The following is a 144,179-nucleotide window of genomic DNA, read 5'->3' on the forward strand; positions in this document are numbered from 1 at the left end:
AGAGTTGTGAGCAGAAAAGGGCAGTGGTCTGAGCTGCAGAGGGCCCATCTGCTTCTAGAAGAGAAGCTGCCTCATCAGGAGGGAACCCCACTGTCTACTTTCTCCTTCCCAGCCTCAAAGTTGGAGGGATGCAACCATTTCCCTTCAAAAGTTCTAAATGTGGGAATTCATGTGGGGCATTCGCACCCGAGCAGCTCACTTGGGTCCTTGTCCATACTCAAACATACCCACGGAACACCAAAGTCACCACCCCATCCTCACACCTTGGGTGGGTGGACTAAAACTAAGCTGGGTATTTCACTTCCTGTCACCTGCCTCCTCTTCCTGAAATGAATCCTGTCCTGACTCTCCCCTCCCCTCCAGGGAGGACAAACAAACACAAAGGGCTGCCTGAAGGACCGGACGGGATGTACTGTTTAGGAAGCATGGAGCCAGCCACTTTGCAGATGGGAAAACTGACTTACCCAGGGCGCCAGGCCGTGAGCCCAGAATAGAACCGGGATTGAAATTCGGATTTACTGATAATCGGCCAAGGTCTTTTTCATGGTGTTCACACACATACACACACACACACACACACACACCACCCTCAATTTAAACACCTCTGAGTTGAACAACAGACCTTTCTGAATAGAAATTCTGGGGGTATGGCCCCTGGCTAAGGTATGGGCCAATTTGTTGGCGGGGAATTGAGGGATTATGTCTGCCCTAGCTGGCTTTACCGATTAAATTTTTTGCTGTCTGTGGGAAAATGGAAAGAATAATATCTACATGAGAGGGTTGTTGTGAGGATTCAATTAATCATCAACACAGGTAAGGACTTTGAGTACTACCTGGCACATAGAAATCCCAATAGTATCATAATTAATATTTTCATTTAACTGTAATTCTGGAGACTAGTAGGGGACAGGGGAAGGCTCTGTTTTCTACAGTGATCAGGGCTCCGGGTTTTGACTCAGATTCCAAACTACCCACTGGTCTTTGCCTCAGCCTTGCCCTCTACCTGAGAGGGGAAAGAGGGAGAGACCAAAGGGGAGGCGGTTCTTCAGCAGGACTCATACCTTCAAGTGCACGCATGGTCTCCTGAAAGACACACCCAGGCTGACACATCTCTGCCCTTTGAAGGGGGGGGGGCCCAAGCCATTGCGGATGCCCCAGGGCTTGGTGAGGGCAAGCCTCAGGCCCAGACAGGAATAGAAGGGTGGCCTCTTGACCTCTAATCCTGGAGCCCATAAAATTGGGCAGGTGCTTATATCTGAGCAAAGATTGGATGGGCATGGGCATCTGTTAACTCCATGGGTGTGAGCTCATGTGCACACGTGTGTATGTTTGTACATGGATGCCTTCGTGTGTATGTGTAGATGTCCATGTCTATCCAGCAGTAGCACTTTCTAATTGGAAATGAGACTCCAGGATTACCCCTAGCATGGTGCCCACTGCCTCTTTTTACAGTGCTTAGGCCCAGACCAGGGTCCCAGAATACTAAGCTCCCCACCGCCCCCCACCACCAGGGTCAGTAGATGGCTCTGCTGCTTTCTAATTCTAAGCAGGTGCCTTGACCTCTCTGCCTCAGTGTGCCTCTGTTTCTCCACTATAAGATGAGTTTGGATGAATTAAGATCTGAGGTGTCCTCCAGCCCTGATAATAAATCTGCAGTGGAGAGTGATGGGTCCTGGGGTTCCAGGAGAGGACTCCACTGGGCTAAAGTCCCCTATATCCACAGGCCCCTCTGACTCTACAGAGAAATGGAAGACTGGGATCTGCCCTAACAGCCTGTACCTGGGGTTCAGCTAAGCCTGGGAACAGAACCCAGCTCATTTAGGATATCAGAGTATATGCCAAGAGCCCCTTTCCTGGGCTCGGGGAACCAAAATCCTATGCCCAGTAGAATGCTTCCTATACCAGGGTAGAGGGTCCAGGTGGGTGGGGGTAGTACACCCTTGTACAGAGATTACACCCTTGGGATGCCAACCATCCATTTGGGAAGACACGCACACAAACACACACAGACACACACACACACACACACTTAGTCATCACCACTGCTTGTTTATCGAACAAATACATCACTGTCCATCAAAGTAGCTCTGGACATATGGGTGGGGAAGGCTGCCTGGAGGAAGAAGGGGTGAGTAGAGTCCTGAAGACAGAAAATATATGAATTCAGAAAGACCGGAAGAGGGCATTCTAGGCTGTGGGAGAGTGCTGAAGAGACAGTGAGGAACATGACGTTAGCACAAGCTGCAGGTAGAAGTGGGGAGGAAGCGGGAGAGGGCTGGACCTGGTTCACGAAAGGCCACAGATTCTGTGTTAAGGAGTGTGATACTTTGGGAGCCACAGAAATTTTTAGAACAGGCAAACGGTGTGACGGGAGAGGCATGTTAGGGATTATTTAGCTTGAGTTGGCAAGGAGAGCAGGAGAGGATATGAAGTTAGCAGGAAGTAGAGGTAAAAAACAGAAGCTCAGGGTTGCACAAAAGGAGGACACTTTGGGGACATCACTCCAAGGGCCAAAACAATGCTCCCCCCCCCCCCCCCCCCCCCCCCCCCCCCCCAAGCCTCTGGGTATTATCTCCTGGCTCCTTCTCCTAGTTGCTAGGGCTGAGGAGTCCCTCTGGTGTTGCAGACTAGGCTGGGCCAGATCGGCAGCTCTCAGACCCACCCCCACCCATGCTGCCCCACTGAGAGAGGACCCAGAACCTCTCGCCCTGGAGATTTGGAGGACATGTATTTGTGGGCTCTCCTCAGGTATTTCCTGGGGCATTGGGAGAGATGGGGGTCTAGAATATGGGATTGGCAGAATCCTGAGGGTTGAGAGTGTGAAAGAATCTCTAGCAGCTTGGATATGTTAAATTTGACGGAAAAGGAAATTGAGGCCCACAGAGGTAATAGGACTTGCCTGAGGCCACACAGCAAGTTGGGGGCAGTCAGGACTGGGCCTAGGTTTCCCTGGAGAGGCTGAGGCACCCTGGGGATTAGATACATGTAGAGAGTGAAGGGGGTTGGGTTCAGATCCTGGTTCTGCTATTTATTTATTTATTTATTTATTTATAAAAGATTTTATTTTTATTTATTTGAAAGAGAGAGAATGAGAGAGAGCACATGAGAGGGGGGAGGGTCAGAGGGAGAAGCAGACTCCCTGCCCAGCAGGGAGCCCGATGCGGGACTCCATCCCGGGACTCCGGGATCATGACCTGAGCCGAAGGCAGTCGCCCAACCAACTGAGCCACCCAGGCGCCCTGGTTCTGCTATTTATTATAGCTTTGCAACCTGTAGGAAATGTTAGGCTCTCTGAGTCTGTGTCCTCAACTGGAAAATGGGAATAATACTCACCTTCTGGGGCTGTTGTGGAGATCAAAACACATATAAAGTGCCATAGCACAGTGCCTGGCACTCAGTGTTTAGTAAATGTTAGCTAGTGGTCTGGCAGAGGCAATACTACATACAATGTTTGTTGAATGCATTATTGAAAATGAATCCACAGGTGTGCCTGGGTGGCTCAGTCATTAAGCGTCTGCCTTGGGCTCAGGTCATGATCCCAGGGTCCTGGGATGGAGCCCCGCATCGGGCTCCCTGATCCGCGGGAAGCCTGCTTCTCCCTCTCCCACTCCCCCTGCTTGTGTTCCCTCTCTCGCTGTGTCTCTCTCTCTGTCAAATAAATAAAATCTTAAAAAAAATATTAAGAAAGAAAATGAATCCACATACTGACAGTGAGATGTGTGAGCCTAAGTTTCCCCTTGTGTAAATCGGGACAAATAATCCTTGTCCTGTCACTTTTCTGTCCAGCCCTGGTAGCAATATGGATTAAAGTATGAACGCTCCAGTACAGAGCCGTCTCTAGATGAGCTATTCAGCCCAGGACGATTCCTCTCCGAGTCCTACTCGGCAAAATTTCCCGTCAGCTTCGCCAGTTTCTCTACACTGCCCGGTGCTCCCCTGGAACCAGGGAAGGGGATGTCCTCCACCTCTCTCATGCCTGCCCAGCTGAGAAAAAACAGTGGGAAAGCAGAGAATGTGTAGAGGTGAGGAGTTGAGACAGAAGAGGGAGGGAGAGCTGGGAGAAGGTTGGTGGGGAGAATGCAGGTGCACGGACGTGGTGTGGAGTTGACGAAAGGGTACAGATTGGGGGACAAGGATAGAGGATGCCGGCGAAAGGATACGGGGGACAGTGGGATGGGTGAGGGCGCTGCGATGTATGGACGGAATGCAGGAAGATGGGGATCTCGTAGGGAATGGGGACCCTCCTCATTAAGAGGTCCGTGGGTCGCCCTGCGGCAAGGAGTCGAAGCTTGCACCAGTGGGCTCTCCGGGAGGCCCCCCGAGGCTCGGAGTCCGGCTCCCGGACAGGATCCACTAGCCAGCGAATCGTGGAGGGGGGTGGGGTGCGGGCATCCGCAGCCTGGGATTGGCCACCGCACCGCCGGCCGGTGACGCGAGGCGGGCGGGCCCCTTTGTGACGTCACAATCAGCTGTTAGAACTTTCCAATTTGTGCAGTGAGCCCGGCAGCGGCCGCACAGTCTCAAAGCTCCGCGGGCGAGCGCAGCAGCTGCGAGCTTCCGAGGCGGAGCCCCGCGGCCTCCCGGTCCAGCCCCCGCGATGCAGCCCTGCCTGTGATCAACGCCGACGCCCGGACGCTCCGCCGCACATCTACCTCAGAGCCCCCCGCCCGCCTCACCGCTCCCTCCCCCAGGTGAGTCCCGACCGGCTTCGGCCCAGGGGGGGTCCTGCGTCCGGAGACACGCCCCGCGGTCCCTGCTCCTGGGTCTTTGTTTCCGCCCGCGGCCGCCGGGCTGCATTCCCATCTCCCGATTGGCTGCCGCACGCCGGTAGACCGTGACGTCTCCCTATTTGCATATGACATTGAGTCGTCACCAAGGCCGGCACCGCCCCCCGGCTCGGGTCGCCTGTCCTCCCGTGACCCAGTAGGCGCTGGGTCGGGGCTGGGCCCACGGGTGAGGGACGCTGAAAGGCAGCAGGACCGGAGGGGCCCCGGCAGTTCCCTAGGCTAACCCAGGTGTTGGGGTCAGGCCTCCGATTCCCTACTTTCTCCTTGGGTTCGGGAGGCGCTGGTGGGTCTAGGCCGGGGGGCGGGTGGTCCTCAGGAGTTCAGGGGCAGCCAGAGCTCCAGCTCTAGGTCGTTGGGGCGGCGCCAGATGGCGGAATACCCTCTCTCCAGCTCCAAGCTCTGCACCCCGGGACTACTGTAACATCTCACTGCTGTGCGCCGCGCTTTAGCTGATGTCACTCCCAGCCCCCAAACAAGGGGTCTTAGACTCTATTTCATGGAAGGGGAAACTGAGGCCCGGAGAGGGGAAGTTGCTTACCCGAGGTCATGAAGCCAATTAGAGTCATGACTACTGAGTGAATGACAGGTGCATTAGCCACGGCACATGCCTGGTAGGAACTCAATACAAGTAACAAGTTACACATCCTCCTAACACTGGGGACTGACTCTACCTTAGGCTCAGTACCATCCAAATTCGGTGGGGCTCCTAGGTCCCCTCAATCCTGGATCTTTTTCCAGGAGGTCTCTGGAGACGGGGTCCCCTTTTGTGGCCTTGACCCTCACTCTGTACTTTGGAGTCCCAGAGCCCAATATCACTGCCTCCCAGCTCTTTGGACCACAGAAAGGTGAGTCATTGGCTGCATCAGGGTGTCTCCAGGACTGATGTTGGGGTGGGATGGAGGGTGAGAGTTGCCTCTGTTTGGCCCTTTCTTACCTTCCCAACCCCCAGCATTGTCTGCTAAGAAGGACATGACCCGGCCTAGTGCTGGTGAGGAGTAGGGTTGTGCTGCCCCTCTCTCTGCTCACAGAGGGGGGCAGGAGAAACGAGTAGGAGAAGGAGAGCTTCTGGCTTTCCAAGTGGATGGGCCCAGAGACTGGGCCAAGAGTCCCACCCCAGCCCGCTTTGCTAAAGGATGGGGTGGGGTAGAGATGGCTTGGAGCTCAAGTGCTATTCTGGGCACAGCTGCTGTAGTTATTAAAGGGAATGGTTCCCCCTGGAGCAGGGCTGGGAATGTGAGAATCAGGAAGCTGGCAAAGATGGGAAAGAAAATCCGGGAGGCTCCCCTAGTGGTCATGAGAGGGGGCGGGCACTGGCTGGCTGGTGCGCTGTCCCTCTTGGCTCTGTCACTTATTTGCTGTGTGACTTCAGGCAGGGAACTTCCCCCCCGCCCGGGCTGCCTTTACCTTGATCTGTGTGTCATTACAGGAGACCCACGGCAGGTTCTGCTGCACAGTGGGTGCTCTGGTAAATGCATGGTGAATCTTGGTGCCAGGAACTCCAAGCCCTTTTACAGATGGACAGAGGGGTTCTGAGATGAGAAGTGACTCGCTGAGTTCTGACTCCTCTCTGACCTCCCTATTGCTCCTGCATCATTACATTTTGGGGCTTGTTTGCTGAGGCTTTCCTGATTGTGTATACTCTGGACTGGATGTTTCATGACCCGGGGCTACACCTGCCTGGCCACCATCTAGCTCTATGTCTTTGGATAGACTTATTTCCTCGGATTCTCAGGTTGTAAAATGGGCCAGGTGAATATGATGGGCCTGCAACAGTTCTTAACTTCCCTTTCATCTTCCCACTGAAGTAGTAGGTTGTTGCAAGGAGGGTGTGCCTCATCAAGGCTCCAATCTTCCCTTCCTTCAGGAGGGGCCAACCTTTCTGGATTTTTGGTAACTGAGTCACTAACTCCCTATGGCTAACAGATGGGTTGGGGTATGTGGCTTGTGCTGGGCAGACCCTAGTTGGGGGTGCCCAACCTTTTATAATCTCTGTAGATCTCCCACCAGAGAAGCCAGCACCCAGGGAACACTTTCCTTCTGGAGCCCACTGTGGGTCTGCAAATGCGGAAATACTCTCAGTTTATAGAGGTTGGAATAATTCTGGTGGCAAGTGTGAAAACATACCCAGGGAATGGGAGAGGTAGCAACAAGCATAAAAATACCTCAGGTGGGGGACGCCTGGGTGGCTCAGTCAGTTAAGCGTCTGCCTTTGGCTCAGGTCATGATCCTGGGGTCCTGGGATCGAGTCACGCACCAGGCTCCTTGCTCAGCGGGGAGCCTGCTTCTCCCTCTGCCTGCCGCTCCCCGTGCTTGTGCTCTCTCTCTCTCTGACAAATAAATAAGAAAAATCTTAAAAAAAAAAAAACCCAAAAACCTCAGGTGGGTTAGCAATAAGTGTAGAATGCCTCCAGGGAATGGAAAAGTGGACATACCCCCCAGGAAGTTCTACAGGAAGTGTGGAATCATCCCTAGAGGAAGGTGACAAGTGTCTCAGTAGCAAAATGGTTGACCATCTTCAGGGGACAGATGTGGAGGCAGAAGTTTTGGGACATCCAGGGGACTCCTAGCCAGGCCTAGTCCTAAGGTAGGCTGAAGTGGGGAGAAGGGCAGATCTATAGCCACCTCCTTGGTGTCTCCATTCCTGGACCAGGGGGTCTCCTTCCTCATTTTCATCCAGGGAAGGACTGATTTGAGGGGTTGGGTCCTGGTCCAACCCTCAGTGCTCATCCTTAAGGGCTCCTGGGGTCTGACAGGCCCACCCTTCATCATCACCTCCCACTGACCTGCTGTTTCTCTGGGGCCAGGCAACCTGATGTTCCCCCTAGCCAAGAATGCTGCCCTTGAGCAGGAGCTTAGGTATAGAGGGTGAGGGGGGGAGGGCCCAAGGGAGCAGGATCTTAGAACCTTGTCTGACAGACACAAATGAGAGCTGTACAATCACATGGTGGCGGTTCTGTGGGATTTCTGCCAGCTAGCACTTTTCAAGCCATACAGGCTCAAGTAGTGGTTCTTAGTATTTGGGGTCAAGGAGTGATGCTAGGAAATCATGATGAAAACTTCTTCCCAGAAAAACACCTTGGCCACCAAGTTAAAAACGCCTAATCTAGACTAATGTCTAATCCAGCAAAGGCAAGGGAGTATAGTGATTATGGGTGCTGCCTCTGGAATCTGATAGCATGGGTTTAAATCCAACCTGTGTCTTATTAGCTGTGAGACTTTGTGCAAGTTACCTTATCTTTCTGAGCCTCAGTTTCTTCACCTGTAAGAGAGGGATAATAATTAGACCCACTTCCTAGAGTTGTTGTGAGAAGTACTGGTGGTGATATAGGTAAAGTGCTTAGTACAGTACCTAGCACATGAATGTTAGCTATATTATGATGATGGTAATAAGTAATCACAATATTGGACAGTTTCTTCATTGCTTGGAGAACTTCAGGGTCCAGCTTGGATGTCCAACCCTCTGGAGACCTTTCCTGATAGAATCTGGTCATATATATATCACTCCTTCCATGTCCCTAGAGCATGCAGTAATATTAATAACGAATTGATTCGTTTATTGAATGCTTACTCTGTGCCCGAGTATGGCTCTAAGCACCTTGTGTTTGGTTCATTTAATTCTTAATGGAGCCCAGAGGAGGATATATTTATTAGCTCATGTAATTCTTATAAGGGCCCAGAGGAAGGTGTTTTATCATTGGCATTTGGCAGATGAGAAAACTAAAGCACAGAGAAGTTAAATAACTTCCTAAGGTCACAGAGAAAATAGAAAAAGCCTGAAAGCAGGCGGACTTACCAGATCGTGCACACACCGCAGAGCTTCCCCACACATCCCTGTCGTACTCTCACTGTGCTCTGGGGGCTGGGGGTGGGATCCCCAGCCCGGAGTCGGGGGTAGTGACTAAAGTCGGTGGGGTCTCTGACTCCTCCTCCGCACCTCGCAGGTTTCTACACTGCCGTAGGACGCCCCCCTGAGGCCGTTCCATCCCCGGCCATGTTCCAGCGCCTCACCAGCCTCTTCTTCAGTACCCCCCCTCCCCCCGAGGACCCGGAATGCCCCCTAGCCTTGGTCTCCGAGGAGGATGAAGTGGACGGCTGGCTCATTATTGATCTGCCGGGTGAGGCCTGGGTCGGGGGCCCGGACTCTGATTCCTGGGCCTGTGAAAGGGCAAGCGGCCGAGCAGCGGAGGGGAAGGGAGCTGCTAAGGCACTGGGGAGTTTCCCCGGCCTACTGGGCAAATGGGGCCGAGGCAGTGACACTGAAGGCAACAGGGCCCCATCCCACGCAAAGCCCGGGCCGTCTCCTGGCAGCGCAGCGTTGGGGCCCACACCTCACGTGCCCTAGGGCAGCCAGTCGAGACTCCTGGCCCGTGGGTGCCCCGTGGGCGCGGCGGGCGGGGCTGCGGGTCTGACTAACGATGCCCTTTCTCTCCCCGCCCCACTGTGTCCGGTGTGTGTGTGTGTCCCTCCCCGCTGCGCCCCCTCCTCCGCATGGCTCCCCCTCCCGCGCCCCGTAGACAGCTACGCGGCTCCACCCAGCCCCGGGGCCGCCCCTGCCCCCGCAGGCCGCCCCCCGCCCGCGCCCTCCTTGATGGACGAGAGCTGGTTTGTTACCCCTCCCGCCTGTTTTACTGCAGAGGGGCCCGGACTCGGGCCCGCCCGCCTCCAGAGCAGCCCCCTGGAGGATCTCCTCATCGAGCACCCCAGCATGTCCGTTTACGTCACCGGCAGCACCATAGTGCTGGAGCCTGGGCCCCCCTCCCCACACCCCGACGCTGCCCTGCCTGACGGCGACCTTAGCGAAGGGTGAGCTGGCCGGGGACGTGGCCTGGAGACCTGGAGACCGGGGAGCGAGCCCAGGAGCCCGCCCCGCACCGAAGGGGCGGAGCCTTTAGAGGCGTGTCTTCGTGGCCGGGGGCGGGGACGAGGCTCGGAGCGGGCCTGAGGGGAAAGGGGCGGAGCTTTAAGAGAGGGCGAGGCCTGGCTTCGTGGCCCGGGCGGGGCCTGGGAGAGAGAGCTGGGAGGCTTGGGGCGGGTTTGGCGGAAGGGCTAGGCGGGGCGCCGAAGGGGTGGGGTTTTCAGAGGCTGGGTTGGAAGGTTAGAACCGAATTGGAGTTGGGAGCCGAGCCTCCCTGGAGTCCGGTTTACCTGTTGCAGGGGTTAGAACGGAGGAGGCATCTCCAGGCTGGCTCGGAAGAAGGGTTGGGACCCACTAGAAGGGCACTGGGCGCCCTGCTAAGAGCAGAGACAGCACTGTGCCAGGGCGAGGGTGCGGGGACTGGGTGGGCGGAGTGTCTGGCCCTGACCGAGCCCTGCTCTGTCCCCGCAGGGAGTTGGCGCCCGCCCGCCGCGAGCCCCGGGTCCTGCACCACGCCGCCGCCCCTGGGCCGGCGCGGCCGGCGCTACTGGAGAAGGCGGGCCAGGCGCGGCGGCTGCAGCGGGCCCGACAGCGGGCGGAGCGCCACGCGCTGAGCGCCAAGGTGGTGCAGCGGCAGAACCGCGCCCGCGAGAGCCGTTCGCGGCGGCCCAAGCACCAGGGCAGCTTCGTCTACCAGCCGTGCCAGCGCCAGTTCAACTACTGAGGGTCCTCCGGCCGAACCACAGACCCCTCGCCGACTCCTGACCCTGTCGGGCCCCTCCGCCGCAGCCAGTGTGTTGCTCGAGGAGCGCCCGCAGCCCACCTGGGTGGGACACTACAACCTCCCTTCTCCTGAAGTGAGGTGGGGTGCTAGCCCCCCTCCCCCACCTCGATTTTCCCACCCCTGATCCTCTGATCTGCCTCTGAACCCCCTCCTGTCCTTCACCCTCCGACCCCGAGCCTGGCATCTAATCCTCCATTTCCTTCCCCCTTGACACTCCATCTTTCCCTCCTTCTCTGGTCCCTGTCCCCATCTCTGCCTTGACATTCCCCTTCATCCTTGCCCTCCGGTCCTGTACCTCTGGCCCACTCCTTGTTCCACTAATCTCTTCTCCCACATCTAGCTCTTTCCCCGCCTTCAAGTCCCATTTTACAAGCCTCACCCATTCTCATGTTTGGCACTACGCTCACTCCTGCTCCCTTATTCATTCCCAGTAATTCCCTCCCAAATGGATGGGGGAGTGGGCGCTGAGGCCAAAGGGTTCTGCCTTTAGTCTCCTCCTCCCTCTCCCCTCGGAGTTGTTTAGGCCTGGAAAGATAAAGTATGTAGAACAGGACTGTGAGTTGTGAGTTAGAGGGAGAAGGTGGAGGGAACCGAGGGAAAGAGGCAGCCTACTGGAAACATAGGACATACAGGTTAAGAAGCTGTAGGGAACAGGGCACCATGGGAACTGGCACTGTGCTTGCTCAGAGAGGCCAAGCCCTCCTCTTGGGCTTGAGCCTGAAGTCTGCCCCCACTTCCCTTGCCTATAATCCCACTTCCCAAATCTCTTTAGAAATCCACCCCTCTGCACACCCCTGAGTCTGAAGGGCTTAGTACCTTGTTGCCCTATCCCCAACATGTCACCCCAGGAGTAGAGGCTGGGCAAGACCCTGCCATCCTGGCCATCTGTTCACATGCCCAAGGTGCTAGAACTAGTTTAGGAGAGATGCAGGCCAGAGGGCTTGTAGGCAGGGTAAGTGCACACCCCAGAGTAAGAATGCAGGAGAATGATGCTGGGAAGGACAAGCTGTGGGGTGAAGCCATCCCAAGAAGGACAGCTCAGCCTTCATGTTGCCTCTGGCCTTGTATTTCACACACTGCCTAGGATGACTCATAAACACTCCTGGATAGGAAGCCAGGAGCCCCACTGGCCCATTCCCCAAATAGTTCTTACCCAGGGTCAGGCCCTCACATTTCCTCCCCCAAGGCTCTTCCTTCCTAGTCTGATGGGGAGAAATGGGTGCCCTGTGGTTCCCCTTGCCCTCTCCTCCAGTAAGTGACTGGAGGAGGGAACCAGAATCCCTGGGTGAGACAAGAGGGGACACAGGCAGACAGTGTTGTCCTTCTTGTAGTGGGAGTGAATTTTGGGCTCACACACCAGCAACAGCTTCTTGGGATACCCCGAGTTGCTTCCCTTTTCCTCTGTCCTTTTCTAGTTTGCTCTTTCTTCCTTGAAACTTTTAAGATTTCCTGTTACATACTAACATAGGTCTTCCCCCTCACTCCAGTTCCAGGTTTCTTGGCCTCACCACCAAGCTGAGGCTTGGTTGGAAAACTGCAATCCCATGAGGGTAAAGGCAGCTGCCCTCCCTGATCCTATAGCCCCAAGCCTCAGGTTGGGTATATGGATAAGGGAGGGGGGTAGCCCCATGGTTGCTGGGATGGGGACAGAGGAAGTTCCTTTTGGGGTCTCCTATCCAACAGAGTAAACCAAATCTACAGTAAAGGCAGATCAAAGACCCTATGCCAGTCCACTAGGGCCCCAGTAGTTGACAACCTTGCTTCTCTCGCCAAGGTTCTCCTGCAGTTACAACCTAGTTGCTTTTCTTCTTCCAGCTACCCCGTGGTCACTTCACAGCCAGCTTAGGGTCTTCAGCACTTCTGAGAGGAGTTTCAGCTCCCTGCAACTCTTCCTGCCTACTCCTCTGCTGCCAGCTGGGGCAGAGGTTCAGTCCTGGGCAGTCCCCATGATCCTTCTGGGGCGGGTGGGGAGAAGAGTGAGTTATAGGGCATTTGGTTCAAATTTCAAAAGGCCTCTCCCTTACACACATTTCTGGAGGCTCCTGTAGTTCTAGAACTCGGCAATCTCACCACCTGGCTGGTAAGGCTCATGTGTTTTCGTAGTTTCCTGTAGATTCTGTAGCATTTGAGTATGTATAGATTTCTAAGAACCAACACTACTCAAGTCTCCTGCTAGTCTGACTCCTGAAGCATCAGACCTCGTCATACTGTATTGACTGTGTATGTGCCTTTCACCTTGAGCATGCTTCAGGATTTTTTCTTAAACCACAGAACTTGAATACATGAGGAAACCTGAATTCACAAAGTCCTATGCAACCTTAGACAGGAGGGGGTGAGAGAGTCCGTCTTGACTGATGTTTTCAGAGACCGTGGAGAAGTTTGTATTAATTAATGTCAATACTACCAGCACTTTGCCAAAACTGAGTATGTCAGAGGGACCCGTTTCTAGAGTCAGACCCAAGACATCAAAGGGCGACTTATAGTAATTCCTCAATACGTCTGAGTGCTCCCTTCAAGCTGGCTGTCACTTTCCAGCTTTTGCCAGTTTGGCCCCAGCAGGGTACCATGTGTGTATGAATGCAGTTTGCTGCTGTTTTGGGGTATGCCTGCTCCCCGACCCCCACCTGGAACCCTGATCAATTTGTTCTGACCTATAATGTCTTAGATGCAACAAGGACCCCACTAGAGCTCTTGGATGCCTTCTCAGATCCATGTGACTTTATGTGAGGGGACTGAATGCAGACACATCGGAGCCCCTTGTATCTTCCCTTTTGCTTTGCCACCTAGTTCCACATGGAACCAAGTTGAGTGTATCCCTCATAGGCGTTTTGTGTTGAGACTGGCTGAAATGAGAAGACTGTGGTTGACCATGTTGTGACATGTTGACAGACTCAAGGACACAACCACCTCGATCCAGTCATGTGGCATGCCTGTGTATGTGTTTAACAGGATTCTGATTGTTAGATTTTAATGTTATTCCTCTATGGGAGAAAAAAATTAATATAAAGAAAAATAAAAATCTATTTAAAGCACATTATGCTTTCTGTCTGAGTAGAGCACTTTGCAATCTCAAGCACAGTATTGGCACAGGGATTATTATTAGGCTGGCTTTGGTTCTGGTTGTGTGTCATACATACATGGAAAGAAGAGAGAAGATAAGCTTGTTGGGAACAGAGCCAGACAATTGTGGGGTCTGACTCATAAATAACTACTTTTAGAGGATCCTTATAACCCAAGACATATATAAAGACAGTTGAAACAGAGATGAGAGTGAGAGCATGATAGAGTCACTGACTTATCCTTTTGGTCTCAGGCATTAGGTTCTGGTAAGGGCAAGAAGACACTGCAGGGGAAGGGACAGACTCTGTGTCTAGCTGTAGAAGATACAGCAGAAGGCTGAGGCTCAGACCAAGCCAAGGACAGAGCCCCAAGCATCAGAGTCTCCTGAAGGTTGGGAGTAGGGTGGGGGCAGAAGCAGCAGGTTTGGAGACTATAATATTTAGGTAGGAATTGAGCCAGGAAAGGGAAAAACCTGGGCATGTTGATGAGAAACCAGCCCCAAGCCTGATACAGATGAGAAATAGGGCCCCCGAAGGGTAGAAAGTAGTGGGCATCTTTGAAGTGAATCAAGTATGTAACACAAAATGACCCCTTTTATGTGGGAGCTGCCTCACCTAACCATAGAATTGGACTGAAGGTGGAAAGCTGACCTAAAGTGGGCTCGATTCTTGATGCTGTTACAAAGAATCTGGCTAGTCAGTCTGGGCTTATCTCTTGAATGGAGGAGACTGTTAACACTCTGTGCATGGTGGGCGCCTGGGTGGCTCAGATGGTTAAGCGTCTGCCTTCGGCTCAGGTCATGATCCCAGGGTCCTGGGATCGAGTCCCGCATCGGGCTCTCTGCTCCTTGGGAGCCTGCTTCTCCCTCTGCCTCTCTCTCTCTGTCTCTCATGAATAAATAAATAAAAATCTTTAAAAAACAAAACAAACAAACAAAACACTCTGTGCATGGAGAAACAGATGTATGAGGTGGAGAAAAAGTGCATCTTAGGTTACCGATGGCTTCCTGTCCCTCGAAAATCCTGGGTGGTCTTTGATCCTAGGTTGATTCTGTTATTTGCAACCAAAACAAATTTGACCAACATTTATCAAAGTGCCTGGTACAGTGCTGAAAAGGGCTAGTTTCTTCAAAGCAGGTATAGTAAGGACAAGGTGGGATTCTAATTTACAAAGAAGCTGTTCCTACTCATTTATGGTCCAAAGAAAGCATGCTCACCCAATAATCCCTTACCAATAACATACATTTATGTTCTAGGACAATGACATTTATTTAACACATTCAGTATTTCACATTGTACAAACCCTTAGATTCTCTTTATTCACTGGTCCATTTCTACAACAAATACATCCAAAACACTATATAATAAAATTATTTACAACATTTCCAAATGAGAAGATTCCTTTTGCTCCCACTACTGCTATTCACACACATAACTTCCACAGCACAATACATCATTAGAAGATCTAAAAATGCTCACCCTGTACTCTAGGCTGCTTAGGAAATATGAAAACTAGTAACATAATCGCATTAGCTCCTCTCAATACATGGCAATATTTTAGAAACCTTGAACTTCATCTTGCAACACCAAAAGGGTTCAACAACTCTGCTTTCCCCATTGCACTTTATGAAACAGGTTGCAGGGACTAGGAAAAGGGCCATATTATTAAAATGACTAACTGTACAGAAATGGATTTTAAAAAGTCACAGCTCAAAATTGCTTTTTGTAAAATTCACACACATTTACAAGGATCAAGCCGCCGTCCAGCTTGTTTACTTGGATTTTCTTCGCTTGGATTGCACCACGCTGGTTATGTCTGTGGGGGGAAAGGAAGGACATGCTCAGCTGAGGCAACTCTTTATGGCAGTGATGTTTAGGCAGTCCACAAGAAGTAGGGCTGGTCTAAGTGGGGCCCTACTGGACTCTGAATAAATCGAAGGGCCTCAAAAGGAGCACTCAAGTGTGGAGACGGTCTCAGGCTTCTGTGGGAAGAGGTCCTGGCTCTCTATGCTAGGGCCTGGTTCCTGGGGAAGTCTGACACAGGTGGTGGGAGATGAAGCACACATACACAGCTGGAAAAAGTGGCAGGGTAGGGGGAGCATCTTGAGCTGGGCAATTAGCCCTACAACCTCCATCACCAGTTCTTATCACCCAGTGAAATGACAGACGGAGTGCTTTTGTGAGAAATCAATGAGTCTTGCTACAAGCAAGTGGTAAATTGTGCCAGAGTGCAAAAAAAAAAAAAGTCTCTGGATCCCTTTTGGAGTCAAGCCATTGTTTTGCAGTAACTCTTTTTGCCTTACTATAGTCAAAGTCTCTAAATAATATGACCATGACCTGTGGTCAACAAGTATCTATTGTGGCCTAGCCAGGAATAGCAAGGCTGTGGATACATATAGGCATAGAAACAATTTAGAGCAAGCCACAGCCTGCTCTGAGCCCAGGTGAGCCTGCAGGCTTCATGGAAGAGTGGGGAACTGAGTGACTTATACACGGAGTAACAGTGGCATAAACGGAACAAGCGTGTTTTAATTCCTTTACTTCCTCTTGTATTATCATAGTGTCTTCAATCATCTCAATCTTATTCCATATTTAAACCATGTTTCCACATGGGGCACCTGGGTGGTGCAGTCAGTTGAGTGTCCAATTCTTGGTTTTGGCTCAAGTCATGATCTCAGGGTCTTGAGATAGAGCCCCACATCTGGCTCCGCACTCGGCATGGGATCTGCTTGAGTTTCTCTCTCCCTCTCCCTCTGCCCCTCCACCCCCCTGTACTCTCTCTCTAAAATAAATAAATAAATAAACCTTAAAAAAGAAAACCTTCCTCACAAAAGTCTTCTACAGAAGGGTACAATGAATAGCCTGAAGCTCTCCAAATGTAAACATTTCTTTAAAATCTTCTGTTCATCTTGGGACACCCGGGTGGCTCAGTCGGTTAAGTGTCTTCCTTCGGCTTGGGTCATGATCCCAGAGTTCTGGGATCAAGTCCCAGGTTGGGCTTCTTGCTCAGCAGGGAGTCTGTTTCTCCCTCCCCCTCTCCCTCTGCCTACTGTTCCCCCTGCTTGTACTCTCTCTGTCTCTGACAAATAAAATCTCTAAACAAAAAATCTTCTATTGATCTTGAAAATTCACTCTCATTCTTCATACTGCTCCATAGATCTTTTGGCTTTAATATGAAATCAACGTTTTAAAATTACTTCCTATCAAGGAGAAAATATTTTCTACCACAGTACTATGTATGAATCAATTTTATTGGTTTCTGGAAACTAGGCTAAATTTTCTGATGCTGCATGTTAGGTTCAGTGTTCTAAGCAATTTTTTTTCTTTTGTATCATATTTTGAAAGCCCAAACTTAAGATGTGGATGCAAAAAGCGAAAATGTCACTATTAGCTATAGTAATTGCTAAGAAGGTCTCAATGACTTTCCAAGAAGTGACCAGTGCAATATTTTTGGGCTTCTGTTGGTGTAAATTTCAGTATGTCTATCTTCTTGCTGGAAGGTCATGCTGCTTGTGCCATGTGGTAGAAGAATCAGTCTCTCTCTGATTTACTCCTTAGTCTTCTGCTAATCAGATGACAGTTTATCTGACAGGATGCGGATAATTGTCTTCTTTAATTCCGTGTAAATAAACTAAGAGTCTCACACACCCCAAAGTTCCCTATGATCAACTCCCTAGTCCAACTCTTAAGTTTCATTTTCACTGTAGTAAATTTATCATTTGAATAAAAATATACAGAGTTGTGGGTTTTTTTGTTTTTTTAAGTAGGCTCCACACCCAGTGCAGAGCCCAATGCAGGGCTTGAACTCACAACCCTGAGATCAAGATCTGAGCTGAGACCAAGAGTCGGACACTCAACCAAGTGAGCCACACAGGCGCCCCTACAGAGTTGTGTCTTGAGTGTTCATCCTTAGAAAGATATCTGTTAATTAGGCCAACTTTGAGAGCTTCTCCTTTGTTGTGATATGAAGGATCAAGTGGTGTCTGAGAAACACCTATGTGGTTGGGAAAATAGGTGAGAAGGGGGAAGGTGCAGAAGCAACCTCAGGCTCTCCCTCCCCCTCCTCTTTCCTTGCCTTTTCCCACCTGTCACTGCTTCACAGCACCCAATGATCTGGCAGACAGACTCTGCTTCTGCAGACCAATCAATGAGTGGGACTACGAGTAAACAAGTGATTTGTGTTAGAAACTGCAAAAAAATAATCTTTTAGATACCAGGGTTAGCGGTGGGAAAGATGGTGTAGGGTGTACTTTTATACTTCCATGAAGGAAAAAAACTGCATCAACCTGATACTGAAGTCTCTTTATCACCTTCCCTGGATAAACCTAGGCAATCTGGGTCACAGGGCAATGTCACTTTTGATGTCTTTATAAATGTCTAAAAAGGTGAGTTTTTTTTTGTTTTTGTAGTTCAATTTTATACTTCCTCTAAAATATTACCACTTTTACTACTCTACTGAACACAATAAAAAATCCAGAGGTAAACTCTTTATGGTAAGGAATTCTAGGGAAGTAATGAAGTGGCTGATGGTACATGCAGGGTGTACATCAGGTCTGTTCCTAAAGGATGCCTACCTTATCTGACTGTGCATAATCCCACTCCCAAGACCCCATAACCAATACCATACTACCAAAATAAAAATTATATATATTGTTGAAAAATCCTATTTTTTAAACCACCAAAGATTTTACAAATTAATGTCTTCACAGATATAAAAGTAGTTCAAAGACTAATAGTAACACCATTTATATTAATATTTTGAACCAACTATATGGTAAAGAACTTGGTCAATAACAGTCTTTCAGATGGCCATCCATATATATCCTTGGAGAACATTTACATTTATAATTTGATATGGGCATTTTCTCCCCCCTGGTTGCCTCATTTTGACCGTAAGTAAATTTGGCCAAACCTACAGGGTCTATTAAATCTTCTGTTATTTGGAGTTTACCTTTACCTTTCAAGGATTTTTAGAAAATGACCTTTGGCCCTGTTCACTTCATTATGTTTTTTTACTGTACTACTTCTAGCCAAGATTTCTATTTTTTGTAAAAGAAATTCTGGAAATCTCCTTTCAAAATTTTCATGGCTGGTTTCTGAATGATGATGCTACAAGAGTGCAGTTTCAGGCAGTTACTGTTCAGAGTTTTCTCCCATATCATGCTCATTTATATTTCCACAGTAACACTTCCATTTTAAGATTAATTTTTTTTGTTTTTTTAGATTGTTGCTTCTCAAGTCACAGGCTGTGGGTACGGTAGGGCTATCACCCCACTTTATTGTCAGAGGCATCTTAAGGCACTCCAGGGACATCCAAAGCTGCTGCTGATTATAGGTTGCTCTGAACTTCCTTCATATTAGCATATTTTCCCTGGTTTCAAACTTACGCATTAAACTTCATTTTTAACTACTGATCTCTTTTCCCAGTTGAAAATATAACATAAGGGGTGTCTGGGTGGCTCAGTCGTTAGGCGTCTGCCTTCAGCTCAGGTCATGATCCCAGGGTCCTGGGATTGAGCCCCGCATCAGGCTCCTCGCTCTGAGGGAAGCCTGCTTCTCCATCTCCCACTCCCCCTGCTTGTGTTCCCTCTCTTGCTGTATCTATCTCTGTCAAATGAATAAATAAAATCTTTAAAAAAAAAAATGAAAGAAAATATAACAAAACCTATTATGAACAGAAGAGTAAATAAAGACTGATAAGGGAAACGAGACAAATCATTTCTATGTTAATAGGGAACACATCATGTCAGGAAGTAGAACTACTCATTTGCATTTTATAACAACACACCTGATTAAGTATAATTTAAAAAAAAGCTCACTGATTTGTGGGAGCCAATTTTTGTGTCTGTAATCAAAAGTGGGGTGGGGGGACCCAACAACCAAAACCAAAACAACAGGTTAGAGAGTGACCTATCAACCATGTGGGCCTCCCTGGACTTGCCCAGAAATAATCTGTCCCACCTGCTCCAATCTGGCTGTACAGCAGGCCTTGGCCAGCATGACGTAAGCAAACTCTGTTCCCACAGCAGGAGCATGGTTAATGTCACTGGTTCTCTGACAATACAAATGTACCAATACTTCTCATTATAAACTGCTCATATTTCTCAGCTTTCAAGATGCTCATGAACAACAGACTGTTTCTGATTTTGTTTGTGCATATATCACCGAAACTGTATGAATGCAAAAAGGCAAACCTTTTTTCCCCCCTCAAAACTTTAAGAAGTACTGATGCTGCAGAAAGATGTTTCAGGTACCCAGCACTACTATGTCTCCAAATAGGTGTTGCATAGATTTTGGAAACCACTGTGATATTTTATGATCATTCCCAGGGTATGGGTTCAAATATGATCACAAAAAGTTATTTTATGACTTTGGTTCAGAATTCTGGATACAACATAGCATATTGCATAGCAAATAAAAATGCATATTTATTCTATAATCTGGATCCAAGAGCTTTAACCCTTAAAAATCAAAACAGTGATAGCACTCATTTTGGATTTAAAACCTAACTTACTCTAGGAGTTCAGAACTGACAGCCTGAGGGCTTGAGGCTGAAGTGGAGATCTGTACATGACTGTGATTCCTGGGGTTGGCCAGAGCTCTGACATCCTTTCAGGAGACACTTATCCGGCACCCCTCCATGCAAAATCACAAAGCTTTCAAGTCATTAGGGCTTTTCCTAAGCCACTTGTTAAGCCTCAGAGCAGGGATGGGGCAGGCATTCCAACATGACTACCACCACCTTGGGACAATGTCCAGTTTAAGTGTACAAGCCTATTCCCTACCCCTTTCTAAAATAAGTTCCAGCTTTCCATCTTTGCTTGGCTGGCAGTTCTCTACAGACCGGCTCTAATTTGGGTATCTCTTAACTGTCCCAGCTGCTCCTTTGATTCTTTCTGGTACACTGTAAATGACACCCTTATTATCTTGAGGGTCTGGGCTCAGGTGAAGTTTCCAAAAATCTGGTGTGTGACATCTTTAAAGGCCAACACTTGTTTCCCGCCCTTTTTTTCCCCCACTTGTTTCCTGCTTTAAAGGTAATTACACACCATTTCGACAGCCTAGAGGACCTTGATCCTTTGGGAAAGTGAGGGGCCAAAAGAATACAAAGAATTGAGGGGAAGCAGGTTTTCCCATAGAACTCCAGGAATCTTCCCTGTGGTGGTCTAATAGTATTCAATTTACTGAAAGGAGTGCTTCCTTCCAAACAAATCTCTGCCTCGGAGAGGATTCCAGGGAGAACGAAGAAAGTAGCTGGTTCCCTCTCTGCATCAAAGTGGGGACACCAAAGAGGACCCTGCCGGTGGTATATTCAGGACACCCGGGAAGGAACGAAGACCGCTTCCTCTCTGATGGGCTCAGAGAAGGTGGCTTCTATACATTCACCTATTTGTGATCTGTAGACCCATGGCCTACTCCCAGGGGCTCTTGTGAGGATTCGTGAAATTCTGGCCCAGAAGCACAACCTGCTAATGACAGCTGAGCTCTCAGGTCAGTGTCTGGTGTTGGTGCACCAGAACCTGCCCTCATCTTCAGGCTGGCATCCCAACAGTATTTGACTGTTTCTCAGCAGCGCTGCTGATATCAGGCACTTGGCCAGGATCCCAGCTCTTGCCTAATGTGAGCTGCTCAAGCTCAGCTTCATTTCCTGTGGAGATGAAGTACCCTTCCTCAGATCTGGGTACCTTTTGCCTAGAATATTTCATTCAATCCCATAGCCTGCATAATGCCTCCTCATTCTTCAGGTCTCAGCTTAAACATCATTTTCTCCAGAAAGCCGCCTCTGATTTGGCAGAGGAACAAAGCATCCCAGCTACATGCTCCTACAGTACCATGTAATTTTGCTATCACAACATTTAACATTTAACACACGGTATTAGTCTTTCTGGCTGGCATAAAACTGATATGATGAAGACAGAGACTGTCTTTTCACTCTTATATTCCCCAGGGCCTGGCATGTATAAGTACTAAATATATATCTGATAGATGGTTACTAATAATTTCTGATTATATACCTCTTTGCATGAGGCACCATACTAGGTACCAAGGATACAATGGTGAGCAAAACCAGACACCTCCTGCCCTTGCAGAGTGCATAGATTAATTACCTATCACATAAATAGACATAAAGTTACAGCTGTGATGTTATGAAGGAGAACATGATGCTATGATTTCTCATAGCAGTGACCAGGGAGCTAGGTAAAAACAGTAGGAAGTTCATGAGGAGAAGAGAAGAAGGAAGAGGGAAGCACATTCCCTGCAATGGGTGTAACATACACACAGGCTTGTGACAAGAGATGAGAATGGCATGTCTGAGTTGCTGAGGGAACTCAGATGAGGCTGGGAGAGGCTGACAGGGGCCAGACCACATGGAAACTTGGGGTCCATGTTGGTGCTTTTAGACTTTAATCCTAATTACAATGTAAATCACTGAAGGGTTTTAAACTGGAGTAGCAATGGAGACGGGGCAAAGTGGATGAATTTGGGTCACCTGAGATAAAATCAGCAGCTTTCTGTGATGGATATGAGAGATGTGAGGATGAGGGAGAGGTGCCAAGGAGGATGTGCCCAATGGACAGATGGTGGTGCCATTCCCTGAGGTGGGGAACACTGGCAAATGACCTGACATTGTGGGTGAAATCAGACATGTTGAATTTGAAGTCCTGCTAAGGTTGTACATGCAGTTGTCTACAATTTCTAGAGGTCTGTACTAGAAGTACAAATTCATGAGTTGTCTGTGAAAAGTTGTAACTAAGAAAGTGGGGCATGAGTGAGATCAGTTAGGGAGAGAAGAGTTGGAGAGAAAGGGTGACTCAGGATCGAAGTATGAGGAAAGCCAACATCTACTATCTGCGTACAGAGGTTGAGAAGGAGAAGTCAGAGAGGTAGAAAACGATATCAAGAGCTCTAGGTCAGAGAAGTCAAGGACAGCGTGCATTCGAAAAGGAGACATCAGTCAAGAGAGGAGAGAAAACTGGTAAGGTTCTTGACAAGGTCAGAAAAGATGGGATCAAAGAGGCCCAAGTGGAGGAACTGGCTTTAGACTTGAGGAGTGACAGCTGCTCTATTATGGTAGGAGCAAAGGAGGATCCTGGTAGATTTATGTCTGGGTAGCAAGAGCTGAAGCAGTTCTATTTTCTCTGTGAAGAGGTGAGAGTCTCTGCTGAGAGAGAGGAGAGAAAAGTAGAGGCCAGAGGAGTGGAAAAGAGAGTTGGCCACAGAAAAATGGCTGGGCTATATTGAGGCCCTATCTGAACAGGTGATCATGAATCAATCTGCCCTGTTATGTTCTTTTTTTTCCCCAACAGTGCTTGCTGCTGTGTATACACACAGAAAACACAGAGGTAAACGAACTAAGGAAGGACAAATAGTAGAAGTCAAAGTAATAGAAGCAAAGATGAAAGACAAAGTCCTCTGCTGTGGTGATAAAGATCCCATTCTTCTATCTGACCCACAATGGCACCCACACCCCACTGCTAACCTTTAGTAGAGCTGGAGGCTGAAGCAGGCCGAGAGGATCGCTTGCGATGTCCATTTTCCACACTTTCAGAAGCCACAGTTGGCTCTTCAGTTCGGGAGTTTCTGCGGCTTGGGGTTTTGGACTTTTCAATGATCTCTTTGGGCTCACTGCCGACAAAGGGAAGCACAAAGTTTCCAAGGAGGTGAGGGAATCAAGTCACACACAAAAAAAGGTTTCTTCAGATAGAGTTTCATTTGTAAGGCAGGAGATTAGGAACTATACAGTCATTCTGAAGAGAAAATATTCCATCCTGGGACAATGAACACAATTACCTTCTATATTACTGACAATTTAAGAGTGAGTCTAGTTTGTTACACTAGTAAAAATAAAATACTAAAGCATATTGCTCGTGAAATTGTGGAAAAACAGGTAAGAAATTAAGAACTTGGAACAAAAATTCCCAAACCTCCTCACCCATTTTTCTAAAATAACAATATTCCCTTTCAAAAAGTAATAGTATCTAAAATCTAGGAAAAAAAAATTTTTTTTATATCTAGGAAATTAAGAATATATACTGGCATTTCCTATGAGCCTGGTATAGTCAGATAATGGCATGTTATAAGTCACATTATAGAATATACATGAGGATATATTCACAGTATACTATTGGGTATACCGATTGCCCCTACCTCAATCCCCCTTTTTTAGTATGCAGATTTAAAATTGGTAATATGCAGTACTACTAAGGGTATGGGGAGAGAAACTCCTGATATAAATTATATAACCCAATAGTTCTCAATAGGGGCATTTTGCCTCCCAGGAGACATTTAGCAATGTCTGGAGACATTTCTGATTGTTAAAATGACTGTCTTGACTGAGGCAGGGATGCTACTGGCTTCTTTTGGGTAGAGGCCAGGCATGCCACTGAACATTCTATAATGCATAAGACAGCTCTTCTGTGTAACACCCCGCCCTGGTAAAGAATTATCTGATCCAAACTGTCAATAACACCAAGGCTGAGAAACCCTGGTGTAATCCTCTGGCTCAGCAATTCCATTTCTAGGTGCCTAAGGAAACAAATCTTTTTACAGCGCTCTAATTACACACAAGGATGTCAAAGCATTTTATTTATACTAATGAAGACAGAAGACCTAAATGCTTTACAATAGATTATAAAACTAAAACATGGCACATCCATATTCAGTCATGAAAAATCATGTTGTAAGTTTATTTAATGATAAAAACTGTTTATGATACATTATTGTGGGAAAAAAGTTACCAATATTATGAATAGTATAATCCCATTTTCATCATAATACATGTTGAGTATATGTATGTAACCACATATAAATGAATGTGAGATACATATGTGTGTGTGTGCATGATGTATAGTGCTTATATATAAAAAAACACTAACTAGCAGGTTATATAAATATTAGATATAGTATTTATATGTAAAATACTCCCTATCTGTATACATACTCTCAAGAGAAGTAGAGAAAGATGAACTAAAATATACATAGTGAGTATTGTTTGAGTCACAGGAATACTGGTTTACTGGTAATATTCTTTTTAATTCTCTGACCTGAATTCCAAATTTTCTTTAATAAACTTTTTACTGCTTTCATGGTTCAAAAAAATGAATGTCAAAATCATTAGGGAAAAAAAGCTGATTAAATTTGCTTATAAGGCATGGAACTGAAACAAAAGTAGTACAACAAAGAAAACAAAAGAAGCTGGTCAAAGGGATGCCTCTTCGGGAAGTCTTCCATGACCTCACTTCCCAAGTGAAGTTGTCTCTTCTGTCTTTTTGGTTCACAATCTGTCTCTGGCATTCTAGAGCACCCATCAGATTGTACAGCATATTTTCTTTTAATATCTTCTGCCTTCCACTAGATCAGGAGCTCCTTAGCGGCATGAACCATGGCCTATCAACTATCCCTAACCCCTCCATTTTCACTCCTGCCTGAGGATCCTTCACTAGTGGCACTATGGCTGGAAATCTGGCCATACTGTTCGCTACCTTGTTTTATATCTAACCACTGCCCCACAAGCCAACGTAAGTGAAGAAGCAGCGAGGCTGGAGCTGGGGTGGAATTGTAAGTCAAGGGGTATTTACATATCCTTTTAGAGATGTTACAGATGGCTTTCTGGCTAGGAGCCCAGAAAATGGTCAAAGCCTCTGAGGAAGAAAGATTCCTAACAGAGGTGCCTCTTTCTTCTGGCAAAACAAAAGCCACAGTAGTACTGTCCTGGTATTTATATGGTCAGTGCTCAGACAGCTCTGGAAACAAACACCCACAGGATATTTCTGGTGTGATTATCTTCTTTCTATAGCCACACAGTTGGTGCATGCTTGAGAAAGGCAAATGATTTCAAGTATTAGCCCAATCCAAATAAAAATACAGGCAGAATGATGTAGTCAGAATATCAATGAGTTTGGAGGCAGAAGAACAGGGGTCAAGTCTTACCTATATATTTACTGGCCATGATATTTAACTTTTTCTATGCTTCAGATTCCTGATCTATAAATCCCCATGTTGTCTGCTGCAATACATAAGTGTGAGGGCTCTGGAGTCAGAGCCACTTACTAAATCTGTGGTCTTGGGCAATTTAGTTAACTTCTCTGAGCTTTAGGTTCCTTATCTTTGAGACAGAATTTACCTTCCTAATAGATACTGTGAAAATTAAATGAGATAATACACTTAGGGGGCTTGCAGCCCAGTGCATGGCATGGAATGCATTCACATAAATGTTGGCTATTATAACCACCTCAGAGGGCTGATAGGAGGATTACATGAGAAAATGATTGTGAAGATGTTTTACAAACTAAGTTGTACAAATATGATAGATTCTCTAAAATGTCGTCCAATGTATTAGTACACTAAAAAAGGAATGACTTTTGAAAAATAATAATACTTTTCTCCATGGGGTTAATGAGGTTGAAGTCACAGGTGTATTTCATTTTGTTAGGTCGTGGGGCTTATAGTATAACAGAAAAGGCCTGAGTTTTGGGGTCAGACCCCACCTGGTTCTCTCTCTTATGCTTGGAGGAACAAACAGCTGTACTTCAGAAGGTGTTGCAAGAACTGTTATTAATGACAATATAGCAACAGCGCCTACATACTGAACATTTACTATTTACTCACTATGGTGAGTGCTGAACATGTTCTCTCATTCAGTTTTCAAAACAACCAAAAAAGGGAGAAACTTAGCCACCAAGTTTTATTAACAGAAATGTTACTTCTGAGGGGTTAGGACTCATAACAGCTCCCCCGCTTTAGTAGGGAAAACAGACTGGTACAAAGAGTGAAGGAAAAGGCCAAGGTGAAGAGAGGTTTAAAGGATGAGAAAGCCGATACCCTTCAAAGAGGCTTATGCCATTTTCATGCTGAGTCTGCAGAATGATCATCTTACCTTTGTCCAGAGACTATGGCAGCATTTGCCTCGAGTTCTGTGAAAAATACAAAGGACAGAAATGAGATGTGGGAGCTCTTGTTGTCTATGTCCACTGGGAGAAGCACGGTGTCTATGAGAATTCTGAATGCCCTATTTAGGCTAACATGTCTCTGTGTCCAACAGGATTCTCACCCTACATGGTAGAGAGACAGAGTTGGCAGGGACACAACTCAGTTGTCTGGGGCATAAGACACTTACTTGGTCTATTTTTACTTCTACTCCACACTGTGAAATAATCCTGTTTGGATCAATAGAATTAAATTCACACTGCCTGGTTCATATTTCACCCAGCTATAACTAGGTTAGTAAAATAAGCCTCTTCCTCTCATGTAGAAGAGATTGTTTTTATTCTTAAAATATCTCCACCCTCTTGATACTTGTTTTTAAAGACAGTAACCTTCAAATATGTCTTGAATATCTATTCAGGATGCATTCTCTTCCAAAGGACTTCCTCACTGAGCTTTAGAGGGCAGATTGCTTTGCTTTGAGATAACACCCACAGACTCCATTATGTTCCTCTCTTCCTCAACCTCCCAGAAATGCCCTCCAAAAGGAAAACCTCAGTAATTTGTCTAGCAGGGTTTTGCTTAAATGAGCACTCTATGGGTTTACCAGGCACTTCTTTCTCAGCCTCAGCAGAAAAACATCTTCCTCCATTATATGCTTTTAGTTCCATCTTTCCAAAAGACTTTTCTGATGCACCAGATAGCAGCGATCTCTCCCGCTTCTGGACTTCCACAGCTCTGTCCCTGTCCCCCCTTTTAGAAAATTTAGCACTGCAGACTCACTGTATGCCTAATCTACCCCACTGACTACATGTTAACCTCCCTGAAGGCAGTGAAGTCAGAGTGCATGGGTTAAAATTCTGACCCCACTGCTGATTAGCCACGTAACCTTGAGCAAATTACTTGACCTCTCTCTGCTCAATGCTTCATCTGAAAAAAAGGGGACAATCACTTTACCCACCTCAAAATTAAGAAGATTAAATGAAATAATACATATAAAAATTTAGTACAGCACCTGGCTCTTAGTAATAACAATATTAGCTATTATTATTATTGCTTTGATGCTCATGTTGATACAGCCTTAATGCGAGGAGCCTTTCATCTTCAATGCAAGATGAGGGAATCCCTGCTTCCCATTTGCTACTTAGCTCCCCATATCTAACCCATAAACCTTGGAAACCCCACCACATGAAACAGATACCACCTCACTGAGTACTCTCTCTGCTCCCTTGCTGGCTCCACTGGAGCATACAAACTCAGGTAACATGTGCTCAAAAATGAAAACAGCTCAACGGAGGCTGATTACATAAAAATTTTGATTAGTTTGCTCATCTGAAACAAAATTCAGTGCTTTTGAGAACTTTAACACTATCACAGATAATTCACGTAAGTACAGATCAAAGGAATTTGGTGAAGGCAATTAGTGACTCTGGGGGCATTTTAAGGAGATTCATTTAAGTAAAACTTTTAAAAGGAACAGGATTCTTCGGCCAATTATTCTGACTTAGATGTAGGATATGATAAAACATATTTTTCTGGAGTAAAGAATTGGGGCAGGAAATAGAATTCCCTTCCTCTTTCTAGTTGCTTCTTTCCTTACCAAAAATGAATTTTACTATAAGCCCTTCTGTGAATAATTCGCTCCACTCCCACCCTTCTCAGGTGCCTAGCACAATCATGTGGACAGTTGGTAGCAAAGGAAGAATCTGGGTGGCTGAAATGTTTTTAGCTCATCCATTCATTTCAGAGGCCTGATTTTACTCAGAGTGTGCGACAGAACATAGCATAGCACAAAGCACCTGAAGCCCATTTTAAAATAATCATAAGTTAGGGCACCTGGCTGGCTCAGTGGGTGGAGCATGTGACTCTTGATCTCAGGGTTGTGGGTTCAAGCCCCACACGGGGTATAGAGATGCCTTTAAAAAAAATCTTAAAAAATAAATCACAAGTTATACCTTAATTTCAATGGCTTAGGCCCACAAAATTAAACACAGCAGTATTTTTTTGCTTACAAATTTTGTCAAGTGTGAATTGTATTGTAAATGAGATTCTAACCTCCTTGGGAAAGGCATACTTTTTTTTTTTTTGGTATCCCTCAATACCTCCAGTGACAAAGGGCCAGGCAAGACTAAACTGTAACATATTTATGATATTTATCTGCCTACGAAGGCAGTGCTGTTATTGCCATCAAGATCCTAGTGCATTCAGAGCTGACACAGCATTCCACAACAATTATTTGTCAGATTACCATGGACTCCATCTTCCAAAAACACCATCCCTAGTGCTATTTGCAATTTCTTGGTCATGGGAAGAAACATAATGCCATCCAGAGATGACTGGAATGACGGACTCCCTGGGGAATGGCTGCCTCACTGTAGCAGAGGTTCTCAGAACAAGCCTCCACTCCTGTCATGAAAGTGCAATTACTAGCTTAGTGCAGTAACGCTTGCCACCCCAGCGAGCTGCCATATGCCAGTGAGTCAGCTGCCAGCTATGGGTGCCAGGGTCATGGAACAGGGTAAACTGTGCAATGGAAACCACCCATAGCTGGGTGGCAGGCAGACAATGGGCAGTGCAAGGCCCTTCCTGAGTTCCCTGGCTGACACCAGGAATGCATAAGACAGCAAACTGGTCCAGGGAAAATAACCTCAAATAGTCACAAGCTCTGCTGCTCAACTGAAGTCTGCTCTGAAGCCAGGAGGTGAGAGACTTTCAGCCAGGGGAGAAGCAGTTCCTTCACATGTAATCCATTCCATTCGGAGTTTTTCCAAAGCATGCCTTACCTGGTCTGGCAACAGACCCCTGCAGTATTGTGGCTGGAATTTCCTTTGAGACTAAACTTGGTGAAGGGGCTAAGGCAAGGAAAAAAAAAAAAATACAGGCCTTTTACTTTCTTTTCTCAACAAAACAGAAAACACTGACTGAATCAAGGGCTCAGTAACTGCTGAATACACATCCTCTTGGAGGGCATTTCAACTGCCTTGAAAGGACATTTCAAAACTTACTTAAAAAATTAGCTATTGTACCACACAGTAACACAGACCACCAGCAGGGGTATTTGTTTTTCCCTTTTGTGTGTACAAAGATCAAGGAAGGAGGTGGTCATGAGGACAAGAGCACCCACGATTTTTGCTTCTTAGGGGCATGTTCTATCCAGTACTCTGAAAAACTCCAAAGCATACCTTAGTAGGCAACCCAAACACTTTCAGAGGAACAATTATACCATTCACCTTAGCATTTAAGAACTGTCTCATCCCTGTAAAGATTACACACAGACCTGAAATGAATCATACAATTTCTTTTATACTTTTCTACAGCACCTGGCAAAGAGTGATGGTCATAAAGCAGATATTCAATTCATACTTGATGAATAAATCATTTGATATGTCATTTACTTGTCTAACAAACAGTTACCAAGAACTTAACTAGGGGCAAGGCACTGTGCCAGGCACCTTTCAAGACCAATTATTATTTCTGCCCATCAGGAACGCAGTCCAGTATAAAGATAAGATACACACATGTGGTACACTGGAGTGCACTGGGATGTTATATGAAGAAGCCTCATAAAATATAAAGTGCTATGGGAATCAAAAGCAAGGATCAATTCTAGATTGAGAAAACTGATGGCACAATGGAGGGAATAAACATCAGAATTATGCTTCGGAGGACAGAGAGTACTTAGGTCCTTGAAGAGGAACGGAACAGGATATGCAATGTACTCCAGAATGGGAGCTTCCTGGATCATACAGTAAAGATTAAGGGCATAGATACGCCACAGTCACTCAAGGATTATGTCCTCCCATCTTGACATTTCAGTCTAACATCCTAGATAAACTAACAGTAAGTTTTACCCGATTGTGGAAATTGTGAATTTTGTAGATTTCTCTGCCTGCCTAGTCAGTAATGCATTTGTATTAAGAATTTATTTTGGATGCTTATCTCATAAAGCTTAAAACTATACCTTAGCTTTTACTTTTAACTCTAGTATTGGTTTCTCACATTTTCAAGATAAAAACCCAGAAGCCTCTTGAAAAAGAATGGAAACAATCCCAACTAAAATTGAGGGTTTTTTTTCCAACTACAGGTTCATCTCCCCAAAACTCATATATTCCTCTAAGATTATATATGATTCAGATAAAAATATTTTTTCATCACTTCACCATTATTCTCTGGGTATGTGGGGGGAAAGTTCTATAATAGAAACATTTAATAGCAGAGAATATATTTAAGTCACACAAGGTTTCTTCAATTTTAGAGGTCACTTAGAGGCAGAACTAGAACCAGAAACCTAGAGCACCCAGAGCTGTGAAGTCTCTGTCTCCTGTAAGGGCAGTGGACTCTTCAAGTGCCTTTATCCCTCCTTGTATCTCCAGCATTGAAGTACAGAGGCAGAGAGAAGGGGAATTAACCTTTCCAAAGCTCTGAGTGAGGCAGTGTGCTGGCCACTTTATGCTAAGGCCTCTCCTTGTATCTGTATAAATTCTGGGAGGTAGGAATTACAGCCTCCCTTTTACAAGTCAAGTACATGACTTACAAGAGGTTAAGGAATTTATCCAACTGTGATTGATAACCAGAATCTGAACTCTGATCATACCCTGAAGCTTATGTTTTGAGGGCTTACCACTCAAAAATGTTCAGCTGCATTAAAAAAGATACGCATTATTTGCTTCCCTAGGATATAGCAAAGGTCCTTCTCAGCTTTGGCAGTGCGTGATTGGCTCCACTCTGTGGAAACAGAGCTTCTATACCATTGAGGCCTCACAGAAGAAGGAACATGTGTGTGTGAGAGGCAGGGTGTGAAGGGAGGAGGGGAGGTGTAAGGACACCAATGCTCCTGTCATTTGCCCACCTTAACAGTACATAGGAAATAATCTAAGGATATACACAAACTGGAATGGCCTAATTTACAAAGAGACTGCCTCAAAGAGAAATCAGTAATAATTACTTACATGTGATTACTATGTTCTGTGCCAAGCACATGATACACATTACCTCACTGAATTCTTACAACTATTGCTGTCTCCATATTACAAAGAAGGAAACTCAGGTTTGGAGCAGTCAAGTAACTTACCTAAACCCATAGAGCTGGTAAATGCTGGCACTGTGACACTAACTCAAGCCTGTCTCTCAACCACTTTGCATCTCCTGGGTCTATAATCATGAAACCTGGGTTTTTGAAAAGCTCTCCTTTGGAGTAGCCAGTCAGAAGCGAATAGTCTCTGGGATAGAGTACAATGAGGAAGGGGCCATGAGAACCCTGCTCTGAAACTGTTGAGAGCAAGTCATTATCACAGTAAGGAGAACTTGCAGAAGCTGCTATTCACCTTTAAGGGACAATGTTAAACTGGAGGTTCACAGTATGGACTTTGAACAGATACTGAACTCTGAGCTTCGATCTTCTCATCCACAGAATGGGGTTAGGGTTACCTGACATGGTTGGTATGATGATGATGTGAGACAACATATGTAAAGAGGCTACCTTGTAAACTGACAAACTTTATATAAATGAAAGGCCTATCATTATTTCAGGAGCTGAGAGAGAACCATGTTAATAAATGTAAACTTTTTTTTTTTTAAGTATATTTCCCAATACTTCCAATAAATAAAACTACCACTACTGCCATCTGGCCCATTCTTCTTCCTCCAAGTAGAAAAGAAGTCATGCTTTCTTTTGTGGGATAGGTCATCAAAAAATTCACATGAGGAGATGATGCCAGGCCCCAAGTACATACCTATGCTGGGCAGAAGCTCTGGATGGGATCCCACCTTCTCCTCCACTAGGCCACCCGCACGTGGCTCAGGTGCTATGCCAACATGATTGTTTTTTGTGGCCGGCGCCGTGGAGATGAGCTCAGAGGGTACCAAAGTGGTTACTATTGAGCGCATACTGGTGGGGAGAGTACCGCCAGGTAAGCTGGGTCCTGCCGAAGTGGAGCCCGGGCCCACAGGGCTAGAGGTCATTTTTAGCAGAGTGGGTGCTGGGGGTGTTGGGGTTTTACTGTCCAGCTCTGTGGATAACTGCTCTGTTCCCATGAGCCCTGGAGTTGTGGTCTCCAGCCCTTGGCCTTCAGTCTCTCCATCTGCACCATATTGCTCTTCCCCTTTCTCAAGAGAACCTGTAACTTTCTTACATGCCTTGGTCAACAAAATCTGGCCGATTTTGTCCACTTTTCCTTTGCCCTTACTAGAGGAGACTGGGCTTCGCCGGCTGACAGATGAGCCTGGACTATTGGTCAAAAGGGGAGAAACCACTGTGGTTGACTGTGAGGAGGGCAGAGTGCTCTGATCTGCTGAGGTGCTCACCTGAGGACTAGCCTCATCTGGATTCAATTCTTTCACTTGCTGGACCGGGGGATGAGGAGGGACAACTGGAGAAGTGGTACAAGGCGGGGAAGGAAGCTGAACAGGGGTGGCTCGTGAGTTAAGGACTAAGGGTCGACCAGTCTGTATATTTGGAGCAGTACTACTGGAGGGGGCATTAGGTGGTACAGGAGCAGATGAAAATTTTATGTTCTGAGGTATGTGTAAAGGGCCAACAACTGCAACAGAGGGAGGCATCAAGCCAGAGTTGGTTGTCAGTGGGGCTGCAGGAATTGTGCTTGGCTGTGATCCTTTCATAACCTGAATTATTGAGGATGAATTGATAAAGACAGGTGTAATGAACTGAGGCCGGGCATTAGACTGAGCAGCTGACTGCCCCTCAGAAACCATAACCTTGCTGCCCACATTGGGCATTGTGACAACTGTTGACATCAATGCAGACTGCAGGTGAGTTGGCAGAGCTGCTGATGTGTTAGCTGAAGTTGTGATAGGATTGGAAGTTACAAAAACAGTTATCTGATTTGGGGGCAAGGAAGTGGAGATGGAGGAAGAGCTGACAGGTCTTGACATTACTGGAGGGATGCTTGGTGCAACATTAGAACTGACCTCACTCAATTCTGGATGCACAAGGGTTGAACACGGCTCATTAGCGTGAGGTAAATTTAGGGAATTAGAGGGTTCTTTAGAAGAAGACGGATCCTGCAGTGTGGGAATGACAGATGCTTTTTTCAGGTCCTCCCCAGAAACTAATGGAGGTGTTACTTCCAGATCTGTAAGCCCAGGGGGTTTAATGGTCACGTTAGGAGCTCCAGAGTTGTCAAGAAGTTGACTTAACGATGTCGGTGCTTCCCTCATAGCAGGAGACACCAAATTTTTGTTCTCTTCAACACTGGGAAGTTTGTTAGGATCCGGAGGTTGCCCATCCTTTTTAGATTGATCTTCAGGGACAACCATTTTAACTTCTTGGGCAGGGACTGCTTTGAGCTCAATGTTTACCTGCTCCTTCCTACCCTGGGCATTCTGGCAATCGCTGTCCTGAGGCACATTCAAGCTCTCCTTGTTATCCTCGAGAACACCCCCCACTGCAGCCACAGGCATGGTAGGATTCTGAGGATTCAGCCCGCTGTTGTTAGGGAAGCTCCCAGGTACAGGGGGATTGGTCAAAGGAGTGGGACTGACCAATACATTTCTTGGCAACTCCACATTTTGCAACAGGGTTGTGTTTGTTTGAGAGGCCAGAGTAAGCTTAGGGGTTTTGGAATTTTGTCTCCCAGGACTTGGGGTGGTTTTCCTACTGGACCCAGGACTAGACCTGCGACTGTTGCTTGGACTAGCCCGTTTTGTTGCTCCAGAATTAGACTGCTTTCCAGAATTCACCACCACAGAATCTAATTTGTGAGTTTGTGGGGCAGCAAAATTGGAAGGATTATTCATGGTAAGATTTGAAGGTGCTTGCCCGATGGCCTTTAATGTTGTTGGATTTAGGCCCTGCTGATCAAAGCCCCTGTTTAAATTTGGCCTAGGAGGTAAAGGAATATTAATCTGTGGGGGGAAGAGTCCTGCTATGGAGGCATTGAGTCTTTCTGGGGATAGACTGATTTCTGACGGTTCTGTGCTGGGAGGGCGATTGTTGGGTGTCTGAGGATAGTAGGGTCTGGGACTGGCTCTGTTTGGTGTTTTAGGCCTAGATGTTTGTGTTGGAGCAGCCACATTTGGAAAATGGTGGCCATGGGAGCTGGGCAGGGAATTGACAGGGGGTTGCTGGGGAGTTGCACCTTGAGTTGCTGAAAGGGGTGATGGCCCGGGTTTTGGCCCCGTCATCATTAACTGATTTTGGGAAACCACTAAATGTGAAGGCATGTTGTTTGGGCCTCCTGAGACAGACGGTACTTCACTGCCACTCGCTTCAGGGAGTGAGGCCATCTCTCCCAGTGGTGAGCTAGAAGGATTCTGGGGGTTCTCCTGGTATACCATTTTCCTTGAATTGCTTCCCAAAGCAGTATTCACAGGCATAGGCATTCTCTGTTTATCAGGTGACGGTGGCACGGAGGAAGGTCCTTGCAAACTGACCATGACGGGCACACTGCCACTCTGCTGCATGGGCATTCTCTGGGAGTCTGGGTTCAGGGGGCCCCGTGTGGGGTGGACACTTTGGGAGACTGGAAGCCTAACTGATTTGGGGTCCTGCTGCATCATGAGCATCATCATCATCTGCTGCTGCTGCTGCGACTGTGGCTGACTGGGAGGCGGCGGCTGCTGTGGTGGCGGTGGCGGCAGCTGTGGCGGTGGCTGCTGCTGTGGTGGCTGCGGTGGGGCTGCCACGTGCTGCATGAGCTGAGGAGGCATCTGCTGAAGTGGCCTCTGTTCAACTGGTTGAGAAGGATAACCTAAAACAAGCCCCCCAAATCAGGGAAGTTAGATTTTCGGCAAGAAAAGCTCTGCTACCTTTAAAGCACAGCCAAGCAATACTCGTCTGGGTGGCGCGGGCAGGGCACGAACAGCTCAGGCATGGCCGCTCCTAGGGGCGTGGGGGCAGCCCCTCGCTTTCCAACATAAGCCAAGGGGCACACTGCTTTCGGAAGCACAAAGCAAAGCATCCAGAACCTGGAGCTCCGTAGTCTTCAGGGTGTGAATGCGGCACGACTGCACCGAGACTACCAGACAGACACTGTGTGCTGCGCGCTCAGAGCGGCCAACTTCGTCCCAGCCACTCATTCGGAAGAAATGAGAACAATTCCCATCGACAGCAAGGAGCTGAACACCCAGCACTGGGCTCTCACGTGGGCATAATAAATATGCCACTGTCCTTGGGAATGAGCTAAGGCATTTAGGATTCACTTTTTCTGTTATCACTGATTAATTTTTTTAAGGCTAGATTTTGGGAAAATGCCAGCACCGAAGATAGCCTTTTTATTCTTTCAACAGAAGTAAAATATAAGATGCTAGGATTCAATTCCTTAAGAGGGATTTAAAATTACTCCAATCCATTGGCTCCATGCACCATGCTGCATCCTTCAGGCTCAATCCTTTGGGGACCCCAACTGAATTAAACTGCCCCTCTGATGTAAATCAGTTTAATAAATAGTAGGAGCTCATAGAAGCTGATACACACATTGAAAGTCAATTGAGGGCACTGAAGATTTTTTAATGGATATTAATTTACATTTACTTTCTTACATGTTAAAACTCTATTTGGAGAAATATTTTCTATGAATCCACAATGGGAGAATAAGCAAGCCAGAAGCATTGCCCTCAGGAATAAAAAATAATTTCGGGAAAAGAATCTGGGGGACAATGGCTTATAGATTTCCAGAAGGCAAGAGCTCAAATGATTCTTTCTTTTGTGAAGATTTTACTTGGCATTTTATTTTATTTTTTTAAAGATTTTATTTATTTAATTGACAGAGAGCAGAGACAGCGAGAGATGGAACACAAGCAGGGGGAGTGGGAGAGGGAGAAGCAGGCTTCCCGCCGAGCAGGGAGCCCGATGCAGGGCTCAATTCCAGACCCTGGGAGCATGACCTGAGCTGAAGGCAGATGCTTAACCAACTGAGCCACCCAGGCGCCCCCTTACTTGGCATTTTAGAACTAAAGCCTTACACAATCAGCAGAAAGGAAAAATCATTAACCAGGAATAAAGGGGGTTCCATGGGAAAAAGTGGGGATATAGCTGGGATACAATTTCAAAAACTAGATTTATTCCATTGTTGCATGAAAAGTACATAAGGAAAGTTTTACAAAGGTGCAGGAATAAGAAGAGTTGGCTCTGGCAGTCGGCAGAAATGATGATTCAAAATTTTCACAGAGGAGCTATCAAATGCTGCTGATCCATAGGGTCAGACCCTGTGGTCCATAGCTAATTAATGTCTTCTGGCCAAAGATTTCCATGGCACCACTGAGTACAATGTGCTGAATTCAGTTTTGAAGATTTTTTAAAAATCCTTTTCTATTTTAGGTCCAAGTTACTTCTTTACATTTATAGAGCCAATAATATGTGGCACTTCTACAGGTTTAACTCAGGTTCCCATATTAAAATTGTCATTTCTGTAGAAGTCCACTTTGGTTGGGCTATGACACAAATGTCTTTTATCTTTAAATCAGCCCACCAGGCAGCACAGTAAATACCAAAGAGAGCAGAACAGATAATACAGCAGCCTCTCAAAAGTAATAGCTGAGGGCACAGCTGTTATAAAGGTTCCAGAAGCTGGAGGCGGCAGTCCAAAGGGCACTAATGATAAGAAGACAGATTGGGGGGGCGCCTGGGTGGCTCAGTTGTTAAGCGTCTGCCTTCAGCTCGGGTCATGGTCCCAGGGTCCTGGGATCGAGCCCCGCGTCGGGCTCCCTGCTCAGCGGAAGCCTGCTTCTCCCTCTCCCACTCCCCCTGCTTGTGTTCCCTCTCTTGCTGTGTCTCTCTCTGTCAAATAAATAAATAAAATCTTCAAAAAAAAAATAAATAAAAAGAAGACAGATTGGGGTTGCCATGACAGAATGGTGGAGAAGGAAAGCCAGGGCACACACGGTGTCTATAACATAACCAAACACCCTATTTGTTAATCAAGGGATGAAAGCTCATATGCCTTTAGGCACCAAGCCAGTAGTGAAGAAGAGAAGTGGTGTGGGATAAGACAGTAGTAGTCCTGTGGACAGAGCCAAACTGATCAGAATGGATGTTCTGTCTAAAGGCATTTAAATTCAGGTTTTTGTTTGGTTTAAGAAACTGCATGACAATTCAAACACATAATAGGTCAAATTCAGCCTATAGGTTCCTAGTTTACAAACTATGGAAAGGAAGCAGTATGTGTGTGAGGACCCCTGGGATTCACCTAAGAATTCAGATGTGTCTGAGGGAAGACGGTACCTTCCTATTCATAATGCCTTTTGGATATACCTGTCAAGACTGGTGACCTCCCCGCCTCAACTCTGCTGCTGCAACTCACTGACTGCAAGTGTGGTGTGCCCAAACAATTTGTAATAAATAACACAAAGTACTGACATCATGATGTATTTACTTCTTTTTTTGATTCACTTTTAAAATACATAAATTAAGGGTGGATTAAAGTTTATCCCCCAAATAATGTCATTCTCATTTACATGCCAAAAAGGAGGTGTAATAACTAGTGAGGAAAAAACAAAACATAATCTTTTGTATACACAGGGGAGAGTGACCTGAGTATAACAGGCTCGTGTGTCTTTAACTGAGTCACAGGCGACTACGGTTACAAATCACTGCTCAGGCCAACAATAACAAGTATAGAGATACTGGCCTTAGTTCTTCTGCAACACCTAGGTTGGAATAAATGAATTTTAGGAGCTTTTTTCTTTTCAACATTTAGAGGATAATATTATTTTATAGTCAGAAAGGGGAATAACACAGGGGACTTCAACAATACTGATCCTATTTATTATTCAGTTGGGTGGTAGGTACATGAGTGTCTTTTTATTACTCTCTTATAGTTTTTATGCTTAAAGATTCATAATAAAACTGCTATAGAAAAATCTTACTGTAAACCCTGTTCTCTGCTTCGAGAAAACCCTAGTAGGAAAGGCTGCAAGAAAGGCAGGCAAGCAGGATTAGAGTGAAAACATCTTTCCATTTAATCTTATTCCATTTTGATGCCAACTAGAACCTCGATATTGACAAGAATAAAGAGGCACTTGACATTTCAGTCTGATTTTTTGAGGACTTAAAATAATGAAGACTAATCTAAGCCATATATATACAGTTAACCCTTGAACAATGTGGGGGTTAGGAACACCAACCCCCCCCCCCGCAGTTGAAAATCCACATATAACTTTTGACTCCTCCAAAACTTAAATACTAATAGCCTACCTGCTGACTGAAAGCCTTACTGATAACATAAACACTCCATTAACATGTATTTTGTGTTATATGTATTATATACTGTATTCTTTTTTTTTTTTAAGATTTTATTTATTTGTCAGAGAGAGAGAGCCGACTGAGCCACTCAGGCATCCCTATATATTGTATTCTTACAGTAAAGTAAGCTAGAGAAAAGAAAATGTTAGTAATAAGAGAATACATTTATAGTACTGTATTTATTGAAAAAATTTGTATATAAGTAGGCCCATGCAGTTCAAACCCGTGTTGTTTAAGGGTCAACAGTATATACGACATAATACACAAGCTTCAGAAGTTGTATTTGAAATTTTTACTTAATATCAAGGCAAAGTTTCCAAATATCAGACACACTTTATCTCTAAAGAAGCCTAGTTAGGAGACAAAATAAACTACTACTGTTTCCTTGAAAAGAAACCTTGCACTGCTGTATAAATGATGAAAAGTATATAATCTTTAGCTAACATTTTATCACCTGGTGGTCGGTTTGAAAATTCTGGCAGTTTAGGGCCCGAGTTGTCCAAGTTAATTCCTTGTTCTCCTGGCAATGGCTGCTGATCCGCCTCTTCCAGCCCAGCTGGGCGAGTATCTGGGGTACTAAAAAATAAATTACACATTTAAGAGTAAGTTGCATAGTTTATACATGAAAATAGCTTAACCTCTCCCCTATTTCTGAAGAACTAAAATATGTTTGCATTATCATCTTTATCATTACTTACATCTCTCTAGTCTGATAAAATATTCAGTATTTGGCATAGAAATAATCCAGCAATTTCATTACATAAAATCTACTTAATCTAATAGTATGGCTATTTACTCAAAGTGCTTTCTACAAATTTCTGACATAATGATTTTCACATTAATCATCCATCCCTTAGATGTTTTAAAACCTGATCATAGTTTGGGCTATCAACATTATAAAGTACTGTTTCTGTGAAACCACACTATCTTTGGTGTAGTTATCAAGGTCAATCGGGGAGTCCAGATTATTTCTTTTTTTGTGGATAATTCACAACACCTTGCAAGAAGTTGTAGGCTGGCTGATAAAAATGGTATTCAGAGAACAAAGAAAAACGGAGAATACTAGAACAAAGCTAATTAATTCTGCTGAATGAGTATTTGCAGACATCCCCGTTGGTTTTGGGATGCTTTCATTTTTACCTGGTTGTAGCTTAGAATTTTTACTAGGGGAAAAAGAAATGAAAAGAATGTTATTACTAATACCCAAATTCCCAAAGAACCAGCAGCTCGCATCCATTTGGTTTACAATCTTATTTCTAGCTGCACCTTTCTTATCTTTAGTTTCCCTTTGCCCTGATGTTGGTCACCCACTTTTAGACCGTACTTGATCTCATTATATTCTGTGTAGTTTCTAAGCCTTACCTTAAATCCATTTTAAAAAGTCCTAGCACATGGAAATTTAGAACTTGAAGCAGGTCCTTAGCACATCCAGATGCCTATATCAGTTTGTTCCTTCTATGACTTCTCTCTCACTTCAAATTTTAAGGATTCTGTAGGTTTTACTTTCATGGAACTGCACTGCTAAAAAAAAAAATCTCAGGTATCTGGTCTAGCTACCTCATGTTATGGATGAGAAAACAAAGGCCCAGAGAGGTGTAAGAGGCCCATGGTTCCACAGTGAGCTACTGACAGAGTTAGGAGCAGGTGCTCTTCCTATTAGACGTACTGTCTCCCTTTCCTAGAAGCCCTGATGCTATACAAGGTCCTTTTCACAATCTCCCTCAGGACTCATGAAGACAGCAAGAATGCATGCTAATGGCAACTGAATAACCTTGCAATTTTACTCCTAGACTACTGGGAGGAATAAATATCCTCCCAGGATAGCAGGTTGATAGCAGTAAAGAATTTAACTTAGAAAGAGCTACTGGAAAAATTAGATAATTAAAGGTCTTATTAGGTCTGAATTCAGGAAAATATTGTTTGTTAATATACAGTTATAGACTTTTGTAAGATTCAAGAAGCAGCAAGTGCATATGGTATATTAGAGTACAATCAAGGAAATATTGTGGGAAGGAATGGAGACAGTCGGTTTTATTTTGAACATTTACGGTTGTTTAACTAAAGCTCTCCTATTCTACAGTTCTAGCAATTTGTTTTGATTAACCCATTTTATATTCAATAGTCACTATTCCCTACTAACAAATGTCTCTGAATTCCAATTTTATGATTAAAGGCAGAAAACCCAGTTTAATCAATACTCCTTCTGGAAACATTTTATCAAAGCCAAAAATATGATTATTAACACTTAGTTTCAAGACATGACATATAAATTAATTTTCCTTCCTGCAAAAGGAAGGAAGTGAGTGCAAACGAACTCACCTGGAGAACCTTCACTTAAAGGGTAACTGATTTAAAAGGTCCAACCAACCTAAAATGAGGTTTTAAGCTTCTAGGGATGATGGAAAGCCTTTTTTAAAAAAACAAAAACAAAAACAAAATGGAGAGCCTTTAAAGGAAAGGCATTTGTATAAAAAACTATTTTCTTCTTCTTTTTTTTTTTACAGTAGGCTCCATGCCCAGCAGAGCCCAGCACGGAGCTTGAACTCACGACCCTGAGATCAAGACCTGAGCTGAGATTAAGAGTCGGAAGCTTAACCGACTGAGCCACCCAGGCGCCCCCCAAAAGCTATTTCTATTTGAGACGGCAAGGAATCTCCATAAATTGTTTTCATCTCTAAAACACACTTGGCCTTTCTGGCTCCCCCAACAGCCACTAATAGCCTGAAGTGCTTTGTGGAGGTGCAATGTGGCAGCACTGGCTACTTTCCAGTTTCTATGTGCCACAGTCCCCCTGGGAGACATATATCAGTCAACTGCAATGTATAAACCTTGTCTGAATCCTTATATGAACAAACTATAAAAAAAAAATTAAGATAATTAGAGAAATTTGAACATTGTCTAAATATGTGAGAATATGAATGAGTTTTTCTACATGTTAATGATACTGTGTGTTCATAAAAAAACAACCAACCATCTTTATCTTTCAGAGATACATAGAACTGAAATATTTAGTCAATTTGCTTTAAAATAATCAAAAAAGTAATGGTGAGAGGAAGGCAAGACAGACTATGAATCGATAACTGTTGAAGCAGAGGGATTTCATACTGTTCTAATTTTATATATGCTTAAAATCTTCCATCAAAAAAAGTTGTCCACATAGAAATAAATAAGATTTGAGGTGAAACTACCACAACCTACTTTAGATCTTGCTGACTATTTTTCTTCTTCCGAGGGGGTTTCTTCTTCTTCGGTTTATTTGCGTTGGTATTATTTTGCTTATTGTTTACCCCAAAATGGCCCGCAGAGATGTCACTCTGCAATAAGTTGACCAACAATGGGCTTGTTAGTGTGACATCCTTATTGACCGGGAAGCCTGGATTCTGACCACAGGACATCTGATTTCCATTGGGTGCTCCACTGAAAGGTGCATTGAAAGGCATCCCATGGCCTGAGAAGTGGTTTCCCGAGGCACTGTTTCCCTGCATGGCCTGCACGTGGGGGGGAACCATGTTGCTTTGTTGCATGCTAACATCAGGCATCTGAGACAAACTGACATCATTGTTTGCTGTAGTAGCAGGATCACCATGCTGCTGGGCCATGTGTGGGCTGGGCCCTGGTGGTCGCAAGACCTGCCCCTGAATCCCCATAACCTGAGATGGACTGTTGTTCACGGGCCCTTGCTGTGGCAGCATCTGTCCTGATATCTGTCCCGTAAACTGCACCATGTTTCCTTGCATGTTTGGAGTTGGTCCCCTCATTATCTGTGCTGGTCCCGGCATGACATTGGATTGGTTCTGAGTGTTAAACTGTTGCTTATTCCCCTGCATCTGATTGGTCATTATCTGCTCTATCATTGGGTTCTGTTGGAGTAAAACTTGCCCCTGAGGCCCCATCATCTGGTTATGTGGTGCCATCATTTGTGGGCCCTGCTGGGGAAGAATCTGCTTGGGTGGGGTCATCCTTTGGGGCGAGGGCCCAAGATTTTGGCTTTGAGGGTTCACCATCATCTGGCCCTGAGGCATAAGCTGGGCCCTTGAAAGGATCATAGGGTTCTGAGGGTTCAAGGTTCCTTGTTGCTGGACCATCTGGCCCTGGGAGGGCACAATCTGCTGGTGCATGCTCATCAGCTGAGATGGTGGGCCCTGCTGAGGTTGGCCTTGCATGTTGCCCAGGTTCACCTGAGGAACCCCAGAACTACCAGCCTGCTGGCTGTTCATGTTGCCATGAATTCCCATGAGGCTGGGCTGCATCATATTTGGTGGCCCGTGGGACACCTGCATCTGGTTTTGAGGAGGACCAGCTCCTTGACCACCTAAAAAAAGAAAAAGAAAGGACAGTTTCAGAAAGAAATAGTCTTATCTTATTGATATTAAGATACTCAAATTATTAATTGGAAAAACACCTATAACCCACATGTCCACTGACCAACAAAAACAAATATGCTGTGCTTGACATATTTTCTGTGGCTTTTCTTTTCTTTCCTTTTTTTTTTTAATATAGTGAGTGAGATTTATTTATTTTAGGGAGAGAGAGAGGGAAGGAGGGAGGGAGGGGCAGAGAGAGAGGGAGAAAGAACCTCAAGCAGACTCTCTGCTGAGCGTGGAACCTGATGTGGGCCTCAATCCCAGGACCCTGAGATCATGACCTAAGCTGTAATCAAGAGTCGGATGCTCAACCAACTGGGCCACCCAGGCGCCCCTTCTGTAGCTTTTCTAAGTATGGAGCTATGACAAGGGAATGATTGTTTACATTCTCAATGACCATAGGAGAGAAGGGGAAATTGTTTCTTTACTTCTGTTTGGTACCTTAAAGATAACATTTTGAAGATCAATAGTTTACTTTGTTTCAGATTAAAGACAAAGGCAGCATCTCATTATTTAAAAATGACATGTAGCTACTTTAAGGTGAAAAAAGTTAATGAAAAGCACTGTAGGCTAGTGAAATAAGCTCTGCTTTAGATGAGTCCAGGAAACAACGAATGTGATGCAATCTCTTAGGAAAATCTTGACAATGTTGAGAACACATTTTAAAAATGCTTCCTGGAAAAGGAATGACTCTCAACGATTATGTGTGTGGTACCTGGATGCTGCACATGAAAAGAAAGAACACTTAATACTTCCTGAGGACAGGTCTTCTCTGCCCCGATGTGGTAAAAATGATTATTATTATTATTTTTTGAAGATTTTATTTATTTATTTGAGAGAGAGAATGAGATAGAGAGAGAGAGCATGAGATGGGGAAGGATCAGAGGGAGAAGCAGACTCCCTGCTGAGCAGGGAGCCCAATGCAGCACTCGATCCCGGGACTCCAGGATCATGACCTGAGCCGAAGGCAGTCGCTTAACCAACTGAACCACCCAGGCGCCCTAAAAATGATTATTTTTTAAGATTTTATTTATTTAGGGGTGCCTGGGTGGCTCAGTCGTTAAACATCCACCTTTGGTTCAGGTCATGATCCCAGGGTCCTGGGATCAAGCCCTGCATCGGGCTCCCTGCTCAGCGGGAAGCCTGCTTCTCCCTCTCTCAGCCCCCCTACTTGTGTTCCCTCTCTTGCTGTGTCTCTGTCAAATAAATAAATAAAAATCTTACCAAAAAAAAGATTTTATTTATTTGAAAGAGAGAGAGAAAGACTGAGAGAGCAGGAGCGGGGAGAAGAGAGAGAAGCGGGCTCCCGCTGAGCAGGGAGCCCGATGCGGGGCTCGATCCCAGTACCCTAAGATCATGATCCGAGCTGAAGGCAGATGCTTAGCCAACTGAGCCACTCAGGTGCCCCAGGTAAAAATTATTTAATCCTGATCTGGAAGCTGAGCCTCTGGTGGGACACAACTGACAAAAAACCCAGAAGCTGCAGACAGAGAACAGTTAACAAGGGATGTTAAAACTTCACTGACCCTCCCCTGTGGCAGTCCCTGATGGATCACATGGGACATGTCTTAGTCTTCTCGGTTATTTCTAATTTGGACAAGGACACTGTCAGCTTGCTGCAGTGTTTACTTACTGTTGAGTCTCTGGAATTTTCCTATAGTTTCTTGCATTATATCCCCCTTTCTACTGAATAACCCTCTAGATAATTTTATCTTTTATTTGTCACTTTTAAGCGAGAACTAGAAAGTGGAAGCCATAATGAAGTTGTGAGACCAGTCCATACTCCAGCCAGGGAGACAGGGGACAAACTATCCCTTGTTCACATTATGCAAAATTTTTCTGAATCCCAAAGAAGATTTTCTAAACCAGCCTTATAAACTTTTTAAAAAGATTTTTATTTTGTTTTTATTTTTTTGAGAGACAGAATGGGGGAATGGGGCAGAGGGAGGGAGAGAATCCCAAGCAGGCTCCACGCCCAGCAAGGGGCTCGATCCCACGATGCAAGTGAAATAAAGAGTTGGATGCTCAACTGACTGAGCCACCCAAGTGCCCCTAGCTTATAAACTCTTAACTTGAACTCCATGACCATTGCATATACTATACACACTGAATATACCAGTGTATAGTCATTTGATCAGTAATTATTTATTGAGGGGAGACTGAGTGGCTCAGTCATTAAGCATCTGCTTTCAGCTTGGGTCATGATCCCAGGGTCTTGGGATCGAGCCCCACGTCGGGTTCCCTGCTCTGCGGGAAGCCTGCTTCTCCCACTGCCCCTGCTTGTGTTCCCTCTCTCGCTGTGTCGCTGTCAAATAAATAAATAAAATCTTAAAAAAAAATTATTTATTGAGTACCTAATATATACAAGACACTTTTGGTGCTAAGGTAATATCAAATAAACAAGACAGACCAAATCCCTGATTCTTTGGAGCTGGCAAGAGACAATAACACAGACAAGCAATTTTTTCAGTAAGAAGTAAAAGCTCGAGGGGGGGGGGGGGGGGAACAAAAAAGGGGGGGGAGGGATAGGAGACCTAAATTTCGTCTGGTCCCAGGAATTCAGCTACATAGGTATCAAACCATTCTGAATACCTATGAACTCAACAGGAAGTCAAAGAAAAGAATGGCAGCAACTCTCTGAACAGAAAAGCGACCACTTTCTGGAAGGTCTCTTCTGATTTGTTTAGTGTATATTTTTCTGAGGTCGTTGTTACCCTGTTAGCATTTTGATCTCTCATTCATCTACTCTCCTCTGGACAAAATGACTAGAAGGAAAAATTCACCTCAAAAAAAAAGAACAAGAGGCAGTACCGACTGCCAGGGACCTAATCAATACAGCCATTAGAAAGATGTTGGAACTAGATTTCAGAATGATGATTATAAAGATACTAAATGGGCTTGAAAAAAGCATGGAAGATCTAGAGAAACCCTTTCTGGAGAAATAAAAGAACTAAAATCTAACCAGGTCAAAATCAAAAAGGCTATTAATGAGGTGCAATAAAAAATGGAGGCTCAGGGCGCCTGAGTGGCGCAGTCGTTAAGCGTCTGCCTTTGGCTCGGATCATGATCCCAGGGTCCTGGGATCAGGCCCCACATCGGGCTCCCTGCTCGGTGGGAAGCCTGCTTCTCCTTCTCCCACTCCCCCCTGCTTGTGTTCCTCTCTCACTGTATCTCTGTCAAATAAATAAATAAAACCTTTTTTTTTTAAGATTTTATTTATTTATTTGAGAGAGAGAATGAGATAGAGAGAGAGAGCATGAGAGGGGGGAGGGTCAAAGGGCGAAGCAGGCTCCCCGCTGAGCAGGGAGCCCGCGGGACTCGATCCCAGGACTCCAGGATCATGACCTGAGCTGAAGGCAGTGGTTTAACCAACTGAGCCACCCAGGCTCCCTAAATAAATGAAATCTTAAAAGAAGGGCACCTGGGTGGCTCAGATGGTTAAACCACTGCCTTCGGCTCAGGTCATGATCCTGGAGTCCCGGGATCGAGTCCCGCATCGGGCTCCCTGCTCAGCGAGGAGCCTGCTTCTCCCTCTGACCCTCCCCTCTCTCATGTACTCTCTCTCATTCTCGCTCTCTCAAATAAATAAATAAATCTTAAAAAAAAAAAAAAAAACTTAAAAAAAAGGAGGCTCTAACTGCTAGGATAAATGAGGCAGAAGAGAGAACTAGTGATATAGAAGACCAAATGATGGAGAATAAAGAAGCTGAGAAAAAGAGAGATAAACAACTACTGGATCACAAGGGCAGAATTCGAGAGATAAGTGATACCGTAAGACGAAACAACATTAGAATAATTGGGATCCCAGAAGAAGAAGAGAGAGAGGGGCAGAAGACATATTGGAACAAATTACAGCAGAGAATTTCCCTAATTTGGGGAAGGAAAACAGGCATCAAAATCCAGGAAGCACAGAGAACCCCCCCTCAAAATCAACAAAAATAGGTCAACACCCTGACATCTAATAGTAAAACTTACAAGTCTCAGAGATAAAGAGAAAATCCTGAAAGTAGCTCGGGACAAAAGGTCTGTAACCTACAATGGTAGAAATATTAGATTGGAAGCAGACCTATCCACAGAGACCTGGCAGGCCAGAAAGGACTGGCAGGATATATTCAGAGCACTAAATGAGAAAAATATGCAGCCAAGAATACTATATCCAGCTAGGCTGTCACTGAAAATAGAAGGAGAGATAAAAAGCTTCCAGGACAAACAAAAGCTAAAAGAATTTGCAAACACGAAACCAGCCCTACAAGAAATATTGAAAGGGGTCTCTAAGCAAAGACAGAGCCTAAAAGTAACATAGACCAGAAAGGACAATACACAGTCACAGTCACCTTACAGGTAATACAGTGGCACTAAATTCATATCTTTCAATAGTTACCCTGAATGTAAATGAGCTAAATGCCCCAATCAAAAGACACAGGGTATCAGATTGGATAAAAAAACAAGACCCTGGGGCGCCTGGGTGGCTCAGTTGGTTAAGCGACTGCCTTTGGCTCGGGTCATGATCCCAGGGTCCTGGGATCGAGTCCCACGTCGGGCTCCCTGCTCCGCGGGAGGCCTGCTTCTCCCTCTCCCACTCCCCCTGCTTGTGTTCCCTCTCTCGCTGTGTCTCTCTCTGTCAAATAAATAAATAAAATCTTTAAAAAAAAAAAAAAAAAAAAAACAAGACCCATCGATTTGCTGTCTGCAAGAGACCCATTTTAGACCCAACGACACCTCCAGATTGAAAGTGAGGGGGTGGAAAACCCATTTACCATGCTAATGGACATCAAAAGAATGCTGGGGTGGCAATCCTTTTATCAGACAAATTAGATTTTAAACTAAAGACTATAATAAGAGATGAGGAAGGGCACTATATCATACTTGAAGGGTCTATCCAACAAGAAGATCTAACAATTGTAAATATCTATGCCCCTAACATGGGAGCAGCCAATTATATAAGCCAATTAATAACAAAATCAAAGAAACACATTGACAACAATACAATAACAGTAGGGGACTTTAACACCCTCCTCATTGAAAAGGACAGATCATCTAAGCAAAAGATCAACAAGGAAATAAAAGACTTTAAATGACACGCTGGACCAAATGGACTTCACAGATATATTCAGAACATTCCATCCCAAAGCAACAGAATACACATTTTTTTTTTTTTTAAAGATTTTATTTATTTATTCGACAGAGAGAGAGATAGCGAGAGAGGGAACACAAGCAGGGGGAATGGGAGAGGGAGAAGCAGGCTTCCCGCTGAGCAGGGAGCCCGATGCGGGGCTCGATCCCAGGACCCAGGGATCATGACCTGAGCCGAAGGCAGACGCTTAACGACTGAGCCACCCAGGCACCCCAGAATACACATTCTTCTCTAGTGCCCATGGAACATTCTCCAGAATAGATCACATCCTAGGTCACAAATCAGGTCTCAACCGGTACCAAAAGACTGGGATCATTCCCTGCATATTTTCGGACCACAATGCTTTCGGACCACAGTGCTAACTAGAACTCAATCACAAGAGGAAAGTCGGAAAGAACTCAAATACATGGAGGCTAAAGAGCATCCTACTAAAAAATGAATGGGTCAACTAGGAAATTAAAGAAGAATTTAAAAAATTCATGGAAACAAATGAAAATGAAAACACAACTGTTCAAAATCTTTGGGATGCAGCAAAGGTGGTCCTAAGAGGAAAGTATATAGCAATACAAGCCTTTCTCAAGAAACAAGAAAGGTCTCAAATACACAACTAACCCTACACCTAAAGCAGCTGGAGAAAGAACAGCAAATAAAGCCTAAACCCAGCAGGAGAAGAGAAATAGTAAAGATCAGAGCAGAAATCAATGAAATAGAAACCAAAAGAACCGTAGAACAGATCAATGAAACTAGGAGCTGGTTCTCTGAAAGAATTAATAAGACTGCTAAACCCCTGGCCAGACTTATCAAAAAGAAAAGAGAAATGACCCAAATAAATAAAATCATGAATGGAAGAGGAGAGATAACAATCAACACCAAAGAAATACAATTACAAGAACATATTATGAGCAACTATATGCCAGCAAATTAGATAATCTGGAAGAAATGGATGCATTCCTAGAGACATATAAACTACCAAAACTGAACCAGGAAGAAATAGAAAGCCTGAACAGACCCATAACCACTAAGGAAATTGAAGCAGTCATCAAAAATCTCCCAACAAACAAGAGCCCAGGGCCAGATCGCTTCCCAGGGGAATTCTACCAAACATTTAAAGAAGAATTAATACCTATTCTTCTGAAACTGTTCCAAAAAATAGAAATGGAAGGAAAACTTCCAAACTCATTTTATGAGGCCAGCATTACCTTGATCCCAAAATCAGACAAAGACCCCATCAAAAACGAGAATTACAGACCAATATCCCTGATGAACATGGATGCAAAAATTCTCACCAAAATAGTAGCCAAAAGAATCCAACAGTACATTAAAAGGATTATTCACCACGACCAAGTGGGATTTATTCCTGGGCTGCAAGGTGGTTCAACATCCGCAAATCAATCAATGTGATACAATACATTAATAAAAGAAATAACAAGAACCATATGATCCTCTCAATAGATGCAGAAAAAGCATTTGACAAAGTACAGCATCCTTTTTTGATTAAAACTCTTCAGAGTGTAGGGATAGAGGGTACATACCTCAATATCGTAAAAGCCATCCATGAAAAACCCACAGTGAATATCATTCTCAATGGGGAAAAACTGAGAGCTTTCCCCCTAAGGTCAGGAAAACGGCAGGGATGTCCATTATCACCGCTGCTATTCAACATAGTACTAGAAGTCCTAGCCACAGCAATCAGACAACAAAAAGAAATAAAAGGCATCCAAATCGGCAAAGAAGAAGTCAAACTCTCACTTTTTGCAGATGATATGATACTTTATGTGGAAAACCCAAAAGACTCCACCCCAAAACTGCTAGAACTCATACAGGAATTCAGTAAAGTGGCAGGATATAAAATCAGTGCACAGAAATCAGTGGCATTCCTATACACCATCAAGAAGACAGAAGAAAGAGAAATTAAGGAGTCAATCCCATTTACAATTGCACCCAAAACCATAAGATACCTAGGAATAAATTTAACCAAAGAGGCAAAGAATCTGTACTCAGAAAACTATAAAATACTCATGAAAGAAATTGAGGAAGACACAAAGAAATGGAAAAATGTTCCATGCTCATGGACTGGAAGAACAAATATTGTGAAGATGTCAATGCTACCTAGAGCAATCTACATATTTAATGCAATCCCTATCAAAATACCATCAACTTTTTTTAAAGAAATGGAACAAATAATCCTAAAAGTTGTATGGAACCAGAAAAGACCCCGAATAGCCAGAGGAATGTTGAAAAAGAAAAGCAAAGCTGGTGGCATCCCAATTCCAGACATCAAGCTCCATTACAAAGCTGTAATCATCAAGACAGTATGGTACTGGCACAAAAACAGACATAGATCAATGGAACAGAATAGAGAGCCCAGAAATGGACCCTCAACTCTATGGTCAACTAATTTAAACAAAGCAGGAAAGAACGTCCAATGGAAAAAAGACAGTCTCTTCAACAAATGGTGTTGGGAAAATTGGACAGCCACATGCAGAAGAATGAAACTGGACCATTTCCTTACACCACACATAAAAATAGACTCAAAAGGGATGAAAGACCTAAATTTGAGACAAGAGTCCATCAAAATCCTAGAGGAGAACACAGGCAGCAACCTCTTCGACCTCAGCCTCAGCAACTTCTTCCTAAAACATCACCAAAGGCAAGGGAAGCAAGGGCAAAAATGAACTATCAGGACTTCATCAAGATAACAAGCTTTTGCACAGCAAAGAAAACAGTCAACAAAACCAAAGACAACTGACAGAATGGGAGAAGATATTTGCAAATGACGTATCAGATAAAGGGCTAGTATCCAAAATCTACAAAGAACTTACCAAACTCAACACCCAAAGAACAAATGATCCAATCAAGAAATGGGCAGAAGACATGAACAGACATTTTTCCAAAGAAATCCAAATGGCTAACAGACACATGGAAAAGTGCTCAACATCGCTTGCCATCAGGGAAATCCAAATCAAAACCTCAATGAGATACCACCTCACACCAGTCAGAATGGCTAAAATTAACAAGTCCGGAAATGACAGATGTTGGCGAGGATGCAGAGAAAGGGGAACCCTCCTATGCTGTTGTTGGGAATGCAAGCTGGTGCAGCCACTCTGGAAAACAGTACGGAGGTTCCTCAAAAAGTTGAAAATAGAGCTACCCTATGACCCAGCAATTGCACTACTGGGTATTTACCCCAAAGATACAAATGTAGTGATCTGAAAGGGTACGTGTACCCCAATGTTTACAGCAGCAATGTCCACAAAAGCCAAACTATGGAAAGAGCCAAGATGTCCATCAACAGATGAATGGATAAAGAAGATGTGGTGTATATATATATACAATAGAATATTATGCAGTCATCAAAAAAACACGACATCTTGCCATGTGCATCGTCGTGGATGGAACTAGAGGGTATTATTTATGCTAAGTGAAATAAGTCAATCAGAGAAAGACATGTATCATATGATCTCACTGATATGAGGAATTCTTAATCTCCGGAAACAAACTGAGGGTTGCCGGAGTGGTGGAGGTGGGAGGGATGGGGTGGCTGGGTGATAGACATTGGGGAGGGTATGTGCTATGGTGAGCGCTATGAATTGTGTAAGACTGATGAATCACAGACCTATATCTCTGAAACAAATAATACATTATATGTTAAAAAAAAAAAAAAGAAGATAGTAGGAAGGGAAAAATGAAGGGGGGGAAATCGGAGGGGGAGATGAACCACGAGAGACTATGGACTCTGAGAAACAAACTGAGGGTTCTAGAGGGGAGGGGGTTGGGGGGATGGGTTAGCCTGGTGATGGGTATTAAAGAGGGCACATATTGAATGGAGCACTGGGTGTGATACAAAAACAATGAGTCATGGAACACTACATCAAAAACTAATGATGTAATGTATGGTGATTAACATAACATAATAAAAGAAAATTAAAAAAAGTAAAAGCTTACAAGAGAAATAAAGTAGGGTAAAAGAACAGAAAATGAGAGACAAGAGTAGAACTATCTTAGGATAAATGGGGAAATCTAAACAATATGTGCATGTGGAAGGCACCACATAAAAAGAAATAGCTGGTGCTTGGGTGGAAGAATTATGAATGATTTTATCACTGTTTTATAACTTCCTACAAAACTCATGAATTCACAAAACTCAGGAATGCAGTTTTGCATTAGCAGATGGAGAAAGCCAAGTAGTCTGCCATACTCTTCTCTCACCCTTTAAGAGGTAGTTAGAACTTTCTTGTTCCTTAGTGATTCACAATTAAAGTTGGAACCACATAACTAAATTAACTTCAAGTGGGGAATGGGGAGTTCTCCAAAGAAACTAACTGTGCTACTTCAGTCCAAACTGCCTAAATGAGAAAGGGTAAGATTAGTCATGTGGTACCTAAGTAACCAGGAACACAAAGTCTGGGCATATATAACACCGCTTTTACAAATTCTTTTTAGCCATTCTGCTCCATCCTATTTCTTCTCCAAAATTTCTTCTTATATACAATACACTGTTGGCATTAAATCTATACTGATTGAAGTCTGGTCTTCAAACACCACACTGTAAACTAGAATTTAAACATTCTGCATAAACAAAGCTAACGTGTACTATAGAGAGACTTAAAAAGTTGCAGTTCCCCCAAAATGCCATGTGCCTCTGTGCTTCCGTACCTATAGTTTCCTTTTCCAGAAATGTCTTTTGCCCTTTTATTAACTCGGGAGCTGGCAAACTATGGCCCATGGGCCAAATCAACAGCCAGTTTCTAAATAAACAGTGTTTGGAACACTGCCATGCTCATCTGTCCTACTGTTTATGGCTACTTTTGTGCTATGACAGCAGAGTTAAGTAGTTGCAATAGAGACCATATAATCTGCAAAGCCTAAAATATTTACTATCTGGAGTCCTTTACAGTAAGGAAAAAATAAATGCTGATCCCTGCTCAAACTCGTTTCATTTTCTTTCCTTAGGTGTTTTTAGGATCCCAAGACACTGTACTCTACGTTTGCTGTATCAGTTATTGCCCTGAAAGAATAATTTTGGTTTGAGATTAAGGGGAAGGACCAGGACTTACATTTATCTGTATATTTTTATTGTCTATCATGGTATCTAGCACACAATGTTCAATAAATGCTGGCTGAATAAAGCACAGAAAACAAACCTGCATGCTGGACATTTTGATTTGCTTGCAGCTGGGGGGCTCCTGAATTCCCAGGGGTGGTTGCTGTGGTCGAAGGCACCTGACCTTGCATAAAGTTCGGATTGGCCTGTCCTGCTGAGAAGCCAGGTGGGAGGCGTTTAGGCATTCCTTAATAGAAAACAATGAGTAAGGCAGTTACCTAGCAAATTTATACTCTTGCTTAGATGTGGAATGAATAAGGAAGGATGAGCTGCATGAAGTCTCCACTGGCTTAGCTCTCTCTGTCACACTGGTAGGATCTTTAATAATAAGGTTGGGAAAGATGGTTAAAAAAATCAACACAATCTCTTACATGAGCATTGTCAAAATGAAAAAGAAATACTAAAAAATTTACACTTAGAACATGCCAAGGAAGAGATGGCAATCTGCTCCCTAAATGTGATCTGAGGCCACGTCACAGCAAGGTTTAGGGCTCACTTTTCACTATAATACAACAGACCCCAAAGCTTTACATACTTTAACACAGGCACCAAAGGAATATGCTAAATTCTTTCATATTCAAACAAATTGATCAGAAATACTATAAAACAAAGAGCTGGGTCCTGATATTAATGATAGGTGATATTTTTTTTCCATTGAAGGAAATGGATGACAATCTCTCTTGTGGAAAATTTCCCCCAGTATTGTGCTTATCTCTTGGGAAGAGATAGGAGATTAGAAACAATCCACAGGAGCTCCAAAGTGAGGCAATATTAAATTATCATCATGCCTCCCCTTTTAAGGTTTGCTGTAATTCCGACAGCTATGGTACCAAAAGCCATGCTCTAATGGAATCTTATGAAGGTATTACTTCCTTTTATAGGAAGGTTTAATTTCAGAAAAAGGATCTGTAAGAAGGAGGATCTCAGAACCCACTCATTGTTTATAGCATAGGCCTTGATGTGGCCAGATCACCTAGGTGAGCACATCATCTGCTCTATGAAAGCATCAAGACCTAAGAGCTCACTTAAAAAATTTGTACTCGCCCACTTATTTTTAAGGACCAAATTTCAATGTCCTGAAAAACACTTTGTAGACAAATATGCATTTGTCCTTTCTTTAGCAGTGACAAGTCCCCATTTGCATGCTTCCACTGTAATTAAATCAGTAATCACATTTGCAGGAGGGACTACCCAGCTTCCACTCAGGGCTAGATGCCCAGAACAGTGAAGTTTGGAGATGAAACATCCTTGCATTTTCTAAAAACTTCTTAGGATTCAAATATTATAGCCTGCAAGTCAGCAAAATTAATTACAAGAGAGTGAAAAGACTGATGAGCAACTTAATTTCACCAGAAACCATGAGAACATGCCTTTGCTATGTTGCACTAAAGATGCAAGGGTTTTTTTCTGGGTAGGCAATGGGTGTCTTTTGGTGGGGACATGTTTATCAGATGACAGTATTACTGACACTCTCTATACCTTACTGAAAAGCTCCAAGCACATTCATGTGCACTAGATCAATGATTAATAAGAATAAATAATAAACATGGAGATGGATAAGTTTTACTGTAATCGTTTTACCTCTCACACATTAAGCTCCATTGCTTTTTCTTCATACAAGAGGCACCTTACAAAATAAATAAATAAATCTCCTTTAGGTATAACTGGTGGAATTCCCTCTCTAAGGAGCAGGCATTGGCATTATAAAACTATAAAAGTCAATGATTTCTGAACTTAATCCCCTTTAACACTTTAATCAAATTTAACAAATACCATGCTTACTACTTTATTAAGATTATCAAAATTGGAAAGTTGAAGGGACTTTTCCCCAAAAGACCCTGTATTTTTTTCATTTTTGCTCTACTGCATGATCTTTTTTTTTTTTTTCCCCAACAGCTGAGCAGTTTAAGTTAATACAATGCATGTTTCTTCTGGACATCCTAATTTACTAGTCCAAGATCAAGCAAAAATAATTTAAAAAACAAAATGGAAATCTCTATATTGTATGTAGTTACCTTCATTTTTATCCAGAGGGCTAGCTTAAATGTAACCAGTAAGATGCTGCATAATGTATCAAGTTAAATAAGTTATTAAGTGTTACCACTATATCCACAAAGCCAAATAATTACATCCTCCCTCCATTAACTCTAAATATTGAAGTTCTACTAAGATCTATCTCCAGTAAGTTTACCAAAACAAATAGCTTCAGGGTTCCTCACCTCCTAGGCCTGGATGTAAACTCTGTGGCCCCTGGTTTGGTGGTTGCTGCTGCATCACCATGAAGTTAGGTGGCACATTTCCCTGTTGAACCATAGGATTCCGACCGGGAGAGCTGACGGGCTGCTGAAATCCCTGGGGAAGTGGGTTATTTTGAGGTGGCCTTGGTCCCATCTGCTGCTGAGTTTGGTTAACCGTTGGGGAGGATGCAGGGGATCCCTGCTGGAAGGAGGAGGGCGAAGAGGCAGGAGACTTGTTGGTGAGGTGGGGCTGCTGCAGGGGGGTTGGGACCCTGGAGGGCCCTCCCTGCAAGCTCTTCATCTGAGGAGCTGTGAACTGGCCTGGGTTGCTCATCTGAGGAAAGTTTGTATGGGCTTGTGAGGCTTGCTGGCTGCCAAAGGGATATGGAGGGGGAGGGTGGGAAGGTGTCTGTACCGTGGCTAAGGATGGTCTTGCCTGGAGTTGCTGTTGCATTGGGCCAGGCAAGGGAGCCTTCTTCCACCCTTGGCTTGCAGTCATTGTGCCCAGAGAACCCTGGGCCGGAGGAGGCTGAAGGGCTCCAGAGGGCAGCTGGTTCCAGCCTGGAGGAACAGGCACCTGAGTTGGGGCAGTGAACTGGGGTCGAATTCCCTGTGGCTGCTGCTGCTGCTGCTGCTGTGGGGGTCTTGCCTGTAGCTGCTGCTGCTGCTGCTGCTGCTGCAGCTGGGGAAAGTTAGCTGGGTTCATCTGTCTGGTCACGGGCACAGGCTGCATTGGGTGGTGCGGGGGAGCTAAAGATCCTGAGGGGTGATTCTGCGGCTGTATATGGAGCCCAGAGAGGAGTGGATCCATTGCATCTGTTTAAAGACAGTTAACAAAGCAATAATTAAATTACTGCAATCTAGATCCTCTAGCAGTAGTAAATCCCCTGGCACCTTCAATGAGATGTTTGTGACCACCTTCTATACAAAGCGACATGCCAAGATGACGGAAAGATGAGTGTTGTCTAGAAAGAGCTTATGGTTCAAAAGTGGATAGAAGAGCCAAACGTAAAATGTGGAGAGCAGTATTTTCCAAAGCGTATCCTGGAGATCTACGTTCATTAGCATTATAAGAAAACAAAATTAAACATGGTCAATTAGGTTTGGAAAACAACTGAACCTAACCAGCTTAGACAGGTTTCTTCACTGCAGGACGTTCAGTGCCTCCAATAGGTCAATTGTGAATCTCTAGGAGGGAGGATAAAGCATGCTGCGCTTACCAAATTTATTATAGAATTCTCTGCCATGAAGTATGTAGCCAAAGGAATGCATTTTTAGGAATATTAGGTTATAACTGATAAGAGAATGAGAAGTTCTGAGAAGGAAATGCTGACTTTTAGCTTGAAGAAATAGGGAAGATTTTGTAAAGAAGATGGCATTTAAGTTGGGCAGTTAGGAATTTGATACCAGAGATAGATTAATTTTGTAATGAAAACTCTGCAAAGAGTTCCAGCCTCTTCAAGCCACAAAGATTGGAGAGGTCATTACCTGACTGAGAAGCAGGGCGAGGAGTCCTGGGCTGCAGCTCTGAATTGGGGCCTGGTGCCATCAAGGAAGATGACACATTTACACTCTGGGGTATCATAACCGTGGCAGGGCTGGTCATCCTTATTAGTCCTAAAGGAAAAAGAAAATCCCTAGAATAGAGTACTGGAACTGGTACAACATTTGTTTGTAAATAAAATATTTCAAGAATATAAAAAGGTATGGAAAATTTCTGTACCAATCATCTACCTTGTTAACATTTTGCCCCATTCCATTCAGATACATATGGAGATACAGCAGAAGCCCCCTACTCCTTCCCAATCTCATTGCACTTCCTCTCTTACCTTATAATTGGCATTAATAGTTCCGTGCATGTTTATCTTTATTACATATGTAGGTAAACCACATAGCATTTTTGGTATGCTTTTAATCTTTGTATAAGTGGCATCATACTCTGTCTTCTTCAGTTTCCCTTTTCACTTAATATTACCTTTTGAGATCCATCCATCTTGACTGCTATAATGGTGATCCATTTTATGGAACCCATACATTCACTCTGCTAATGAACAGTTAAGGTTCTCCCACCCCCTGCCCCAATTTTCATTCTTACAATTTTGCAATGTCATGTATTCTTGTGGACATGTCTTTAGACTATATACTTAGAATTCCTAGGTTTTAAGTATAAAAGCTTCTTCCATTTTACGAGATATTGGCAAACTGTTCTCAAAAGTGATTATGCCAGGGGTGCCTGGCTGGCTCAGTGGGAGGAGTGTGAGATTCTAGATCTCGGGGTCATGAGTTCAAGCCCCACGGGTGGGTGTAGAGATTTCTTAAATAAACTTAAAAAAAGGTGGAGGGCGCCTGGGTGGCTCAGTTGGTTAAGCGACTGCCTTCGGCTCAGGTCATGATCCTGGAGTCCCGGGATCGAGTCCCACATCGGGCTCCCTGCTCAGCAGGGAGTCTGCTTCTCTCTCTGACCCTCCCCCCTCTCATGCTCTCTATCTCATTCTCTCTCTCAAATAAATAAATAAAATCTTTAAAAAAAAAAAAAGGTGGAAAAAGAAAGTCATTATGCGAATTTATATTCCAACTAGCAGTTTGAGAACTACTCTTGTTCCACATCTTTCCATTTCTGATACTATTAGACTTTTAGGATTTAACATCCATATTAATAAGTGAAAATATATTATCCTCTCTTCATGTCTCTTTGATTTTTGGCATCAAGATTAAAATAACTTCAAAAAAGAGCTGGAAAGCTTCTTTCTTCTTTGTTTATGCTCTGGAAGAATATCTGTATCTGTTTTTTTTTTTTAAGATTTTATTTATTTATTTGAGAGAGAGAGGCACAGCGAGAGAGGGAACACAAGCAGGGGGAGTAGGAGAGGGAGAAGCAGGCTTCCCGCTGAGCAGGGAGCCCGATGCGGGGCTCGATCCCAAGATCCTGGGATCATGACCTGAGCTGAAGGCAGACGCTTAATGACTGAGCCATCCAGGCGCCCCTGTTCTTTAAATGTTTAGTAAACTCACCTGGAAAACTATCTGGGCCTGTGAGTTATACAAATTGATTCATAGGGAGACAAATTTTTAATTCTTTCAATTTCTTAAATAGTTACAGATTTTTCAAGTTTCCTTAAATCAGTTTTGGTTAAACTATATTTTCAAGAAAAATGTTAATTTGATGAAGCTTTAAGATTCATTAGCATGAAGTTATTCACAACTTTTCCCCATTTTTTTAGATATAATTCATATATTATAAAATTCACACTTTTGAAGTACACACTTTTTTCCTTCTTTACATTGCTTATGTCTTCTCTTTTTTTCTTTGTTTTACCGTGTTCATCAGTTTTAATTGTTTTTTCGAAGAAACATCTTTGGTTTTGCTACTTTGTTCCGTTTTGCTTTTTTAATACTTTACTTATCTCTGCTCTTATCTTTATTCCTTCCTCCTAAATTATTATTACTCTGCTATTCTTTTTCTCAATTCTTAGGTCAGGTATTTAGCTTCTTAATTTTCAACTCATGTTCTGCTCTGACACAGTTATCTGAGGGCTTAAATTTTCTTCCACGTGCTGTATTGGCTACATCTCACAAATTTCGGTACATACTATTTTCATTATTCCATTTTAAATATTTTTTGCTGTCCATCATGACTGCTTTTTAAAAAATCAGGGATATTCAGAATGTATTTTAAATTTTCTAAAAATACAGGATATTTTGGTTAGCTGTTTTTTTTTATTGTTTGCCATGATTTAATTGTACTGTGGTCAGAGAACATGATCTGTGTGATACCAATATCTGGTATTTAGTGAAACTTGATTTTAGAAAAATACAGTCAATTTGTATAAATGTTCCATTTATGCTTGAAAAGATTAAGAATTTTTGATTTATTAGTGCATGGTTTCTATATATCTCCATTATATCAAACTATTTTACTTATGTTATTCAAGAATTATCCTTACTAATTTTCAAAATAAGCTCAATACATCAATTACTAACACAGGTGTGTTAATATCTCCCCTAAGATGTGGTATCTCCATATAATCCTGTTCCACTTTTGCCTCACATATTTTGAGGCTAGATTATTAAGTATGTAATAAAAGTTCAGCTCCCTGATGAATATTTCCTTTTACATCAAAAAGCGGCCCTATTTATCCTCAGTAATGCTTTTTATCTTAGTCGTTTTATCTGATAAAAATATTGTTATACCCCTTTTCTTGGTTAATATTCACCAGGATTATCTTTTATTCCATCCTTTTAACTATGAGCCAAATCCTTATGTTTTATGTGCTTCCTGTAAGACCATATAACTAAATCTGAGATTATTATTCAATCTGGTTAATCACTCATCAGCATTCACAATACATTTACCTTTACTATTAATTGCCAATATATTTTGATTCATTTTATCATTTTATGATACCCCTTCTTTTTTTTTTTATGACACCTCTGCTTTTTACCCCTTCTTTTCCTATGGTGTTTTCCTATGCCTTTTTCCTAATTTTCTTGAATTTTATTGGATTTTTTTCCAACATGCCCTTCCTTTCTACCCCTCCACTACTAGCTTAGAAGTTACACATTTATTTCTATTTTTTATTTTTACTTTAAGAGATTTTATTTATTTGAGAGAGAGAGAGAGTGTGAGTGCATACCAGCAGGGGAGGGGGAGAGGGAGAAGCAGACACCCTGCTGAGCAGGGAGCCCAGCACAGGGCTAGATCCCAGGACCCCGGGATCACAACCTGAGCCAAATGCAGATGCTTAACTGACTAAGCCACCCAGGCACCCCTCTATTATTTTAATGATATCTTTTGTCAACAGACATATTCGACTTAAAAGTATAAACATGTGATCATTATTGCTAAATGAGCCAATACTTATTTAGATTTATCCAATGTTTACCAATTACTTAGCTCACTATTCCTTCTCAGATCTTAGTTCTTCCATTTTAGATTCAATTTTCTTCTTCCTAAAGTAGATTCTTGAGCAGTTCAATTAGCAAGAGTCTGTTAATGGTACCTTCACTTAGTGTCTTCGAAAATGTCTTTATTTTATACTACTCTTTATAGTATAAACAGGTGTAAAATTCTAGGCTGTCAATTATTCTCTCATCACTTTGAAAATACTGTTTCCAATGTTTCCTGGTTTTCAGTGTTGCTGCTGAGAAATCAGCTGTGATCTGATAGCTTGTCATTTGTAAATAATTGGTCTTTCATTCTGAGTTGCTTTTAACATTCTCTTTGTTTTTTCATGTTCTACAGTTTACAATTTTGTGTCAAATGTTGATTTATTTTTATTTACATTGCTCAGGATTTCTGAGGACTCACATCTTTCATCAATTCTGGAAAAATTTCAGACTCTTCCCACTCTGGTTCTTTAGTACTGGCAATAGCATCACTGATTATCTCTCATCAAGCTACACAATACCAAATGCTCAGACTTCGGTGGAGAACTCTAACTACTGACCCCCTACTATAGGTACCAGGCTGGGTACTGTACATCTACTATGTGGTATTCCATAACAGCCCAACAGCACAGGTCCTGACATATAACAGGAACTCTGTAAATGTCAGCTTCAGGGCTCATGGCTCATCCACCTGCAAGCATGAGCTCAAAAGATTGTAGGCATTTTTATCTCATTTTTTTAGGTGAAGAAACTGCTGCTTGGGAGAGGTATAGCTAGCTTGAGGTAACCAGGAAATGGCACTGCTAGGATAAAAATCTAGTTTCAATTTTATATGGCCAAGTCTTCAGCTACAGTTCAGAACAATGGCTTATAAATTGATGCTCTCCATTCTGCTGTATTTCTTCAAGAGCTACTGTGGTAAGTGGGGAGGTGAATGACTGGGTATAGTTTCAGGTGGTTACTATGCTTTAACCACAGCAGCTGTGCTTTTCTGGTTTATCTGAATAAAAGGTCCTGCAGCAGAAAAAGTTTGAAAGCCACTAGTGTAGTGAAAAGAGCACTGACTGGGAGTTAGATCTGTGATACTAGGCTATTGTTACTTGACCCTGGGCAAACTGCTTCCTTTCTGTGAGCTCCAGGGTTCCCCTCAGCTTCTTCTTCTTTTTTTTTTTTTTTTAAGGATTTATTTATTCAAGAGAGAAAGTGAGAGAGCTTGTGCATGTGTGAGGGGTGGGGCAGAGGGAGAGGGAGAAGCAGACTCCCCGCTGAGCAGGGAGCCCAACACAGGGTTCCATCCCAGGACCCTGGGATCATGATGTGAGCCAAAGGTCATGCTTAACTGACTGAGCCACCCAGGCGCCCCTGGAGTTTCCTCAGCTTTAAATGAGAGCCAACTCGAGAGGTGGCAAGGGAGCCAATGGCAAGGCCTGAGCCAGATTTAAAGTTTGGGACTGAGAGCCCAAGATGGTAGAGGAGTAGGAGACCTTAGTTTTATTTGGTTCCAGGAAATCAGCTAGATAGCTATTAAATCATTCTGAACACTTGCAAACTCAACCAGCGATCTAAGAAAAGAATAGCTACAACTCTACAAATAGAAAAGCAACCACTTTCTGCAAGAATGACAAGACGGAAAAACTCACCTCAAAAAAGAGAAGAGGCAGTACTAGGAGCTGGGTCTCTGAAAGAATTAATTAGACTGATAAACTCCTGGCCAGACTTATCAAAAAGAAAAGAGGACCCAAATAAATAAAATCATGAATGAAAGAGGACAAATCACAACCAACACTGAAGAAATACAAACAATTATAAAAACATATTATGAGCAACCGTTTGCCAACAAATTAGGCAATCTGGAAGAAATGGATGTATTCCTAGACATATAAACTACCCAAACTCCCCAATGTTTATAGCAGCATTGTTCACAAAAGCCAAACTATGGAAAGAGCCAAGATGTCCATCAACAGATGAATGGATAACGAAGATGTGGTATATATATACAATGGAATATTACTCAGCCATCAAAAAATGAAATCTTGCCATTTGCAACAACATGGATGGAACTAGAGGGTATTGTGCTAACCAAAATAAGTCAATCAGAGAAAGACAATCATATGATGTCACTCATATGTAGAATTTAAGAAACAAAACAGAGGAGCATAGGGGAAGAGAGGGAAAAATAAAACGATGAAATCAGAGAGAGACAAACCCTAAGATACTCTTAATCATAGTAAACAAACTGAGGGTTGCTGGAGGGGAGGGGAATAGAAGTATGCGGTAACTGGGTGATGGACATTTAGGAGGGCACGTAATGTAATGAGTACTGGGTATTATGTAAGACTGATCAATCACTGACCTCTACCTCCAAAACTAGTAATACATTGTATTTTAATTAATTGAATTAAAAAATTAAAAAATTAAAAAAAAATAAAGCTTGGCACTAACTAAAAAATAAAAAATAAATGAGAGCCAACTCAATTCCTCTTCTTTTTTTTAGTGGGGTGAGGGGCAGAGGGAGAGAGAATCCCAAGCAGGCTCTATGCCCAGTGCAGAGCCTCATGCAGGGTGCTTGATCTCACAACCTTGAGATCATGACCTGAGCCAAAATCAACAGTCAGACGCTTAACCGACTGAGCCACCCAGGCACCCCGAGAGCCAACTTAATTCTAACATTTTGTGATTCACAGAATATTGAGCTCAATCTCTAAAGAAGAAATTTCAGTTTTACTGGAAAAGTTAGCAAATAATTTATAACTCTCTCAAATTCTAAATACCTAAAAACACATATTCTTCCACATACTTCTTCAGATTCCACGTAAGCACACAAGAACTCAGCTCACAGATTCTCAGCCTCAGAGAAAGTGGGAGTTGAAAAGCTACATTCTCCATTATTGGGCGCCTGGGTGGCTCAGTTGGTTGAGCAACTGCCTTCGGCCCAGGTCATGATCCTGGAGTCCCGGGATCGAGTCCCGCATCAGGCTCCCTGCTCGGCGGGGAGTCTGCTTCTCCCTCTGCCCTCTTCCCTCTCGTGCTCTCTGTCTCTCATTCTCTCTCTAATAAATAAATAAAATTAAAAAAAAAAAAGCTACATTCTCCATTATATTATAAACATTCTGAGGGTAGAAAATATTTTATTCATTTCTATCTCCAACACTTAGCAGAGGTCCTGTCCTATAAAAAGAACTCAGTAAATGTTTGCTGCACAGCTCAGTGCTCATCTATATACCTTTAAGCATGAGCCCATGCTCTGTGACTCTACCCTAAGAGTGATTTAAATCATGCTTTCCTAAACCAGAAAACAGAGATGTACCAGAAATCTCCACCTAAGGACCCAGATGATCAAACATTAGCAAATAAAGGGGAAAAAAGCAAACCAGTAAAATGTCAAATAATTGCGTGGGAGATCTCACCTGGACCACCTGCCATAGGAAATGCTGCCTCCATCCTAACTGAATTTCCAGCTCCCATGGGTCCATTCATTCTCACATCTTGGCTTCGGTTCTGAGCCAAAGCCAGGTTGATAGCACCTTCCCCTGAAAATGACAGGTTATAAAAAGGAAACCATCAGAATAAGATGCAAATGTTGCTTAAAAACAGGTATACAAGAACTTTATTTTCTGTGTTTTTGAATTATGGTAAGTTTACCATCACAAAAAAGGTAAGTGCAATACAATGGGTCTTCCTTCAAATTCATCTGAGTAGGTTTACTTACAAGAAGCACAAGAAGAACATAATCAATCCTCACAATACAGCAGACAGGCAATCATTAATGATGTATAGTGTCAAGAGACAGCTTGTAACTCTGAATATCTATTTTCAACTAGCTCAGTGTGTGGGTGCCATGTGTGTCTGTGTGTGTGAGAAGGAAGAAAATGTTCTCAGAAATTCTCAAAATCCTAGATTACCTTTTGGGAATTTACAATCAGAAGGTAGAGATATGAGTAGGTTTAATGGAGAAAGAACATATGATGGTACAGGGACACTGTAATATTTGTGAGCAAAATACCATTTCCTGGGGGTTCCTGGGTGGGCTCAGTCGGTTGGGCGTCTGCCTTTGGCTTGGGTGATGGTCTCGGGGTTGTGCGATTGAGCCTTGGGATGGTCTCCCTGCTCAGCAGGGAGCCTGCTTCTCCTCCTCCCTTGCCGCTGCTCATGCTTTCTCTTGCTATCTCTCTCTCTCTCAAATAAATAAAATCTTAAAAAAATATACCATTTCCCTTTCAAAAACTGTAATATAAATAGATATCCATTAGAGATATTCATACAATGAAGAGTAGATAGGTTGCTACTAATCTACTTTTACAGCATCTAATGATAAGACCAACATTTACAGAGTTTTTATTTTTATTTTATTTTTTAAAAGATTTTATTTATTTATTTGAGAGAGAGACTGAGTGCAAGCACGAGCAGGGGGTTGGGGGGAGTAGAAGGGATAGGGAGAGGCAGACTCTCCCATGAGCAGGGAGCCCGATCATGACCTGAGCCAAAGGCAGACGTTTAAATGACTGAGCCACCCAGGCACCCCTGTACAGTTTTTAATGCTTACAAGATTTTATCTCATTTGAACCTCATAATATCCTGGTAGGTAACATCACTATAAGTGTTCCAATTATTTAGAGGTAACTCTAAACTTAGAGGTAACTTAAATTTTACTTGGTTAAATGATAAAAAGAAACAAATTTCAGGATACTTTCTGCACTTAATCCAAAATTTTTTTCCTCTGGATGACAGCACCACGTAGTGGACAGATAGAAGTATAGCTACATGGTGGCTAAGGAGGCGAAAGGCAGCATTGCACTGATTGGAATCCTTCCATAATTGTGGGGTCCTGGTTTATAGAGCCAGATGATAGAGCAGGAAGCTAATGAGAACAAAGTAGTTTCCTCTGTCTTGTCACTGATAAAGTCACCTTTCTGTATTAAGTATTTCAACCAGGCAGGTAGATTGGTCATAGGGCATAAACATCCTACTAATAAGGGACCAATTACCAGGGGCTATAAGATGCTCTAAATTGCCTATGGGAGGGGCACCTGGGTGGCTCAGTGGGTTAAGTGTCTGCTTTCGGCTCAGGTCATGGTCCTGGGGTCCTGGGATCTAGTCCTGCATCGGGCTCCCTGCTCAGCGGGGAGCCTGCTTCTCCCTCTCCATCTCCCTCTGCCCCTCCTCCTGCTTGTGCTCTCTCTTGCTAATAAATAAATAAAATCTTTTTTAAAAATTGCCTATGGGAGACAGGAATGAAAGAAAAAGAGACTACAGATCTTGAGGGTTTCCAATTAAGGGAAGGAACTATTAATATACCAAACTTGCTAAGACACTGTAAGCGGAAAGAATATTATTCTTGAAATGGACATCAGATCATGTCAGTTCTCTGCTTCAAACTGCTCTATTACTTCCTACTGTTGTAGAAATAAAAGCCAAACTCTTCCAAACAGGATATAAAGGCCTTAAATGATCTATCTAGTCCAGTGCTGTTCAACAGAAATGTAATATGACCCACACATATAATTCTAAATTTTCTAGAAGCCACAGTAAAAAGGTTAAAAAAAAAAAACAGATGAAATTAATTGTAATATCTTATTTAACCCAGCATATCTAATGTATTATTATTTAATACTGAGCAAGGAGCCCGATGTGGAACTCGATCCCGGGACTCCAGGATCATGACCTGAGCCGAAGGCAGTCGCTTAACCAACTGAGCCACCCAGGCGCCCTCTAATGTATTATTATTTCAACATGTAACTAATACAAAAGTTAATGAAATATTTTACATTCTTTTTTGGGAGTGCTAAGTCTTCAAAATCCACTATGTATTTTACTCACAGCTCATATGTCAGTTTGAACTAGCCATACGTCCAGCGCTCAACAGCCACATATGGCTGGTGGCTACCATATTTAACAGCCCAGATGTGGCCCTTGCTTACCTAACTTCAACTATACTATTTTCTCCTTCAGTAATAAGGACTCAGCCTCAGTGGCTTTTTTTTTTTTAGTTTCTTAGGCACACAAAGCTGCTTCTCACCTCAAGGCCTTTGCATACGTTGATCCCTCTGCTTACAACAGTTCTCTTGCTCTCTTCATGTAAGCCAACTTCTCACTTTTCATGTAAACTTAAGTGTCACAGGCCCCCAAAGACCTTCTCCAATTGTCTTATCCAAGGGTAGGTCACCCTTATCACATCTTGTTACTTCTTCAGAGCACATCCCATGTAATTACTTATTCATTCACTTGATTTCTTGTCTGCCTTTCCCATCCCCATACAAGGGTAACCATAAATCTGCCCTAGTTCCTTTATATCTATTGTTCGGGGACAGTTATTAATAGCATCCCTTTTACTCTCAAAAGTGTCAATTTAGATGATTAATTATATGGTCACCCTAATTATATCCTTAATATATGGCCACCCTGATTATATCCTTAAGACACAGAATGGTGTCTGATACATGGTAGGCACTCATTAGCTATTTATTGAATATATTATGAATCGTCATCTTATAAGCTTACAAAGAATTACAGGCATTTTTCTGTATGATGAATGCATTCCTGGAAAATCCCACATTCTGTAAAATCTCACACTGAAAATAACTGATTTTATGGGAAAAACAGTGTTGTTGGGACAAACTCAAAACCGATGTGGCTTTGTAACTAGAGCTCTGGTAAAAACAGTAACTGGTGGAGGCAACATATCCAAAAACATTTCCAGTGGAAATGCCTGGTTACAGGTGCTGAAATAATGCAGATGCAAAAGAGCTCTGAGCTAGTGGGGCTGGAAGTGAAACTTGTCACAAGCCAAGAGCCAAGCTAGTCTGGGGGTGCATCTCTGAGGAAAGGTAACTGAATATAAATTCTGATTCTTAATTATCTGAAAATAGAGCTGAAAGGACTCCCACCTATGTAGCAGCTAAATTTGTCTTTTTTTTTTCCTTGTAATCATCCTTCTATTCCCACTATTCCAGCTTCCCTTGCCTTCTTTATGAATACACACAATTTCCACATTATAGTATTATCATTCCCCTATTTGCCAACTGCATATAAGCTAACTGGTATCAAAGAAACACACTACAGGCTCCCAAACTTGCTGATTAAGGGTCGGCAAACCTTGGCCTATGGACCCAATCTAGCCTGCTGCCTGTATAATTAAATAAAGTGTTACTGGAACACATCCATGTTTATTCACTTACATACGCTTATGGCTGTTCTGCACTACAACCAGACTGGAATTGTTGTGACAGAGATCTTAGGGCCCACAAAGCCAAAAAAATTTATTCTCTGGCCCTTTACAGAAAGAGTTTGCAGACTCTGCTTTAAATCACCATGAATGAATAGAGGGGTCACAAAATGTCCTTAAAAAAGATGTCTTCCCAACTTCCTGGCCCAAACTCGAGAAAGGAAGGGTACAGAGAGTATTCTTCAATGGAAAACAGGCTGTCGGGGAACCACCTCTCCCTGCACCCCTGCAGTGGACACCAACCATGGCAGTGGCAACACCTCCTCTCACGATGTACTAAGAGAGAGAAAAGATGAGAGAAAAGTGGAGAGAGAAAAGATCACCTGGGATACACATGTGTATCCTAAAAGTTAAAGAACTCTCTTCTGTAATGTGATAATCATTGCTATATGTGAATTTTGTAATTTCATAAAATATATGTTATCTATTTTACTTCCTTGATGGTACCTATGCTTTAATTTATGGCTATAATAAAGGCCAGCACCTTATCCTTTTAAAGAGAACTTACAGGAAATAGGTCTGATTAAAAGAAGAAACTGGTGTTTCCTTTCTCCAGTAGAAAACACGACCACATAAAGTTCCAAAGCCCTTTTAACTCACATAAATAGCTAACAGAAACCACAAAACATTTAGAGTTTTGGGGTGCCTGGGTGGCTCAGTCCGTTAAGCGTCTGCCTTCAGCTCAGGTCATGATCCCAGGGTCCTGGGATTGAGCCCAGCATCGGGCTCCCTGCTCAGCAGGGAGTCTGCTTCTCCCATCCCCCCAGCCCCCACTTGTGCTCTCTCTCACTCACTCTAATAAATTCTTTTTTTAAAAAAAGATTTTATTTATTTGACACAGAGAGAGCACAGAAGCACAAGCAGGGGGAGTGGCAGGCAGAAGTAAGGAAAAGCAGGCTCCCACTGAGTAAGGAGCCCGATGTGGGGGTTGATCCCAGGACCCTGGGATCATGACCTGAGCCGAAGGCAGACGCTTAACCGGCTGAGCCACCCAGGGGCCCATAAATAAATTTTTTTTTTTTAAAGATTTTATTTATTTATTTTACAGAGAGAGACAGAGCGAGAGAGGGAACACAAGCAGTGAGAGTGGGAGAGGGAGAAGCAGGCTTCCTGGTGAGCAGGGAGCCCAATGCGGGGTTTGATCCCAGGACCCTGGGATCACGACCCGAGCCGAAGGCAGACACTTAACAACTGAGCCACCCAGGCGCCCCAATAAATAAATTTTTTTTTAAATTTTTTTTTATTTTATTTGCGAGAGAGAGAATGAGAGACAGAGAGCATGAGAGGGAGGAGGGTCAGAGGGAGAAGCAGACTCCCCGCCGAGCAGGGAGCCCGATGCGGGACTCGATCCCGGGACTCCAGGATCATGACCTGAGCCGAAGGCAGTCGCTTAACCAACTGAGCCACCCAGGCGCCCCCCAATAAATAAATTTAAAAAAAAAAAACAAACATAAACAGCCTATATAGTTTTTTTTTTTTTTTTTCAGCCTATATAGTTTTATTGTAGCCAAAAATTGTTTTCCTAAGTTCATCCTATATCCTATAGATTGCTGTGAATTAATTTTACTTTTCTGGATCCTTTTAGATAATCCAACATTTTTCATGATAGACTGTTGTTTAAACCACTATTTCCTTGTTTATCAAATGATGGGATTTACCCCATTTTTCAAAATACATATAATCCTTTCTAACCTCCTCTATGCTCCCCCATACCTGGTACTTAGATCTCTCATAGGTTTGTCTCCTTCACCAAGGTCAGGAGCTTTTGAGTTCATAACGGCAAGGACCATATTATACTTATCATTGTATGCCAAGTGCTAAAGCACAGTGGTGCTATTATGTGTGTGCTTTCCTTGTTTTTATTCAACATATGTTTACTAAGAAACCTAACATGTTCCAGGCAAGCAGAGCTACAACAGTGAGCAAAACCAGACATGGTCTCTGCCCTATTAGAGTTTGCATTCTAGGGGAGAATAAAATAATAGTCAAATAATTGCTCTGATGAAAGCATTACATAAATGATGTAAGGAGGAAAAAAACAGACTTTTGTGAGAGCACATAAAGGACACTGACTTCATCAGGGAGTTCAGAAAATATATCCTCAAGAAGATTTAAGCTGAGGGGCACCTGGGTGGCTCAGTCGGTTAGGCATCTGCCTTCAGCTCAGGTCATGATCCCAGGGTCTTGGGATCGAGCCCCACATCAGGATCCCTGCTCAGTGGGAAGCCTGCTTCTCCCTCTCCCACTCCCCCTGCTTGTGTTCCCCCTCTGTGTCTCTGTCAAATAAATAAAAATTAAAAAAAAAAAAAAAGAAGATTTAAGCTGATACTTGAAGGCTGAGTAGATATTAACTAAGGGAAGGGGGAATGGTAAGAGACAACATTCCATATAGAGAAGACATAAGTGCAAAGGGCCCTTGGCAGGAGGAAGAAATGCAAATTCAAGGAGCCAGAAGAAAGATGGAGAGGCATGAACAGACAGCAAGGAGGAGAGCTGTATGAGTTAAGACTGGATGAGAAAGGTAGAGGCCAGATCACACAAGGCCATGAGGTCATGGTTAAGAAGTTTAGTCCTTATTCTGTGAATGACAGCAAGCCACAGCAGGGGTTTTAGGCTGTGTGTGTGTGTGCACATGTGTAGCATATTTTCATTTTGAAAAGACTACTCTGGCAAAATATCTGAAAAATGAATACTGCTACAAAAAGGACCATTCAAGGCCTCCTAATCTCTGTTAGATGAATAAAGAAATAAAATACTAAAGCTTATTTGGTAGAAGGAAGCTAACGAAATTAGATATTCTTTAAAAGACAAATCAGTTCCTGGTCAGGGTGCCAGTAAAATCTCAATCTGACAGACTGACAAACAAAATCAGCCAAGGGAACAGAGTCTGAGACTGTGGATGCTGAAGCATCAGGACCCAGACGAAGCCTCAATTCCTCTTTACCCTAAGGTGCTTCAATGTGAAATGCAGGTTACATGAGTTATTTGGCATTCTGAAACATGAGAGGAACAGACAAAGCAGCACAGAAAATCATGCTATGTTCTACTGTTGTTATGATTTGGGTCCAGATGGGCACCTTCAATCTGAATGGAGAGAATCCCCAGATCCCGAAGCTGTTGGTTGTTGCTCTGAGCCAGGATCCGTAGCCGCTCTGCTGCTTCCCGGGGGATGTTGAATGTCACACGCACACTGTTCCAGGGCTCCACCTTCTGTACCTTTAGCTTGCTGGATTCTTGGTCGTGAAAGAAAGCAAATAATATTAGTAATCTTTTAGCCACCAGAAGACATGGGACAAACAAACCAAAAACAAAAGAACAAGACAGAGCATTGGCTTGGAGTAGCTGTGACAGCTTAGTCTTTGGCATTAGCTAGATTTCAAATCTAATCCAGCTTTACCACTTAACACCTGAGTGGCTATGAACAGATTATTTAACCTTTTTTTTTTTTTTAGATTTTATTTATTTGACAGAGAGACACACAGCAAGAGAGGGAACACAAGCAGAGGGAGTGGGAGAGGGAGAAGCAGGCTTCCCGCTGAGCAGGGGGCCTGATGTGGGGCTAGATTCCCAGGACCCTGGGATCATGACCTGAGCTGAAGGCAGACGCTTAACAACAGCCACCCAGGCGTCCCAGATCTTTCCATTTTTAGAGCTAAATCCAAAGTCAAGTCTGGATTTGTATGTAAAATATTTAAATTTTAAAAGCACTGGCAATGAAATTCAAACATTAAAAAAAAAAAAAAACAACTAAACTAGAGCCGTAACATATGGTTGCAGCCTGGATCCAACAGGCTGCCAGTTGGTAACCTTTGATCTAAAATTTAAGAAAACACACTTCACATACATTTTAAGTAGAACCACAAAGTAAAAGATCTTTCTAAGCTTTAAGGGACCTTCAAGATCCAGTATTGAAGGAAGGAAAGGAAACTGAAAATCACAGAGCTAAAAACAATAAATATGAGTCTTAAGAATTAACTCCTATCCACTAGAGCAGATAATTTAAGGATTACTATGTTAAGCAATACCTTATCATGTTCAGTTTCTCCATGTAGTTAAAAGAAACATAACAGCATTTCTATAAAAAAAATTCTAGCTCTCTGATTTCAAGCTGTATTACAAAGTTACAGTAATCAGGGGCACTTGGGTGGCTCAGTCGTTAAGTGTCTGCCTTCGACTCAGGTCATGATCCCAGGGTCCTGGGATCGAGCCCCGCATCAGGCTCCCTGCTCAGCGGGAAGCCTGCTTCTCCCTCGCCCACTCCCTCTGCTGTGTTCCCTCTCTCGCTGTGTCTCTCTCTGTCAGATAAATAAAATCTTAAAAAAAAAAAGTTATAGTAATCAAAACAGTATGGTATTGGCATAAAAACACACACAGATCAATAGAACAAAACAGAGAGCCCAGAAATAAACCCACACATATATGGTCAATTAATTTATGACAAAGGAGCCAAGAATACACAATAGGGAGAGGACAGTCTCTTTAATAAGTGTTGCTGGGAAAACTAGACAGCCACTTGCAAAGGAATGAAACTGGATCACTATCTTACACCATACACAAAAGTTAACCCAAAATGGATTAAAGACTGGATGTAAGACCTGAAACCATAAAACTAGAAGAAAATATAGGTGGTAAGCTCCTTGACATTGGCCTTGGCAATTTTTTTCAATGGGACACAAAAAAGCAAAGGAAACAAAAACAAAAACAATTGGAACCAGATCAAACTAAAAAGCTTCCTCAGAGCAAAGGAAACCATTCACAAAATGAAAGGCAACCTAATGAATGGGAGAAAATATTTGCAAATCATGTATCTGATAAGGAATTAATATCCAAAATATTTAAAGAAATCAGGCAACTTGATAGCAAAAATCCAAACAATCCAATTAAAAAATGGGCAGATCTGAAAAGACTTTTTTCCAAAGAATACATACAGATGACCAACAGGTACAGGGAAGGTGATCAACATCACTAATCATCAGGGATATGCGAATCAAAACCACAATGAGATATCACCTCATATCTACTAGAATGGCTATAATTGACAAACAAACAAACAGAAAACAAGCGTTGGTGAGGATGAAAAGAGGAACCCTCATGTATTGTTAGTGAGAATGTAAACTGTTGCTGCCACTGTGGAAAACAGTATGGAGGTTCCTCAAAAAATTAAAAATAAAACTATCACATGATCCGGCAATTCTACTTCTAATATTTATCTGAAGAAAACAAAAACAATAATTCAAAAAACATCTGCACCCCCATGTTCACTGCAGCATTATTTATAAAAGCAAAGATATGGAAACAACTTAAGTGTCTGTGGATGGATGAATGAACAAAGAAAATGTGGTATATATATAGAAAATGGAATATTATTCAGCCATAAATAAGAATCTTGCCATTTAAAACAAACATGGATGGACCCTCAGGGCATTATGCTAAGTGAAATAAGCAAAGACAAATACAGTACGATCTCACTGACATGTGGAATCTTAAAAACAAAACAAAACAAGATCAAAAACACCAAGCTCATAGATACAGGGAACAGACTGGTGGCTGACAGAGGTTGGGGGGTGCGGGGAGTGGGTGAAATGGGTGAAGGGGGTCAAAAGGTACAAACTTCCTGTTATTGTCGCAGGGATATAATGTACAGCATAGTGACTATGATTAATAATACTTTATTCCATATTTGTAAATTACTAAGAGAGTATATCTTAAAAGTTCTCATCATAAGAAAACAAAATTGTAACTATGTACGGTGACAGATGTTAACTAGATTTATTGTGGTGATCATTTCACAATATATACAAATATGGAATGGTATGTTGTATATCTGAAACTAATATGTTATATGTCATTTAAAATCCTGCACGGGGCGCCTGGGTGGCTTAGTCGTTAAGCGTCTGCCTTCGGCTCGGGTCATGATCCCAGGGTCCTGCGATCGAGCCCCGCATCGGGCTCCCTGCTCCGCGGGAAGCCTGCTTTTCCCTCTCCCACTCCCCATGCTTGTGTTCCCTCTCTCGCTGTATATCTCTCTCTGTCAAATAAATAAATAAAATCTTTTAAAAAAATAAATAAAAAATAAAATCCTGCACTTAAAATCAGCCTTTCAATCCAGTATAGCAGTTTTAGTTTGTGAAACTCAGGATAATCACAGAAGAGCAAACACTTAAAAAAGAGTAACAAGAAGAAGAAAATAATTAAAGCAAATTACCCATGTGTAACAAATTGGGCACATTCTCCAATATTGTGTCCAATTTCCATTTGAAGTCTTTATCATCTATATTTCCTTTGAAGGCCACAAAGATTGTGGAATCCTCCAAAATACTATCACTTTTTGTGTCATCATCTTCTAGTCCAGAATCAAAATCCATCTCTGAGTCTTCCATTGTTGATGAACACAAGGAAGTATAGATGTCTTCTAAGTTTGGAAGGTCATCCAAAACCATGGTGAATATTATTCCAGTAGCATATGCCAAATGGAGAATAAGAAAACCTTTGAAAAAAGAAGATAGAAAAAGGGCATTACAATGCATAATTATATAATCAACAATGTATAACCCATTGTTCTGTGAAAACTGCAATTTATTTGCCAAGTAATAAGAAAGCACACTATAAAAATTAAGAAATTACAGAGAGGATAAACTAATTAAGACATTCTGTAATAATTAACTTTTTTTTTTTTTAAAGATTTTATTTATTTATTTGAGAGAGAGAGAATGAGAGAGAGCAAGCACATGAGAGGGAGGAGGGTCAGAGGGAGAAGCAGACTCTCCGCCGAGCAGGGAGCCCGATGCGGGACTCGATCCAGGGACTCCAGGATCATGACCTGAGCTGAAGGCAGTCGCTTAACCAACTGAGCCACCCAGGCGCCCTGTAATAATTAACTCTTAAAAATATTTGAAATAGGGCGCCTGGGTGGCTCAGTTGGTTAGGCGTCTGCCTTCGGCTCAAGTCATGATCCCAGAATCCTGGGACCACATCCCACATGAGGCTCCCTGCTCAACGGGGAGTCTGCTTCTCCCTCTGCCCCCACCCCCTGCTTATGCTTGCTCTCTCTCTCTCAAAAATAAACAAGTTATATTTTGAGAATTAATTTATATAAACCTTTGACTGACCCTAGAGAGCAAGGGGTTCCCCAAGACTCCCCTTATTCCTGTCCCAACAAAAGTTTCAGAGGAGCCAATGTTTTAGAGCCATTCTCTTTCTCTAATCTGAAAAGCACAACTTGACCCAACTAAAAACATCCAGAGGACTATCTAAAATCCTAAAGTCTTAAGGACCCTTTAAAATAACTTTTAAAGGGTTATTAATAGTGATAGGACTAAAAATAATAATTCAGGAACAAAACAAACAAAAACATTTTTAAATACTTTCAGGAAAGGAAAATAAGTGGTTAACACATGTTTATGGAGGGAAAGAACTATGTCCAGGACAGAACTAAATTACTTTTTAACTTTTAGATCTAGAGAAGTCATATTACCCGCTATTTTCAGTTATGTTGTCTACCAAAGAGTACCTGTACTAAAGATCACACCATGTGGCCATTTTCTCCATTAGCTTTGGGACTAAGATCACATTCTTAACCCAAAAGTGAGTGAACACTCCTTTTTTAGCATCTCCGTTAAGTGAGGATGATATGGAAACATAAGAACCTCACACAACTCTTTAATTTAAAAACATTCCTTACATAAACTATAATTACAACTATGTGTTTTTTAAAGATGGATTTCCATCTTTAATTGCAAGAAAATGGCTGAAAAGAAATCCACTAAAATGCAAACAGTGATTGTGCTAGGTTGGTAAGATCACTGGTAAATTTTCTTTTCCTATTTTCCAAATATGATAGAAGTCATTGGGGACATGTAAAACTAAATATGCTGTAATAGGTTTTATTACCAGCACAAATGGAAAAAAATGTATCAACTTTTAAAAACTGTTTAACTTTCTTCTTTTTCTTTTTTAAATAGTCACTTAAACTTCTTAGGAGCAAAGACTTTCCCAAAACCAATTTAAGCTAAAATCTTAGGGGAAAATTCCTGTTTTAAGTAAATATGGAAAAAAAAAAAAAGCCAAACAAACCCTTTTACATCTGAGCAGAGCACCTTACGGTTTTGCAATCATCCCCTTTTCTAGTACTGTGACTATTACAAAGGAATAGTGTGATTTGGGTGGTTAAGAAACAATAGCATTGGGCGCCTCTGTGGCTCAGTTGGTTAAGCGACTGCCTTCGGCTCAGGTCATGATCCTGGAGTCCCGGGATCGAGTCCCACATCGGGCTCCCTGCTCGGCGGGGAGTCTGCTTCTCCCTCTGACCCTCTCATGCTCTATCTCGTTCTTGTCTCAAATAAATAAATAAAATCTTTAAAAAAAGAAACAATAGCATTCAGAAAATCCCTAATAAATACCAATGCCTTTAGTCAACTGCCATCTGTACTTTACAGATTTTAAAAAACTTTAGAGGTAAATAAACAAGACTAAAAAAGATTTTAGGGCTTAGAAGCTGCTGCTCATGAGGAAAAAGACTGATTGCTGAGACTGCCTGAAATACTGGAGCCATTTAGTAGCTATTCCACAGTTGGAATGACTACAAGAAGAGGATTTCAAATTTAAGATATGTTTCCAAAAGAATCTTTAACTGGAAAGAAGGAGACCAACTAAAACCCCTGGATTTTGATAGTCTTCCAAAGAGGTCACTGGTCATGCCATGAAGTCTGGCAAATCTGGATTTGGAAAACCATTTAGTGGCAGACACAACAAATCAGCTAATCCAAATTCAGGAACTAACAGTTTAAAGGCACTATGGGCACAACACAGATGCTTAAAAAACAAAGAAAAGGGGTGCCTGGGTGGCTCAGTTGTTAAGCGTCTGCCTTCGGCTCAGGTCATGATCCCAGGGTCCTGGGATCAAGCCCCGCATCGGGCTCCTGCTCCGCGGGAAGCCTGCTACTCCCTCTCCCACTCCCCCTGCTTGTGTTCCTGCTCTCTCAATGTCTCTCTCGGTCAAATAAATAAATAAAATCTTAAAAAAAAAACAAAAAACAAAGTCAGTGTGAAAAAAATTGCTGGCCTCCCCTCCAAAAACTTTTTAAAGAAGCTTCTTCCACATTACATATTCATTGACATACTGTCCACTTAAAATCTAGTCTTTAACAGAAGATTTATAATCAAAATAATTAACCAACCTTCAAGTGAAATGCAGTTCAGTGCCCTGCTCTTGGAGACAGACAACAGATTACAGCTGACTAGCTTGAAACTCATTTGCTCACTTTTATAAGAGAGCCATGTGCTACCTCTTTGGGTTTGTTAAGATTAACCACCAGTGAATTTGCTCACTCGCCACATAATAAATTTCCAGATTATCTATTTGTTTCACTTCTAATTGGAGCTCTTTTAATCTTTTATAAAGAATCCAAGAATAAATGTGATATCCAGGAGAAATTTAAAAAGCAAGCATATTATTTATTCTATCTTTCCAAGGCAGAATGAAGTAGATTTCCAAACTAAATCATTTCAGGGTAATATTTCAGGATAGCCAAACAGCTCCAGTGGATAAAGGAAAGCTCTTTTTTATAGAAGAATGCCAACTTAAATGTAAAAAGTATCATTAGAAAAATCACAATTTTGTGATCCCTAATAAAGTAATTCAGAAAAGGATCATTAATAAGAATAAAACAACATGTGAAAAATTGACAGAGAACTAACTGGATATTCATTCAATGTTAAAGTATCAGCCCAGAGATGTGCTGCTTGGCAAAGGGAAAACTAACTTCACAGTGGGAGGCTCTGGCTGTCATCACCCAAACACAATGACCAAACTGCACAGTATTACCTATGAAATATTCCTGCCAAAAATGTTTAAACTGAATCTAACAAGTCTTTGTACAGGAGACAGAGGAATAACTTAAATAACACCATGAGGAAATATTCAGACAAATCTAGAAGGTAGGATTTCTAGAGCATAACTGGCTTGGCCTCTTCATTATGTCAGTGGTCATGAAAGAAAAAGGTGGGTGAAACTATTCTATGTTAAAAGAGATTTAAAAGACTTAAAAATCAAATGCAATGTATGGTCCTTTATTGTCTTGGTTTGAAAAAAAAAGATGTAAAGCACATTTTTAGGAGAATTAGGGAATTACTGCTAATTTTTAAAAAAGATTCATTCATTCATTTATTTTATTGAGAGAGAGAGAGAGAGAGCAGGGGGAGAGGCAAAGGGAAAGGGAGAGAAAAAGAACCTCAAGCAGACTCTCCGCTGAGCACAGAGCCTGACGCAGGGCTCGATCTCACAACCCTGAGATCATGATCTGAGCTGAAATCAAGACTCAGACACTTAACCTACGGAGCCACCCAGGTACCCTGGGGAATTACTGCTAGTTTTGTTAGGCATGATAATAATGGTGTTATGGACAATATTCTTACTGTTTAAGAGATGCATATTGAAGCACTCAGGGGTAAAATGTCATGATGCTTATAATTTACTTTAAAATTGAGGGAAGGGTCTTGGGTGACTCCATTGATTACGTGTCTGACTTCGGCTCAGGTCATGATCTCAGGGTCCTGGGATTGAGCCCCATGTCAGGCTCCGTGCTCAGCAGGGAGTCTGCTTATCCCTCTCCCTCTGCTCCTCCTCCTGCTCTCTCACTCTCTCACTTTCTCTCTCTCTCAAGTAAGTAAAATCTTTAAAAAAATAAAATTGAGGGAAAAATAGATTAAGCAAATATGGCAAAAGGTTAATAAAGGTTAAACATAGGTGATGGGTATATAGGTGTTCATTATATTTTCGTTTGTAGTGTAATTTTCTAAAATGTTTGAAATTGTTCATAATAAAAATTTTAAAAAAAAAGAAAGAAAGAAAGAAAAGAGAAAAGCAAGCATACCAGCAACATAGTACTGCTCCAAGGTAAAACTCCATCAGACATCAGGAAGGCTTAGAAGCTTACTTATGAACATCTTCCAAATCACAGTAGGATTAAAAATAAATAAATATATTTAAACATATATATTTGTAAATGTTTAAATTTATATTACTTGTTAAGTATATAAATTTATATATCATATATATTATACATATAACCAGCTAATATGCACCAGATTTACATTTAAATCTGAAGAGAAAGGACTGGTGCAGGTAGCTGGGTAATGAGAAAAGACTGTCACAGGCCATTCAGATGATCAACTTGGCTGCCATGTGAACAAAAGACAAGACCCTATGATCCACATCAGAAATCACAAACTCACATACAGGGGTCAGGCAGAAAAAAATAGAAGAAGAACACTGGATATTAAATGCATTTCACATACTATATGAATGATTTGGGCAACAGAAAACTCACATACCCACCTATGTTAAGTAGTCACTACTCTGCTTCATCTTATTACTTTCTTTTTGGAAGGATGGGAGGGAGCACTAGTAGATGTTCTGAATTTTAAGAAAAGACTAAAATCCATATATTCAGTGAAATCTCCAGATTTTAAAATAGTTTTACATTTTTGGAAAACACCCTGCAGGCTAAATGAAACATGCTATGGATGCCTAAGGCTCAGCCATCAGTTTTCAATTTCTATGACTCCCCTAATTGACTAGTCCAACACTAGGTCTGGGTGAACTATGCTGGGTTTGGTATAGCGCTGGAGGAAACTAGGTATTTAAAATGCATTTAAATGTTATGATGTGGGGCCTGGGTGGCTCAGTCGTTAAGCATCTGCCTTTGGCTCGGGTCATGGTCCCAGGGTCCTGGGATGGAGTCCCACATTGGGCTCCCTGCTCAGTGGGAAGCCTGCTTCTCCCTCTCCCGCTCCCCCTGCTTGTGTTCCCTCTCTTGTTATCTCTCTCTCTGTCAAATAAATAAATAAAATCTTAAAAAAAAAAAAGTTATGATGTGCCAGGATGCTGGGTGGCTCCGTCAGTTGAGTGTCTGACTCTTGATTTTGCCTTGGGTCATGATCTCAGGGTTATGAGATCGAGCCCTGCATCAGGCTCCTTGCTCAGTGCAGAGTCTGCTTGAGATTCTCTCTCCCTCTCCCTCTGCCCCACCCACTCATGCTCTCTCTCTCTAGCTCTCTCAAATAAATAAATAAATCTTAAAAAAAAAAGTTATAATGTGCCTCCTGAGAGGTCTGTGGGCTCTCTAAGAGAAAGAAAAAGAGATCAAGGTCTCAACCCCAGAGGAACAGAAAGCATTCAAACTTAGTGAATTTTGGGCTTCATTAAACATGCTGATGCCTCCCACTAACTGGCTGAAGGACCACTTTCTCCTTTGATAAAATGCCAGACGATAAAGGAAAGATTTTTTTATCTGCTGTGTAACTTTGGTACAGAGTCATTCTGTTGTGTTTCGGAATTAAGCTGAAACTTAACCACTCTTTCATGTAAGATTTCACTCACCAAAATGTCTTTAATTTTTATCATTTATCCAGGTCATCTTCTAAGTCCAAACAAGTTGGCATTTTTAGGGATGGTATTCTCAAGGCAGCAGCCAATAAAAATTCTAAAAAAGAATGAGAGAGAGAAAATAAAGTTTCAGCATTATATAGAAATTAGAAACTACAGAAGTGACATCTTTGTAACAGAAATCAATGCAAATATCACAAGTTATCAAGTCAACTTAGACATCTTCAGAGGCTATTAAAACAGAGTTTTCATTAAGTCTACAAAATATATCTTTTTTTCTGAGATTAAACCACTATTCAACAAGCATTTCAAAGAGTATGGAAGCAAAACTCAGGGACATATACCAGCTTAAGAATTATGAAACTGGGACCCTAAGCCTTAGAGCCCTCCTCACCTTACCTCCATTTTTATAGCTATCAAATTAAAATAAATTGATAGCATCATGCCACACTGTTTTGCAGATACTTGGAGTCAAAACCAAAATACTTTGTATTTAATAAGACCCACTTGTTCTAACATAATTTCAAAATTCATTTTAAACTGCATAAAGTATAGATTTAAGTTTCTTTCTGATTTTATATATAATATCTATACATTTTACTTTTCAAATTTTCAGTTTTTCTAAGTATTCTTTACAGTACACATAGAAATTTTGCATGGAAAGTGCCTAATTTTGTCATGCTTCAGAAAAAATTCTCACTTAATAAGATAATATCAGTCTACAACATCTTCAACTTGGCTGTTACGGTTTTACATTATCGCCAAATACTGATTTTATAATCTCAAAAGTTTAGATGGATATATGTACTAGGTATTAATAATTATTAGAGAAAAAACTATGCGTTAATTTGTATTTTAAGAAAAAGCCATCTTTTTAAGTCTCCATGGAACATTAACAAAAATTGACCTTAAGAAAGGCCATAAAGAAAATCTCTATAGTGAAGGGGATTAAGAGTACACTTATTTTGATGAGCACTGAGTGCTCATCAATTGCTGAACCATTACACTGTACACCTGAAACAAATATAACACTGTATGTTAACTATACTAGAATTTTAAAAAAAACCTCGATAAATCCAAAAAGTAACAGTGGGATAATATTCTGATGAAAATGCACTTAATGACATTATACACTTAAAATAAAATCAAGAAACGAAGGCCTTTTCAAAACTTAAAACAACAACAAAACCCTTGGACTTTGGTTAAAAATGAAATCAATATTGCAAAATTTCTAGAAAATGCCAAAATAAGGAAAATATTACACATATCAGAACCTAAAGAATATAGCTGAACCAGTAAAGAAGAAAATTCACAGCCATAAATACCTACATCAGGGAAAAGAAAGAAAAAACAAGAAAAAGAAATCTGACTCCACATCTGACTCAAAAAGTCAGGGAAAAACCGGTAAGGTGAACTGAAAGAAATCAAAATGAAGGAATTAACACAGATAAAAGTAGAAATTAGAAAATAGAAAAACAGCAGAATAAATAAATTGAAAAACTGGTACATTGGGGGAAAATGATAAAATAGTTAAACCACTAGCTAATCTAGTAAGTAAAAAGGGACAAGTCCAAATATGTAAGATAAGAAATAAGTAGGGGCGCCTGGGTGGCTCAGTCGTTAGGCATCTGCCTTCAGCTCAGGTCATGATCCCAGGGTCCTGGGATCGAGCCTCACATCATCGGGCTCTCTGCTCAGCGGGAAGCCTGCTTCTCCCTCTCCCACTCCCTCTACTTGTGTTCCCTCTCTCGCTGTTTCTCTCTCTGTCAAATAAATAAATAAAATCTTAAAAAAAAAAAAAGAACAAAGTAGCCACAGAAACAAAGGAAATTAAAAGGACCATAGAGACTATTTTCTTCAAGCTTTTGCTCACATTTATCTATGTAAATATGATAATGCTCCCCAAAAGCACCACACATATTTAATTGAAACATTAACCCTTTAAAGAGCAGATAAGTCTAGTGATCTGAAACTATTCCAGAGCATATAAAAAGAAAGAAAACTTCCTAAATATTTTTATGAAGCAAATATAAGATGAGTATCAAAAGCTGATACAGGGGTGCCTGGGTGGCTCAGTCGGTTAAGTGTCTGCCTTCGGCTCAGGTTGTGATCTCAGGGTCCTGGGATTGAGCCCCACATGTCAGGTTCCCTGCTCACAGGGAGCCTGCTTCTCCCTCTCCTTCCTGCTCGTGCACCCTCTGTCTCTCTCTCTCTCAAATAAATAAAATCTTTAAAAAATAAAAAGCTGATACAAACTGCAGGCAGAAAGCTACAGATCAATCTCTCTTATGCTGATGCAAGATTCTAAATCAAACTTTAAATAGAATACAACAGTACATTAGAAGAAGAATAAGGCATCATAATTAAGTGGAGTTTGGTCTAGGAATGCAAGGAAGGATCACTATGAGGAAACTAAGAGAAAAAGGCATATGATCATCTCCACAGATATTAAAAGTCATTTGACAGAATTCAACACTTCTTGATTAAAAAAAAAAAAAATCAAATGGGGCACCTGGGTGGCTCAGTTGGTTGGGTGGCCAACTCTTGATTTCGGCTCAGGTCATGATCTCAGGGTCCTGGGACTGAGCCCTGTGTCTGGCTCCATGCTCAGAAGGGAATCTGCTAGAGGATTCTTTCTCCCTCTCTCTCTGCCCCTTCCCCCAGCTCACATGCGGGCTCTCTCACTCCCTCTCTAAAATAAACAAATAAATCTTTTTAAAAAAATCAAATAGGACTATACAAGCAGTTCCTTAACATGACAAAATATATTTTTTAGCCCTAAAGTCAGCAGCTTGCTCAACGTGGAGAAGCTGGGAAGAAGACAGATATCCACTATGTATTATGAAACACTGTGCCAAAGGTATAAAGTCAGTGAAATGAAAACAAGACTAATAATAGTAAAAAATTGGGAAGAAGAGTGTAAAACTATCACTATTAGTAGATAATATTTGTATTTGTATTCTTGAACATCTTAGAAAATTAACCAAGAAAAATAAGAAAATTCAGTAACACTTTAGGTATGGTACAAAATACACAGAAAACAATAGTTTTTATAACATATGCAATTGATCACCAGTAGGTGGGAAAAAATCTAATTTATAACAGCAACAAAAAAATATTTAGGAATAAATTAAAAAGAAAATGCAGAACTCAAGATGAAATTTTTAAAACACTAAAGAAGGATTCAAATATAAAAAAGACTTGAACAAATGGAATGATATACCACATTCTTAGATAAAAAGACTCCTAGGGCGCCTGGGTGGCTCAGTTGGTTAAGCGACTGCCTTCGGCTCAGGTCATGATCCCGGGGTCCTGGGATCGAGTCCCGCATCGGGCTCCCTGCTCTACGGGGAGCCTGCTTCTCCCTCTCCCACTCCCCCTGCTTTGTTCCCTCTCTCGCTGTGTCTCTCTCTGTCAAATAAATAAATAAAATCTTTAAAAAAAAAAAAAAAAGACTCCTAAACAGCAATTCTCCCTAATTTAGAATTTAATAATCCCAATAAAAAATGCTGTTATTTTTTAAAATGGACAAGCTAAAATGGACAAGAGTAGTGAAAGGAATAAGTCCTACCAGATATAAAAACATAATGCCTCAATAATTAAAACTGTGTAGTACTGGCATGTAAACGAATGGGAAACTAATGGAAGACTAAAATCCCCCAAACTGATCAAATGCATATGGAATTTTAATATCTCATAAAGGTAGAAAAAAATCGATTTTTCACTAAATGGGAGTAGGTAGCCGTCTACAGAAAAAATAAAATTAGAGCTATACCTCATATCAAGAGAACTCCAAATGAACCCAAAACTTCAATGTAACAAATGAAACCATACAAGTATTAGAAGAAAATACAGAAGAAATCTTTATAACCTTGGAGTTGGTAAGGATTTTCTAACTATGACTCAAAATCCAAAGCCATTTAAAAAACTGATAAATTTGAATAGAAATCAAAGAATTCTGCAAAGCAAAAAACACCACAAGTAAAGCAAAACAAAACCCCAAAAAACAAACAACAAATGACAAAGTAAGAAAAAATACTGGCAATCATATCATTGATGAAAGAGCAAATCTCCCATATATAAACATACTATAGAAAAAAACACAGGTGTTTTTGTGTGTGCATATATATGTGTGTGTGCATATATAGATATATAAAATAAAAAGAACAGTAATTTGGACAAAGTATTGCATCCAAAAATGGACACAGAATATGATAAAATTCACAGAAAAGGAAATACAAATGAACTTTAAACATAGAAAAAATATTCAATTTCATACATAAGAAATAATTTTTTTCACTCATCAGATTAGCAAAAATCCAAAAATTTAATAACACACTCTTTTGGCAAGGTTATGGGAAAACAGACACTCTCATTCATTGCTAGTGGCAGTCTAACATCAGCAATTAGGTATTATCTATCAAAATTATAATTATATATACCATTAACCCAACAATCTTGCTTCTGGTTAGTGATCTGATCCTACAGGGTACACCTGTTCCCACACTAGATGACATATATTACAAGGTTATTCACTAAAGCACTGTTTGCAATAGCAAGATAGGAAATTACCCAAATGTCCATCTGATTAAATTATAGTACATGTAATAAAAAGGAAATGCAGCAAGAATAAGAATGCTCTCTATGCACTGATATGGAATGATCTCCAAGATGTATTGTTGAGAGAAGAAAAAACAAGGAGTAAAAAACATTGACTATAGTACTCTACTTTTGGTGAGAAAAGAGAAGAAAAATATTTTTTATTCATTAGTTTTAAAACAAAATACTCTAAGGGATGCCTGGGTCGCTCAGTCGGTTAAGCATCTGCCTTCGGCTCAGGTCATGATCCCAGGGTCCTGGGATTGAGTCCCACATCGGGCTCCTTGCTCAGCGGGGAGCCTGCTTCTCCCTCTACCCCTCCCCCGCTGCTTGTGCTCTCTCTCTCTGACAAATGAGTAAAATCTTTAAAAAAATAAGCTAGAAAAAATATAAAAAAACAATAAAAATTATATCTTCAAGGTAAATTTTTCAAAAATCATGTTGTATCAGAAGGCAAGGAAGCATTCAGACCAATGGGGAGCATGTCACACAGACCTAGGAGCCAGTTTTAAGGGGTTTCTACCAGCAAATTTGAGACAATTTAAGTATTGGAAAGAATAATGACTAAAATTCATTATAATATCATGAATAAATAAGAATCCATAAATACACAGTAATAGCTCAGAGAGTAAAAAAAGTTGCTCAAGAAGTCACCATTACGGGTAACTATGACATCAACTCCTTACTCTGAAGACTGATAAAGAAAAAGAATGAAGCAAGCAATTTAACTTCTTTTAAGAAGGGTTCATCCTTGGTGGAGAGGGAAAGCTCTCCTTTACATTAGAATGCTAGTTAATAAATGCAGAAGGTAAGGATTTTTTAAATCACCATGTGCAACCTCCAATGAAATAAGTGATTCAGGCAAAGATGATCAAGGGGTGCTAAAAATCACCTGCTGAAAATTGAAACAGAAGAGTCCCATGGTGCTAAAGGATTACTCCACAGATTACTTCCTAATTGCAAAGGGAAATCAAGTACCTTTACAATGGAAAGATATGACAGTCACCAGCTTAACCTGGTGATCAATTCAGTAACAATTAGAGTGAGACCTTTTATTTATGCCTCCTGATGTGATGTAACCTGAAGTACCAGTCTCATCTACAATGTATTATTACCCCAAATGCTTAAACCTAGTTCTAAACACATCTTTTTTTTTTTTTTTTTTGCGAGAGAGAGCACGAGAGGGAGGAGGGTCAGAGGGAGAAGCAGACCCCCCGCTGAGCAGGGAGCCCGATGCGGGACTCGATCCAGGGACTCCAGGATCATGACCTGAGCTGAAGGCAGTCGCTTAACCAACTGAGCCACCCAGGCGCCCCCTAAACAAATCTTTAAACCTAATTTTTCCTTTACAGGAAATTCAGGAGAAAGAGCAATGAGAACAATTACAAGAAGAAGTATTCCATTACATGAAGAACTAATCAGATCTAGAATGTGGGACTTGCTACAACAAAACTGATCTGGTCTCTTCAAAACCCAAAATCGTAAGGGAAGAGATGGGGGAAGATACAGTTCTCAATTAAAAGACTTCAGAGATAGAACCACCAAATGCAATGCATGAATGTTACTTAGACCTGCTTTTTAGAAAACAGCCATAAAATGTTTTTCAGACAGTGGGAAAAACTGAATGTGAAGTAACAGAAGATATTAGGGCATTTTTTTTTTTTTAAGATTTTATTTATTTATTTGATGGAGAGAGACACAGCGAGAGAGGGAACACGAGCAGGGGGAGTGGGAGAGAGAGAAGCAGGCTTCCCGTGGAGCAGGGAGCCCGATGCGGGGCTCGATCCCAGGACCCTGGGACCATGACCTGAGCCGAAGGCAGACGCTTAACGACTGAGCCACCCAGGTGCCCCGATATTAGGGCATTTTTAAAAATATTCTTGGGTATGGGGCGCCTGGGTGGCTCAGCTGGGTTGGTAATGTTATTTGTGATTGTGTAGAAACTAATTTTCAATATATTCAGCAAAGATAGGTAGCTAGACAGACATGATGCAAATATAGCAAACTATCATCACTGTATTATTCTTTCAAATTTTCTGTATGTTTGAAATTTTTCATATTAAGAAGCTGGGAGGGAGGTGGGCATAAATAAATCCTGGGAGCTGGGGTGCCTGGGTGGCTCAGTTGGTTAAGCATCTGACTTTGGCTCAGGTCATGATCTCAGGTCCTGGGATCCAGCCCTGCGAGGTCTGGTGTTTCAACCTCAAGTTCAATGTTTCTTCCACCATATACCAAACTCTCTTCTTATTAGGGTGACTCTACCCTACTCATAGACAGTGCACTATTGGCAGAAATATCAGAACCAAGTGATCTAGTTTATTTCAGGCCAATACTCACTAATTAGAACTGCCCCAACTACTCCAAAATGACTGAAGTCAGAATATCTGAGATCAAATGGATCTTTCAAATGCCTTGAAAGAACTTCAATAGCTCTCAACTTGGGCTACACATTATAATTATTTGGGAAACTTTAAAAAATAATGCTTGAGTCATACTAAGTCTGCACTGTGGCCTGAGCTTTGAGCATTTAAACACTAGCCAGGTGATTCTAACATGAGGCGAAAGTTTAGAACCACACTTTTCATAATACATTATTTAATTTACCTTATATGAGGAAACTGAGTCAGGTGGGGAATGTTGCTTATGAATTTGTTCCAAGAAAGTGATGGAGAAAGCTTTTTCTTCTTTTGCTTATTATAAAATTTGACTGTTTCTTAAATTTGTTTTTTAATATAATACAGACCAAATCGTATGTCAGAAAATCAAATAAAACATGACTAAACAGAATCTAAAAGTGAACTATACCACCCTGTATTCCATCTTGACTTTTTTCTATGTCCTTGGAGTCCCTTAAACCCTTCTTAGCTTCCATGTTGTCATTTAGAAAATGATGGCCTAACATTTTCCAGATCTAGGGACACTATGATTACTTTAATCCTTGTCTATTTGACTTCAATGTTAATCATACTTCCCTGAGGAACTGGAAATCATTTGGTGCAAGATCTCTAACTCTTCTTCCACAAGTGGCTGCTTTCCACACTATTCTCTCATCCTCCTCCTTTCAAAAAGTAAATCCAAGCTGGAAGTTAGAATGGAGGCTACCTAACAATACCTGGTTCATCTCTATCATTGCCTCCACCCTAATTTTTCATTGGTATTTTCACTGTTATACTTAAGGAAACAATGAGAGTCAAAGTTATTATTTATTTATTTATTTATTTGAGACAGAGAGAATGAGAGAGACAGAGAGCACATGAGAGGGGGGAGGGTCTGAGGGAGAAGCAGGCTCCCCGCCGAGCAAGGAGCCCGATGCGGGACTCGATCCCGGGACTCCAGGATCATGACCTGAGCCGAAGGCAGTCGCTTAACCAACTGAGCCACCCAGGCGCCCGAGAGTCAAAGTTATTAACAACGCTGGAAATTAGGACTGCACAGCTCAAAGAACTGTTGACCCAAAGATTACTTTCCTGCCCAAGGCAGGAATGGGGCTTGAAATACAACAAAAGAGCTAGGCAGGAAGGTAACAGATTTCTAACCCCCACATGTTGCTCCACCTCCTCCAACTACCTGCTCTAAAACAGCTTTCTCCAGAGGCACCTGGGTGGTTCAGTCAGCTGAGCATCTGATTTCTTGGTTTCGGCTCAGGTCCTGATTCTCAGGTTCATGAGACTGAGTACCGAGTCTGCTCCGCACTCAGCAAAGAGTCTGCTTGGATTCTCTCCCTCCCTCTCCCTCTGTCCCTCTCCGCCCCCTGTGCTCACTCTCTCTTGCTCTCAAATAAATAAATATCTTAAAAAAAATTTTTTTTAATAAAACCGCTCTCTCCAGAGCCAACAATGGCAGAGGGTGTACCACCCTACTATGACAGACCCACTTAGAATAGTCAGCACTATTACATGCCCATGGCCTCCCCTCTCTACTTCAGGTTCTATAATACACAAAGTAGTACACACATCTTGGAATCCAAAGACAGACGCCGGAAGACTTGGGCAAGCAAAAGCCCTAGGAACCTTACATTTAGGAACCAGAGGTATTTGTAGCTTAGGCTTCAAATTATCAAAAACAAATCCTCTTTTCCAAAGTCAAATTACCCAGGCCACAGAAAGTATCCCCCTTGGCCCTGCCCCTTCAATCAAGTAGGAGGCACAAAAATGACTGCTAGACACAAAAAGTATTCTGAAACTATGTGCACCAATTAGTCCTTGAGCTTAACATCTGAAAGGACAATTTATAGTACCAACAAGTAGCCAGTGAGGTACCTATCTATCCTGTTTATTTGGTAGGTGCTAGACCTATATGCCCCTCTCTTTTTTCAAGGAAGAATAACTGAGGGGAGGTGACATTCCACAACATAAGAGAAACTGATTTGTAATTCAGAAAGTGAATATGTAAGGAGGAACAGGTTAAATTTTAGATATCAACTACATTATTCTCAACAAATCTGATAAAACATTGAAATGAGAGATCAAAGTCCATAGACAGAAATGAAAAGAAGTAGGTGAGATACAGAAGTGGAAATAAGAGAGGGGAAAAAACAAAGGAAAAATCATTTAAAAAGTAAATATGCCAACTCAGATTTCAAATCCTAGAAGTGTAAAGAGCAGAATACTTGATTAGATGTATGGGGATTACAAATTTGAGAAACTTCCATAATAGAGATGGAAAGGACAAAGTAAGGGAAACTATGAGAGAAGATCGAAAAGGAGAGAAGAGAGAAGTAAATTTCAACTAATTGTTATCCCTGAAACAAATGAACAGAAACCATAATCAAAGTTTTTTTGTTTTGTTTTGTTTTAAATATTTATTTATTTGATACAGAGAGAGCACAAGCAGGGGGAGCGGCAGGCAGAGGGAGAAGCAGACTCCCCGCTGAGCAGGGAGCCCGATGCGGGACTTATGCCAGGACCCTGGGATCATGACCTGAGCTGAAGGCAGACGCTTAACCGACTGAGCCACCCAGGCGCCCTTTGTTGCTTTTTTTTTTTAAGTAGGTGCCATGCCCAACATGGGGCCTGAACTCACAACCCTGAGAGCAAGAGTCGCATGCTCTATCCACTGAGCCAGCCAGGTGCCCCCAAAATCAAAGGTTTTTAAAAGGGAAATGAGGGCGCCTGGGTGGCTCAGTTGGTTAAGTGACTGCCTTCGGCTCAGGTCATGATCCTGGAGTCCCGGGATCGAGTCCCGCATCGGGCTACCTGCTCAGCAGGGAGTCTGCTTCTCCCTCTGACCCTCTTCCCTCTTGTGCTGTCTCTCATTCTCTCTCTCAAATAAATAAATAAAATCTTTATTAAAAAAAAAAAGAAATATTATGCTCCTTATCCTTGACATTTAACTATATCAATTACTTGGTATTGTGATTGATTTTTTCTTTCCATATTATTTTTCTATTTATTCAATGCTGCTTATTTATTGAATAAATATCTTGAATAAATGCTATTTTTAAAAAAATAGTTATTGAAAAGAAAGATCTATAAGGTATGAAATAAAGATGAACTATTACTAGTCATCATCTTCGTCTGAGTACTATGAACAATTCTGTTGTTAATTTAATGGGTTAAATTAAAGGGCAGAGTTTTAGACTAGGTCGAGGTGCATTTGTCTATTCTAGGTATCTTATATAATAGAAACCATATAATAACTCGTCTTTTGTGACCAGCTTCTTTCACTTTGCATAATATTTTCAAGGTGTTGTAGCAAGTCACAGTTATTTTTTTTTAATTACCAAATAATACTCCTTACCAAAAAATATCAGATTTATTCATCCATTCATTCATCAGTTGATAGACATTTGGGTCGCTTCCACTTTTCACTATTATGAAGATGCTATGAATATTTGTATACAAGTTTGTTTGTTTTTTAAGATTTTATTTATTTATTTGACAGAGAGAGAGAGCCCAAGCAGGGGGAGCAGCGGGCAGAGGGTGAGGGAGAAGCAGACTCCCCACTGAGCAGGGAGCCCGATGTGGGGCTTGATCCCAGGACCCCGGGATCATGACCGGGCCAAAGGCTGCTGCTTAAACAACTGAGCCACCCGGGAGCCCCTGTATACAAGTTTTTGTGTGGATGCTTTCATTTCTCTTGGGCATATACATACACCTATGAGTAAAACTGCTGGGTCGGATGTTCTATGCCTTTTGGGGAATTGCCAAACTGTTTTACAAAGCAGTTACACCATTTTACACTCCCACCAGCAGTGTACAAGGGTTCCAATTTCTCTGCATTCTCACCAACCCTTGTTATTACCTTTCTGATTATAGCCATCCTGGTGGATATGAAGTGGTGTCTCACTGTGATTTTGATTGACATTTCCCTGGTGCCAAATGGTGTTGAGCATATTTTCACGTTTACTTGACTGGCACAATTTGTTTGGGAGAAATATCTATTCAAATTCTTTGCCCATTTTTAAAAACTGGGTTATTTGACTCTTTATTATTGAATTATACGAGTTCTTGATACATATTTTTTCCTATCTTATCTTTAACATTTTATCATTCTTTTATTTTTCAGTATAATTAACATACAATGTTATATTAGTTTCAGGTGTACAATATAGTAATTCAATAATTCTATACATTACTCAGTGCTCATCAAAATAAGTGTATTCTTAATCCCCTTCACTTATTTCATCCATCCATCCCCCCTACTCCCACCCCTGTAATTACCAGTTTGTTCTCTACATTTAAGAGTCTGCTTTTTTGTCTTTTCCTTTGTTCATTTGTTTTTTTTCTTAAATTCCATATGAGTGAAATCATATAGTGTTTTTCTCTGACTTATTTCATTTAGCACTATACCCTCTAGATCCATCCATATTGTTGCAAATAGCAAGATTTCATTTTTTATGGCTAATATTCTGTTGTGTATACAGATCACATCTTCTTTATCCATCATCTATTTTTTTAAAAAAAAGATTTATTTGAGAGAGAGAGAGTGCGCGTGCCAGGGAGACGGAACGAGATTCTTAAGAAGACTCTATGTGGAGCACAGAGCCCAACTCGCGGCTCAATCTCATGACTCTGAGATCATGACCTGAGCCGAAACCAAGAGTCAGAGGCTTTAACTGACTGTGCAACCCAAGTGCCCCTATCCATTCATCTACTGATGGATACCTGGGCTGCTTCCATAATCTGGCTATTGTAAATAATGCTACAGTAAACATAGGGGTGCACATATCTTTTAGAATTACTGTTTTCATATTCTTGGTAAATACCCAGTAGTGGAATTACTGGATCATATGCTAATTCTATTTTTAATTTTTTGAGATGGCTGCACCAGTTTGCATTTCCACCAACAGTGCACGAGGGTTCCTTTTTTCCCACATCCTTGCTGATACTTGTTATTTCTTGTGTTTTTTATTTTAGCCATTCTGACTGGTGAGAGGTGATATCTCACTGTGGTTTTGATTCGCATTTCCCTGATGATGAGTGATGTTGAGCATCTTTTTATGTGTCTGTTGGCCATCTGGATGTCTTCTTTGCAGAAATGTCTGTTCATGTCTTCTGCCCTTTTTAAAACTGGATTATTTGGGTTGTTTTTTTTTGTGTGTGTTGTTTCGTAAATTCTTTATATATGTTGGATACTAACCTCTTATCAGGTATGTTGCTTGCAATATCTTCTCCTATTCAGTGGCTGTCTTTTTGTTTTGTTGATTGTTTCCTTTGCTGTGCAGAAGCTTTTTATTTTGATGTAGTCCTAATAGTTTATTTTTGCTTTTGTTTCCCTTGCCTCGGGAGACATATCTAGAAAAAAAATGCCACAGCTGATGTCAGAGAAATTACTGCCTGTACCCTCTTCTAGGATTTGTATAGTTTCAGGTCTCACATTTAGGTCTTTAATCCATTTTATTTTTGTGTATGGTGGAAGAAGTGGTCCAGTTTCATTCTTTTGCATATAGCTATCCAGTCTTCTCACCACCATTTGTTGAAGAGACTTTTTCCCATTGCATAGTCTTGCCTCCTTTGCTTAGATTAATTGACCATATAATTGTGGGTTTATTTCTGGGCTCTCTATTCTGTTCTATTATTTTATGTGTCACTTTTGTGCCAGTACTACACTGTTTTGATTACTACCGTTTTACAGTGTATCTTGAAATCTGGATTGTGGTAACTCAAGTTTTGTTCTTCTTTTTCAAGACTGCTTTGGCTATTCAGGTCTTTTGTAGTTCCATACAAATTTTAGGATTATTTGTTCTAGTTCTGTGAAAAATGTTGGTGTTTTGCTAGGAATGCATCAAATCTGTAGATTGCTTTGGGTAGTATGGACATTTTAACATTAGTTCTCCCAATCCATGAGCATGGAATATCTTTCCATTTGTTTGTGTCATCTTCAATTTCTTTCATCAGTGTTTTCTAGTTTTCAGAATACAAGTCTTTCACTTCCTTGGTTAAGTTTATTCCTAGGTATTTTATTCTTTTTGGGTACAACTGTAAATGGGATTGTTTTCTTAACTTCTCTTTCTGCTACGTCCATTATTTGTGTATAAAAATACAATGGATTTCTGTATATTAATTTTGTATCCTGCAACCTTACTGAACTCATTTATCAGCTCTAGTAGTTTTTTGGTGGAGTCTTTAGAGCTGTTTTTGTTTGTTTGTTTGTTTTTAAGTAGGCTCCATGCCCAATATGGGGCATGAGTCCCATGCTCTACAGACTGAACAGCTAGGTGCCCCAGGGTCACATATAGTATCAGGACATCTGCAAATAGTGGAAGTTTTACTTCTTCCTTACCAATTTGGCTGCCCTTTATTTCTTTTTCTTGTCTGATTGCTGTGGCTAGGACTTCCAGTACTATTTTGAATAAAAGTGGTGAGAGTAGATATCCTTGCCTTGTTCCTGATCTTAGGGGAAAAGCTCTCAGTTTTACCACTGAGTATGAAGTTAGCTGTGGGTTTTTCATATACGGCCTTTATAATGTTGAGGTATAAATCCTACTTTGTTTGGGGTTTTTATCAAGAATGGATGTTGTACTTTGTCAAATGCTTTTTCTGCATCTATTGAAATGATCATATCATTATCCTTTCTCTTGTTGATGTGATGTATTACGTTGATTGATTTGCAAATACTGAACCACTCTTGCATCCCAGGAATAAATCCCACTTAATCATGGTGAGTGATTTTTAAAATATTGTTGGATTTGGTTTGTTAATTTTTTTTTGCTATTTTTTTTAAGTAATCTCTACACCCGAAGTTGGGCTTGAACTTGCAACCCCGAGATTAAGAGTCACATGCTCTTCTGACTGAGCCATTTAGGCACCCCTGCTAATACTCTGTAGAGGATTTTGCATTTATGTTCATCAGAGATATTGGCCTGTAGTTGTCTTTTTTTGTAGTGTCTTTATCTGGTTTTAGGGTGAGGGTAATGCTTAGGCCTTATAGAATAAATCTGGAAGTCTTCCTTCCTCTTACATGTTTTCAAATAGTTTGAGAAGAATAGGTATTAACTCTTCTTTAAATGTTTAGTAGAATTCACCTGTGAAGCCACTGGGTCCTAGATTTTTGTTTGTTGGGAGTTTTCCAATCACTGATTTAATTTCACTGCTGGTAATCACTCTGTTCAAATTTCTATTTCCTCCTAATTCAGTTTTGGGGGGTTATATGTTTCTAGGAATTTATCCATTTCCTCTAGGATGTCCAGTCTGTTGGCATATAATTTTTCAGAATATTCTCTTATAATCCTTTGTATTTCTGTGGTGTTAGTTGTGATTTCTCCTCTTTCATTTCTGATTTTATTTGAGTTCCTGCTCTCTCTTTTTTTTGATGAGTCTGGCTAAAGGTTTATTAATTTTGTTGATCTTTTCAAGGAAGCAGCTCCTGGTTTATTAATGTTTTATTGTTTTTTCAGTTTCTATTTCATTTATTTCTGTTCTATTCTTTATTATTTCCTTCCTTCTACTGGTCTGCAGTTTTATTTGTTCTTCTTTTTCTAGCTGCTTCAGATGTAAGGTTAGGTTGCTTATTTCAGATTTTTCTTGCTTCTTGCAGCTGGCCTGTATTGTTTATAAACTTCCCTCTTAGAACAGCTTTTGCTGCATCCCAAAGATTTTGGATTCTGGCATTTTCATTTTCATTTCTCTCCATGTATTTTTTTATTTCCTCTCTGATATCTTGGTGGACCCATTCATCGTTTAGTACCATATTATTTAACCTCCATGTATTTGTGTTCTTTCTAGATTTTTTTCTTTTGACTGATTTCTAGTTTCATAGCACTGTGGTCAGAAAAGATGCACCGTATGATTTCAACCTTTTTTAATTTGTTGAGACTTGTTTTGTGGCCTAACATGTGATCTGTTTTGGATAATGTTCCATGTACACTTGAAAAGAATATGTATTCAACTGTTTTAGGATGAAGTATTCTGAATATATCTGTTTGATCCATCTGGTCCAATGTGTCACTCAAAGCCACTGTTTCCTTATTGATCTTCTGCTTAGATGATCTATCCATTAATGTAATCTTGTTGGATCGTTCCCTTTATGATTATGTAGTGTCCTTCTTTCCTTCTTTGTCTTGTTACACTGAGTTCTTGGTATAATTTATATACAAATCCCTTATCAGATCTATGATCTGCAAATATTGTCTTCTACTTTGTGGGTTGCTGTTGGTGACTTGACTTTTTATCCAGTTCTGATTGTTTATTAATGAATTTTGTGTCACATTTCTTTGTGGGGGAGGATAATTTTATAGTTTGGGACAAATTGGTAAAATATTTGGAAAAAAATTTGTTAAATTCTCATTTCACAATTGTCTTAGTCTGAGCTGCTATAACTAAGTACCATACACTGGGTGGCTTACAAACAACAGAAATTTATTTCTCACAGTTCTCTGGAGGCTGACAAGTTCAAGAAAATTGTGCCAGCATAGTGGGATTCTGGTGAAGACCCTCTCTCAGGTATTGCTTCTCCATTAAGATTCATCTTTTCAGAAATATTTAATGTCACGAGGGACACCTGGGTGGCTCAGTCAAACATCTGCCTTCGGCTCAGGTCATGATTCCAGGGTCCTGAGATCGAGTCCCATTCGGGCTCCTCGCTCAGTGGGGAGCATGCTTAAATCTTTTTTTTAAAGATTTATTTATTTGAGAGAGAGAGAGAGAGAACGTGCATGAGTGGGGGGGGAAGGGAGAGGCAGAGGGAGAAGCAGACTCCCCGATAAGCAGGGAGCCCGATGTGGGACTCGATCCAAGGACCTTGAGATAATGACCTGAACTGAAGGCAGACGCTTAACTGACTGAGCCAACCCAGGCAGCCCAAGCCTGCTTAAATCTTAAAAGAAATATTTAACGTTATGAGAAATGTTCATGTTTTAAATATGAAAGTATATAAAATTGTATTCATTATTTCATTTTTCTTAATTATCGTATTTTTTTAAAAAAAGATTTTATTTACTTATTTGTCAGAGAGAGAGAGAGGACGCACAAGCAAGGGGAGTGGCAGGCAGAGGGAGAAGCAGGCTCCCCGCTGAGCAAGGAGCCTGATGTGGGATTTGATCCCAAGACCCTGGGATCATGATCTGAGCCGAAGGCAGACACTTAACCGACTGAGCCACCCAGGTGTCCCTTAATTGTCCATATTTATGCACAAATAAGGGCAAAGACAAAGGAAACTCAATAATAAGACAAACAATGCAATGAAAAATGGGCAAAAGATTTGAACACTTGACAACAAGCATGTAAAAAGATGCTCAACATTATCAGTCATCAGGAAAAAGCAAATTAAAGCTACAAAGAGGGCGCCTGGGTGGCTCAGTTGGTTGAGCGACTGCCTTCGGCTCAGGTCATGATCCTGGAGTCCCGGGATCGAGTCCCGCATCGGGCTCTCTGCTCAGCACGGAGTCTGCTTCTCCCTCTGACCCTCCTCCCTCTCATGCTCTATCTCATTCTCTCTCTCAAATAAATAAATAAAATCTTTAAAAAAAAAAAAAGCTACAAAGAAATAACACACCTACAATAATGGCTTAAATTAAAAGAATGATAATATCAAATGTTGACAAGAATCTAGAGCAACTGGAACTCTCATACTGGTGGGAACGTAAAAATGTACAATTTGGCAGTTTCTTATAAAGTTAGGCATTTACTTATCATAGGACCCAGCAATCTCACTCCTAGATATATGTCCCAAATAAATAAACCATGTCTATACAAAGACTTCCTATGAAAGTTAATAGCAACTTTATCTATATTAGCCTGAAACTGAAAGTAAACTGCACACAGCCCAAGTATCCATCCATTAGTAATGGATAAATTGTAGTGTAGCCATACAGTAGAATACTGCCCAACAAAAAGGATCAACTACTGTTAGGGTTATCTACCAGTAAAAAGAGGGGATTTTGTCCTCTAGGGGACAGGTGGCAATGTGGAGACATTTTTGATTGTTACAATCAAAGGAGGAGAGGGGAGCGCTACTGGCATCTGGTGGACAGAGGTCAAGGATGCTGCTAATATCCTACAATGCACATGGCAGTCTGAAAAACAAATTATCCAGCCCAAAATGTCCATAGGAAAACTCTGAACACTGATATATGCAACGTGGGTGAACTCGAAAACTTCATGATTATCAAAAGAATCAAGGGGCGCCTGGGTGGCTCAGTCATTAAGCGTCTGCCTTCAGCTCAGGTCATGATCCCAGGGTCCTGGGATCGAGCCCCGCTTCGGGATCCCTGCTCCGCAGGAAGCCTGCTTCTCCCTCTTCCATTCCCCCTGCTTGTATTCCCTCTCTCGCTGTGTCTCTCTCTGTCAAATAAATAAATAAAATCTTAAAAAAAAAAAAAAAGAATCAAAACATTTCTATGACATTTTAGAACAGGCAAAATCAACAGCAAGAGAAACCAGATGGGTACTTGCCTGGGACTGGGGTGGAAATTAAACAGGGGCACAAGGTAACTTTGAAATGTTCTATAGCTTGACTGGTAGGATATATACATTTGACAAAATACACAACATACAAACTATACACTTACAATGAGTGCATTTTATTGCATGTAAATATACATAAAAGATCGGTAAAAAAACCAAATTGTTGAAGGTGGGTAAAAGGTACATGGAAGTTCATGATAGTATTCTACTTTTGTATCTGTCTCAATTTCCATAATAAAATGTTTTTTTAAAATAATATATAAACACTAAATGATTCAGGAAGAGGCCTTAATTGAATCTCTCAACAACAACAAAAATACCCAAGATAAAAATCTCACTGTGAGTGTGACCTTAATGTCTCTGTTCTTGAAGTGAGGAGAGGCTGATGTGAAAGACAGAGGAATAAAGAGATACAGTTTGATACAGGGAAGGTAAAGAAAATTTCACAAGCTGCTTTTCCCCCCCAGTCCTATCTAGACCTAGCCTGGCACTAAGCCATTCCTTCTTTGGGACAAGTATTCCTAAGATGGCCACCAATTATTCCAGGCTTCTGGTATTCACATCCTTGTGTAATCTCTTCCCCATGAGTGTGGGCTAGCCTAGTGACTAGCTTGTAACCAACAGATGTTAATGATGGGATGTCACTTCCATGATTAGGTTATAAAAGATGGTGACTTCTATTTCCCTAGAACACTCTAATTATTGCCTTCTCAGCATGCCACACTGGAGAAGCCACATGACAAGGAACTGACAGCAGCCTCCAGCTAATAGCCAGTGAGAAACCAAGGCTCTCAGTTCAACATCCCTTGAGGAAGTGAATTCTACCAATAACCAAATAAGCTCAGAAGCAGTTCCTTCTTCAGTCAAGCAGATGAGACTCCAGCCCTGGCTGACAACTTGACTGCTGCCTCTGAGAGACTCCAACAGAGAGGACTCACCTAAGCTATATCCAGATTCCTGACCCATGGAAACTGTGCCACCATAAGTATGTGTTGTTCTAAGCTGCTAAATTTGTGGCAATTTGTTATGCAACAATAGATAACTAATGGACTCTCCCTGGATATCCTGCTGAATATTCACCTCCTTCAAAACTGGCAGGGGACGCCTAGGTGGCTCAGTCGGTTAAGCGTCTGCCTTCAGCTCAGGTCGTGATCCCAGGGTCCTGGGATGGAGTCTCATGTCAGGCTCCTTGCTCAGTGGGGAGCCTGCTTCTCCCTCTGCCTCTGCCCCTCCCCCAGCTGGTGAGCATTTTCTCTCTCTCAAATAAATAAATAAAATCTTTAAAAATAAATAAATAAAACTGGCAGTTTCTTTAAAAGTTGGATATACCATACAACCCAGCAATCGTATTGCTAGGGATTTACCCAACAATGAATGAAAATATGTCTACACAAAGACTTGTGTAAAAATGCTTATAGCAGCTTTATTCACAACTATCAAAACTGGAACCAACCCAAATGTCCATCACAGGTAAATGGATAAACAAACAAGTTACATTCATACAACAAGATACTACTTAGCATTAAAAAAAACCGAACTACTGATACATGCAACAACATGGATAAGTATCAAAACTATGCTGAGGGGCGCCTGGGTGGCTCAGTCGTTAAGCGTCTGCCTTCGGCTCAGGTCATGATCCCAGGGTCCTGGGATCGAGCCCCACATTGGGCTTCCTGCTCTGCGGGAAGCCTGCTTCTCCCTCTCCCACTCCCCCTGCTTGTGTTCCCTCTCTCGCTGTATCTCTCTCTGTCAAATAAATAAATAAAATCTTTAAAAAAAAAACTATGCAGAGGGAAAGAAGCTAGACACAAAAGAGAACATAATATATGAATTTCTAGAACTCTAGAAAATGCAAAGCAATATATTGATGGGGGTGCTGGGATGGAGAGATTGCAAAAGAGTATAAGGAAACTTTAGGGAGATGGAAATTTTCTATACCTTGGTTGTAGTGGTTGTCTCATAATAAATAGTATAAACTAATAAATACTCATCGAAACATGTTTCACTTTAAAATGGATGCAGGGGGGTGTCTGGGTGGCTCAGTCGGTTAAGCAGCTGCCTTTGGCTCAGGTCTTGACCCCAGGGTCCTGGGATCGAGGGGGGGGCTCGATGGGAGCCTGCTTCTCCCTCTCCCTCTGCCTGTTGCTCCCCCTGCTTGTGCTCTCTTTCTCTCTGTCAAATAGATAAGTAAAATCTTAAAAAATATAAAAATAAAAAAATGGATGCAGGTAAAAAATAAATAAAATAAAATGGATAATTTGTATGTAAATTATACCTCATTAAGTTGATTAAAAAAAAAAAAAAACACCTTCGTCAAGCCTTAACTCCATCTAATACAACTGTTTCCATTATTCTACCTTAGCCGTCAAACAGTATTCTACAGATAAATTACCCAAACGGCAGAGAATCTGGGGTGTTTTGAATTTTACAGTAGCTACAACTTACAGAACACTATTATATATCAGGCACTGTTCTAAGCACTTTGCATTATTAACTCAATTAGTACGCCCAACAATTCCAAGGAATAGATTCTATTATCCCCTTTTTTTCCAAATGAGGGAACTTAGGCACAGAGAAGTAACCTGCTTACGACCAGACTGCTAGTAAGTGACAGCCATTATTCAAGTCCAGGCAGTCTGATTCTAGAGACTGGGCTCTCCACAACCACCCTACTCTCTCAGACCACTGGAGTATTTGCTAAAAGCATATTCTCACCTCCCTGGAGACTGACAGTCATTCACTCATTCAACAAATATTTAGGCACGCAGTATATGCCAGATATTGTTCCAAATGCTAAAGATACAATGGTGAAGAAAATACAGACATGGTACCTGCTTTTATGGGGCTTACATTCTAGTAAGAACTTAGGTTTAAAGCATGGGATTCTTTTTTTTTTAATTAATTAACATATAATGTATTATTTGTTTCAGGGGTACAGGTCTGTGATTCATCAGTCTTACACAACACCCAGCGCTTACCACAACACATACCCTCTCCAACGACCATCACCCAGCCACCCTATCCCCCCACCCCTCTCCCCTCCAGCAACCTTCAGTTTGTTTCCTAAGATTAAGAGTCTCTATGGTTTATCTCCTTCTCTGGTTTCGTCTTATTTCATTTTTTCCTCTCTTCCTCTATGATCCTCTGCCTTGTTCTTAAATTCCACGTATCAGTGACATCATATGATAATTGTCTTTCTCTGATTATTTCTAAAGTGCAGGATTCTAAAATCAAAATATTTATCCCCTTATTTATGGAAAAAAAGTCACAAGTTGCAATAGGGGCCAGATCTGCTTTAGCTAGAGCTGTTGTTCCCAAACTTGTCTGCACTTTAGAATCACCTGCGGATCTTTTAAAAATTCCAAAACCCACATCATATTCCCAGGCCAATTAAATCACAATGGAGTGAAGAGTAGGGAAGGAAGGGAAACAAAGGCATCAATAATTTGCCAAGTTCCACAGGGGAGTCCAACGTGAAGACAAGTTTGGGAAATCACTAAGCTGGGTTTTTATCTGACTGAATAATGATAAAATTCATTCACGGTGACAGAGTGAGACATAAATGAATGGGGAGGGGAGCCAAAACTCTATATACTTGTCTTTCTCTGAATCAGAGATTTCAAGGTACCTTTTTTTTTTCAAGGTTATAAATTCTGAAAACATGAGAAAGAGGGCCAAATATTTTCCTTCTTGGCTTGTTCATGCCTCCATTCCCCTCCAGGATCATAGACAACTAAGATATTCACCTTTTAATCTTTTTTTAGTACTTCCCGTGAAACCAATAAAGAATTCTGCCATATTACATATATTCAACCTAACTCAAAAAGACAAGGCTCACTTGCTTTTCTATTAAGAAACTGCTTTTCTAATAAGCAGATCTCATTTAATTCAGTTGCTTTGGGTCCCATTTACATGTCAAATGCAGCCTGCCAAACGAAAATGCCCCATGGACAGTGAGATCAAAATGCCTTCTTTTTAAAAAAGTAAACTCCATTTCTATCTAATTCAATCCTTATCAACTGAAATCAATTTTTTAACAAAATAAGATTGCATTTGTATTCTATATAAACAACAGACCTGTTTAAGAACTCTCTGACCACTCTCAGAAAAGATAATAGATGTTCAGTAGGACCCCTCTCCATTCCATCCAGGACCTAGATAGAAAGGGAAAGGGGCAAAGAGGAAGACAAGAAACATCAGAAGAAAAGACTAAACATATAAGCCCAATAAACCTATTCAAAGTAAATTTTTGTGACTGGCCAAATTCTTTCTTTCTACCACTGTTTCTGCTAATTTCACTCTAAAAAGGGTTGTTAAAAGAGATGAGATTACCTATAGTCTCAAATCCAGTGGTTTTTTAAAAAGGAAAGCTTTCATAATCATCAAGAAAGCTTTTTCAAAATACATCAATAGTGGTTATACAAGGGTGTTCATTTTACAATCATTACCCTTATGATTTGTGCACTTTGCATTGTATGTGTCCTACTTCAGTTAACAAATATGAAAAAACAGATATATCTCTCTCGGGCAGAACCCCTGAAGGATTCTAATGAAGTATGTAGCAGAAACGGTCCCACAGAGGTTGCATGATTTGCCCTAGATCATGTATGTAGTTAGCTACAGACTAAGTCTTTCTTGTCACTTTCCTACCCTTTCTGTTGTAAAACTATAAATGTGGTGATAATAATATACTTTTTAATTTAACATTTATTCTCCTACTTATACTCTGAAAAAATTTTCATCACAAATGACAACGCAAAAACCAAACAAGCAAGCAAACAGAAAATACAGATGTCCTGGGTTCAAAGCTGTGCACTATCACAGCTGCTGCACCATCTGCATAAGTAAGTTAAATAAAGCCTAATTTAATTATTATTCTATCTACTTTCACTTTAACCAATGAATATCTGGTTATGGAGTGATCTGTAATGGGGGTGGGGGTATGGGAAAAATGGGTGAAGGGGAATGGGAGGTAGGTATAGGCTTCCAGTATGGAATGAATAAGTCATGGGGATGAAAGGTTTAGCATAAAGAATATAGTCAGTGATATTGTAATAGAGTTTTAGGGTCTCAGATGGCAGCTACATTTGTGGTGAACATAGCACAATGTATAGAATTGTCAAATCACTATAGTGTACACCTGAAACTACTGTCACATTCTATGTCAACTATACTTTAATTAACAGCTTTGTAAAATAAGAATCCTAGAATTCTTCTGGATTCTGCCTCATAAACACAAGCGTATCTTCAGCTTGTGCCAAATATAAATCTTCCAGATTTGTTGTCTGGGTGTAAAACCTTCCCTTCTCAGAGATGGCTAGTATAGGGGTGCCTGGCTGGCTCAGTCAGTAGATTCTTGATCTTGGCGTTTTAAGTTCAAGCCCCATGTTGGGTATAGAGATTACTTAAAACCTTAAAAAAAAAAAGATGGCTAGTAATAATATCCTCAATACTTTATCAAGAGACTCTTCTACATGAATTTTTAACTTTATATTTTGAAATCATTTCAATCACTTCTCAGCCTTTTGGCTAAGATCAAGTGAAATCATTTCAAACTTACAGACCATAAGTTATTATTTTTTTAAAAGATTTTAAGTATCTCTATACCCAATATGTGGGGCTCAAACTCACAACCCTGAGATCAAGAGTCACATGCTCCACCAACTGAGCCAGCCAGGCACCCCCATGAGTTATTGTTTAAATAGAAATTATGTGTAGAGGGCGCCTGGGTGGTTCAGTCGTTAAGTATCTGCTTTCGGCTCAGGTCACGATCCCAGAGTCCTGGGATCAAGCCCCGCATCAGGCTCCCTGCTCAGCGGGGAGCCTGCTTCTCCCTCTCCCACTCCCCCTGCTTGTGTTCCCTCTCTCGCTGTGTCTCTCTCTGTCAAATAAATAAAATCTTAAAAAAAAAAATTATGTGTAGAGAAGTCCCTCATAATTTCTAATCCAGAATTTGAATACTTTGAATGGATGCATTTGTTCAAATATCCTTTACCAACTGCTTATTATGTACTAGGCAGGGTAGGTACCTTTCTGCTCCTGAAGTTACTATATAAGAAACAAAAATTTTGTAGAATGAGGAATTTAAATAACATTTATATGAATGCCTAAATCTGGATATTACACTTACAGTACTTAAAATAAGTTGGCCTGTTAACCACATAGCCTTAAAAGTTTTGGGATAACTTATAAGGCATTTAAAAAGTGAATAAACAGTTAAATGTGAACTGTCAAAATGATTTGCCATGGCACAACTAAAGATCCAATCCCATCCTTCCTACACCTCCTGAATCTCTTATAAAACTATTACATGCTTCCTGTTCCTAAGCCCAGGGCTCCCAAGGGAAGATTTATGCAAACCTCCAATCAAATCATAGAAACTCAGTACCTGAAAGGATCCACAAAATGCCTGTCAGAGAGATTGGCATTTCAATACTATAACAACAATTGGTTTGCTCCTGGTAGGAATAATAGATAATTTAAGGTATTAGGGAATATTAACGTTAATTTTTAAATTTCAATTCTAACATTTTAGCATAAGAAACAAAAGATAAATTCGTGAAATATGAAATTTGAGATTCCTAGAACTACTCATCGTAAACACAAATATAGTTAATTTAACTAAGCACAATATAAACCAACAAAATAAGTCAGAGGCTCAAAGAGATTTTCCCCATATTGTTAGAGGTCATGAAAGTGGATAAAGTAAAATTTAGAAAAAACTACTTTATACATCATGTTCTAATTATGAACACCACTGTGTTCTTTTAATCCTAATAAAGCTACAGTAAAAATAAATAAATAAATAAATAACACAGGTTTGGAGTACCAGTCTTTTAATCCATGCTCAAAATATACAAATAACATTGAAAAGTTGATCAAATCCTACAATATAGGAACTACTAAAAACTTCCCTAAAAATAAACTGAGAACCTTAGCAGAGTAAGAACTAGAGAGTCCTTGACAATCATCTGGTCTAATATCCTAATGGAATGAGTCAATAGTTTGAAGTTTTTTAGTAGTAGGAAGGTCTTTCATTTCATATGTGACACTTCTTTACAAAAGAATTCATTTTAAAAGCACTAGAAAAGTATGGTATAAATTTACAGAAGAATTCATTTTAAAAGCACTAGAAAAGTATGGTATAAAAAATAACAATAAGAATGAATGTTGTCTTGCCATAAGATGGAAGACAGCTTTAAAGAACTATGGTGGAAAAACAAAAACAAACAACAGTGGTGGGGCACCTGGGTGGCTCAGTTGGTTAAGCAACTGCCTTTGGCTCAGGTCATGATCCCAGAGTCCTGGGATCTAGCCCCGCATCGGGCTCTGTGCTCGGTGGGGAGCCTGCTTCTCCCTGTCCCGCTCCTCCTACTTGTGCTCGCTCTCTCTCTGTCAAATAAATAAAATCTTTAAAAAAAGAACAATGGCTTTTTTTTCTCTTTATTAAATTTCCAACACAGTTAAATCATGAGATCTGGGCTCTAAGTTACAGAAGTCCTTAGGCCATCATTCTAAGAGTTTACCAGTGTTTCTTCTTCTCCATTGTCTTATATTCATAATGACAGTGTTGTCAGGCTTTTCTCTCTCTCTCTTTTTTTTTGCTTTATGCTCTTAAAATTGTCACTTTTTAAATCAAACACTGAAGTCCTAAGATCAGCTTTTAAATCCTGTAGCTACCATTTCATCATTATTGATGACCCAGATAAATCCACTTAGCAAATTTGTAGACAGAACTGTATTAGGTGAATACACTATTGCTAATATTTTCAAACACAGATATAGGATTCAAAATAACTTGGAACAGTTTAAAAAGTATTTCTTCAAAGTTCAAAAGAGATTACTTAAAAACTAGAAAATCTATACTATGCTTATCACCAAACAATGAAAAAGAGAATATTTTGATCAGAAGAGAAAATTCAGTGGCAAGATAAACAGGTTATTTATACTTAAAAAAAGCACAAAGAAATAAATCTCTACCCAAATTGCAAAAAAGAGAAAAACAAAATTAAGGTAAAAAATTAGTAACAATAAAACAAAAATATAAAAATTCATTAGTGGGGTGATGATAAGCAAGACATGAACCCATAAGTAATAAAAACTGACAGACATGATCAGGTAAAAATAAAAATAGTCTGTATGTCAAAGAAACCACAAAGTCAAAAGCCAAATGATAGACTGGGATAATATATTTGTACCATGTGACAAAAAAATGGGTTAATATCCTAAATACACAAAAGCACCTACAAGTTGATTAAAGAGTACAAAATTAACCACCCAAGAGAAAAACAAGAACTGGTAAAGGCAAGCAGAATAGAGAATACAAATGTAAAATGAATGTATACAACTTATTAATGGTCAGGGAAATGAAAATAAAAATAATAAAACTCTTCTCAGCTGACTGGCAAAAACTAAAACGATAATTGTTATCCAGTGCAAGTGGGAATAAGAACTGCAACAACCTTTATGGAAAATAACTTGGACGTTCATAATACTCACATTGTAAGTTTACCTTTTACCCCATATTTGGGGATTTATCCTACAGAAGTAAAAACTCCATTTCTTAAAGATATATGCACAAGGATATCCACTATTTGTGACGGGGAAAATAAAATTAGAAAAAACCTGATGCCCCTTCAGAAACCTACATAAATGAAACATTATGCAGCTAGAAAAAAATGAGTTAGATATCTGTTTAATGACACAGAATGAAATGTATATTCTATAAAGTAAAAAAACCCAGAATTTGTAGAATAATGTGTATGGCATCATGATAATCTTGTTAAGAGAGAAAATGAATCAGTATGTAACTTATTTCTAAGACTATAGAGAAAAATATGAAAGAACCACACTAGGCTATTATACTTGGGTAGGTTGGAGGACAGGAACTAGAGAGGAGGAGAGGATTGACTTTTTCTTCATATACTTCAGATGATGCTCAAGTAGTTTCAATATGCCTATCTGGTTTGGAAGGAAAATCCTATTTAATTCATAACAGAAAAGAAATAGAATTAAGAAAATGGGTGTATAAAAGCAACCAAATGAAACACTCAAAGACCAAGAAATAAAAATACAGGGCACTTACTGAATGGAGCACTGGGTGTTATACGCAAACAATGAATCATGGAACACTACATCAAAAACTGATGATGTAATGTATGGTGATTAACATAAATAATAAAATTAAAAAAAAATACATTCTGGGTGCTTTTTGGGTGGGTATGTAAAACAAATGTAAACCCAACTTTTATGAATTTGAGATTTACCTCCATTTCAAAAAGAAAAATGAAAGAAATTTTTGATACAAGAGCTTTATGCTTTTTAGGTTTGTCTGCTTAGAATGTTTTTTTTAAAAGGAAACACATCTCATCACCAAATCTTGTGAAAGAAATGTCCCCTATTATATATTTGCAATCTGTATCCTTTTTTTGGTTAAATTACATTGGATTTCAGCTATATTTTGAAACTTGAAATTTATCTATTGTAACAACTCACTACTGGTTACACTGAATAAAATTTTTAAACACAGTGCAAAATTAAAAGGAAAAAAATTAAATCATTTGACAAATGGTCAAATGATATTAAAAACTAGCTAAAAGATTTAAAAAAATACTCAGCTTAATAAAGGTAAAAAATATATTTGCTAGTCACAGAAGAAAAAAATGCAATTTCACAACAGAGAGATCTGGAAGTCACAACCTTAAACCTGTGATCAAAGTTATCATCAACATGGGACAACTAGACATTTGTGTACCTTGTGATTTGATGCAATGTGAGGAATATTTAAGTATTTTTGCCAAAATGTTCAACTATGATCTAATCAAGTCTTTAAACCTTCAGCTTAGGGAAATATAAGAAATAAAGGAATAAATATCATGAAGAAAATAATCAGATAAATTCAGAATGTAGGACATTAAAACTGCTTTGGTCTCAACAAATCAATGCCATGAAAAAAAATTAAAAAGGTGAGGAAGCAGACAAGGAATGGGAATTGTTCCAGATGTTAAAAAGATTACAACTGCATAAATAATAACATGCAAATGCAATGCATGGTCCTTAAATTTGATTCCACTTTGAATAAGTCAGCTATAAAAGTCATCTGGTAGACAATGAGGGAAACTTAAATACAGACTTACTGTTAGATGATATCAAGGAATTACTGATAATTTGTTAGGTGTGATAACAGTATTGTGATTATGCAGAAGAATGTATTTGTAAGAGATGCATGCTAAAATGTTTAAAGGCATAGTTTCACGATGTCTTTATTTTTATTTTTTTATTTTTAAATTTTTCCTGCATTTCTCATTTTTATTTGACAGAAAAAGTTGCTCTTGCTGTACAGATTTAAAAAAACCAAAATGCCTTTAAGAAACGTGAAGAAAAGTTGGGGGAGGGGCCACAACCTCACTGGGGAGCAGTAGGTGCCAACTAATTTCCACTCCTGTCCCTTTCTTCCAGGAACACCTCACACAAAGTTCCCAAGTTCCAAACCACCGCCCCCCAGGAACTCAGAGGTAAAAGGGGGCATCATTGCCTCCCAGGCCCTTTCTAACTCAAGGATGTCTTTATTTTTAAAAGGTTTAACATAATAAGTATTTTATTAAGCATATGGCTATACATTAAATATAGGTGGTGGGTGTAAGGCTGTTTATTCTACTATTTCAGGGGTTGTTTTTGTATGTTTGAAATTTTTCATATAAAATATTTAAAATATTTTAAAAATCCACAAAATTGTGAGGTACCACTATTATACTGGAAGAAAAAAATTATAAAATCCAATAATAACTTGTGACTAGTGGCAATATAAACTGGTTGTTATTCTAAAGAATAAGCGGGGGCGCCTGGGTGGCTCAGTCGTTAAGCGTCTGCCTTCCGCTCGGGTCTTGATCCCAGGGTCCTGGGATCGAGTCCTGCATTGGACTCTCGGCTCTGCGGGAAGCCTGCTTCTCCCTCTCCCGCTCTCCCTGCTTGTGTTCCCTCTCTCGCTGTGTCTCTCTCTGTCAAATAAATGAATAAAATCTTTTAAAATTAAAAAATAAAGAATAAGCTGACAAGATAGCTAAAAAGTGATTATCCTTGGACCAAACTCTATCATTTTAGAGAATATATTCTAAGAAAAAAATTGGGGAAAAAAAGACTTATAATAACATGTTACAGCAGTATAATTGAGAATTTTTTTTTAATTTTATTTATTTATTTATTTATTTATTTACTGAAGAGTTGAACACAATCTAAAAGAACTCAGCTGAAGGCTCATTCTTTTTAGGAAGCATCCCTAGATTCAGACTTATACAAGTTATATCAATATATTTCACACTGATATGTGCATACATGTATATGCACACACTGCTGTTAATACCCACAATGGGAAAGAATATTTAACAAATCCATTATTTGGATTTGGTCTATTGACCGGCCTCTTATTAAGCCTAGTCAGATGTTGGTTTACCTAAAATCTTCTCACCTATACTAGCATTTGGTGGTTAACCACAATGTCTTTGATTTTTCCAAGTGTTTGAACTTCTTAAGTCTGTATTTTATAGAAGGGACACAGTCTTACTTTCATATAATATTTAAAATTACAAGGGACTTAACCTAATGAACAATTTCCCTCCGTAAAACCCAAAACAGGAATCTGATTCACAAATTTTCAACTATTTCTTCTTGTGAGAAACTGCTGTTGTCTGGTCTTTAGATAATATACATAATGGTACTATAGAACTAATATCCAACAGGTTCAATATTGGTAAAGGTGCCAGTTAATGGGAGCTTTTGTTGCCTCTCTGTGTGCATTGGGTTGGGAGGGGGCAGGGGTGGTGGCTGTAGCTGGTTAATGTTAAATACAAACCTAAATATCTATTTAAAGTATGAATGTCCTCTGAATTTGGTGATCATTAATATTAACAACAAAGATTTTTTCCCTGGCTTTATTGAGATATAATCGACATACAGCATTGTGTTAAAGTGTACAATGAGATGGAAACACATATATACTGTAAAATTACCACAATAAATTTAGTTAACACATCTACCACTGCACACAATTACTTTTTTTTTTTTTTTGGTGTGTGGCAAGAACATTTAAGATCTAATCTACTCTTTCAGCAACTTTCAAGTATATAATACATTATTGTTAACTACTGTCACCATGCTGTACACTAGATCCCCAGAACTTATTCATCTTACAACTGGAAGTTTATATGCTTTGACCAACATATCTTCATTTCCCCTACCCAGAGGCCCTGGCAACCACCATTTTCTGTTTCTGAGTTTAGCTTTTTAACTGACATAGTTAATATTCTATCTGACCCAGTACAATTCTTCACAAGTTTAAGAAGATGTGGTTCCAGGCTTTTGCTTTATAGGGTTTATACATAAAATATAGCTTATCACCAAATTCTAGGGCTACCTTACTCCCTCCAACAAAGCCACAGTACTCCCTTTATGTACACATCTACCTATACCTCTAGGCGTTTATTAATTAACTCAGCAAATGATTATTGAGCTCCTAGGCAGCCACTTCAAGTCCTCTTTAGAATAAAGTGACATAGAAAAAGATTACATTTTAAAAAAATAAATGCGCCAGACAACACAATAGGTAGACAGTGGAGCTGAAGGACGGGAAGGACAAACAGACACAGGGTCAGCTCTGAAGGAGCACTGAATATAGTGAGGAGGAAAAGAGTAAACTAGCTCCATATTTCTCCTTCTCCTCATACTGTTCCTACATTCACTAGCAGGCTTACCTTCCTAAGATACAGATTTCATTATGTCACCATATGGTTAAAAACTTTTGAGGACTCCCCATTAGTCGATCAAGTCCAAATTTCCCAGCCTGGAACTGAGAAGGATTCAAAGCCTTCCCTGATTCACCTGTATAGTATACAGAGACTAACACAGGCCTTGGAATTAGACTGCCTGGACTCAAATTCTTTCCCCAACAACTGTTAGCTCTTTTCCTCAGTTTATCTGTAAAAAGGTATAAAAATTAGTGCCCTATCTCACAAGGTTGTTGTGAGGATTAAAAGAAACACTACTTATTAAATGCTTGGCAAGTTATCTGGCAAATAGTACACATGCAAAAAACGTGAGCTACTACTATTATTATTGCTATTGTTCAATCTCCATTTCCAGCCTGACTTCCAACTATAGCCCTGTAACAATCCTGTTCTCCAGCCAAACTGGACTCTTTACTATTTCCTAAATACACATCTCTACACCATTCTTGACAGCTCCATAACACATTACCTATACCCCTCATGACACTTAAACTCTGACTAGAATCATCTTTGTATCCTGCAGAGTTCTAGCCTAATCCATATGGTAGGGCTCAATAAATGTTTGGCAAATGAATTAATTCTTGTTTTTCCTTTCCAACCATCCAACCACTCTCCTGGAAAACAGCCCCACATCACAATTTAAAAGATCTCTTCTATAATGTTTCATAAAGCTGGCCAGCTAGTTTTCTTTTCTACCACCAATGTGGTAATTTCTAATGTACCCAGCACATAGTAGATGCCTAAATATTCAGTGATTTGAAATGAATTTCATTTCATCTTTTAATTTCAATTATCATTTTATTCATTATGCTCAAGGATGACGCATCCTTAGAAACAGACTTTGGTTTTTACCTGCCCACAAACTCATCTGTCAATTTCTGACCACCCTGACCCTTATCCCAACATATCATTTATTGGTTTAGAAGAGATATTTAAAACCTCAGTGAAGTAAGAACCAGAAAATCAAATGCCTACAGAGTAATGAAAGTAAATGAGCAAAACAAGAGAGTAATGAAGACCGCAGAGCATTAGGAAACAAACACCCATCATACCTAAAAGCTTTAGCTTTTACTCTGTTGCTATGAGAGAATATCGAGTTTGGTGTTGATAGATCTTCCAAATTTTTCAAGGTAAGTAAAAAATCTGTGTACATTTGAGCCAAACAAAACATGTCTGCAGGTCAAATCCAACCACAGACTGCTGGTTTGCATCCTCTGTTACAAAAGTTCTCTGCAAAAGAAGTGATGGGGTGAGAGGAGTTCCATCCCAGTGGAAAGTCTGAGGCAGCAGCTAAAACTGCAGCAAATGGAAGCATCTCCTGTAACACTCAGCCTACCTCTCAACCATTCTGTTTTGACCTGAAAACCAAATTAAACAGACAATTGTATTGAGTACATTGAGCTCCTACCCTGTGCCAGGTGCTGGAAATCAGAAATGAACAATAGTGCTAAATATAAGCTAACATTATTGAGCATTTCCTAGGTGCCACACTGTTCCACACGTTACATGAATTAAATCACTTAATCCTCACAGCCTCTGAGATAAATACTATTATCCTTCTTTTTTTTCCCCAAGGATTTTATTTATGTATTTGACAGAGAGAGACACAGCGAGAGAGGGAACACCAGCAGGGGGACTGGGGGAGGGAGAAGCAGGCTTCCCGCGGAGCAGAGAGCCCGATGCGGGGCTCGATGCGGGGCTCGATCCCAGGACCCCGGGATCATGACCTGAGCCGAAGGCAGACGCTTAACCAACTGAGCCACCCAGGTGCCCCATCCTTATTTTAAAAACTAAGGAAAGTTGGGACATCTCGCTGGCTCAGTAGGTAGAGCGTACGACTCTTGATCTTGCAGTGGTGAGTTCAAGTCCCACACTGGGCTAGCTGGCTATCTAGCTACATACATACATACATAATACATATATTCATACATACATACACAAAATAAAAGCTGAGGAAACTGAGGCACAAAGAGGTTACACAACTTGTCCAAGGTCACACAATTAGCAAGCAGTAGAGCTAGAATTAGGACCTTGGTCAGACTCCACCAAAAGAGCACACAATTTGAAAACAAAGTGCCATTCAATAAATGGTGCTGGGATAATTGGTTATACTTACGAAAAAAATGAAACTGGACCCTATCTCACATCACACATTAAGAGTCAACTCCAGATAGATTAGAGATCTAAACATCAAAGACAAAACAGTGGAGATTCAAGAAGATAATATAAAGAATAACTGCAAAATCTTGGGGGAGGAAAAGATTGATTTGACTTTGTTAAAATTCACAAGTTCTTTTAACAAGAGAAAAAAAGAGATTTAAAAGATTAACAACAGGGCGCCTGGGTGGCTCAGTTGGTTAAGCGACTGCCTTCGGCTCAGGTCATGATCCCAGGGTCCTGGGATCGAGTCCCACATTGGGCTCCCTGCTCAGCGGGGAGCCTGCTTCTCCCTCTGACCCTCTCCTCTCTCATGCTGTTTGTCTCTCGCTCGCTCTCCAATAAATAAATAAATAAAATCTTTAGAAAAAAAAGAAAAAAGATTAACAACAACCTGGGAAATTATAATACACATAACCAACAAAGGATTACTAATCAGAAAATATAAGGAAATCTTTTGAAAAAGACAACCCAATAGAAAAATGGCAAAATAAGCCCCAGCATGGTCTAAGCTGTGAAAACCTGTCACTACCACAGCTGCCACACAGTAGACCCCAGAACAGACCTAGGCGTTGCTGACCAATATAAAATATTCAGAGCTCTATGTCATACCGCAGATACACAGAGCATGGGGGACCCAGCCAGGAGGACAAATCCAAGTTGGTTATTCTCCATTTTATAGAAACTAGATGGCAAACCAGAAGTTGAACATCCAATCCTCAGACACTGATCAGATTGGCAAGCATCTTTAGTAAACGGCCAGACAGTAAATATATAGTGAACTATGTATCTTCTCTGTAAAACTACTCAACTCTGCCATAGGTAGTGTGAAATCAGCTAAAGACAATACGTAAATGTGCCCGTGTTGCAATAAAACTGTACCTGAATAGGTGGTGGGCCAAATCTGACATGGCCCATAGTTTGCTGACCTCTGACACAGAAGTTGTGATTTTCGTACATTCCCTGCTTTTCATTTTTTTATTTTTTTTAAATTGGCAGGTTTTTTTTTTTTTAAAGAATTTATTTGTTTGAGAGAGAGAGAGTGAGCGAGCGAGAGAGAGAGCACAAGCAGGGGGAGAGGGAGAAGCATACTCCCCACTGAGCAGGGAGCCCGACATGGGGTATGATCCCAGGACCCTGAGATCATGACTTGAGCGGAAGGCAGATGCTTAATCAACTAAGCCAACCAGGCATCCCTTTCCCTGCTTTTATGTCTGCTGACACTGACCACTGATTTCCTTAAGTGAAAAATACACCACACTTGACAGTTTCACAATGGTTTCCAAAGTCTATTACTCTACCCCAAAAACCTTCTTCCTAATTTGTGACAATTATTGCTTCATTTTCCTTTCACCCTTTTTATAACCTCTTTGACAGCCACCATCCCAAACCAAAAATCTGAAATATTCCTTTTCTCTTACCACGTGCAATGTCAATTATCAATACCTGAAAATTCTAACTTTGTTCAAAGCTCACAGCCTCTGTCATGATTAGGCTCTGCTCTCCAGTCCACCCCCATTCAAAGAACATCCATTTATTTCCTAAAAATTAAACCAAATCATACACACTTCCTCCTTGGAAACCATGAATGCCTCCCTATCAGCCAAAGATTCAGTCCAAACTCCTTAGCGAAGTCCTTTACAGCCAGGTTCCAAACAACAGTTCCATCTCATCTCTGACCACTTTTTCCACACACATATTATGCTCCCACCACATTCAACTGTATTTCCTGAAAGTGCATGCTTTTACCCGGAAAGCTCTTTTCTCCAACTCTCCATCTGGCAAACTCCTCCACCTTTCAGGACACATCTCAAGTTATCAACCCTTCACAAAACCTTCCCTGACTCCTAGAGCTGAGTCACGCCCACCTCTGATTTTATAACCTTTGATACCGCTTTGGTATTCATCCTGAACTATCATTGTTTTTCTGTTCATTTCTCTCATGAGACTGAATATCTAAAGTGAAAAGACCCTGCCTTAAAGACCTTTGAATCCTCAGAGCCTGGCATAATGCTTGACATATCTTAGTGCACAGTAAATGTCTGCTGCATGGAAGACATGCTTGGTGGTAGGAGCAGGGTTTCTTAACCTGGGGTTCATAGATGGGAATCCACAGACAGAATTCAGAGGGGTCTGTGAACCTGGATAGGAAAAAAACCAAAACTACTTCTTTATTTTCACTAACTTCTAACTGAAAGTTACCATTTTCTTCAAATATGAATTATAGGCAACGAACCACTCTAGTATCAGCGGTATCTGTGACTCTGTCACAGTTATCACAGATATCTTTACATCATATTACAGGTATTGCTGATATCTTAAAGTATTATGTTCATTACAGTTTTTGCTGATATCTTATTTATTTTTTTTAATTCTTATGTTAATCCCCATACATTACATCATTAGTTTTAGGTGTAGTGTTCCATAATTCATTGTTTGTGCATAACACCCAGTGCTCCATGCAGAATGTGCCCTCCACCCATTAGCAGGCTAACCCATCCTCCCACCCCCCTCCCCTCTAGAACCCTCAGTTTGTTTTTCAGAGTCCATGGTCTCTCATGGTTCGTCTACCCCTCCGATTTCCCCCGCTTCATTCTTCCCCTCCTGCTACCTTCTTCTTCTTCTTTTTTTTTTCTTAACATATATTGCATTATTTGTTTCAGAGGTACAGATCTGTGCTGATATCTTAAAGTATTATTTATATTCATCATGTGTTTAAAATTGTAATTATCAGACCCAACACTAGATCTGATTTCTTAATGTACTGATAAATTATATCTATATTACTATTTTATAATTTGTTGTATTTTGGTATTTTAATATAATGGTTTTCTCTATAAAACAGTATTTTTTTTTTTACTCAACTGAAAATATTATTCTAAGAGGGGTTACTATTATTCTGAGCAGCTTCACTAGATGCCAGAGGGTCCCAATGCACAAAGTCAGGCCTTCTTGCATTAGAAAGAGCCAGAACAAATGAATCTTGATGCTGCATATATGTATGGTATATACACATTGAATATATATTGAAAATCTTACTTGCTATGGACATCTTCATAACCTTTTCGTTGAAAGTCCTTGTTGATTTTATGGGAGTCCTGGAACTACTATTTCATGACTGATTTGCATAGTTTCCCTCAGATTTCTTCCATAACCCATATGAACTTTGAACTCTTCTCTATCTTGATCAAACTTTTTTTTTTTAAGATTTTTTTTTTTTTTTTATTTGACAGAGAGAGAGAGTGAGCAGAGAGTGAGTGAGCAGGGTGAGTGGCAGGCAGAGGGAGAGGGGCAGGCAGAGGGAGAGGGAGAAGCAGACTCCCCACCAAGCAGGGAGTCCGATGCGGGGCTCGATCCCAGGACCCGAGATCATGACCCGAGCCGAAGGCAGACGCCCAACCGCCCGAGCCACCCAGGCGCCCCTTGATCAAACTTTAATTAAAGTTTGATCATGATAGAGATCCTGGGTGTGTGCCATTGTTCACTGTTATATTTTTCGGCTTTCTGTGTCCCTCTGCTGTATAGTAGACACCCAGAACAGAAGAAGCATCTCTTAAAACTCCAGAAAGTTAGATGTCAAAAGGGTCCTGAAGATAACTTCTTTGCACAAATGGATGTGGGCTGGAAATTATCAAATAGCTGATCACCTGTACTTTTTTTGTATCCCCCCTTCAGTTTTTCTACTGTCAAACTAATTACCAAAACAAAACAGATTAACAGTTCTTTGATATATGCTGCCAAGCTCACCTTAACACTCTTCCCACAGCGAACAAATTCCTCTAAGGCAGCGTGTTGAATGAGGAAGCAGAGGACGTCCTCGGCCAGGAACTTGTAAGATCCCGAGGAGTCATCTTTACCTTTCTATGTCTCAGCTAAAATCACTATATGATCTGAAATTGTTACATGATCTCTAAGATCCTTGTCGTTTTTACAATTCATTCATCTTCACCATTCTTACTGGCTTCAAAAACGCCTTTCTGATGACCTCCCCAGGTGACCCTGCTCTTAAAACAGTGGGCTGTCCCCTTCCTGGGAAGACACCTTGGGTCACCGCCCACAAACAGCCCGGTCCCTCCTTTTAAAGACACACACAAACTCCCTAAGTTGATGGAGGCTCTTTCTTCTTGCCAACCAGTTCCACTCCATGTACCCCATTTGCTGGCCAGCTCCTGCACCCAAACCTCAGTCCCCTTTTTCCCTCTTGCTCATCAAAGTCTTCCTATTTTCTGTTGCTCTTCCCAATAGGGAGTAGAATATGCTAGGGGAACATATGTCCTCAGTCTCTCGGGAGTTACAAGGCTTTGCAATTCGGCCCCGCGACTCCGAGAACTGCCCCAATCTGATACTCGCGCCTGCATCCAAAGGGCCCCCATTTCTAATATTTCTAATGAACAGCCTCCCCCCACCCCCGCCCTCCACAAAGAACTGTCCCGGCTCTTGACAGCCTGAGCTCGGACCCCACGCCCTCTGGGTCCTGAACACGAATAGCCTAACCAAACTCCAGTCCCGGCCTCCAGCCGCACGGACCCTGACCCCAGTTCCGTTTGGACTCAGTGTCCCTTCTCGACCCCCGCCCAAAACCCCACGGTCGGCTCCCGCCAGTTCCTCGGGCCTGGAGCGCCACCCTGTGCAGACCCCGGCCGGCCCTGCACTCCCTCAGCGCCCCAGACCCCGCGTCTCGCACCCTCCCCAACCCCGGCCGGCCCCCGCTCCCTCCAGCACCCCCGCCCGCAGGCCCGGGGCCCGCTCCCCAACATGGCGACGGGGACACGAGCGCGGCGGGCGGGGCGGCTCCGGGCCGGGCCCGCACAGGAGCCGTGTTCCACAGCCGGCCGGCGCCATTTTCCCGCGCCGGGCCCAGGCGGCGCCTCCTTCCCTAGGAGCCAGCGGGGCCGGGACCCCAGACGCCCGGCTGGCCCACCCCTTACGGGCCCGCGTCGCCGTCACCTCACCTGAGCGCGGCCCCTGCCCTCCCGGGCGGGCCTCGGAGCAGCGGCCCGGGCCGTGCGTACCCGCCGCCCTCCGTGTGTCCGTCAGTCCGCCCTCGCGTGCGTCCGTCAGTCCGGCCGTCGGCGCCCGGCCGCCCGCAGCCCGACCCGGCAGGGCCTCTGGGAGCCGGCGGGGAGGGGGATGGGCCGGACCGGGCCGGGGAGGGAGGGGGAGGGAGGGAGAGAGGGTGGGAGCGCGGGCGGGGGCGGGGCGGGCGGGGGCGGGCCCTGATCACGTGGCCAAACGTCCCCGATAGCGCGAGGCGGAGCGCGCGCCCGCTCTTTTGGGTGCAGAGTTTAGGGACGGGTTTGGGAGAGCGTCTGTCTCCTGGAGCTGTGGTATCGTTAGTGGCACAGCCCTATAGAAGCCCTCTGACCGGGTGTCCTTGGGCAAGTCAGCTCTCCAAGCCTCAGTGTACATATCTGAAATATGGGGATAATGGTGCTTGCAGAGAGGAAATGAGGGAAGACATGGAAAGCACTTGGCACAGTGCCTAACACATAGTGTCTAATAACGTTAACGGTGATAAAGATAACCTGTAGCCTTTATTATTATTTGCCTATACGTCCCTCTCTACTTTGTCCCCTCACCATCATCCTAGCAAGCTCAGTAGGTGCAAGGGAATGTGGCTCCTCCCCTCTCCCCAAATGTAGGGACGCCTCCCCAGCACTGGAATTAATGTCTGTCATACAGGCCTGGATTCAGAACTGGCTTTCACTCTTGATAGCTATGTGACTTTCTTTGCCTCTGAACCTCAGCTTCCTCATCTGTTAAATGGGAGTTAAAGAGTTTGTCATGAGCATTACAGAAGATAGAAGATGAGACTGGCCAGGCATACTAGTCTCATCTGAGAAAAGGAGTCTGGAGTCCTTTCATTCCATTGAGCATACATGGTGTGCTTGGACTGGTGCAGTAGTGATCCAAGGCCTTTTCACATCCTCCCTGGCTCCCCTTCAATCTTTTCTCCACCCTGCTGTCAGAGTAATGTTTCTAAGTCAGAAATTTTATCAGGTCTCTCCCCTATTTAAAAGTGTTTGATGGTCCATATTGCTCTTAAGATAAAGTTCAAATAGATGTCTTGCCGTTGCCCTTGCTACCTCTCCAGACTTAACTTAGGGCCCTCTTCTTCTCTTTCTGGGCTGTAATTACAATGATCTTCTTCACACATTGTACTTCCTCCCTTCTCAGCACCCTTGAACATGCTGATCCTGCTGCCTGAAATGCTCTCCCTACTTAGATAACTCATCAGCCTTCAGATCCCAGCTCAGACATCACTACCTCAAGGATTCCTTCCCTGACCATTCCCCAGACGGGTTCTCTTACTTGTCCTCAGTAGGACATAGTAGGTTATTTATTCCTTGTCTTCACCACTAGACTGTGGACTCCAAAAGGAGGGAGACATTATCCATCTTGTTTACCACGGGTTCCTCAGCATATAGCACTGTGCCTGACACAGAGGAGGTGCTCAATAAATATTTGTTATGTTTGTGAATCCTGGACACTGCTAGGTGATGGGCCCAAGAGGGGAAAGAAAAATAAAGAGGACCACAAGGATGCATCTCAGGTCCTTGAGCCTAGGAAATTAACACCAAAAGGACTTATGAGGTCCTGGGGGGGGGGATTTTTTTAAGCTTTTTCTTTCAATTTTTAAAAAGTGAGGTATAATTTGCATACAGCAAAATGCAAACATCTTAAGTATATGCATAATAAATTTTTACCAGTGTTCTTGTGTTGCCACCACCCTGATCAAGTTATAGAACTATTAACCCAGAAAGTTCCCTTTTATCTCCTCCTATATGTCCCCTCCCAGTCAATACTTGCTCTCCCAGAGGCACCACTATTTTGACTTCTAGCACCTTAGATCAAGTTTGACAATTCTTGAATTTCATATAAGCATATACACATATATTCTTTCATGTTAGCCTATAAATCTGACATAGCCACAGAATGACTCTTTGGATAATGATAAAATTAGTTACTTGATTAATGAATTAATCCGAAAGACTGAATGAGAAACTAGTTAGACAAAGTTCCCGCCAGAAGCCAGCCCAGAGACTGAGATGACATCATCCACAAACCTCCAAGTCTCACAAAAATTTCTAGGGGTAAGAAAGCTCTGAAAGATTCTAGAAACTCAACAACATCAACAAAAATCCTATTTAAAAATGGGCCAAGGACTTGAATAGACATTTCTCCAAAGAAGACATACAAATGGCCCATAAGCATGTGAAAAGACGTTCCATATCACTAGTCATTAGGGTAAGGCAAATCAAAACCACAATGAGACCATTTTACACCCATTAGGATGGCCATTATAAAAGAAAACACACACAAACACACACATCAGAAAATTTCAAGTGTTGGTGAGGATATGGAGAAATTGGAACACTTATGCATTGCTGGTGTGAGTGTAAATGATGCAGCAGCTGTGGAAAACAATTTGGAGGTTCCTCAAAAGTTAAACATAGAATTACCATTGATGCAGCAATTCCACTTCTGGATTTTTACCCCCCAAAAAGTAGAAGCAGGGACCTGAGCAGTTGTTGTACACTCATGTTCATAGCAGCATTATTCACCAGAGCCAAAAGGTAAAAGCAACCCAAATGTCTATCAGATGAGTGATAAACAAAATGTGGTATTCACAACATACAATGGAATATCATTCAGCCTTAAAAAGGAAGGGAATTTTGACACATGCTACAACATGGATGAACCTTGAAGACTTTTGCTAGGTGAAATAAACCAGTCACAAAAGGAAAAATATATGATTCCTCTTATAGGAGGTTTCTAGATAGTCAAATTCATAGAGTCAGAAAGTAGAATACTGTGGAATTGAAAGAATAGAATAGAAAGTAGAAATGCCATGGGCTAGCAGGAAGGAGAAATGGAGAGTTATTGTTTAATGGGTACAGAGTTTCAGTTGGGGAAGATGAAAGAGTTCTGGAGATGGATGGTGGTGATGGTTGCACCACAATGAATGTACCTAATGCCACAGGTCTGTACACTTAAAAATAGTTAAAATGGTGAAATTAATTATATATTTTACCACAATTAAAAAAAAAAAAACTTGGGGCGCCTGGATGGCTCAGTCGTTAAGGGTCTGCCTTCAGCTCAGGTCATGATCCCAGGGTTCTGGGATCGAGCTCCGAGTCGGGCTCCCTGCTTGGCAGGAGGCCTGCTTCCCCCTCTCCCACTCCCCCTGCTTGTGTTCCCTCTCTCGCTGTGTCTCTGTCAAATAAATAAATAAAATCTTTTAAAAAAATAAAAAATAAAAATAAAATAAAATCTTAAAAAATAATAACTTTATTGTGACAATTTACCAGTAGATGGCAGTAAAGTGCCTCGTTATTACAAAATCAGCTCAATTTCCGACAACAGGAAATAAAGGTGCCTTGAAAAGGAGTCAGTCACTTCTACTTTGCATAAAGGTTTGGTGTGGGCAAGCAATGGCTCGCTACTAGGAAAAAAAAGATTGAAAAATAGAAATAGGGTGATAACTACAGAATTGAAAAGAAATGACCAAAAAAAAAAAAAAAAGGAGAAATATTTTTAGGACTCAAAAACCTGTTTTTGGGGCGCCTGGGTGGCTCAGTTGGTTGGGCGACTGCCTTCGGCTCGGGTCATGATCCTGGAGTCCCGGGATCGAGTCCCGCATCGGGCTCCCTGCTCGGCGGGGAGTCTACTTCTCCCTCTGACCCTCTCCCCTCTCCTGCTCTCTCTCTCTCATTCTCTCTCTTGGATGGATAGATAGAATCTTTAAAAAAAAAAAAAAACAACACCTGTTTTCGGGCGCCTGGGTGGCTCAGTCGGTTAAGCGACTGCCTTCAGTTCAGGTCATGATCCCAGGATCCTGGGATTGAGCCCTGCATCGGGCTCCTTGCTAAGCAGGAGCCTGCTTCTCCCTCTCCCTCTACCCCTCCTCCCAGCTCATGCTCTCTGTCAAAAAATAAGATCTTTAAAAAAAACCTGAAAACCTGTTTTCAAAAATATTCTGAAATTTTAAAACTTTTTATCAGAGTATAATATAAAGACATAAAGATACACAAGTCCTAAATGTAATTCCTGATGAATTTTCAGAAAGTGTACAACACTTACCTACACAACACCTAAATTGAGAAATAGAACATTGCCAGCTTCACAAATGCCCCTTAGTGCTCCCTTTCCAGTTGTTACTCATGCCCCTGAGGGTAAACAGTATCCTGACTTCTAACTCCATAGATTAGGCATGCCAGATGTTAAACTTTATATAAATGGAACCATAGAGAGTGTACTCTTTTGAGTCTGGGTTCTTTCGCTTAATTTTATGTTTTTGAGATTCATCTATATTGTTAATATATAGTTGTAGTTTGTCCTTTTCATTGCTGCATAACATTTTATTAATTGAATATATCACAATTTATCCATTCTACTGATGGTGAATTTCCACTTCAGGTCAATTTTCTATTTATTTTTTTATTTTTTAAAGATTTTATTTATTTATTTGACAGAGAGAGATCACAAGTAGGCAGACAGGCAGGCAGAGGGAGAGGGAGAAGCAGGCTCCCTGCTGAGCATGGAGCCCGATGCGGGGCTCGATCCCAGGATGCTGGGATCATGACCTGAGCTGAAGGCAGACGCTTAACGGACTGAGCCACCCAGGCGCCCCTCAGGTCAATTTTTTAAAGTGCTACAATGAATATTCTTGCACGTCTTTGGATGAACATCTGTACAATTTTCTGCTGGATATATATATATATCCATATATATATGGACCAGGATTGCTGGGTCATAGAATTTGCATGTGTTCAGCTCTAGTGGATATTGCCAAATCCTATCTTTTAAAAACTGCTTTATTGAGAGAGAATGCACATACCATACAATTCATTCATTTAAAGCACACAATCCAATGCTTTTTAGTACAATCACAGGTGCAACCATCACCACAATTTTTCACTTCAAAAAGAAAATCTGTACCCTTTAAATATTGCCTTCCTCCCAATCCCCCATTCCTCTATCCCTAAACAACCACTAATTTGCCTTCTGTTTCTATAAATTCACGTGTTCTGGATATTTCACATAAATGGAATCATACAATATGTGACCTTTTGTGTCTGGCTTCTTTCACTTAGCATAATGTTTTCAGGGTTCACTCCTGTTGTAGCATGTATCAGTACTTCATTCCTTTTTATGGCCAAATAATATTCCATTGTATGAATATACCACATTTTGCTTATCCATTCATCTATTGATGGACATTTGGGTTGTTTTCACCTTTTGCCTTTTGTGAATAGTGCTGCTAGGAACATTCATGTACAAGTTTTTGTTTGAACAGTTGTTTTCAATTCTTTGGGGTATATATCTGGGAGTGGAATTGCTGGGTCATATGATAATTCTAATTTTTAAATGCCCAACTGTTATCCACAGCAGCTGCACCTTTACATTCCCACTAGCAATATATGTAGGTTCCAATTTCTCCATATCCTCACCAACATTTATTTCCTTTTAAAAATTATTTTAAAAATATAACCAACCTAGTGAGTGTGAAGTGGCATTTATTTTATTGTAGTTTTGATCTGAATTTCCCTGGTGACTTATGATATTGAGCATCTTATCATGGACTTATTGATCATTTGAATATCTTCTTTAGAAAAATGTGTAGTCAAGTTCTTTGCCCAACTTTTAATTAGGTTGTTGAACTGAAGCGTGCTTTATATATTCTGGGTACTAGACCCTTATTAGATATATGTTTGCAAATATTTCTCTCATTTTGGGGGTTGTCTTTTTACCCTCTTGATGTATCCTTTAATGCTCAAAGTTTTTAGTTTTCATGCATTTCAATTTATCTATTTTTTGTTGCTTGTGCTTTTGGTGTCATATCTAAGAACCAATGCCAAGTCCAAGTCATGAGGATTTGCTCCTATGTTTCTTTCTAAGACTTGTATAGTTTTAGCTCTTATATTTAGGTCTTTGATCCATTGTGAGTTACTAGTTGTATGTGATGTGGGGTAAAGGTCAAACTTCATTCTTTTTTATGTGGATATTCAATTGTACCAGCACTGTCTGTTGAAAAGACTATTCTTTCTCCATTGAATCTTGGCACTCTTGTCAAAAATCAACTCATCATAGATATATAGGTTTATTTCTAGACTCTCAATTCTATTCCATTGGTATGTTCAGCCTCATGCCAGTACCAAACTGTTTTGAATACTGTAACTTTATTGTAAATGTTCATTTTTTTCACTTAAAAAAAAAACATTTATTTATTTGTTTGTTTGTTTATTTATAAGTAGGCTTCAGGCCCAATGTGGGGCTTGAACTCATGACCCCAAGATCAAGAGTTGCATGCTGTACCGACTGAGACAGCCAGGCACCCCTGTAGTAAGTTTTCAAATCAGAAAGCTTCACATCTTAACCAAGATACCCAAATACCCAAAATATCCAATTTAAGAAACAAATAGTAAACCAATGGCTGTGGCTGTTTTTGCACCACCTCACTTGCTCCCACTCCCACACAGCCAAACATAAATCAGTCCAGAGCCGTGGTTAAGCAATAGTCTTTCTTTAATTCCCCTTTGCAAATGGAAGCCCCTGAGCTGGTCCCCACCCCCACCCCTACCCACAACCTGGGCCCCCCCCAGATGCAAGTCCCCACCTCAACTTGGTGGGAGGAAGAGAGGAGCACCCCCTCCCCAGGATGGTCCATTAAAAAAATCCTAGTCATTTAAGAAACGAGGCTAGGGACAGGAGAAGGGAGCTGGAAGACAAGGTCCAGGTCAGGCCAGACTGGAGATGTTGGGGTTGTGGGGACCCTTGAGAAGGGTTTGCAAACGCATCCCTAAGCTCAGGGCCAGCATGGCTGAGGGTAAGGAGACAGACAGACCTGCCTGCCTGGTTGTGGACACTGACACTCACCACCACCACCACCACAATCATCACCACCATCACAGGCCTCTGGTTAAAGAATTTTCCAGTTACTCTGGGATAGGGTCTGGCCCATGATCTGGGGCATCCCTGGGGTCCCCCTGAGACCAAACCTGGGAGAAGGAGGGACTCTAGGAACATGCAAAGGGGGGGAGCAGAGACCCCCGCCCCACCCCGCTGCTCTACAGGATGGTGGCTCCAGCTGCGTCTGGGCTCCGAGGGTCCTTCACACCAATGATAAAGTTGTTGGTTCTCCGGCTGCCATGGACCCAGGATAAGACATCTACTTTCTCCACATGGTGACCCCTGGCTTCCAGGAACTCAATCTCTTCCTCTGTGAACTCACCTGAAAACCATCCCCCAACATATACACATTCAGAGTGTTCAGAGCACGGGTTAGGAGTCCCATGGTCAGACCTGAATCCTGGTCCTGGATGCCCACTGTATGACCTTGGGCAAACTGCTTTACCTCTCTGAGCCTCAGCCTCCTCATGCATAAAATGGGGATTATGTAAGAACCTACCACATGAAGTTGTTGTAGGGATTAAAGGAGATAAATCACAGAAAGCACAGAGGTCAGAACCTTGCATATAGTATGTGATCAATAATATATGTTCACTCTTAATATTGCAAAAAAGGGCTATGGGCTCTTCATCTCCACCTGCCTAGGCCAAGCTGCCATCATTACTTGCCAGGATAGCCAGGATGCAGCCATTACTGCCTAGCCCACTGACTGGTCTTTCTGGTTCCAGTCCTGCTTCCTTACAGCCTATTCACATAGAGCCAAAGGGATCCCCTTAAGCCATTAGTCAGACCACTCACTTCCCCTTCTCAAAACTTTCCAACAGCTTTGACGGCTCTTAGAAGAAAAATCCAAAGTTCCTACCAAGGCCTCTAAGGCACATCATCATCTGGGACCTCACTGCCTCACTAAACTCTTCTCCTCACTCATTTCCTTCCATTTTCTCCCTTAACTCTGCTTTAGCCTCCTTGCTGTCCCTCAGGTTAGGCCAAACATGCTCCTGCCTCAGGGCTTTGCACATGCTGTTCTATTTGTCTGGAATGTTCTTCTCCTAGTCACAAAACTGGCTTCCTTACTTCATTCCAATCTTTGAGGAGAACTTCCCTGACCACGATCTAAAATGGCAGCCCTGTCATCTTTACCTTGCTTTATTTTCTTTCAAAGTACTTATTGCTACCTGTTTATTTATTCATTTATTTACTATGTCTTTCTCCATTAGATTATAAGCATTTTGAAGGCAAGGACATTGTCTTATTCACCATTGATCCTCATTGCCTTTATATGGATGAATGAAGAAATGCCCACCCTCTTACATAAGTTCAGGCCCTCGCCATTTCTTGCCTGGCCCTTTATCCTAGTTGCCTCTGTTTCCCCAACTTAAATTCTCCACCCTTCAATCCATTTCCCCTACATAAAACATTTCGGGTCTATCCCACCTCCAGTCAAGTGGATAAAGTCCATCCTTCTTACCATGAACCTCCATAAGCCCTGTAACCTCACCTCTTACTGCTCCTTTGGGTCTGCAGATGGGATAACTTAGGGTAGCTCTTGAGGTAAAGATACAACACTGAATAGCAATGAATCACCGAGTCAGAAATGTATTTCCTTTATGGTTCATTTTCGATTCTTTGGATAATGGCAAGGACTAAGTTTTAGTCTGGCCTCTAACACTTCTAACCTCTTTTTTCAACAGAGAGAGCAGGCCCCAGAGCCTTCTGGGGTAACCATATCCACCTAAAACCTACAAACAGTTGACTTTTTAATAGGTCTTTATCTTTCATTTGTGGCAAATGATGCTACTTTTCCATTTGAGATTATGATATGGGATTTACCTTTAAAATACACTTACATTGAAAAGGAAGTCTATTTACAGAGACACATATGTAAATAATGGTTCAGATGGTGTGCAAATGTGGCAAAATTCGTGAAAGTGCTGGATAAATTCTGAAGTTTAGTAAACAATGTCTCTAGTCCAGCAGGCCTCCTGGCTGCTTTCTGAGCCATTCTTTCTGGCTTTTGCCCATTTGTCCAGAATATTCTGGGTTCTGGACATGCCAAATACCTGCTCATACTTCAAGGCCCAGCCAGTTGTCACCTCCTCCATAGCCCTCAGTGGATGAACTTTCCCTTCGCCAAGCCTCTACTCCTCATGTTCCTGTCTTAAACTGTGAATTCCTCAAGGGTGGGCTAGGATGAACCAAATCCAACTCCCTCCACCCCCGCCCAAGTAACTTAGCATACAGCCTCACATTCAGTAGAGATCAGAAGTTATTAGTTGGGATAGCCTCATTATCATCATCCAGGATCCAGAGTATTACCAACCAAACCACAGAGTGTGGCTGCTGAGGATTTAGGTCTGTGACTTCTAACATGCTTCAGTCTAGGAGATATGCTGTAAAGAACTGAGTCTTTGGTGTCAGCTAGGTATATGTTCTAATCTCAATTCTGCCACTTATGGGTTGATTTTTGACTGATTTATAACCTCTCTGGGCATAATACATATAAATTTGTAATACATAATACCAAGTAGGCAAGAACCATGTCTCATTCAATGTCCTATCCCCTTTGGACTTGCATAATACATCATCTGTTATAATAAAAATTCCTCAAAGCTGCCCATACTTTCCCATTTACAAAAATTAAGTTGTGTCTAAAATTAAGCCCCTGTCCTTAGAGGAAAGCACATTTTCTCACTGTAATCTACAGGGTCCATGACCTGGCCCCTTCATCTCACTCTCATTCACCCTGGTCTCCTTTCTACTCCTAAAACATGCCAAGTCCATTTCTGCCCTGAATTCTTTGCATCTGTTCCCTTCGCCTACAAAACCCGCCCCAGTTCTTTGTACGGTGGGCTCCCTCTTACTCTTCAGATCTCAGCTTAAATGTCACCAAAGAGAAGACTTCCCTAGTCATCGAGTTGGTCCTTTATGTCAGCCTGCAGAGTATTTATTTCACTTTCTTATATTTCTTTGATTATTTATTTTCCTGTCTGCCTATAAATGCTGTATCCCCAGCACCTACAATAATGCCTGGCACACAGTAGGTATTCAATACAAACTGCTGAATGAATGGTTTGCAGAATGAACAAGTGTATCTTATTTTACAAATTAGAAAACTGAGGCTCAGAGTAGAGACATGAATTTCCCAAGGCCACACAACCAGGAAATGACAGAACTGGTTCCAGTCCCCAGATCGTTCACTGTCCCAAAGGAATTAGTTGGAAGAAATCAAACTTTCACTGGCAGGAGTTGTACTGGTCAAGGCAGGGACACCCTTGCGAGGAGCCCCTTTCTCCACCCAGCTTTTTGCCCACCCCATGGGGATCTCTGCTCTGCACTCACTGTCCACCTGCAGGAGGTTGGACTGCAGGTCTGGATGCAGACGGCCATGGGCCAGGCTGTCACTCAGGTTCCGGTTCAAGGTCAGGACATTCAGTAAAACCTGTGGGCAGCCAAGGGGTAGAAGTCAGGGCTGCCCCAGAGATGGGGATTCAGGACTCTGCAGGCCTCATCCCTGGGCTGGACTTCTTACTCTTTGGAACCCTTACACTAGGGGTATTATCTGAACAGCCTTGGAAAACAGGCAGGCCTGTAATGACTGTCCCCATTTCATACAGGGGGAAACTGAAGGCCAGAAAGGGAAAGCAATTCACTCCAGAGCTTAGAGAGAGCCAAGGAAGAGGTACCACTGGCAGTCAGTCTCCTGTAATCCGGCCCGGGCCTCGCCTCCCTTCTCCCTGGCCAGGACAGGGTTAATAGCTGGAGTAGTCTAAGGCACAGTATGGGTGGGTACTTTTAGCTTAGTGGTTAGGAGTGTGGGTAGGCTTTCAAAACAAACTGCCTGACCATTCTTACTTAACTGGACCTAACTTCTTAACCTCTTTGGGCTTTAGTTTCCTCATATATAAAATGGAAATAAGGATTCCTCCCAATATTGGGAAGGCTAAAAGAGTGAGCATATGTAACACCATGCCTGGCGGTTAGTAGAACTCCATAAAGGCTAGCTGTTATTACTGTCTCCATTTTACAGATGAGGAGACAGGTTCAGAGAGGTTAAGCGAATTCCCCAACATCACACAGTTGAAAATTGGCAGCGCTTGGCCTGGGGCCCAGGGCTGTCTGATTCCAAAGCTTAGGCCACTTAACTCACCATCTGCCAAAGTAAGTGCCTGGCACATATATCAGGTGCTTAAAACATTTGTGTAACTATTGTGAGACATTCTGGAGAGTAGGCACTTCCTTTCAAAATCAGACCCTAAAGAGGGCTGCTTGTCTATTCAGATGCTGAGTAGAGGCATCATGGGACTTGAGGGTGACAGACTTAGGCAGCCCAGGTGCTATATCACCTCTCAGTTCCACCAAACCATGATTTTCCATCCAACCTGGAAGACAGGGAACTTCAGGGCTCCATTTTGGCTAAGAAACTCAGCACAGCCTATGTCCCCAGTGCCCAGGATGGGCCTGTCACAAAGCAGCCTCAGCCTATGTTTGTTGAGCTATGGATGAGAATAAGCCAGAGACACGAGGGCATCTAAAGTTCAGGCCACAGCTTGGCTGCTGACCACAAAGGGCCTACCATGGAGGAAACCTCACCTGGGTCAGTCCACTGAGGCCCCGGGCAGCTCCATTGGCCCCCAGGGCGAGGTAGGTCCCACAAAGCCCCTCTGCTGGCCGGACCACAGTGGGCAGCAGGAAAGACAGTGGTCGCTTCCCTGGCTGCACCGAATTCTCCTGTTGTCAGAGGACCGAGAGCACAGGGGGATAACAGTTGGGGCAGGTTTTCATGGGAGACTGGTCCCTTCCCAGGCCACAGTTTGCTGTCTATGAAATGGACAGGGTCCCTGGATAACTGGGGTGGATAGTGGACCCACTGAGTTGCTATGGGGCCACCATGGGTGGAAGGGGAGGGGACCAAGCCAAGACAGATGGCTAAAGGGAAGAACAGGATAATCTCTACCCTGGTCATCTCTCTCATTGTCCTGGCAGGGCCTCAGGATGCAGAGAGTAAGAGTACTGGCCTCCAAATAGACCATAATTCCTATCTCCTTCTTCCTTTGACCAACAAGAGGGCTGACCCCATCAGCTCAGCATTACACAATCGTAGACCATTGTGCTGAAAAGTACCAAAGCATCAAATGAGGGCTAATATCCTTATTGTACAGGTGAAGGAACTGAGGCCAAGAGAGGGGGCAAGACTTTCCCCAGCTCACATAGTGAGACAGACACAGAATGGGATGAGGTTTCTTCACGCCCACCAAGCTCCAAGCCCCAGACTTGGGCTGGGGGTGAAGTGGACACCTTGTTTAGGCTTCTTTTCTTATACCAGAAGTTCCTAGAGGAAGTAGGGAGGGAGGGGCAGCCATACTGCTGTACCTCCTACCTAGCCTCAAGGTCCCCAGGGGAGGAGGGAAGCAAGGCCCTACCAGGCTGGGTGCAGAGTGGTTAGCAGTCCTGTTGGGCCAGGAGAAGTCTAGCATCTGGCTGTTGAGCAGGATCCCTGAGGGAGTGATGAGGCCACTGCCAAAAGGCCGGTTCAGGGAGCTGGGGGTAGAGGTTGGAGCCAGGTGAGCCCTGAGGTCACCCTCATTCCCATCTGGCCCCCACCTCTTCCTGGTCCAGATGATCCCCAGTGCCAGGTTCTTCGTCTGAGCTGGCATACCTGACCATGGCCACAATGAAGTCATCAGGGCCCATGATCAGCACCTGAGCAGCTGTGGGAGCCCCATCCAGCTCGTAGACGGGCAGGAGTGGGGCAGGGGCCGCCTGGGAGTCATTGATGTGGCCCCGGAGGTAGGCGGCTTCTACCTTGCTGAAAAGACAAGGGGTAGGAGATTAATACATAGCAGGCTCTCGTTACACCCCACCTACCACACTGTGATGCCTGTTTGTGCAATGATTTGATTAATGTCTGCCTCCCCCATTGGACTCTCAGGTCCATGAGAGCAGAATCTCTCATTCCGAGCATATGGGAAATATCCAGGAAATCGTTGTTGAACTGACTGAGTTCATTTAGGTGTTATCCAGATTCCCTTTTAGAGCCAACTTTTATTTAGTGCTTAAATCAAGAGTCTTTTAGTTACTCGACTTTATTTACTCACTTAATCTTCTCTTTGAAAGTACCTGGGGCATAGTGGATGCTCAGATAATATTTGTTTTGAATGAACAAACTATTTAATCTAATGTTTGTCATTTCGAACTGAAGTTTTATGAAGAGTTTAGTCAGAGGAGGGTTTTGTATACAGGGATCTTTAGTTACTATTAGAATTTTTTTTTCAAGGCACAGGAAGACTTGGCACACAGTAAGCCCTTAATAACTATATATTGGAAGAATTACTTAGATGAATTTAATATAGGGGTGTGTGTGTGTGTGTGTGTGTGTGTGTGTTTTAGAGCTAAATTGAAAACAACATGTAATTCTCCAGACTTTTTAAAGTTTGGCCGAGGGTTTCTTACTTAATGACTGTTAGTTTGGTGCTTCTAGTTGATTAGAGTGACAAGTTACCAAGGATTACTGAAGACTTTCATTCCGTTTTCAACCATAAAGGCTGGAGGCCACACAGAAGAGGTACAGAGGGCTTTGTTTCAAGTGGATTGGGTGGGGGAACAGAGGCTTTGTTTTTAGCCCTCATCCTTGTGGTCTTGAACTGCTTACTGTTTTTGGTTGTTGCTCTTTTTGCTTTTTAATTATAAGCTATTCACTTTAGTCTCATTGTTTTCAACTTAATTCATAGAGTTGCTTGAGTAATACTACAAATTTACGCTAACTATATTTTTGGCTTCTGATTTTTCCCTTAGCTAGCCTTTCAGTCAATGAGAGTAGCAATTAAATACCAACCATTCTTACCCACCCCTATTGCCAATTACTAATACTATCTGTTGAATATTTATTATATGCCACGCAGTGTGCTAAGTGCTTTGCATGTATGACCTTATTTAGTCCTTACCTCAACCTCATGAGGCTGGCACCATTATTGTCAGGCCCCCTTGTAGAAACAGACAGAATTTAAGTGACTTGCCCAATGCTGCACAGCTAGTGAATGGTGAAGCTGGGATTTGAACTGAGTCAGTCTGACCAGAGCCCACAGTCTTACTACAATGTTATGTTGCTAATGTGGAGACATTATAGTCAAAATCCCCATCACCTCAGGTATTTGCTTGGGGACTTTTCATTGTTCTTAGGCTTTCTTTTTCCACTAAAAAGGGGACACAGGTGGGCCCAGATATGTGCTCTGCTAGGGTCAGAAAGTTTTGAGAGCCAAATGATGCAGACTAACTCATCATACAAATGGGGAAATTGAGGTAGGTACTGGGAAAAGTAACCAGTGTAATACTGAGTTGAGCTGAGCTGAAATTGACTTGGGACTCCAGGTCTTATTGCTCTACCAGCTGCTTTTCATCTGATCCTTTCCTCACACCCACTACCACCTCTGCCACCCTTAGGGTCCTGCCCTGGGACCCACCTGAGCATGTCATCCATGCTCTCAGTGATGGTGGAATCGTAGACAGGATCTCCCAGTCTGCTGGCCAGGGCTAATGCGATCTTCAGAGTCTGAAAATGTACAGGGGTGTGGAAGAGGCTGCCAGGCTCCTCCCAGCACCCACGCTATTGATCCTCATGTGAGAAAACTTGGAGGTTAGTCCTGCCCCATGGCAATACCCCATCCCCCCACTCCCAGTGTACCAAGACCCAGGGCAGGGTGGAGGGGTCGGCCTTGCCTCTGCCACCCAGTGAAGAGCTTGTTCCCGGGACACGAGCGTGGTGAGATTGAAGCCTTCAAGGATGTTGAGAGCACTGATGAGGGCAGGACCCGTATGCGGGGGTGGGGGACTGAGAACCAGGTGGCCTGGGGAAAAAAAAAAAGAAATGACTAGATGGCAGGGGTGGGGTCAAAACATCTCCACATCCCACCATCACATAGACTGAGACTACTGCACTGACCCCTCATCAGACAGGCAAACTGCCCTGAGAGGCAAAGGGACCCACACAAGTTCACATGGCAAGTCAAGGGCAGGGCCAGAACTCCAATCCAGAACAACTGGCCTTCAGTTTCCTCTTCTGCACAAGGAAACTAAGGTCCAAGAGGACTGTAGTCTGTCCAGTCACTTTGTAGGCAGAACAGGGACAGGTGTCCAGAAGTCCAGATTCCTGGTCCACCATGTGTCTCCTTTTAGCTCCTCCCACAGGCCAGGATACTATTCAGGGCCCCTGATGGTCCCACTACCCCCAAAACTTCTTGGGAGCAACAACCTCCTCTTCCTATTTGAGGCCCCTATTATTAGATGTTTGGACATTGAAAGAATAATGATAATACCTGACAAATAACATTGACAGTAACTGATTAACTCATTTAATCCTCACAATGGGTAATGTTATCATCCTTATTTTACAGGTGAGGAAACTGAGGCACAGAGAGGCGGCTGGTCCAAGTTTATAGGAGACAGGGGGAACCCGGCGCACTCAAAGTGCTGGCATTGCCAAGAGAACCAGGCTGAGGAGGAGAAATGTAAGATCAAATAAGCATTCAGTGTCCACTTTGATCAGGGCAGCTTCCAACATCATCTCCTCAAATCTTCATGGGGGCCCTGAGAGGTAGGCACTAACATTATCTCCATTTTCAGGAGGGAACCACAGCTCAGAGTGGGAAGTGACTTGTTCAAGGTGAATGGGACAGCTGGTACTCAAACCCAGGTCTTCCTGGCTCCAAAACTATGCTCTTCCTCTGCTCCATATACCATCACTTCTGGTAGAAGAATCAGGCTAGAGGTTGAGGCCTGGAAACCTGAACTCAGAGGCGACCTGACCTGGGGCTTGAGGTGATCCAGACCTTCTAGAGAGGAAAGGACCCGAGAACCTGAGAACCTTCTGAGGGACCCAGGAACCCACCACTTTGGGTTCAGCAAACATGGACTTCACCCATGTCATAAGCTTAGCTTTCTGGGCTCCTCGCTGGTTTGAGTTTGATAGGTTAAGTTCCATTCCATCCCTGGGCCTCAGTTTTCTTTTGACACAATGAGGGGACAGGTCTATAATTGTCTTGAAAAGTTTGTTCAATATGAAGCTAGATGAACTCTGGTCTTATGAATTCTTCTAAGGAAGTACAGGGCAGTGAGAGTGGAGCTAAAGCAACATAGAACCCAAATCAAGAAAACCTATGGCCAGAACCCCAACTCCCAGGCCTGAGCCTTTGACCAGACCTCCCTCCTCATATCCTAAATACTTGGGGTAACTGACCCCACGACTACTTCAGAAGATGGGCTGGCTCTGGCTTGCTTCAACAGTTGGCTGCCCAGGCAGCTCACTGCCTCAGTCTCTCTCCTGAAAAATGGGGAGGAGTCTCTAGGCCAAAAGGAGGTGGCCATGGACTAGGAGGCTTCTCCTGAGCAGGGACCCTGAGAGCTGGGAGAGAGCTCACCTCTGTATACGCCACACACAGGATTCTCCACGAGGGCACTGTAATTGCTGAAGTCCTCCTCAGTTATGACACCCCCTGCGTGCTGGGCCTGCAGGGGAGAGAACGACCCCACCACAAATGTGAGCCACACACCACACTGTGAGCATGTGGGCTTGGCCTATGGTATATGGTTGAATCAAAGACAGACTTGATATTTATAATTTTTGTGCCTTCTGCAATTCCACACAGCCTTTAGGGACCCGTTAGCCCTGGGTATCCTGGGAAAAAGGAAGGGGAAAAAGCACTAACAATGAGCACCTGCTATGTATCAGAAATTCTTTGAATGACCTCCTTAGATTGGCATCCAAGTCCCTTTGTGATCTGGCCCCTGCCCACCTCTCCTACCTCATGTCCTGCTATTCCCCAGTGAGCTCTTTACAGCCACCCTGAGTGACCTACAGTTTCTGAACTTATGACTCCTTGGCCTTAAACATACTACCTTCTCTGCCTATGTAAAAGGAACATTTTCTGGGATGCCTGGCTGGCTCAGTAGGTACAGCATGCAACTCTTGATCTTGGGGTCCTGAGTTCAAGCCCCACATTGGGCATAGAGATTACTTGAAAAAAAAAAAAAAGAATATTTTCTACCTACAGTAGAATTTGCCTATAAGATATCAAAACTGGATTCTTCATTTCACTACAATTAACTAAAGCCACTCCCAAACCATGAACTCTGGATGATCCTGGTAGGATTGACCCTGATTTCATGTAACCAAGCACTCTGTTGACCAATGAACCGATTTTGTACAAACCCATGAACTCATCCTTTCCAGCACGGTAATTTTCATTCCTAAATTAGCATAACCACTAGGAATCTTCTCTCTCTCTCTCTCCCTTCCCTCTATCTCTCTCTCTCTCTTTTTTTTTTTTTTTTACTTTTTAGTACTTGAAACCCCTGACTTCTAATCCACCCTCAGTGAACTACACACTGAATTTCTTGGCTCGTGTGTTTTCCTTTGTTGGTCAATTTTATGAATTCAACTTTGGGGGTTTTTTTTGTTTTTTTTTTTTTCTTTTAAAGCTCAGATAATCTTTGTTAGAGTCTCCTTCATCCCCTTCTCCAGAAGATCCAGGTGTGGCTGGCTAATCAGAACATTCCTTTTCCATGCCAGTGATTGGTTTGGGAATAGTCATGAGACCTATGACAGGCTGATGAGACATGACCTGGAGGCTTTTGCTGTAACTATTGGAATGAGAAATGTTCTTTTTCTGGGATGGTTTGCTGGAAGAATGGCCAGTGGGGAGCAGGTGTGGAAAGGATCTGATAGAGAGTGAATTCAAACAGAAGAAAGTGTGTGGATGGAGTTCTGGGCACAGCAGACCTACAGCCAGTACTCTGCTGGACTTCCCAGTTAAGTCCATCACATAGCCATACTTCCAGTGCCCAGTACAGGGTCTGACAAAGAACAGGCACTCTGAATGTAGTCTGAGTGACGGACCAATTCAATTCCCACAACCATATGGCAGAGATACATATAATCACCCCAATGGTACAGATGAGAGAATCACAGAGTTGGTTTCTGTATCCTTACCTTGAACATAATTTTCCCTTAGGAGTTTTGAATTACTGACAACAGTTCTCAGAACCCATTACTACCTCAGACTAAGAGTCTTTGGGGTTGGTTGGTAAGCCCTTGTGTCAATATCCCCAGTCCTGACAGTCATCAGTGAAGGAGGGGTTTCCCTCCATCCCTAGAAAACCCAAGAGTAGGGTGGGATTGTGGGATCGGGAAAGCTGAGGCTGATCCTGGGTCTCTGCCAGGACTGGGAGGGACAGGTTAAGACTCTGCACAGGTTGGCACCAGCCCTGGGGGGTCCAAGGGCACCTCTCTCAGTCAAGACAGAACAGTTCCATCATCCCAGGGGGTTCTTTGTGCTGCATCCCATCAACTGCCCCCATCCCAAACAACCACTGATCTGATTCCTACCACTAGAAGTTAGTTTTGTCGATTAGAGAATCTTAAGTAAATGGAATCATCAGTAAATTTACATAGAAAGAAAGACAGAGAGGGAAGGAAAGGGAAGAAGACATCCCTGCAGTAGGGTCCTTCAGGGCAGGGGGGGCTCCCCAAGTGCTCACCTCGGCCACCATCTCCAGTGTGAGATTGCCTCCTGCGTAGAAGGCGGCGGGGCCGGAGGTGCCCAGTACATCCAGCACTGCGGCCAGGTCAGGCCGACGCAGCAGTGAGCCAGGTAGTGGCGGGTGGCCCAATGGCAGGAATGTCTCACGGAAACGCTCAGATGCATTGGGCGGAGGCTGTTCGGCAAGGGCACGGGCTGCAAGCAGGGACAGGAGGCTGGGCAGGGGGCTGAGATGCGCCATAGGTGAGGTGGCTGAGTGGCTGGCCCTAAGAGCTCTGCCCTCCCCACCAGGAGCCTGTTATGGGGGAGGAAGGGGGGATATATGGGCCCTTCCCAGGTCCCCTCATTTGAGGCTGCATCCCTATGAGGGTAGGATGGGTGGGGAGGGAGCTAAAGGAGCAAATGGAAGAGAGGTGTTTTCTGGCTTGGGCCCCAAATCTCAGAGGTTTCCTCTCCCCTTCCCATCAACCTCATGCCTTTCTCCCCACCCCCAGGCCCCACTGACCTAGATCATGGGTCACGTTGAAGCCATCTTGGGCCACAGCTGCTGCGAAGGCCAGGACTTGGGACCATGGCAGCCTGAGGGGGCCGGAGAGCAGGGGGTGGAGGAGATCCTGGGGGGAGGAGGAGGGGTCCTGGGGGAATGGGGGTTCCTGGGAAGGAGAGTCCTGGCAAGGGAAGGGGATATTAGGAGGGGGAGTTGGGAAGGAAAGAATCCAGGAAGGTAGGAGAAGGCCACCCAAGGAGAGATGCAGGCAGGGGCCCGTGGTCCCCCGGGGGAGGGTCTTTACCTGCCATAGAGCTGGTGAGCTTCATGTAGCCCCTTCACCATTCCGGGGACCCCCACCAAGAGCCCAGGCTGGGCGAGGCGGGCAGGCGAGGGAGAGAGGAGACCAGGTCACTGGAAGGGGGGGGCTGGGCTGAACTCCGCAGAGCCCCAAGCCAGGGATGGGGGCTGGCACAGGGGAAAGACACAGGCCAAGTATCCCAGAGGAGGGACAAGCTCTCCCCAAGCAGGCATCCCTCCCATTTCTCTGACTTACGGAAAGGCTTCCTTTATCTATCATAGTTGAGGGATTTATAAATTAAGCAAACCCCTTTAAGAGCCAAGACGTAACCAATTTAGATGGAAACCTGTCTACATTGGATTACATCTATTCCTGCACTTTAAAATAATGGACAATGGACTTTCATTTAACCATTCCATGATCACACCACCATTACTCAGCTGTGATAACTCAGGCATGTGTTTGGCTTTTGTCACCGCACCAAATATCTATTTTTCCAAGTTATTCTATTTCCTCCCTTGGTCTCAGTGGATAATGCGTTTGCCTTTTGCAGTTCCTCTTTAATTTTCCAGTATGTTGTGTGCTGGGAAAGTTATAGCCAACCGGCTTTGAATGAGATGTGTGAGTTATAGTGCAGGAAATTTGCAACCTCTCAGGCTGCTCAGGCTTCCAGAAGTAAGGTGTTACTATATTGCCTGTTATCAACCATACAGATCTTTTGGTTCATTATTTTATTTGGGGGGCTGCCTATCTCCTTCATAGCTTTAAGCGCATCCTGCTTCACTCTTTTCCTCACTTCCATAATAATTACTCAGCAAAGTAATGTTTGGGTTAGCAGAAGGGTAGTGAAGGGAGACCACCCCTGGACTCTCGCTTCTCACCAGGGTCCCCACCTTGGTTTCCCAGGATCTCTGCAGGGCCTCTTCCCTGAGGGCCCCTGGTGCAGACTCCCGGAAATCAATTAGGTGGCTCTCATTTCGTCGGATGTCATGTACCAGCATCACGCCCCCACTGGGAGAGACACAGAAGGGGAGGTTGATAAGATACTACCCCTCTAAACAATTAACCTGCCACCCTTTCATCCCCAATGGTGATGGCCATAGGCTAAGTTTGTCACAGGAGTCAGATGTCTGAGCCCCCTCTAGCATGGATTCAGAGACTCAGCCACTGTATGAGGGTGAGGAATAAAATCAAGGGGGTTGGGGACCCAGAGACCATGGACCTCTTCTAGGCTGTTACTGGAGATTTTAATCCCTGATTAGGGAAAACCCAGAGACTGGAAGAGCAAGATGTTCTACCTCCTGCCCCCACCTTAGACCACAGCTGGACCCCTGCCAGCTTCTTGCACCTGCCTCCATGGTATGCCCTGGCTCCCTCTACCAGGACTGAATTATGTAAGGATGGACTGTATACGACCAAAAGGGGAATTTCTTTGGTAGGGCCTGCAGGGCTGGTCTTGCAGGAGCCAAGATACGGACTTTGTCAGCTTGTTCCTTTTCTGTGGCTTGTTTCCATCTAAAATGGGAGTTATATCTGAGATGGTTGGCCTGCAGCCAAGTAATATAATAGGAAAGCATGCCAGATAAACAATAGGGAGTGGTAGGAACTATGGCCAAGTGGACAGCACAAGTCCCGTCATGCTATTCAGATAACTGCAGCCATGTGGGAATGTGGGCCCAGTGTTACCAGGTCTTCTGATTGTTCGAGAGATATTGAAAATCTGCATTTTTATGAAAATTCTCAATTTTTTAACAACAGCAAACAAATTTTTAAAAAATCTAAGTGTGGAAACCAAACTAATCTGTTGTGCTGGGTATGGCCTATGGGTGGCCAGTTTATAATCTCTGTTGTAAGAGTTCTCAGCCTGTGGTGTATTTCTGGAGGATAGAGGGTCCATAGCTTTCATCATGCTCAACAGGATTTGTTTTAAGGATTTGTAAACCCTAAAAGTTAAAGTATTCCTGCCTTAATTAGTGACAGTATACCCCCACCTGTGCACCTTACTTTATAGTTTATAAAAGCCTTTACCCAGTTTAAAAAAAAAAAGCTTGTGAAAACACCTCTTCTGACTCCATGTCAGGAGAAGGGGGTAAAACTGGGTGTAGAAAGACAAATGCAAGGAGTTAGGGCCCAGCTACCCCTCTGGTCAAACTCAAAGACCCCCACATGAGGCCTACAGACCAGGACACAGAAGTAGGCCTGGGGGACCCCAGCCTCCACAGCTAGGAGCGCCTTACCCGCCAAGGCCAGAACTGTGTGGAGCCACGATCCCCAAACACAGGGCGGCTGCCACAGCGGCATCCACAGAAGATCCCTGTTTACTGAGCACCTCGATGCCCAGAGATGTGCAATGGGCGGCATCAGTCACCACGGCACCCTGGTGAAAGATCTGGGAAGGGAAAGGGGACTAGGTGGGGGCAGTAGGAGACCCCTGCCTCCTTAAGGCACCTCCACCAACCCCAGAACCTCCACAGGTGTTGGGGGTGGGAGCCCCGCCTTCTTGTCCCCTATGACTCTTCCTATATTGCCTCCAGTGCCTCTTACCTGATCAGGTCCCTTCCTTGCTCTGTCCCGTTCACACCTTGAGCTCCTCCCTTTGGGACCTTCTTCTGCCGTCTCACTGTCCTCTCCCCTTTCCATTTGCTGGCCCCCTCCCCCACTCAGCCAGTCGCAATTCAATTCCCACGGTCTCCGCAAGCGCTTCCCCACTCCCTCTTCTCCTTTCCTCCTTCTGCCCCCTCCCAACCCCCTCACCTGAGGGTCTCCGAAGTAAATCTGCATGACGAGCGCCACAGTGACACCGGTGGCAAAAGTGAGGCAGGCTGTGACAATGACTGTGAGTCCGTCCTGGCGGCAGGAGCACTCGGCTGCTGCCGCGGAGAACGGGTCCTTGCGCGTCTCCCGCAGCGGCGACCCGTCCTGGCTGCCCATCTCCGATGACGTGGACGGCAGCCGCTGCAGCCTCGCAGACTTCAGGAAGGAGTCCGGGTCTGCGGGCGGCAGCCAGGTGGGTCTGGGCACCTTACCCGGCCCTGCCCGCCCTCCAGGCGGGGCTGTTCGGCTTCCCCCCTCTCCCCGCCCCCGGTAAGCAAACCCCACTAGACAGTACTGCTGCCCTTTGGTGTCTCCCCAACGCACCCCAGAACGGGGATGGTGGCAGTCCTGGCTGGGTAGAGACAGGGACCCACAGCTGGGCTGGGCGGCAGGGGGCTGGATGCCTGGCCCCTATGCTCAACTTCCTGAGACCTGAGTCCCACTCAGGACCTAGGACCCAGGGCAAACACTTCCTGGAGTGGAGGGGGGTTTGGGCCCTCCCTAGAAATCAGATCCTGCCCCAGCTGGGGCCCAGCCTTCTGTGCAAGGAAGTAGCTACATAAACTGAATGGACAGACCCTGGCTTCCAACCTTGCCTGGCTTGTCCATTCACTCACTCGACAAATATGGAAGGCCTGCCATGGGTCTGGCCCTATGCTAGATGCTAGGGGAAAGGAATAGACAGTTTCTGCCCTCATGAGGTTCACAGACCCATGGAAGAAAAGAAATAAACATGTAAACAAAGGAGTATATCATTACAACTTGTAGCAAGTGCTATGAAGAAAAAGGAGGATGAAATGATAGAGAATAATGGTGTGTGTTGGGGGCTGCTTAGCTGGGATTTGGCAAGGCTTCTCAGTGGAGGTGACTTTTAAGCTGAGAACTAAGGGATGAGAAGGAGCTAGCCATATGTAGAACAAGGGTGAGTGTGTAGAGTGTTCCAGAAAGAAGGAGCAGCAGGCGCGACAGGCCCTAAGGTAGGAATAAGCTTGGTCCATTAGAAAAAAAGACAAACACAAAAAAACGAAGGCCTGGATGGCTCTGGTGTAGTGAGCAAGGGGAAAGAATAGTGAGGTGGAGGCTAGGCCAGGCGCACTGGGCCTTGTGGGCCTAGTGAGAAGCTTGGATTTAATCCTAGGAACCATGGGAGGCCACTTCAGAGTTTTAAGCAAGAACTGGAAGCCATCTGTTTTATATTTTAAAAAGATCCCTCTGGCTACTATCTGAAGAATGAATCTAAGGACAGTAAGAGTGGAGACGGGGAGACCCCAAAGCCACTTACTTGTTGGGTGACTATGAATGAATCACTTCAAGTCATGAGCCTCACTTTCCTCATCCTCATACTAGAGCTAATCCCTAACTGGCCAAATGGGTATAAGGATTCCATGAGATGATGTCTACCAGGCACCCTCTAGTTATTTCCATTCCTTTTTCGTCTTGGCCTGGCTGAGACCCTCCTCCATCCCATAGTTTCCCTCCTCTGGGTTATATTAGCCTTGAAACCAGTTATCTAAATGGCTTAAAGGTCCCGGGTATTTGTGAACAGTAAAGAAATGGCCCGGTACCTTGACCTTAATACCTTTGCTGTATGTACAATGTGTTTGAAAAAGTTCATTCAATCAATAAAAAATTTTTGAGCACCTGCTACTATGCACTAAGATTATAACCCCTTTAAAAAGTTTGTGGGGGGTGCCTGGGTGGCTCAGACGTTTAAGTGTCTGCCTTCAGCTCTGGTCCTGATCCCAGGGTCCTGGGATCGAGCCCCGCATCGGGCTCCCTGCTCAGCAGGGAACCTGCTTCTCCCTCTCCCTCTGCCTGCTTCTTCCCCTGCTTGTACACGCTCTCTCTCTGTCAAAAATAAAAAATCTTAAAAAAAAAATAAAAATAAGAAAAATAAAAAGTCTGTGGGATAATGCTGAAAATTGTTAAATTTTCCTGTTTGAAATACTATCATGGTTCATCAATACCAACATGATAAAAATCCAAGCTCCTTGACCTGGCATTCAAGGCCCTCCATAATCCACACTCCCCTCTTTTGTATAAATAAGAAGCCACATACATATGTAGATAATTTTTAGGAAATATTCATGGTGGTTACTTTTGGGGAAAGATACTGAAGGTGGGAATGAGATGGGGTAGGAGAATTTCTTCTTTGAAATTTCTACTACATATGTGTTTCTTTTTTTTCAAAGTCAACACATATATAAGATTTTATTTTTTAAAATAATCTCTACCCCCAACGTGGGGCTCAAACTCACAACTCTGAGATCAAGAGTCGCACTCTCCACCGACTCAGCCAGCCAGGAGCTCCTAAATTAACACATATATTTTTAAATAAAGAGGAAAAATTGTGCACAGATAAGAATGGAGAAGAGGACTTTTACTTTTCCTCACCATTTTCTTTTTCTTTTTGATCATAAACATGTAATTTATTTTAAAATTTTTATTTAAAAAAAGAAATTTGTCTTCTGGAAGCTTCCCTCAGCTGATCATGCTTGCCTCTACTCCTCAGCCCCAGTACCACACAGTCTATAAAAAAACTGGAATTCATTCAACAAACATGTTAAATACCTACTACGGGCACAGAACCCTCCTTGGTCCCTAGAGGTTTCAAAAGAAGTGCAGGAAATGGTTTTGAACTTATATTTATTGACGCTGACTATATTCCAAGCACCTTACATACATTCCCTCATCGAAGCGCTCCCATAACTTTATGAGATAGGCCTATTCTCTTCATTTTACAGATGAGGAAACTTGAGGCTGGAAAAGGATATTGCCCACTTAATGTCATAAAACGAATAAATGGCAGAAGAAAAAGCAACTCAAACCCTCTTTTCCAATGCTCCACAAGGCATCAGGAGCCGTTTCCATGCTCAAAAACCAACCTTACAAGCTAATTCTGGTTGATACTTCCAGGTACTCGTCCTTAAATCTGTTTTCTCCAGTCAGCTATGAGGGACCAGGAAGGGAAGTGATATGGCTCCATCAGAGTTGGACCTATTCAAGACTTTTTATTCCATCAGTCAATCATTAAGTTATTCATTTATTCAACAAAAATATTTACTGAGTACCCTACTGTGTAAGCACTAGGGCAATAATACCATTGATTTTACTGATATGTAAGAGCAACAATAGGACACTGGGAAAAGGTTAGTTTGGAATTGGAAGAAACAAGTCTTTTGGGAGAAAGATAATGAGTTTAATTTTGGTAATTCTAAATTTGTGGGACGCCAACAGGAGTTGTCTGGAAGCAACTGGCCTAGTATGTATCTGATTTTTATCTGCTTGGATGCCATTTCCAGTCAATTTTCCATTTCAAAACACCATCTCCTCTCTCTCATTTCTCATTCTCTCATTCCTGACCAGACTGAGTATAGGACCTAGGCCTAGTCCCTCATTTTTTTTTTTTTTTTTAGATTTTTATTTATTTATTTTTGCGAGAGAGAGCGAGCAAGCACGCAGGAGCAGGAGGGAGGGGCAGAGGGAGAAGCAGATTCCCCACTGTGCTGGAAGCCTGAAGCAGGGCTCAATCCCAGGACCCTGAGATCATGACCTGAGCTGAAGGCAGACACTTAACGGACTGAGCCACCCGGGCGCCCAGGCCTAGCCCTTCAGAACAGGTATCTCTACAGTGACTGGTTCAGCAACAGGTATGTGACCAGCACCAGGTCAATGAGACTCAAACTTAGTTCTATTGCTGGAACTATTGGGAAAGAGAAAGGCTTTCTTTCTGTCTAGATTGCTAAAATGGTAAGGTGTAAACCTGTTGCTACTGGGGGCATCTTGCCCCCACAGAATGAGAGGCTATCTGAAGATGAAGATCATAAAAAGGAAGGCAAAGCAAAAGACAAAAGCCAATTCCTTTTTAGGTACCTTGATCTAGCTATGCCTGAGGACCCACATCCCTGAATTTTTCAGTTATGCTACCCAATAAAATTCTCTTTTATGATTAGCTCAGTTTTAACTGAGTTTATGACAAAAGAATCCCGAACAGAGTTGACTTGGCAAGTCTAGAGATCAGGAGAGAGATCTTGGCTGGAAACTGAAGTCATCCCTGGCTTGCTTATTCCTTTAAGGGCAGAATCATTAAAGATTTTTGAACCAAGGAACGACATGATCAGAAGTTCAGGGTGGTAGTTGGATTGGGGTTGGTGGGGCAGGGGACAGGGAGTAGCTAGAAGCCTATGGGTAATACAGGTAAGAGAGGATGGGGGCTTTGTCTCCAGTGGTGATAGCAGGGATGATGAGATGGATCGCAAGATACTTAGGAGGACAGAGAGCACCTGATCACCTTTGGAAGTAAGAGGAAGGAAGTCATGGGTAGCTCCTGAGCTTCTACCTTGCAGACTGGATGAGTGGCAGTGCCATTAACTGAGAATGACATTGGGGGAAGGGCAGGTATGGGGATGAGAGGATGAATTCAGCATAGTACATCCTGAAGGTAAGGCCCTTGCAGGACATCTAGAGGCCGATGCCTGGGACAGAGAGGAACCCATGGGCTTGGATCTCAGAAGAGAGTCAAGAATCTCCCCAACCTTGGAGTGGTCACCGTTTTCCAGAGGGTCTGCTGTGGGGTACTTGGCACTTGGTTCTGGGGAGTGGCAGGCTAGAGGCTAGCTGGGCACAGCCAAGGTCCTGGATAAGAGGATGGCAGCGCTAGTAAGTGGCACCTCCAGGTTGAGAATATAGGAGATCATGTTAGCCAATAGGCTAGTCCAGCTGGCTAAGGGAGCCTTGGGGCTTAGAAGTAGTGCTTTGAGACATAGCATCAAAATGACTTCATAGGTATGATGTTAAGGGCCCTTGGAACAT

The 144,179-nt window shown here is 42.4% G+C and overlaps 3 protein-coding genes across 11 annotated transcripts in view; 1 reads left to right on the top strand and 2 right to left on the bottom strand.

Annotated features, from left to right (window-relative positions):
• The first annotated feature begins 4,373 nt into the window (after positions 1-4,373).
• TP53INP2 (tumor protein p53 inducible nuclear protein 2) lies at positions 4,374-13,463 on the top strand. 3 transcript variants are annotated; one of them, XM_035006156.1, is made up of 5 exons: positions 4,374-4,691; positions 5,526-5,632; positions 8,729-8,902; positions 9,302-9,590; positions 10,114-13,463. In XM_035006156.1, exons 3-5 carry the CDS (start codon positions 8,779-8,781, stop codon positions 10,364-10,366), a joined length of 666 nt encoding a protein of 221 aa, XP_034862047.1. In that variant the 5' UTR covers positions 4,374-4,691; positions 5,526-5,632; positions 8,729-8,778; the 3' UTR covers positions 10,367-13,463. The 3 variants fall into 3 exon arrangements, with proteins under 3 accessions (XP_034862047.1, XP_034862045.1, XP_034862046.1); XM_035006154.1 differs by lacking the exon at positions 5,526-5,632; XM_035006155.1 differs by lacking the exon at positions 4,374-4,691 and having other exon boundaries at positions 4,748-5,632.
• A 1,270-nt stretch (positions 13,464-14,733) lies between these two features.
• NCOA6 (nuclear receptor coactivator 6) lies at positions 14,734-117,474 on the bottom strand. 6 transcript variants are annotated; one of them, XM_035006162.1, is made up of 16 exons: positions 117,274-117,474; positions 101,463-101,539; positions 79,936-80,038; positions 73,762-74,043; positions 70,634-70,789; positions 63,742-63,864; positions 56,936-57,064; positions 55,430-56,263; positions 53,251-53,397; positions 41,807-42,920; positions 39,063-39,184; positions 32,142-35,117; positions 29,193-29,261; positions 26,363-26,399; positions 22,967-23,112; positions 14,734-15,301 (listed from the first exon to the last, which is right to left on the bottom strand). In XM_035006162.1, exons 4-16 carry the CDS (start codon positions 73,994-73,996, stop codon positions 15,258-15,260), a joined length of 6,132 nt encoding a protein of 2,043 aa, XP_034862053.1. In that variant the 5' UTR covers positions 73,997-74,043; positions 79,936-80,038; positions 101,463-101,539; positions 117,274-117,474; the 3' UTR covers positions 14,734-15,257. The 6 variants fall into 6 exon arrangements, with proteins under 6 accessions (XP_034862053.1, XP_034862054.1, XP_034862049.1 ...); XM_035006158.1 differs by lacking the exon at positions 14,734-15,301 and adding an exon at positions 16,539-17,642; XM_035006163.1 differs by lacking the exon at positions 32,142-35,117.
• Positions 117,475-123,929: 6,455 nt separating this feature from the next.
• The window catches only part of GGT7 (gamma-glutamyltransferase 7), a 22,212-nt gene continuing 1,962 nt past the window's right edge, over positions 123,930-144,179 (bottom strand). Inside the window, exons 2-15 of one of the 2 annotated variants that reach the window (XM_035006164.1) lie at positions 139,308-139,543; positions 138,791-138,942; positions 137,447-137,564; positions 136,557-136,624; positions 136,271-136,344; positions 135,764-135,960; positions 133,645-133,732; positions 131,948-132,075; positions 131,692-131,780; positions 129,891-130,040; positions 129,655-129,772; positions 128,825-128,962; positions 127,574-127,673; positions 123,930-124,556 (exon numbers count right to left, since the gene is read on the bottom strand). In XM_035006164.1, coding sequence (XP_034862055.1) covers positions 124,393-124,556; positions 127,574-127,673; positions 128,825-128,962; positions 129,655-129,772; positions 129,891-130,040; positions 131,692-131,780; positions 131,948-132,075; positions 133,645-133,732; positions 135,764-135,960; positions 136,271-136,344; positions 136,557-136,624; positions 137,447-137,564; positions 138,791-138,942; positions 139,308-139,543 — 1,820 coding nt within the window. In that variant the 3' untranslated portion in view covers positions 123,930-124,392. The remainder of the gene's footprint in view (positions 124,557-127,573; positions 127,674-128,824; positions 128,963-129,654; positions 129,773-129,890; positions 130,041-131,691; positions 131,781-131,947; positions 132,076-133,644; positions 133,733-135,763; positions 135,961-136,270; positions 136,345-136,556; positions 136,625-137,446; positions 137,565-138,790; positions 138,943-139,307; positions 139,544-144,179) is intronic. The other variant, XM_035006165.1, reaches the window with a different exon arrangement.

The sequence above is a fragment of the Mirounga leonina genome, unplaced genomic scaffold (assembly GCF_011800145.1).
Source record: "Mirounga leonina isolate KUSES-001 unplaced genomic scaffold, KU_Mleo_1.0 Mir_150, whole genome shotgun sequence".
NCBI lineage: Eukaryota > Metazoa > Chordata > Mammalia > Carnivora > Phocidae > Mirounga > Mirounga leonina.

Excerpts from the sequence above, each read along its gene's own strand:
- TP53INP2 (XM_035006156.1), top strand. The coding sequence starts at position 8,779 with ATGTTCCAGCGCCTCACCAGCCTCTTCTTCAGTACCCCCCCTCCCCCC. Across the intron at positions 8,903-9,301 it reads GCTCATTATTGATCTGCCGG|ACAGCTACGCGGCTCCACCC; the intron begins GTGAGGCCTGGG and ends CGCGCCCCGTAG. Across the intron at positions 9,591-10,113 it reads GACGGCGACCTTAGCGAAGG|GGAGTTGGCGCCCGCCCGCC; the intron begins GTGAGCTGGCCG and ends CTGTCCCCGCAG.
- NCOA6 (XM_035006159.1), bottom strand. The coding sequence starts at position 73,996 with ATGGTTTTGGATGACCTTCCAAACTTAGAAGACATCTATACTTCCTTG. Across the intron at positions 70,790-73,761 it reads GCCCAATTTGTTACACATGG|AATCCAGCAAGCTAAAGGTA; the intron begins GTAATTTGCTTT and ends TTCACGACCAAG. Across the intron at positions 29,262-32,141 it reads AGAGCTTCTGCCCAGCATAG|CCCCTTCACCAAGTTTAGTC; the intron begins GTATGTACTTGG and ends TCCTTGCCTTAG.